At 33.9% G+C, this 119169-nt stretch overlaps 6 protein-coding genes and 3 non-coding genes across 13 annotated transcripts; 4 read left to right on the plus strand and 5 right to left on the minus strand.

Moving 5' to 3' along the window:
* The first annotated feature begins 19473 nt into the window (after nt 1-19473).
* LOC145597548 (strigolactones hydrolase CXE15-like) lies at nt 19474-25557 on the plus strand. Its single transcript, XM_081653739.1, has 3 exons — nt 19474-20026; nt 21483-21842; nt 24932-25557. Exons 1-3 carry the CDS (start codon nt 19659-19661, stop codon nt 25233-25235), a joined length of 1032 nt encoding a protein of 343 aa, XP_081509865.1. The 5' UTR covers nt 19474-19658; the 3' UTR covers nt 25236-25557.
* A 138-nt stretch (nt 25558-25695) lies between these two features.
* LOC145597547 (D-lactate dehydrogenase [cytochrome], mitochondrial-like) lies at nt 25696-42582 on the minus strand. 2 transcript variants are annotated; one of them, XM_081653738.1, is made up of 18 exons: nt 42161-42582; nt 41541-41643; nt 38818-38918; nt 38152-38200; nt 37858-37950; nt 37280-37394; nt 35337-35397; nt 34852-34888; nt 34708-34769; nt 31320-31416; nt 30823-30897; nt 30131-30239; nt 28689-28798; nt 27589-27651; nt 26651-26730; nt 26365-26527; nt 26188-26231; nt 25696-25949 (listed from the first exon to the last, which is right to left on the minus strand). In XM_081653738.1, the coding sequence occupies exons 1-17, from the start codon at nt 42394-42396 to the stop codon at nt 26190-26192; spliced, it is 1596 nt and encodes a 531-aa protein (XP_081509864.1). In that variant the 5' UTR covers nt 42397-42582; the 3' UTR covers nt 25696-25949; nt 26188-26189. The 2 variants fall into 2 exon arrangements, with proteins under 2 accessions (XP_081509864.1, XP_081509863.1); XM_081653737.1 differs by having other exon boundaries at nt 26397-26527; nt 42161-42581.
* An 865-nt stretch (nt 42583-43447) lies between these two features.
* On the plus strand, nt 43448-45140 carry LOC145598931 (uncharacterized). Its single transcript, XM_081655335.1, has 2 exons — nt 43448-43600; nt 44550-45140. Exon 2 carries the CDS (start codon nt 44552-44554, stop codon nt 44999-45001), a length of 450 nt encoding a protein of 149 aa, XP_081511461.1. The 5' UTR covers nt 43448-43600; nt 44550-44551; the 3' UTR covers nt 45002-45140.
* A 2246-nt stretch (nt 45141-47386) lies between these two features.
* On the plus strand, nt 47387-50289 carry LOC145598942 (uncharacterized). Of its 2 annotated transcripts, none has more exons than XM_081655342.1 (2): nt 47387-48293; nt 49201-50289. In XM_081655342.1, exon 2 carries the CDS (start codon nt 49212-49214, stop codon nt 50037-50039), a length of 828 nt encoding a protein of 275 aa, XP_081511468.1. In that variant the 5' UTR covers nt 47387-48293; nt 49201-49211; the 3' UTR covers nt 50040-50289. The 2 variants fall into 2 exon arrangements, with proteins under 2 accessions (XP_081511468.1, XP_081511467.1); XM_081655341.1 differs by having other exon boundaries at nt 47388-48303.
* A 1210-nt stretch (nt 50290-51499) lies between these two features.
* Nucleotides 51500-51571, minus strand: TRNAP-AGG (transfer RNA proline (anticodon AGG)). Its single transcript has one exon. It is a non-coding gene; the product is annotated as a tRNA-Pro (tRNA).
* Nucleotides 51572-52338: 767 nt separating this feature from the next.
* On the minus strand, nt 52339-52410 carry TRNAP-UGG (transfer RNA proline (anticodon UGG)). The gene has a single exon. It is a non-coding gene; the product is annotated as a tRNA-Pro (tRNA).
* A 79-nt stretch (nt 52411-52489) lies between these two features.
* LOC145597667 (uncharacterized) lies at nt 52490-59553 on the plus strand. 2 transcript variants are annotated; one of them, XM_081653887.1, is made up of 11 exons: nt 52490-52597; nt 54988-55898; nt 56675-56855; nt 57006-57209; nt 57376-57511; nt 57722-57792; nt 57914-57950; nt 58055-58116; nt 58246-58355; nt 58631-58736; nt 59254-59553. In XM_081653887.1, the coding sequence occupies exons 2-11, from the start codon at nt 55095-55097 to the stop codon at nt 59346-59348; spliced, it is 1806 nt and encodes a 601-aa protein (XP_081510013.1). In that variant the 5' UTR covers nt 52490-52597; nt 54988-55094; the 3' UTR covers nt 59349-59553. The 2 variants fall into 2 exon arrangements, with proteins under 2 accessions (XP_081510013.1, XP_081510014.1); XM_081653888.1 differs by having other exon boundaries at nt 58249-58355.
* On the minus strand, nt 56501-56573 carry TRNAR-CCU (transfer RNA arginine (anticodon CCU)). Its single transcript has one exon. It is a non-coding gene; the product is annotated as a tRNA-Arg (tRNA).
* An 834-nt stretch (nt 59554-60387) lies between the features above and the next one.
* Nucleotides 60388-85835, minus strand: LOC145597560 (ubiquitin C-terminal hydrolase 13-like). 2 transcript variants are annotated; one of them, XM_081653754.1, is made up of 32 exons: nt 85616-85835; nt 85298-85364; nt 84513-84660; nt 84276-84433; nt 81375-81640; nt 81062-81280; nt 80864-80972; nt 80658-80773; nt 77186-77284; nt 76389-76498; nt 75492-75566; nt 73290-73368; nt 73020-73166; nt 72830-72910; nt 72600-72719; nt 71203-71325; nt 70285-70362; nt 70011-70099; nt 69814-69922; nt 69648-69716; nt 69463-69573; nt 68228-68283; nt 67959-68136; nt 65882-65983; nt 65614-65685; nt 63173-63238; nt 62971-63036; nt 62744-62830; nt 62518-62634; nt 62220-62294; nt 61116-61202; nt 60388-60991 (listed from the first exon to the last, which is right to left on the minus strand). In XM_081653754.1, the coding sequence occupies exons 1-32, from the start codon at nt 85643-85645 to the stop codon at nt 60950-60952; spliced, it is 3351 nt and encodes a 1116-aa protein (XP_081509880.1). In that variant the 5' UTR covers nt 85646-85835; the 3' UTR covers nt 60388-60949. The 2 variants fall into 2 exon arrangements, with proteins under 2 accessions (XP_081509880.1, XP_081509879.1); XM_081653753.1 differs by having other exon boundaries at nt 84513-84663; nt 85616-85834.
* Between the last annotated feature and the right edge of the window lie 33334 nt (nt 85836-119169).

The following is a 119169-nucleotide window of genomic DNA, read 5'->3' on the forward strand; positions in this document are numbered from 1 at the left end:
CGTACTTACTATCCTTAACCAACCCCCCATCAATCCATCATTTTCCCCAAATGACGCTTCATCCATTTTATTCACCTCATTCACTTTCCTTGTTAGTTGTACTCTACTTAGCTTTAGAATTTTAGATATCCATTCTCAGGTGATTCAACTTAATTTATTTTCAAATATGTTTTTTTCCCACTTGTTTTCATCTTTGTTTTTTTTTTTTTTTTTTTTTTTGTTTTTTTTTTTTTGTTTTTTTTTTTTTTTGTTTTTGTTTTTGTTTTTTTTTCCCCTTTCCCAATTACTTTCATCATAGCAAATCTCCATTTTCAGTACTTTGAAACACTTGATATTTACATATTATTGCATGAATGCATTCATTCAAGTGATGTCAAAAACATTTCTTATCATCGTTAATTTACATACAACATTTAAGTTATATTGATTATATATTATAACTATGTCTCTAATGGCATATCAAGAAATTCATATTTTTGCCTTAAAAAAAAATAATTGTATTTTTACCATTAGTATATTTAATTTAACTATATTTGATTAAAAAAAAAAAATATGTTAATACATTAAAGTATAAATTCAAACGATTCTAAAATATTTTTACACAACTATGTTATTTCTAACATATAAATCACAAAACATAGTCAAAAGAGTATGTAATAATTGTGTAAAATAAAACAAAATGTATAGTGTATCTATCCTATATTAATTTGAAAAAATATGTACCCAACAAATAATTATTTAGATATCTTTATCGGTAATTTACATAAATAACTACTCCGTAATACAATTCGATAGTTAAGACAACAAATGCAATAGCTAACCGGTAGTAAAACAACTAACAACTACGATTAATTGTCAAACAAGACTTATATCTTTAGATGCCTTATGAAATTCCTTTTTTTTTTTCCTAGTTTTGTTGTAATTTAATACAACCTCCGGTCCAAATTACTTGCAACTTTGAGGTATTATTGTGAGATATAAAATATTCCAAAATTGCGAGTAATTTGGATCGGAGGTAGTACAATTATTGGACTAACAAAGTAGGCCATTGTTTCTGCATTTTCAACTTTATCTTTGGATAACCTTTAAAAACCTTTAGGCCCAAGTGCTAATGAACTAAGCCCAACCATGATCCCACCATTCCTCTTTATATTCTACAACTTTTTTTAAAGTGGCCGAGGAGTAGTTTGATTGCCAGGGTGTTTGATTACTCCATGAATCTTACAACTGTAGTATTTATATATGGAAAATGCTATACATAGCCTCTAGGGCTACATATAAGCATTAAATTTACACTTAAAAATCGTAAAAAGTTAAGAAATCATAAAAATATAACCACTAAGTCACTAACTACACTGATTTACGCGTGTTTTTGTCATGAATTCCTAATTTTATATAATTTTCAAGAGTGTATTTAATGCTTATATATAACCTTAGGGCTACATATAGCATTACCCTTTATATATTAGTTCAACTTTTATGGTAATATAACGAGTAAATGATGACAACGATGATGATGGTATGTTTAAATCTTTAATTGTTTAGTACTAAAAGCTACAAAAAATCATGCCTATTGTCACTTTATATAATCTCAATAATGATAATGATAAATATGTAGCTTTTCATGTAATTTGGCTGATGAATTGTTTATTTGATAGCTTTATTTCAGGTATGATCCCATGATTAGATGAGGATATTGGCCGTGAAACTTTATGTGATATGGACCATCCCGTGACTATCTTTTTTGAAGTAATGTTACACTGACTAGATACATTTGTCAATAATATACAGCTTTGTCTATTGATATATATTTGAAATATATTAGTATTAATTATCAAGTGTTGAAATTATGAAAATAATCGTAATTAATCCAATGTCATATTACATTTGTTTTTTATGCATTAGTAAGAAAAAAAATTCAATTAAAAGCCACAGAATGAATAGCTAGTGCAGAGTTGTTGCACTTGCACTTAATAATAATAACAAAAAAAACGGAGGGAGTATGAATTATATATAAAGACATGACATGTGTCTTTGATAAAAGTGTTTGGGTCCAATTTAGACTAATTGGGACTGTCCATAAATGATTCAATTACAAGCCTAAGGTCAAAGGTTCAACTCTCCATCCATGCCAAGTCAACAGCTCAGTCAATGTGGCAAGCCCATTTGGCTTGCGGCCCATATCTCCAATTGTGCAAAGGTATAAAAACCATCACTTCTCCCATATTACATTCATTCACAAATAGCCTCAAGCAATTAATACTCTTGTATAACTTTTTCATTCTCTCTACACTGTATTGACTTTGGCATCGGAGGGGCCTTCCTCGGCACAACCCCCAAGGCAGTTTACGTGTGTTTACTGTGTAGGAAACCCTCAGCCCAGTCATCTCTTGGTCTGAGTCCAGTCTTCAGCCCCCTAGAAAGGACCTTGCCGAAGGTCCCATTGTTTACACCCAAAACAAAAAGAATTAGGCAAAACTCAACAACCAATCTTCACATAATACACGCACTTATTTGATGTGCATAATGCTATAGTTTGAATTAATAGTCCATCTGCAATTCTACATAACTTTGTTAATGAAGTTTAAGGGCCTGTTCATATTTTCTAAATTAAGCTGAACTGAACTGATTGGAGCTAAACTGAAGTAAACTGAGCTGAGTTGAGCTGAGCTGAAATGAATATTTTATGAGAGAAGGAAACAAGGAGCTGAACTAAATTGAACTAAACTGAACTGCTTGGAGCTGAATTGAACTGAACTGATTGGAGCTGAACTGAAATTAAGTAAATGTGAACAGGCCCTAAATCATTATCATATCCCTCAGTTTAATTTGGTTAGTAATAATTCAGTAGAAGTTTATATAGAATCACCAAATTGTATTCTTGATCTCAACCCATATAATAATGTTTACAGTTGGAACAAATCATATCGCGGGCTTAAGCAAGGTAGCTTAGTGCAGTGGTTTGTGAGCTTAGAGGGTTTTTTCATGGTTTTGTACAATTAAAGCTTACTACTCTTTATTACTCGATATTCCGAAATCCTACTGTATCAGTAGGTTATATAACTGATATCATGGCAGCAGACTCGAATCCTAAACCAATGGCGCCGATCAAAGAAATGAAGATCTTGATGTCAATTTTGGTGAAATACTTATGACAGAAGAAATTCACATATATATATGACACTTTGCTTCTGTTGTTCTAGTGCCCCTTCTGTCAGAAGTTCCCAACTGATAAAATAAGAGTTTTTGACTTATCAAGTATTATGCTAATTGGAGAAATTAGTTATCTACACACACTAGACAAGACTGATCGATTTTTCTATAAATTTGCTGAACATAAGTCAGTTTACGCAGCTTTCTAAAATTTGACCCATTTTCCTTAGGTTGCACTGATGGTTTGGGAATTTAACTTAGCTTGTGTTACTGCTAGATTTCAAATCACCTAGATTAGATAGCTATATCTCTTATACAATACAATTCAGTGTTTGCAAGCTAATTCAGTGTTTACAAGCTAGACTTAGATTGACTGCATACAAAACATTTTGCAAGCATTTACACAAATTTAGTTTAGTGATATATACATGCATGATTTTATTAAGTTCTGTATGCATAATTTTCAATGAACATCCTGGTTAGCTGCAGATATTTTTCTCACTCTTCTCTTATACTTCTTATTAACTGATGAGTGTCATTTATGACACTCATTTGATCTCTTTTAGGATGATTTTCATTCCATTTTATAGCACTTTTCCTTAGCTTTTCTTAGTTTTGTTCTTTATTTCGTTAGTTTGTGCTTTCCGTAGTTAATTTCCTTGTTTTGTGCATTTCTTTGTTTATTTGTTCTTTTTCCCTTTTATTTGTTTGTTTTCATTTGTTTTTAGGTTTTGATCGTGTTTCCAAGGATTCTCAAGCCTTCCTCTCATATTTCTCATCAATTTGGATGCCTCATGTTCATCTTTTGGGCTTCAAGTTTGAAGGAGCGCAAGGTGCAAGTCAAGTGATCGGTGCACGCATGCGGTGGGGGCATCATCTTTGCCTTGAACCCACCAAAATATCCATTCCAAGACTGCCTACCTTAGTGTTCATCATCATCACCAAGACGAGAGCACGAGGATGAGCTAGGACGAAGAAAGAGAGAAAGTGCCCAGGAGGGTGGTGCGGCCGCGCACCAGGGTGGTGCGGGCGCACCTCCCTGGGTGCCCTGTTCCGTACCCTTTTTCGTGCGCCCGCTCTTCTCCCTTGTGCGGCCGCACCTTCGTGGGTCTCTTTTTGGACGATCTAACCGACTTTTCCTTTGTATCTTTTTTATTGTAGTCTTTCCTTCTATTTTTAGAGGGAGAATTCATTGAGAATGATTAGAAAAGAATTAGAATAGATTAGAATTAGTTTTAGATTGAATTTTTGGGTAGAGAGAGAAAACACTTGTTCTTAGATTTTTAGAGAGAGAAACTTTGGTTTTGATGATTGATGATTGAAGATTGCTACATTTGGTTTGATTTCTATCAAGTTTGTAAGAATTCTTTACTCTTTAATACAATCTTATGTTTGATTTCAATTGTTTTGTTGATTGATGAAGTTTGTTGATAGTTTGATTGATTTAGTTTGATTTCAATTGATGAATATGAATTTGTTGATTAGTTTAGCTTTGATTTTGATGTTCTTAATGGATTGTGAGTAGTTTGATTGCTAGGGTAATGGTGAAGCATGTATTAGTAATGAATTGAAATTAATTTGGGGAAATTGATTGAGTTGATAATGTGATTAAATTGGTTGATTAATTTTGTGCATGTGTGTGTTTAATTTAGGCTTGATCACCCTAGTTATTCACACTAGATTGCATAGTAAGTTCACATTGATACGGACCATTGATTTGTGGCTTGCATTTACACGATTGAGGTATCTTGTGACGTTTCCTAGCTAGAGTTTATCGTAGTTGACGCTAGTTAGACCTCTAGGGGAATAGCTTGATATGCTCTTTTGGTTGCAATATTGATTTTCCCTCACATTGCTTGACTTAATTGATTGACTTCCCAAATTGATTGATTTCATTATGAATGCATGTGGATCCTAGCCCTAGTGTTTATCACATTTGATTTCCTTTAAGTTTATTTGTTGCATTCGACTTAGTCTTAGCGTTACAACCCTACCTCTTGATTTCGGAATAGCTTAGCCATAGACAATAGAAGTTTACTCACCATTCCTTTGGGTTCGACCCTTGACTCACCACTATACTTGTATAAGGGTTGGTTAAGTGTTATAAATTTTGTTCGACCGGTTGGGGAGGGTAGTCCAACGACCTACCATTTCGCCATCGATCATTAACACACGTGATGCGTTGGTTGAGACAATTTTCTCCACTACAAGAAAACAGCTTAATAGCGACGGAAAAATTCCGTCGGAAACATCCTGTTTTCCGTCGGAAATCGTGTTTCCGACGGAATTCCGTCGGAAAGTGTCGTCGTAAAAGTGCTTGTCGGAAAATCGGCCTTTTCCGACGGATTTTAGCGTCGGAAGAGGTTTTTCTGGGTTTGGGAAAGTCCGTTGGAAATTTCCGACGAAAAATGATTCTGTCGGAAATTACCGACAGAAATTCCATCGGAAAATCATTTTAAAAAAACAAAAAAAAAAATAAAGCCGCACCACCCCATACCACCACCTGCCCCCACCGCTTCCGTAACCACCCCATTGAAGGAGTTATGTCTTTGTCGTGTGCAATTACTAGATATATAATTGGATCAAATTATGGAGATAATTAAGTCCGGACATTTGGGTCGTCGTTTTGCCATAGCTAGAGGTACGTACGATCTTTGGACTAGTAAAATAGGCCAAAGCCCAATTGGACGGATCCTATAAGGTCACACAAAGGGGCTAGATCGAGCATTAGAGAACGAGGCCCATCATGGGCCTCATCACTCTAGGTGGCCGGCCATGTATGGGGCTTTGAGAGGCTATTGGGCTTCGTGCCCTAGTCTAATTATAATGAGATTATAAATAGACTAGGTGCCTAGGTTTGCATGTAAGGAATTAACTGATCATTTAGATCAAACCCTAATTAGCAAACACGAAACCAACCCCCTCTCATACTCCCTCTCTCACGGCTCTCTCCTCCTCCTAGGCGCGGTGGTGTCTCGTGGTGGTGGTGGTTCGTGCGGTGGTCGGTTGTCCGAAAAGGTGGTGATCGCGGTTTTCCTCAATCACTCGACCAATCTAGTATTGGTGGACGGCTCGTTCGAATCTCGTGGACTAAGTAGAGGAGCAACACTTGGGGCTCTATTCTCTCCCTGATTTGCCTGTCGAATAGCTTCGTGGAATTCACGCTTCAAAGGTATGATTATGTGTCTTGTGTGTTATGCATGTGATTCTTGGGATTAGGTACTTTATTGAATATGATTCATGTATGTTATTTCCGCTGCGTAGTACCTATAAACTCCTACAGTGGTATCAGTTAGCCTCTTGCATTAACGCGCTAGATCATAATAATACGATTATTTGATGTCCACGTTAATTTTATAATCAATTAAGAGGGAGAAATTAATTTAATTATGGTTCAATTATTATATTTAATGTGATTAAACTTTTGGAATCGGTTAAATGCGATTTAATTATGCTCAAATAGCCATAAAGAGACCGAATTATGCCCTAGTATTTCGAAAATTTCGAAAACCCTAACCCCAGTTTCGAAAATTCCAAGCCCTAAAATATGATTTTTGTGCTTGATTTTGTTTTAATTCGATTTGTTTTATGTTTCATAATTTTAATTGGTTTGATTCATGCATAAAAATGTTTTATGTATGATCATAGATTTAATTTTAAATGTTAAAATTAAATTGGGATTAATTTTATGATGAACCCTATTTTAAAATTGAATATGATTTAATTTTAATCTTATGGACTAATTTAATTTAATTAGGATAAATGTTATTTTAATTAAATTAAAACACAATAAAACACAAAAAAAAAAAAATTAATTTATTTTGGCCGGCAACCGCGGCTGGGTGGCGCAGCCACGGCGGCTGCCGACCAGGTGGCGTCCAAGAGGGAGGGGAAGGGAGGGCGGCGGTCTAGGGTGGCTGTGGGCAGCAGCGTGCAACCGTTGCACGGCTGCTGCCACGGCTGCAGCTCGGTGCTGCTGCTGCCTTGCGCGGCAGTGGCTGCTGCAAAGCAGCCAGCCACCGTGGCTAGCCTCGGCTGGCCACGCACGGTGGCCTGCAGCCCAGCATAGCAGCTGCCACGCTGCTGCCCTTGAGGCAGTGGCTGCTGTCACGGCAGCCAGCCACCGTGGCTAGCTTCGGCTAGCCAACCACGGTGGCCGGCGTTTTGGTGGTTGCGGAAATTATAAAAAAAAAAAAAATTTTATTTTCAGGATAATTGCGAATTATTTTGGGATAAAATTGGTTTTATTTTGGATAAGTTAAAATATTTTCAAAATATGATCTTTTATTTTAAAAGATAAAGTTGGTTTTATTTGGATAAAATCTTTTTGTTTAAGGATAAAATCAAATATTCAAAAGTTGTTATATTTGATATTATCCATATTTAGTTTGTTATTTTGATAATTATCCTAAATTAAAGTGGTTAATTAAGGATAAGATTGATGAGGATATTCTGAGCATATTCCAAAAGGATAATAATTGATTTAAAAAATGTGATTATCCCATAATTAGATTAGGATGTAATTGATTTTAAAATTATTTGATTGGCTAGTAATTAGGATAGAATCTCCTAAATTAGTTAGGATAATCATGGAAGATTAAATATGATTTATCTTTCTAGATTAAAATATGATTTGATTCTATCTCATGACTAAATTATAATATATGATATTTTATGAACCGTCATGAATAATATATGATATTATCTAATTATGATTAAAATATAAGATATTTTAGGAAATGCGTTGTCTTTATTATGATCATCAGATGTTATAGTTTAGACAAGCATGTTGAGTGATTTATTATATGGCACTTTTATAATATATGATATTATGTTGCTATATATAGACTAGTATGGCCCATAGATTCTTAAATACGATCTGCGTATCGTGATGTATTTTTGTAATCTAAATACGGTCTGCGTACCGTTGAGTATTTTCATAACCTTTATTTAATGTAAATAGAATAGTTATTTAAATGGTGTTAGCCCAAAAGAAGCCCATGAAGTGAAGACCCAAAGGAGCAAGATGGATGAAGATCCATGATGATTCAAGTGGGAGCATTTTCATTTCTAGTTTTCTTAGGACTAAGGGGCCATACTATGTCATATTTTATTGCATTAGTAGATTATGCATGTTTAGGTTTATTTATGTTGTTTGATGATGCGCTAGAGTTCACTAAATAATCACAACATAATGAATCTAGATCCCAGCAATATTGATGCAGCTTTTCCAATTAAAAACCCGATGAAAACCTTGATCGTTTGTGGTGGGTCGGCCTCAGCAGAGCATCATAATATATCTTGGGGAAGTGGGGGTAGATCACGTTCTACACTTTTAATTGGTTAAATTCAACAAGGTTACCTAAAGATCAGTTTAGAACCTTGAAGCTAAGGGTAATAATTAAACATGTGATGGTTAATTATTCAACCAAGAATTACAAGAGTTGTAATCAGTAAAGAGTTTACTCACCTTGAAAATGTAATGGTTGATGGCAGGGCCTCAGTCCGGTCAATTATTGCACAAATAAAGGATCTTGGAATCACTTAAAATTCAATTGGGATCATTTAATTATTGAATAAAGTGTTTTAAAGTTACCAAATGAATATGTTTTTATGGTACATTAAACATAATTATTAAACTTTGCCTTATTTTGACATAGATGGGTAGCCGTAATAACAATGACAACAGCGTTTACAATTTGCGACCATTCCTTGAAAAGGATAGGTTGACAGGGGAAAACTTTTCCAACTGGGAAAGAATGCTAAGGCTTGTTCTGAAATCTGAGGGCAAGGAGGATATCATTGATACCCCATTACCAGGACCTCTGCCAGAAAATCCAACTGCGGCAGATATCAAGAAGCACAAGGAAGCTCATGATAGAGCTATGCCTATCACTTGCTTAATGATTGCTACCATGGAACCTAGTCTTCAAAAGCGTTTTGAGGACCTGGATGCCTATTCAATCATGGAAGAGCTCAAAGTTTTGTTTAAGAAACAAGCTAGAGTTGAAAGGTATGAGCTTCATCGTGAGATTATGGATTGTAGAATGGAGAAGGGTGCCACAGTTCATGATCATGTTTTCAAAATGATCGGCCTAATTCAAAGTATGGAGAAACTGGGGTACCCAATTAGTGATGATTTGGCAACAGACATCATTCTCCATTCACTTCCAGAAAGTTTCAACCAGTTTATCATGAACTTTAACATGACTGCGAATGCAAAGACTATGAGTCAATTGCATGCAATGCTGGTTAGTGCTGAGAAACAAATCCCTAAGGAACCTAAGAAGGAAGTTCTTATGATTCAAAAGGGAAAGGGGTTTAAGAAGAAGGGGCAAAAGGCTAATGCCAAGAGCAAGGGCAAGCAAGTTGCCAAGGCTCCTGAAAAGCCTAAGGCGAATCCAAAACCCAAAGTTGCAAGTGAGAGTGAATGCTTTTACTGCAAGAAGAAGGGGCATTGGAAACGCAATTGCCAGAAATACCTTGATTTCCTCAAGAAGAAGAATGGAGCATCAACCTCAGGTATTATGTTATAAACATTTTAACTTTCACTAAGGTATGTGATACCAAGTTGCAGTGCTTAACATTATGATGTTGCACAGGAACTGCAAGCAAGTGAAGCTAGCATGGAGATGGAGCTTGAAGGTGCACTAGAAGTATTTGAGTGGCCAGAGATAGCTTCATAGTTTTAATTTCTGATTAGTTTATCATGACATTTAGAACTATTTCCAGTTTTTTGATGAGACAATATTTCGGTTTTCTTGTTTTGAATACTGATTTGGTTTTACTTGGCTTGGACAAATGTTGATTCATGAACAAGGTAATAAATTGTTTCATTTTGCTAGATATGAGTTAATTTTATTTATGACATTGATATAAGTAGATCACAAAAGTAAATTTAGATGATTCAAAGCAAACATACTTATAACAAAGTAAAGTTAGGTCACATAAACCATTTGCACATCCAAAGTTATGGATGGACTCTTACTCTTATATGATTATGAATCACTTAAGAATTAGAAGTCATGCTTGATGAGGTATAATGACCAAGTTACCTTTTAGTTGAAAGGGTAAAAGAGCTAAAATGACCTTTTGGAACACAAACATATGATGTGTGTGTACCATAAGTTCAAGATATAGCAAAAGGATTTAACTATTTCATTGCTTTTATTAACGATTTAAGTAAATATGTCGATAATTACTTAATGAAATAGAAGTTGGAATCATTGAAATGTTCAAAATTCCAAAATGAAATGTAAAATCAAGTTTGAGATAAACAATTTAGCACCACAATATGATTGTTGTAATAAATATTTAACTCAAAACAAATGATCATCTAAAGGAATTGTTGAATTAGTTCACAATCCAGGAACATTACAATTAAAATGTATGTATAAAGTAGGAATCAAACTTTGCTTGCCATGGTTCGATCCAAGATTTAATGATTTACAAATATCGTTTTGAGGATATGCATTAGAACAACAACAATTGCGAATATACTAAACAGAAACTTCACCAAAGCAGTAGAAAGACTGGAAATGTTCCAAAGTAATCTTTTCTAAACAGGATTGAGGGAATATGAAATCTATGTAAAATGTTTACAAAGATGACATAATAAACCCCAAATCAGAGGTATTATTCCTACAATCGCGTAGAAACAAAATGTTTGTTGCTCGCGATAGTGTCTTTATAGAAAGAAATGTCTTCCTACAAAGCCAAGTGGGAGTAAAGTTAGATCTCGATGAGATTCGAGACGAGCAACAAAGGGAGCAACAAAGGGATGTAGATAACACTACATCAGAGACGAATGCGCATGAAATCAGCTAATTTGATAAAACATGTGTCGAAGCAAGCTAATTCAAGTAGCGAGACTTCTATCGTCCTACTAGAATGAAATACTTCAAAGAGTTGAAGAGAATAATTCTATTGTCGCTCATACCTATCGTAGGTTACTTAGGATTAAAACAAACAGTTTGTTGGAATTCTAGTAAAAGGTGGATTCTAAAATTTTCCTATTGGAATGGTTGGAATCCATACCTACAAGCAAGCTTTGGACAAGTGCCAACTCAGGAAGTGGCTTAAAGCCAAGAAATCCAGAGTGGACTCCATGTCTGTAAAGATGTGCTAGTCCATGATAGTCTTACAAATAGGGTTAAACCTATTAGTCATGTAAGCTTATTCGGATTATTTCTAGTTATGGAAATCAAAATCACCTTCATGAAATGTTCTTGATGGATGGGATGTATATGATACAACTTAAGTTTTTGAATTCCAGAAATTCCTAGAAAGTTTTGCAAACTTCAGAAATTCATTTATGGATTGAAGTAAGCATTAAGGAGTTGAAATATTCATTAGGAAATCAAACAGTTTGATTACCTTGGAAGAATGAAAAGAAATCTTGTAGAAACAAGAAGTTTAGTGGGAGCAGTTGGTCTTCTTAGTCTAGTATGTAGTTGACATACATTTCATATGAAATGATATATCAATGCTTGAATAAATCAAGCAATGGTTAGAAAGATTGTTTCTATATGGGAGACTTAGGAGATGTTAAGTACATATTGGGAATCAAAATCCACAAAGTGAATCTTGAAGGATGACTGGACCTAATCAAGAGACTTATGTTGATAAGGTTCTTGACAAGTTCAAGATGCAAGATTTTAAGAGAGGATCTTTTCCCATGCCTCATGGTTTTACACTCAGTAAAACTCATTGCCTCAAAAGCTAGTTGAGTTGAGTCGTAAAGGTAATGTACCTAATGCTTTTGCAAAAGGGACCATTACATGTACCATGAAATGTACAATGCAAGTTGTTACATATGACTTGTGCATGTGTAGCAAGTTTCAGGAAAATACAGAATAAGCATACGGAGAGTTACCAAGAACAAATCCTTGAGTACTTGAGAAGCACTAAAGGAATTTTTCTAGTTTATGGTGTTAAAGATAAACAAGTTGTCAAAAGTTTTACGAATGCAAGTTCTTTCCAAACAGGCAAGATGACTCTAGATTTTGATCTAGACGCACAATTTTGTCAGTATGGAGAAGTACAGTGAGCTTGAAGAGTTCAAAGCAGAGCACTATTGCATGCTCAATGTTAGAATATGTGTATTAAACTATAGTCGGATAGTTTTAGAGGAAGTTCGGATTAAAATGTCATATGACTAAAGGGTTACCTTTGCCCAAGAACAAAGGAGCCAGGGTCACATTACAAATCCAAACAAATGGATATGAGATATCGCCTCAGTTATGAGATCATTGACCGGCGGAAGGTCACGTTCTGCGAAGTTTTACTATGAGTGAGAAATCACTAAACCCCTTCCATAGACAAAGGTATGAAAGTCATATTAAAGTCTTGGATTGAAGCAAATTATGTAATTTAAGTTGTGTATGTTTGTGGAAACATATTACATGAGAAAATACATCAATTTGCAGAATTATGTTTAAAATAGAAATTATTATTTCTTTTATTTAATTATGGTTTTGAAATTAAATAAAATGTCCAAAATAATTATGGATTGATGGGCTCATCAGGTTATCTATTTTAGAGACCTGGTGTATGAAACCCCACAGGTGAACAAAATCCGTATATTATTTAAGTTCCTAGTTCGAAATCATTAAAGTGGACATAAATGATTTCAATAAATGGACTAGCATGTAAGATTGATTGGATAGCTCGGTTTCATGGGCTATAGGGGCATAGTGATGCTCGGTCAATCACTTGGATATGCATGAATGATGCATGATTGAACTATTGACCTACTTTGAAGTTCAAGTATATAGAGCTTCCGTATATATTAGTGGATTCCTTTGACATGAGTGGAACATTGATTTCATTCAATGGATGTTATAACTGTGGTACATTCAAACGTCTACCCGTAACTGGAGATTATAAAGGATGTTTCCCGGTTATTTCAGAAGTTGAGTGGGAGGCTTGTTGCCACAAGATTGGATAGAGTCTACCTATTAAATTAGGAAATGTGTCATGGCCGCTTGAAGAGGGAGAATTCAGAAAATACGTGGCCGCGTTCAAATGCATTACTCAGTAATCATTTGGTTTTGTAATTCTAACTCAGATTTCAAGAAACGATTTGTAGATTAATATGATCTCGACATGTGATGCAATCATATTATCAAATCGACATATACATTGACTTAAGGAATTTGAACATTGCACCCTTGTCTCAGACAAGTGGGAGATTGAAGGAGTTATGTCTTCGTCGTGTGCAATTACTAGATATATAATTGGATCAAATTATGGAGATAATTAAGTCCGGACATTTGGGTCGTCGTTTTGCCATAGCTAGAGGTACTTACGATCTTTGGACTAGTAAAATAGGCCAAAGCCCAATTGGACGGATCCTATAAGGTCACACAAAGGGGCTAGATCGAGCATTAGAGAACGAGGCCCATCATGGGCCTCATCACTCTAGGTGGCCGGCCATGTATGGGGCTTTGAGAGGCTATTGGGCTTCGTGCCCTAGTCTAATTATAATGAGATTATAAATAGACTAGGTGCCTAGGTTTGCATGTAAGGAATTAACTGATCATTTAGATCAAACCCTAATTAGCAAACACGAAACCAACCCCCTCTCATACTCCCTCTCTCACGGCTCTCTCCTCCTCCTAGGCGCGGTGGTGTCTCGTGGTGGTGGTGGTTCGTGCGGTGGTCGGTTGCCCGAAAAGGTGGTGATCGCGGTTTTCCTCAATCACTCGACCAATCTAGTATTGGTGGACGGCTCGTTCGAATCTCGTGGACTAAGTAGAGGAGCAACACTTGGGGCTCTATTCTCTCCCTGATTTGCCTGTCGAATAGCTTCGTGGAATTCACGCTTCAAAGGTATGATTATGTGTCTTGTGTGTTATGCATGTGATTCTTGGGATTAGGTACTTTATTGAATATGATTCATGTATGTTATTTCCGCTGCGTAGTACCTATAAACTCCTACACCCATACCACCAACCAACACGAGCCCCCTAACCAACCCACACCAGCCCAACCACGGACAGCACCAGCAACCACCAACCCAACCATATACAACCACCAAACCTCCACCGAACCCCTACCCACCTAACCCTAACCCACCCAAATACAAATCTACAACCCCAATGAACCCAGATCTACAACCATAACACTAACACCCACCTTAATCCACCACTGCCGCCGTCGAAACCCAAAAAACCACAGCCAACCACCCTACCACCACCTAAATCCACCACTGTCGCCATCGAAACCAAAAAACCACCATCACAACCCAAAAATTAAAGGAAAAAAAATCCCAACCCAACCCCATATATTCAAACTCTAACAGCCACCAACAACAAAAAAAAATCAAAAAAAATACACATACCTTAATTCGACCTCACAAAACCTTGAAATTGGGTTTGCAAGGCCAAATTCGACCATGAAAACTCTAGAGTTTTCATGGTCGAATTTGACCCGAAAACCTTTGTTTTCATCATGAGGAGAGATAAAAGGCGAAAAAGGAGTAAATTGTAGTTGATTTCGGTGTCTATGTTGGTGTTGTTGTTGGTGTTGTCGATGGTGTTGTTGTTGGTGTTTTCCGTGGGAGGTAAAGAGGGGAAAGAAGAGGAGAGAGAAGGGGGAAGGAGAAGACGAAGAGGAGAGAGAAGAGGGGGGAGAACGAAGTGAGAAGACGAAGAGGAAAGAGAAGAGGAGAGAGAAGGAGAAGTGGAAAGAGAAGGAGAAGGGGGAAAAAGAAAAGTGGAGGCGGAAGAAAGGTGTAGGGTATTAGGGTTTTAAAAAACTTTTTCCTTTTTTTTTTTAATTAGATTCCGACGGAAAATTCCGTCGGAAAGTTCCGACGGATTTTTAGTCCGTCGGAAATTGTACTTTCCGACGGAATTTCCGTCGGAAAAGTCCATATATTCCGACGGATTTATTTTCCGTCGGAAATTTCCGACGGAATTATTGAATTCGTCGGAAATATCCGACGGAAAAAAAATCCGTCGGAAATTTCGTTTTTTCGGACGGAATAATGGGTCCGTCGGAAGCAGTCCGTCGCTATTAAGCTGTTTTCTTGTAGTGCTCGCTCTTCTCTTACAATTAGCTGTTATATCAATGTAGAAAACAAATCTTGGATGACTTTGCTGTTTGGTCAAGACTATTGTTTTGGCCAAAATCTGCTCGCTAGATTTGACCAGGTTTAATAGGATAACAGCTAAATAAATAAAGATCCTAATGATAATATAAGTTCAAATTAATGAGGATGAATAACCTACGAAAAAGGAATAAAGGGGAAAGGGAAGAAGAGACACAAGATGATGACGCAGAAACCCCAGGAATAAGGGTAAAAACTGCGGGTGGCGTTGAATCCACCAATCTACTAGTTTGAGTATGAATTACAGGTACAATACATGTTGTTTTGTTACTAAGAATGAATCTGTAATTTAGTACTAATTGCTAATAACTATGAAATATGATGCCTAGGGCTCGTATCTTGTGCTTTTACAATGGTCTTCCATCCTATTTATAATAAGGGAATCTTTTGAAGTCTTGTAACAACTTCTTTAATGATTCCTTAAAAGTAGGAGTTAATTGCCAGGTTCAGCTCCGAGATTCATACCATGTTCTCATTGTGCTTATCCATTGCCTTTTTACTTGTTCTTTGCTGCTGGTTAGTTGGAGAATAGTCGGAGTGTCCTCCATGAAAATAGGAGAAGTAGTTTGACTCCTTGATTTGGTGTTCAACAAATGTGGACTTATTTGTGGTGCAGATACATATAACATTTCCAATTGACTTATTCCTGGTGGGAAATATCTCCTCCTTGATTGTAGGAAAGCTTATAACAACTTTGACTTTGTTCAAACTTGGATTCTCTTAGAATATTCCTTGGAAATATCTTTGTTTGATTTCGTTTAATACATGAAATCAGGTAGCTGATCACGTAGTAGCAATCTGTAACCTGTAATCTAGCAACCTGTGACCTGCGATCAGCAACCTGTAAAAATCTAAACCTGTAGTAAAAATTTAGGCACAACAACTATGTATCTAGCCTGGACAGCCTTCTTACTATATATATCTTTACACACCAACATTCATTTTGCCGGCGATAAATCTTCGTTATTATTATTTCAAGTCTGACTTCAGTGTGATAATTTGGCTTGTAACACAGCCTTGTTTTAGATGTTTTTCGAAAGTAAAAAGAGAAACGTACTATCAGCTTGATTAGGGGCTGAACATTAATTTCTAGCTATTTTAGTTGTTGTTAGTATTGATACTACTCCGTATTATATACGAAGTATATCATTCTACTGTATGTAAATAATGTAATAAATTGATTTTGTTTTTGTAAGACTAATAATACAAAAAAAAAAAAAAAAAAAAAATTACAGAGTAATTCTTGTCTTGATCATCACAAAGACACAAACCTCTATACTCTATCTACTAGCATGTTTGTATGCGGTTATATAGGGGTGAGCATAATAGGGTACTTCGTCAACAAGTTCCTTAAATTGGGAGCCGAACTGGAGCCTATTGAACAGGTTCTTGGAAATTGGGCACTGGAACCGAAATCTACAGGTTCTGGTTCTAATTCAGGGTACCTTGTATTGTAATATTCTTAATAATTTTATTATTTTTACAAATTTTCTTATAAAAAACTAGATAGTCACTAATTATAATGTTCAGAACTCGCAATACACTAATAGTAATTGTCGAACAAATTTAATACATATATTATAATTTATAATTGTAATTTTGAGATTTATTAACTAAAAAGTAGTTTAGAATAATTGGTGAAAATTTGAACTTAAGTGATACTTTTATAACATTGAGAACCTGAGCCGGAACCTAATGCAACACGTTCTTCATTTTGCTACCCAAAACCGGAACCTCTTGTACAAAATCTGGTTCCTAAACCTGCGGTTTCTAACAGGTTCTGATTCCGGATCAAGATACCCAAATTTTTTGCTCATCCCTACGTTTATATCTACTTTCCTTTTTTGTTTTTTCTTTGGAATGGGAGAGCAAGTTCCATAATAGAAATTAAAGAGTTTTCTTAAGTACATAAGGAGAAATATTCAAAGGAATACAATTTTCCCAAATTTGCTCTACACGAAAAGGAACAAACTTTGCTAGATTATGATGAGCTACTACATTTCCTTCTCTTCTCACATGCCATTCATACTTAAAGACATTATAGTAGATTTTAGTTAACAAAATCTACCATTTTTTAGGGGACTAGGGTTCGTTCTTGTTAATTGACATTTTTAGTTCAAATTCTGGCCAGCATTTATCCACAAGAATTGGTTAAAAAATAAAAAAAATTAATTGGCATCGATAGATATCCAATATTGAAGGTACAGTAGGATGTTCAAAAGTCAATAAAATTTCTCGAAAGAGTGATGCCATGTATGTTGATAAAATTTCATCTACTGATGATACGAACACGATACATCCATATCTATGTCGAAAATTCGAGCACGTCGTTGATGAAAGGAACCTGAGATCTATCGATCAGATTTGAGTAAATCGTCATCTATTCTTATCCAGTATAGTAATGTCCACTTTCAGAACGTACGTACTCATGTTTAGGAGCAGCAAGAATCATATATGTTCTCATTACTGTTTCTTCATCATATGTATCCAATTATCCAATATTTAAGTGGACAAGTAAAATCAAAACACTCTAGCTTAGCTTACAAATTCAGATTTATACTACTTGATGCAACACTTTGTGTATACATACAAACCAAATCATGATTAAAACAAATGAAATTAATTAACACGTTTTGAAATACCTACTGTTTTTGAAGTTCTCCCGTCGTTTTAGGTGGTTGGTTGTAAATTTGTAATACCTCATTTCGGTTTTTTAAATGCAACAATTTTACTTGGTGCACTATTCATTGAACTGAACAAAACTGAACTGAACTGAATTGAACTGAATATGTTATGAGAGAAACAAATTATGATAAGAATTGAACTAAATCGAATTTATTGGAGCTCAACTGAACTGAAAATAATCTGAAGAGAACAAGCCCTAAGTAAATATGATTTAAACTATATTATATGTAATGTATAAATAATATTATCATGTAATATGTTGTTGAATAAGCTATAATATAAAGTTCCATATAATAATATTAACATTTTGTAATTTATTGTATTATTAGAAAATTGAATTTATTAATAATGATCAAAGTTTCGCATCAACAAATGTGTCGGTTAACTATATAACAGAGGGAGTAACGTTTGGTTACAAGGAAAGGCTAAAACCGTGGGAGGGAGGATATGCTATGTCCCTTTCAATTATTTTTAAGAAGTAATAATATCGCAAGGCTTATGCCATGCCTATTATTATCATTATTATTATTGTTGTTGAACCGATGAATTGATTCGAGGGTCACAAATATTAAATTTTTTTTCCAATGTTCCATAAGTCGTTATCAATTCTTTTTGGCCTTGGTTTAATGGCTGCCCACTATTAGGGAGAGTCAAAAAAGTAGAAAATGGGTTGATGAGGACATATATTTAGAATGTATGAATGAGATGAATCCTCCGAAATATAATGGCTAGAGGCAAAGGTTCCAAACAAGCAATAGTTCTCCGCATTGCGTGCACTTTCACTATCAATGCCCACTTCACTCTATAATTTGTACGATCATCACGTGTTTTCGCCACTTCGAGGTCGGTACTATAGCTATAAACAGAGTTGTATGTACTTATCAATCAATGATATAAACGTGATTTAATTTAATTAATGATATAACATCCAGGATTCTATTCAACAATTGAAATTATACGCAGTGTTGTGATGAATAAGAGTTTAACAACTAGTGTAATATATTTTTATTATGAAGGTTGGCTGTTGACACAATACTTTAAACAATTTCACGAGCTAAGCTAATTATTTGTACACTAAACTAATTCCTAAATTACAAATGTGTTATTTATTTATTAGCACATCACAATAAAAACAACTACTGAATTCTGTCGAGTGGTCAAACACATAAATATTATACTTCAGAATATTCAAATGTATTCCGACGAATTTGAAACTACATCATTTTTTATTTTATTCACAAAAGAGAGCTAGCTAGTGCTAGTCATAGTACATACATCATCCTAAACATGGTGAGTTAAGTGCAAGGGCCACTCCACAAAGGGGTGATATTTATTTCATATATGGCTCATGTATACATTGTGTAGTACTTATCAACTCTAATACATGCATTCAACTTGTCGATGGGACCATAATTATAAACAAAACAAAATAGACTTACCAATAATGTTCATTTTATATGCTCATATTCTATAATATTGGATTGGATCAATATATAAGAGGACTAATATCCATCACACACTTTTACTTCTATGCCCTCCTCATCACAATATAATGTCTATAAATAGCTTGGCCTTCCACAAAAGTCATATCATATTATCTCATTAAACTCCTAAGCTAACAAAAGAGGATCGAGCATTCGAGCGAGAGAGCTAGTAGTGAGCAAAAGTTATATATAATACAATAGATCATACACACGAGAGCATCATGGGATCCCTAGCAGAAGTCGTGGAAGACTGCTTTGGAGTCCTCCAGTTATACAGTGATGGGTCGATATATAGGGCAAATGTCTCCGATATAGATTTTGGAGAATTTAACAATAAGAGTAGCCAAGAAATTGTTGGAGAAGATTGTGTAGTTGAATGGGAAGATTGTTTGTTTGATGAGAAAAACCAACTAAATTTGCGTGTGTATAAGCCTAGTTATAAGAATAGCATAAGCAAAAAGTTGCCAGTTTTGTATTACATACATGGAGGAGGTTTCTGCCTAGGCTCTCGCACGTGGCCTAACTGTCATAACTGCTGCCTTCGACTTTCCTCTCAACTTCAAGCTCTTGTTATTGCACCTGACTACAGGTTAGCTACCCACTTTCTTTCCATTCGTATAATCGTATTAGTTTTTTCATACGTCTTTTATACAACAGGTGTATGTTATATAATTAAGTGGGTGTTCTTCATACCGGAGAAAAGTACAAAAACAAAAATAGCCATTTTGCAAAGTTGATTTTATATGTAAAATATGGGATGATTTTGATGAGCTTGTCAAAACACAAATGCATTATTTTAAAAACAAAAGATATTACTTTTGTACATACTATAAAGCCTATCATATATTAGCAACTTCAGAGAGTGAGGGATAGCTCAAGTGGTTAGAGCACCTTTCCGATCTTAAGATCGATTCTCACTCCCGCCCTTATGGCTCTCTAAACACCAAAATAATAAATTAGCAACTTCAATAACAATAAGTTACCCTAACGTAACTTCAACAAACATCTTTGCTTCTTAGCCTACTTTATCAAATCATAAAAACACAATATTTCTTGAGAGCTAGGTAGAGCCAAGTATGCTCTTTAAACCAAATACTTTCCAATCAATTTTGAGTTCTTTAGCCATGTTTTGGTTATCCTAAAGCCTCAGCTCTATCATCTATATTACTTGATTACTTCTGTTCTTAAAAGTTCGATTCACTTGGATTTTGCACGATCCACACACATATAATAAAGTGATTGACTTTTATATTGTATAGTTGCGGACTTTCTTCGTTTGTTAATATATCCTCCCTTCATCCACACATACATGAGTGGTTTATTATTTTTACCAATAGATCGGTACAAAACAAATTAAGCACCGTGCATGAAGTTGATTTAGTCATCCCACTTCTCGTACCAAACTATTTGTGATATTTTAAAACACTATGTCAAGGTTAAACGTGCGTGGTCTAAAAGCTTTTAGTTTGGTTCGAAAGGGATATGCTCCATTTAAAAGGAGCTAGCGAAAAAGGCAAAATTTGGGGTCCATTTGAATGTTGTCTTAGTCTTCTCTTTAATCACTCATATATCATATTAAGTTATTGTCCATTTTTTGGGATAATACTTGGAAAAATATCATTGGTCAACCTTAAGATTGGGAAAAGTATGATAAACAAGTCAAGAGAAAATTTTGAGTGCTAAAAAGTTTTTGACAAACAATTCACCCGAAAATTATAATTTTCATATTTTTCTAAAACCTTTTCTTATAATATTTTCTCAACCCCTTGTATATAAGAATGCAAAATAATTAATTAAAAAAATTAGTGGTGTTAGATTCATTCATGTCCCAATCTTTTCAACTTTTAGTTTGGTTTTATTTAGAAAACTTAATCATAAATCATTATTCGGTGACTTGTTAAAAAGTGTGTGCGACAATACTTTCTATAACGGTACATATAAGTATATAACATATAGGATTTTGTAAACGAACGTCCACAGGGCATTATTAGCTATGTATTTAAAATATTTCTTAGAGTGATATTAATTTGGGAATGCATGAGTAGGTTGGCACCAGAACACAAGCTGCCAGCAGCAATAGAAGACGGATTAAATGCAGTAAAATGGCTACAATTACAGGCTAAACAAAGACAAGAGGGTAACCCTAGAAATGACTACAATCAAAATGATCCTAAATTGCTAGAAGAAGGTGTAGACTTTGAAAAGGTGTTCATTATGGGAGATTCTTCGGGTGGTAACATTGCCCATCATTTGGCAGTCCGTTTAGGACCCGGATCTCCCGAACTTTCACCGGTCCGGGTTTGTGGCTATGTGCTTTTAGCTCCATTTTTCGGCGGGTCTCTTAGGACCGTATCCGAGGCTAATGGTCCTCCTGAACCCATCCTTAGCTTGGACTCCCTTGATAGGTAATTTTTCCTTAATATCTCATTATCAACTCTTTTTTGCATAACAAGTTTGTTAGAGATATGAGATATGATCAATATTGGACTAGTACTTAATTAAACAATTAATGATTAATTCCTTTCTCAAACACGTAACCTTGGTTATATTATATATTTGCTGATTGCTTGTAAAGATGAGTGATATAATCCGCCAGCCAAAGGAGAAATAACTTGTTCTTATTTTAATTTAAACGAACTTTGTATGATGGAGGAGTTTTATAAATTAAATTATCAAGATGATCTAATAATGTGGACATTTTTATTTGGTGTCATATAAATGACAAAACAAGAATACAATATTTCACAATCATGCATATGATATTAAATGTAAAATATTATGAATATAATCCAAATCTATCATAACTGTTACTATTTAAATGAAGGTTAATTGTTTTAGTAATATTTACCTGTGATTTTATGAATATAATTAATCCTCACAAATCTTCAATTGATATTGAAAAAAAGTCATATTCTAACTACGGGTCTGTTCACATTTACTAAATCTGAACTGAACTGATTGGAGCTGAACTTAACTTAACTGAACTGAACTGAACTGAGCAGAAATGAATATTTTATGAGAGAAGGACATTAGGAGCTGAACTGAACTAAAGTGAATTGCTTGAAGCTGTACTAAACTGAACTGAAATTAAGCTGAAGTGAATAAGTCCGTACATATTATTGTATTCAAGTTAATTACAGTATCAATATTTACCATCTAAACCTAACCTCTCTAAATCTTGATCACGCGCATTCATAATTATTCATATTAATTTTTTTTTTCTTTTTCTTTTTCTTTTTTTGATACTTAAAAGTTTAACTTACTAATTTTGGAACAATTTAGAGTAAATATAGTAGCCTACTGCCTACTTAAAGTACGTACAGTTATTAAGATGTAATATAAAGAATTGAATATTATTATTTCGAAAAAAAAAAAACTTTATTTATCGCATAATATAGGCAAATAGAGCTAAGGTTGAGGCCTACCACAATTAGAAATATATATCTGTAGTCATTATCAAAACTTTTTCTATCTAAAATAATGATGACTCCATTCTTAAAAAAATTTAGTTATCATTATCACTTGTTAGTTGTTAACGTCATCAACAATATAACACAGTATTATGAAGTATTGTAGTCTTAAAGCGTATTTCACATTCCTAAAATAAAATTTTTAAAAAAAATCGTATTTTACATTTGTTTAGAATTTAATACAAATTCGAAATCTTCCACATCATCCAAATATTTTTGTCACTGGCTCACGGCAATGAGAGATGTGGAGATTGTTTTAGTTTTTTTTTTTTTCAAATGAGAATGGTTTTTTTTAAGGAAAAGGGGTCATATTAATACTGTATTAATAATCAAACAAATGTATTCACATTGTAAAATTTTAAGATAATGTGTTTGGTAAAAAGCAAATTAACTAATTTTGTTTATCTGATTGTAATAACTAATTTGATTAAGCGAGTGTATTAGCCGATTTTATAAAGTGTTTAGCAAATAGATAACTGATTGCTTCAGATGTTGGAGTATGCAAAATAACCAATAAGGAATTGATGAATGAGAGTAGGTAGTTGAGGTAGGATTTTGGATTGAATGGAAGTATGATTTTACTTTCACTTTAAAAAAACTTGAATACTTTAAAATACTTGAATAAGCTAATGAAGAAGCTTATTCAAATTGAGCTTATTTGGTGGAATTAGCTCACCACCAAACACACCAATTAGCTTATTTAATGATCATCAACATTAGTTGATGAAGTAAATTAATTGTATCATCAAGTTATTTTATCAAACACCAAAGCTTTTAATATATATCTTTATTAAACACATACGGAGTAGTAATGGTTACGATAAAAACACCTAAAAAAAATGAGAGGTTCCAAATAACATTTTTTTTTTAAAGAAAATTAATAGATTATAGACAATATTACAATAATGGAGGTAATAGTATGAGTTGCCAAAATTAGATAATGGATTTGTATCTTTTATGACCCGATAAAAAATCGCTCAACAGTACAAGAAATAGTATTTGTTTCAACAAATCAGTTGGAAACATCATCTCATGATTTGCTGATTCATAATATCACAAAAGGCAAATTAGGAACTCTAAATACATAATGTCCACAATGTGTATGATCCTCATTGGAGAATGAAAGCAAAATAAATCATTTTCAAATCATTTTATAAGGTTTATACTATTATCAAATTAGTTTTATAATGATTTTGTATTTGTATGTTAGTAATTTATCTCTTTCAATGATGGGTATAGGCCCGGTGGGTGGTGACCTAGGATTATATTTGATATTTGATGAATTTTACCATTTATTTGGTTAACCAAAAAGATTGGTAAATGAGAATATTAAAATATCATTTTCAAATATCCAAGAATTGAGACAATATGGCAATTAATTTCTAAAAAGAATAATTTGTTATCTAAATTTTTGCTAGGATGTTCGTGATAGTAAAGTTTTCTCTACTTTCAGACGATAATGAACACCATATTTGTTTTTTTTTTTATTTTTTTTTATTTATTTATTTTTTTAACAATGTACTTCCTCCGTTCTTTTTTACATGACCCGTTTCTTTTATTACGCTTGCCAACACAAAACTTCAACCATCAAAAACTTTAACTCTCCATGAGGCAAAATTTAAAAGTTATATATTATATATGATGATACTTATTAAGACGAGCCTAACAAGATCTCACATGAATATGTTTTTCTTTACATATAATTCACAAAAGACGGTCAAAGGAGAGGTAGTGAATAGTGTAAAAGTCAAAGCGGGTCAAGAATAAAGAACGGAGGAAGTATATCTTAAAATCCACCCTAAGAAGACCTAGCTAATCCAATACCTTTTGAATGAAAAAAAATAAAATAAAAACCTAATGACTTTTCCAAATAACCATAACTCTTAACCATAACTCTTGTACTTGTTTCTTGTAGAATGTGGGGTAATGATCATCTTAAACATTATCTAAATGCGTTTTTTTTCCCAAAAGGCCAAAAGAACTAAACTTTTTTTTTTTTTTTTTTATCTTCATTCTCTTTTTAGGTTTTGGAGACTATCTCTACCTAAAGGAGAAGATAGAGATCACTCAATAGCAAATCCATTTGGACCATCTAGTCCAAATCTAGAATTGGTATCCCTTGATCCAATGCTTGTTATTGTGGGTGGAAAAGAGATAATGAAAGATAGGGTGGAGGACTATGCAAAGAGGTTAAAGGAGCTTGGCAAAGACATTACTTATGTTGAATTTGAAGGCCAACACCATGGTTTTCTCACACATAATCCTTGCTCCCCTGTCTCTAACCAACTTTCTCAACTCATCAAACGATTCATCTTTGCTGGGAAATAACCCTACTTTGCTAAGTTGCTTTCACGCCGTATATGTTTGCAATATCTTCGAAGTGTAGTTTCTTTCGCGCTCACTCCCCCCACCCCTGTTTTTTCTTTGTTATGTTACGTGCTTGCGTAGATAAATATGTCAAACACCAAATTACATACTAGAACAATGATTGTCATCCTTTTGGCGAACATTTGAAGGCAGTTGATGAAGAATGAAGATATATGGATCAAAAAATTGTGGTATTCTTTGATTATAATAGAACGATTATAACTTTTTGCGCAAGATAGTAAACCTATGGATTTCATTTGGCAATATCACTGATATGAAAGCCTGAGTTATGAGCTGCTCATACCTGTTGATTGGGTAGTATGAGTTTTCTGGGTAGTATTCCTTTTAATCTTTAACTTTAGATAGAGCTCTTTTTGTTCTCAATAGTTATTGAATTCCGAAAAAGTCTTAACACCAAAGATTTGAAGAAGATATCAGCACTGAACATGAACTCCAAAGTTTACAATAGTACAGCAAACATTGGCTGCAGACAAACTATAATGATGGTACACCTACACCAATTGGTAGGGGCCGAGGTTGTGCCAATTCGCGATTTTAGAAACAGACATGGGGAGGGATCAGCTTTCCAGGATTCATAATATTGTTGGGATCCAGAGCTGCTTTTATGCTTTTCATTGTCCTCAAATTTTCTATCCCCAGCTCTTGTTCCAGGTACTGAAACAAAGAAAGGGAAGGCATACAGAATGGACATCAAACACTGCATTCTGATAGCAATCTAGCTAGTAAATCTAGAAGGTTTTGAAAAGTTTGTCTTGCAAGAATGAATGAATGAATGAATGAGAAGTCAAAAGACAATACTATTCAGGGAATAGGTCAATATTATTAGAATACGTGTAGAAATCATATTTTTACAATTTATGCTAGACTAAATTATAAGAATTCATTGCAATACCTTCATTTTTCCAGTACCAACTCCATGTTCTCCAGTACATGTTCCTGCCCAATTGGAAGAGCCAGCATAAGTAACATATAACACTAGAAAGTAGGTAGCATCCATATAATTTGACGCTAAAAGAAGGGGGGTTATGTTGGGATTCTCAGAATGTTGTAATGGGCATAAGGGTCTAACTTGTAAAGTGCCATCAAGACTCCGAAGGATACCTTCCATTGACAAGGCTGCCTGGACCATGAAATGATTAAGCCTTTCAGCTTCTTTTCTGTGCTCTTCGTTGTTAGGATCAAATAAGATCAAGGTATGAAAGTTCCCATCACCGGCATGGGCAACCACTGCACTGTTTTCATTGCCGATAATAATATTTAAAAGAACAAAGAAAAAAATAACAGAAATTTGGCAGTTCATCTCGAAGTTACAGTATTCTAAGAATGCAGAAAGCTAATGGGGAAAAATAATTTACCAGATTAATGGAGATGCATCCAGGACCTCTTTGGACTTTGATATTAACTCAGCAAGTTGCGACAAAGGCACACAAACATCCTGGTGGGACAAAGTTCATGACTAAGATGAAAGCTTTAACTAAACAATCCAGCACATTGAATTAGCTATTAGAACATGCTGCTTTGATATATAAAGTGTGTAAGAAGAATAGATAAATGATAAAAATATAATATAAAGGTAAAATTGGTAAAAACCACCTTTTATGTCCAACTTTTTTGAAAAAACCACCTTTTATGTTTTTTTTTTTTTAATTAAACCACCTTTTAAGTATCTAAATTTTTAATTGCACCACCCCTATTTCAAATTATGACGAAAAAATTAACTAAGACGTCAAAGGGGCCCACAACTTGTGACTTTCACTCCTAAATCATGTATTTTGTTCACCTCCAAAAACATTTGACCCTCCCCTTTATATATATGCATGACTAAATTGAGTAAAGCTCTAAAAAAACCACACTTAATTTTGCTACAAAAATTAAATTGTAGTATTTGTTTATTCTCAAAACCTAAATTGAGGTAATTGAAGTGGATGGTTGATATGGAAGGGAAAGATTTGCTATGGTAGATGATTTGGAAGTGGATGGTTGAGATGCAATATGTTAGATTTGGAATAGGGGTGGTGCAATAAAAAATTTAGGTACTTAAAAGGTGATTTAGTTAAAAAAAAAACTTAAAAGGTGGTTTTTTCAAAAAAGTCGGACAAAAAAGGTGGTTTATACCAATTTTACCTAATATAAAAGTTCAAAAATCAGGATCAATGGGATTGGGGAATATAAACAGTACTTAAGCTGCAAAATGTCAAAGTCCTTCAAAAAATACCACCCAACACACACAGGAAAAAAATAAAAAAATAAAAAATTCTGAACCAGGTGGAATTGGAAAGAATAATAAACTGACCGAAATCATTGCTTCATATTCAGGTTCCATTGCAAAACACGCCCAGAGAGCTTCCTTCCTCATCTACAAATAATAATGCAGAGCAAAAAAGATTTATGTTGTCAATTTTTTTTTATTCCTCTCATCAGCTTTCTCTTCAAATTTCTTTCCATTTTGAGATAGGGGAAAGAAGAATAACATTTATGGAAATAGAAAGCAATACCAAAGCCTTACTACATAACAACTAAACTAACAAGAAAAAGTGCCTGATATACAATTTTTTTTCTCTCAAAGGACTGACTACATTTATATAAACAAAACAATTATTGATTAAATGCATAGAGGAACAAAGTCACATATAATATAGCTAACCATAATTGCCAGCAATGAGCTTAAACTTGAAACTACTTGGTGGTATGCTACCATATCGAATCATTAATTCAATTCCCAAAAGCCAATTATGGAATTTAACATTTCAGAGTGATCAGATAACTTGAGCAAATTTCAGCCTCCATATAAATCTGTAAAGAGGCCAGAGTTATAGTCCACATATATACAGGGTCATTGGTAAAAATTTGCCACACATATGGGACCATAGTCCAACATTGGAACCAAAACAGACTCATTATATTTCTTACATGTTGCTTTATGTCCTGTAGACACAAACCCTCAACATTAAAAGGGTTCAAATAGCCAAAACGGCTAGTTGGTTGAGCTAGGGATGTTTATGCTAACTAGACTACAAGATACGTACACAGATCACACCATCTAAAAACAAGACTAGAATTCAGTGTGTGACCTCAATCAGCCATCAAAGACCAACTAAACAAAGAATTGCAGTCAGTATGCCGAAGTACTATACTGTGAAGAATTGGAAAAGCATACGGGCTAGCTCAGACCATATTTCTTAGATTTGAAGTACTTCAACATTTGGTGTAAAGAAGTACACAACAGGAAATGAAACAAAGGCACTCAAAAAATTTTCTACAATTACTAGGAAAGGACTACATGGTTTACTAAACACAGGAAATAGGATGGATAAGTGTTTGATAGTAGATCTGATTAAACACATTGACCATAGATAGATAGATGGATACAAGAAGCCTAAATAGCCAAATTACCTTCCAGAGCTCCTTTTTAGCTTCAGGTTCTTCTGCAAAAATAAAATCCGAACCATTATGCTCAGAAGCAATCTTCTGGACCAGTCTTGTCTGTTCACGTGAATATGCTTCTGCATAAAGAGGAAGAGATTAAAAATTAGCATTCAGCAACTGATAAATTCAATCTGTAATTTAAAATAGATTCATAGACCCATAATACGAGTAAGAATTAAACCTTGATGTTTTCTAAGGTCCTACCCTCATCCTACCTCTCCCCCCGCCAACAAAATCACCAGCAAAACAATTATATATGGCTTTCAGGAATACAAAAAAAGAAAGAAAAGAAAATCAACATATACCCCTCCTGATAACAAACAGAAGCCCATGCATGGACATCAACACAGACACACACACACATTTATATCCTTCAGAACAACTTGCCCACAATCTCAGACTTTGTGAGCAATGTATGGCAAGTGACATCAATCAGGCATGCTGGTTGCTTAATACAAAACTCATGTCAGAAATTGCATTGTCAAACAAATTCACAATTAAAGCTTTAGATTTTCATTTCATTCAGGTCATTTATTCTGCTCAAACACAGACACACTTTTTTTTTTTTTTTTTTTATTTTTTTTTTAGGATCAGAAAGCTTTAAATATTCATTTCCTTCAGATCATTAAATCTGCTCATACACAGACCTATATAGTACCCCGACACTCTGGTTTTTCTTTTCAGTGAAAAAAGAACACTTTGTAGTAAATCTAATACTTCCTCCGTTTTCTTTTAGATGCAACACACTTTTTCACGGTATTTAAGAAATGTGGGGTTCACATGATATAATACACTTTAAAATGGGATGAGTGGTTGTAAGGAGTGTAATTTAGTGGGTCATGTGCTTTAAATAAGGGAAATAGTATAGTTTTTCCCTAAAGTAACTTTCCTTTTATAGTGTGTTGCAAGTATTGTGACATTTCCTTTTTAGGGAAGTGTTGCAAGTAAAAGAAAACGGAGGAAGTAGCTTCTACAAGAAAGGCATATCTAGGACATATATAATCTCAACCCACAGAAAGAACAGGATGGAATTCATCCGAGAGTGAAAACCATAGTATCATACGAATTGCAGCTCTACACTTCCTCTGTCCTCTTTTAATCACAACAGATTCTTTTTTGGGAAGTTGCAAAATTATTGCAATTTACTTTATTTATTTAAAATTATATCTTTCTCTGCATCACGTAGATCCCTTTTCCCACCTCTCTATCAGTTTTGTCTCCTTAATTTATGTGCAACCCCTCCCCCCATCCCCTCATTTGCAAAATTGCAAACAAAAAACACATGGAGGAATTATAATATAAAAGTCACATTTTGAGCTAACAATAAACACTACTACATTCCATAACTATTACATGAAAACTCAAAGCAAATATCAGAACCCAGATCATAAAGAGAGAGTACAATTAACCTGTTCCAACAAATTCAAATAATAAAGTAGGTGTTTCAGGCAAATTTGATCCATTAGCAATATTTATTGCCTTTACTTGAACCTCATCCATAAGTTCTACCCTGGATACCTGGTTAATGAGATAATATTGTAAGTAGACTTTGAAAACCAAGAATGCATTTGAATTTTGACAACCAAGTATTAGTCTATATGGTCATAACCAATTATCCAAAAATAAAATGGAACATGTTAATTTGAAAAATTATGAAAGGAAATAAATCTTGGATCATTAAGAGTTGAGCCAGTGTTTTAAAATTAAAAAGGGCTTTCAAACAAAGCCTTTTAATGGCGTTTCATTTACAAGGACATGGCTGGAAATCTGAAATAGTAACAGAGCAATTTCGTGGAAAATTGAAAATTTTACAAACGTTTAAAATTTGAAAGCCATTTGAAAAAGAAATTTCAAACTGGAAGGTAGATGCCTTCATAAATACATGGATATTAAAAAAAAATAAAAAAATCACTGTCTCCTTTTCATCCATTTAAGGATCTCATGTGAGATTTGTCAGTCTACTTTGAGCAATTTAAAAGTCTATTTTAGTTTACTTTATCCAAAACCAAACTTCTTTGAAAAGTCATGCTTCAGTGGATAAACTCAATCGGTTAAGAAATGATGAAACAAATATATAGTGCAACACAAATCTCCTCAGTACCTGAATTCCAGACATCATAGTGGCAATAGCAACATCAGCAGCATCCTTAATTGAAGGAAAGTTACACCTCGCTACCTGTATAAATCACTTCACAGTCATTCTACACTTAGAAATTCAAGTGTTCAACTAGTACATACCTTGCAGCTTGTACATAAGTTAAAAGACATTTGCAGCTGGAAGTAGTTTACAGGAAAATTTTGCTACTTACAAATTCTAATGAGGGAATTAGAGGACAAGATCAGGAACACAAAATATACTTTAATTCCTTTTATCCCACAAAGGATGTCCACATTTACATTTCCAGAAAATTCATTTGACTTCATATTCAATAAGATTTAAAGTGAGAGAAAAATTGTTCATATTTTAGCTAGTACATCAAATCTGGGTCCCAGAATAGAACACTGGAGTTCCTTTTGCAGATGGAGGAAATATAGCACAGTCAACAATTCAACATAAACCCAAAGGAAAAAAACTTTTAAAAGTGAGAAAGTACATACTACTGAGTACTGAGGGATTTTCTGTAGGCGTAGAGTAACTTCTGTAATCACACCTAAGGTTCCTTCACTTCCAATGACTAGCCGGGTCAAATCATACCTGACAGGTAAGCATTGAGGAAACTTGATGTCATCATTTAAACATTTACAAGGCTACAACTGTTAGCAAAAAGCACAGGAGGAAGAGGAACATATGATGAACTATGAGATGGATAAAAACATGAGTTAAGTTGACCCCTGAATTAATTATAAATCTCTAAAAAGTCAAAACACAGAATTTTGCCCAAGTTCTGTTAAATAAGTAGATTTTACATTAGCAACTTAACCAAACTGGTGGCTCAAAAATCTAAATTGGGGTCTTGCCATAAAATGACATGTTTAGATTGCATTACTACAGAAACAATTACAATTCTACAACATATCCAAAGTCTCTTCTAGATTCATGATCAAAACACGAATCCTGGTAAAACTGCTCTACTAGGATTTTCTTACTTACACGAAGATCTCAGTTCAGACTAAGCAAGTTCTACCAAAGTTACTGTTCCTATAAGGATGCTGTTGTTAAGGAACTTTTAAAGATGTAAGCATGAGTAAATATGTGCATCAACTTCTTTATATTACCCATTCTGTTCTCAAGATCCGTATTTCTGTATCCATTATTCAGTTGTTTTGTCTGTGAGGTAAAGAGCTTAAGTGCACTTATTCACCTCCTAACCACCAAAAAAAACACGCCTAGCCCATTCAACAGCTCAAAATGTAGTTGTGCCCATCTCTACTGTTCTACAACATCCTTTTGATCCAACCAAGATGTAAGCCACAAATACCGCAGCTATCACTGTGATTCTCCTTCATGAAAGATTATAAGTCCATACTTCAATCTCATTCTTACTAAATTCATTTGTGACACATTGACTATGGAACTTTTTTCCATATAATCATATAACAATTCTTCTTCTAATCTTCTCAGATCTGCTTTAAGAAATGAAAAGGTCGGGATTTTGGGTCCTAAAAAAAATAAATAAATAAAACTCTTAATGCTACTTGCAACTATGCTCTCACCATGGAGCTGCTTTAATTACAGTCTCCCTTCAGAGTAGTGTCTTCAAAGTATAATTCTGAAAGAGCTAAGCTCGTCCTCAGTAGTTTATATAAGTCACATAGCCAATCAACATGATGCCATCCCAACTCAGCAAACAGTTCTATCTCAGGTATCATCCACAATTTCATTCATTCGTTGGATTTAAGAATAGTGTCTGATATTTTTTGTCCATTATATAGCTACAATAGACTTCAAGATCTGCTTGTTATTAATAACTATATACTAAAAGACACACCAGCAATGAAACGTGTCATTTTCTGGTGTGTCCTTTAGTTTTTTTTTTTTTTTTCTTTTTTAAAATAAAAAAAATCTTTAGCAAACAAATCTTATACATAAATAGAAAATAGCAAAATAATACATAAATAAAAGATTTGACAAATCTTATACATAAATAAAAAGATAGCAAAATAATACATATATAAGAGATTTGATATGTCTTTCCATAACATATACGGAGTAAATTGGCAAAATTAGAAACTAAAGTACAAAAAAATATAGTAAATCAGATTTTTAATATAATTGCTCCATAATATTATGTACTACTTATTACAACAATAATTTTATTTATTTATATTTAATTATGTGTTAAAAAAATCCAAGAAAGTTTTTTGAATTTCAAATATTAAAAAATACATTAAATTAAAAATTTGATGTATCCTTCTACAAATAAATATTAACAACTAAAAATCAATGAAAGAGAAAAAAAATCAGGTTCTTAACATAATTTTTGATATACATAGTGACTAGGGATGGGTCCCGGTTTGGCGGGTGGCGGGGCAAGGATGGGGATAAAAACCATACCCGCCATGGGTGATGGGGCAAGGGTGGATTTTAGGTTGTACCCGCCCCATCCCCACCACATACCTATTGATATATTTTTTAAAAGATAATTATATACTTTTATGCTATTTCATATAAATAATAAATAATAATGTAAAATAAAGTAATAAATGTAATACATTATAATATATATTTATAAAAAAAAAAATTTAAAAAGTGTAATATAAACAATGAATTTTTTTTGTTGTAATTTAAATTATGTAGTGTTGTTGTATTTGGGAGGTGGGGATAGGTGGGGGTGGATATCCAAGTGGGGGGTGGGGATGGTTTTAGCATTAGACTTGGCGGGGCGGGGATGGGGATGAGAATATTATGCAGGGATAGGATTGAAAAGCCAAAATACGCCCCGCCCCATTGACATCCCTAATAGTGACTATAGAAGTGTAATATGCAACTTTTAAGAAACCCATTTGGTTAACGACAAGAAAATTGTACCAATTTTTTTTATGAAATATAATATACGTATTGTCAAATGCGTTTTAAAAATAACTACCGTGCTAATAGGCTCTTTTATAATAATTAATTATAGGGTATTTTATAACAAATTCATTACACCGTATAACATTTTAGAAAAAATTCATTGTTAATTTAAAAAAAATAATTAAAATTACCGTGCATGGCACGGGACCTAACCTAGTTCAATTCTATTCCTTTGATGGTGTTGCTGTCCATTAGTATTTCACTCTTTCCGACCAGATTTCGGAAGCAAAACCACGTAGTTGCCATTCCTATAACTATAAATCCTTGCATGTTTTGACAGTATTATTATTGAAAATTTGCTTTGCTCTTTTCTTAAGCTTTCCTTTCACGTTGCTCGACTCAATATTTCAACAAACATCAACAAGTCACAGAGAAAAGGAAGACTTGTAAAGTTCTTTCTCCTAAAATTTGTTTGACGGGCTTCAATATTCCTCAGATGCATGAGCATCTCTTCCAATCTTGTCCAGTCTTTTGCTATATTCAAGTTGTCTCATGAATGTGGTGAGCTTTACGAGTCACTGAGTCCTATATAATCTATAGACTTTTTAGATAAGCGTTTTGTGGGACTCATGAGTCAGAAAGGAAACTTGAATTGTCAGATAGCAACTTAGCAAGGAAAGAGAGATATCAGCCATATACGGTGGGAGTGGTACTGTGTTAGGCGAGTGATGTCGTATCTTTAAGAACCTTGCTTATCTAGAGAGTCTGTATGGAATAAGGTATCCTCTACAAATACCTTCTATCATTCTTCCAGGGACCAGGGATGCTTCCCCTTGAGCATTTAGTGGAAATAAGAGGCAATATGAACTGATAAAGTGATAATTCAATCTTTTTGTTTATCTGTGAGGAAAATCTTCTCATTTGTTTGCAATAAAGTACCCTTGAATATGCAAAATTTCAAATCTAACAACTTAAATAAAATTGTTAAGTAAAAAAAAAAAAAAAAAAAAAAAACAAAAACAAAACACAAACCCTGCTGCACTCTTTCGGGCACGATTTCCAGTCTTGACAACATCACCATTTGCTAAGACAACCTACACAGCATGTAAAATATATATTTCTTAAAATTTTGTTATCTTCAAACACGTATAGAGTACCAGATAAGAAAGAATAAACCTTCAGATTGATGACATTTTCACGCATTGTTCCATACCTACATGCTAAGAAAAAATGCCATCAAAATGTATGCTCTAACTGCATAAAAAAACATTGAATCACCTACTTTCTAAACATTTCATGCTGCAGATATAGGCAATGAAAAGAACATTGTACAATATGGACATACTCGCAAGAAGAGTACCAGTACTACCCAAAGACAATAGCAAAAAACACCTATATGCTATATCAGATTCAAAATTTAAAGTAGTAAAGCTAAGTTTGCTAACCCTAAAGATTAAAAAGAAAATATACTGTGTATAAAACTATAAATGCCTGAATTGATGATGTCAATCACCATATTAGTTAAAGGGGTCAGATTGAAGTGTCACAGTAAGCCTAGGAAGTAGGGGTCAGATTTATTTACCTAAATTTTTCCTCTCAATTATTGGAGCTTTACAGCTGATAAGTCAACTACTCAAAGCATAAATGAATGGGGTACCAACCTCACAGCTAATGAACCAGAGCATCGGGTCGCACACATACCGCCAATGGTAGCACCAGGACCTGCCCATTGAGATAAGATCCAGTAACTCTTGATCAAGATACAAAATAACCTTACATGTAGTAAAGTAATCATCATAAGATGAAACCTTATAAAGAAACCCATCAAGATATCAAAATTGAAATACAAAGGTGCAACAATTGAAGGATATTTATGATAAAGCTTCTAGTAAACAAATAATTACGATGATTATGGCTTCATAAAATGTTCTTCATCTTAAAATTCTTTTCATGGAAAATTAAACATAACAGAGTAAAGAGTCACCCTTGGATTCTACATTTAATAATGAACCCTCCACACTTACTTCCTCCAATGTTTCATCTTTACAGTGTTTGAAAAGATACACTTCTTGGCATTGAAGCCTAAGTGCTGTTGCCCAAGCTTTAAGAAAGTTCTGGGCGAGGCCATTTTGATGAGGCGCACTAAGGCATGCAAAAAATGGGGCAGTAGTTGCATTGATACTATATATGCACCTTGTGTTTACACACAGAATATTGTGCCTCACACCTGCGCTTTGCACCTAGGCTCTAGGACCCCTACGGCCTTAGTGTGCTCTGAAACTTTTCAGACACTGACCCCTCATCAAAACAAAGATTGATGTCCAATGCACTTGAAAGATCCCTAAATCATCATTCCAACCATATGCTATGTCAGCCATGTAGTTTCTTTCTCTTCATTTCTTGCTCTATTTAAGGCAAGAAAATATGAAAATGTAACCAATTGTAACAAAATGTCTCCAACATCATGCAATACACCCGCACCCACCACCAGTCACTTTGGTGAACAGCAGGAGAGAAAGGCAGCAGGACAACATAAATACCCCTCCACTACATGGCCAAGCAACGGTCCCTTAAAGCTGCTTGCAGACTTATTTGGCTTATTAGTCTTTCACTGTGGTAACTTTAGCTTATTGACAAACAATAGTAAATGTAGCAATTAAGGCTTTTGGCCAATTATGTAGTACTTGTAGTAGTATAAGTAGAGAAGATCTAAGCTAGAGAAAGTATCTAGAAATTATTGTAATGAAACCTTGGAGAGTAATGGCCTAAAGTCATTGACACTATTACGCAAGATTTAAGCTTTATCAATCAAACAACCATTCAACCACTTTTATTGTTCGAACACGCTAGTCCACTGCACATCAATGATACAAACACATTTTTTATTAACGAGAACATTTTCAGCTGTACATTAACCATCTTAAAAGCAAATGATATCGCATTTGTCATGTATCTACACTCCACCAATAGTGACACATAATAATGACCCTAGTAAAATTTCAGCCAGCTATTTTTGTTTGACCCGGATACTTGAGTACTTGGCTTCTTAAGAAGAAGCCTTGATATCATGGAGATAATCAATCTCCATCATACCAATACACCTAGTTTATATATAAAATTAGGTTACTCCAACCATAACATATTGGAGAAAGAATTTGAGCTCTTGGTATATGAGACACCAATTTCCCACTATATCAGCCCCTCCCAAAGATGTTTAATATATCTAAATTCTTGATCTCTCAAAATAAGATAACTAAATGCTACCCCATTGCTTCTTATTATATCTGCTGGTCTATCAACTTCTTAGATTTAATGGATCAAACCAGGGCACCCCAACCATATCATACGGAAGAAAGAATTTGAGCTCTTGGTATATGAGACACAAATTTCCCACTATCCTAAAAGATGTTTATTACATCTAAATTTTTGATCCCTCAAAATAAGACAACTAAGTGGTGCCACCCCTTTGCTTCTAAATCTGTTGTCGCAACTGAGAAGCTACAGTACAATATTAAAATAAAAAAAAAATAAAAAAAACAAAAACAAAAAAAAAACAAGAAGAAGCAAATGGAAGTATCACACAGAAGAATTAGTAAATTGTTACCAGGATCAAGAGGAAAGAATAAGCCATAAGGTTCCAAGTATTCATTTAACTCCATCCATCCAATCCCGGGCTCAACAACCACATCCATATCCTTGACATGTAATGCTTTAACACTCTGCAATCAAATTAGAAAGAATTTTGAGTTCTTAATAATTATCATACATAGCTCTTACATGTCTAATTCAAGTACATATATTAACTAAGTCAAAGGCCATTGTATTTACAGGTTTCCTTGCTTTATGTGCATGTTGCTTAACTGCTTAACTTTCTGAACTTTATTCCTATTTTTCTAACCTTACACTACTTACTTTATTCCCTCTCTCTATGTGTTTAAACTTTAGTAAATCACTTTTGGTGCCATTTTTCTGCCACACTATATGTATTATTCGTGAACTAGATTTTTGTCACATCAGCAAGTGAGCTGTAATCAAAATAATAATATTAATAATAACATCCACGAGATATAGCCTTGAGGATCAGTTATTTAATTTTATAAGTTGGAGAACTATGATCTCTCGAATACATTAATACAAAGTATATATCAAGAACCAGCATTATCTAAAGACAAGACTACATACTTTCATTAGTGACAAGTCAATGCAGACCCCTCCATGAGGAGATAAAGTATGACCCTCTATAGATGTAGCTCCACCATATGGTACGATAGGAACCTGCTCGTGAAAGAAGAAGAAACTTTTAACAAACTTGCAAAGGGGACTTCAAAAAGAGTTTTTCAGTATGGATCATATTTCTCACAAGAATAAGTCACAGTAACTATGAGAAGTTTGGTAAAATAGCTAGCTAAAAGTATAACAAGGTAAGATACTAGCACATGGTTTAAGCTTCTAACAAGCATGTCAAAGAAACTATACCTTATGCTTGTTACAAGACTTAACAATCAACGACACTTCTTGTTCGGACCTACAAATAATATATTCAAAAAAATTTAACTTCCATAACTAGAGGGTAAAAATATAACCAAACAATCGGGGCAGAATCAAGGAGGTAAAGATACAATAAGATAAGACAGCAGCATATTACCAGATCTTGCATTCAGCAAATAAGCTATTCATATAAATTTAGAATTCGAAAAACTGGCTTTAAATAATACTCTCTTTATGTCTCTCCCAAGTCCCTATTGAAATATTCCATTTGAAGAGCATGAAACTTTAACCCCGAATATTCATCAGTATATAAAAGAAAAAACATGCTCATGTGGGATCTTCTAAGATTGGTTTCAATGTATAGTTTAAAAATATCCAACTTTTCATCAATTTAAGTTAAACATTTATTTAGATATCATCTCACTCAAAGATGTGCATTGAAAATTGTAAATATATCAAATGGAGCAAACATTAAGGAATGGAAGGAGTACAAACTTTCCCCGATGGGTGCTAAATAATATGACCTGAGCATCATCAACATTCAACTATTTTGTGCTAAATTATAAGAACCTCACTGAAAAATTCAAACAAAACAAATTGATAAAAAATAAATTTTCAAGCGGTGATTATAATAGTGAAAGAAAGCTCCCAGACCTCGGAAAGATGACAATGTCAGGAATGTTTACAGCTTTGTGAAAGCTGTTTTGTGGTTTCCCATGCACAGATCTCTCCTCATAATCCATTGACATGTTTTCCTGTCAAAACCCAAAAAATTGAAATGATCCACCTTAAAAGATGATGTTTTTCAGTGGCTGAATTAAAAACAACTTCAATTAGTATGCATTACCCCTTCTGCTCTTAGACAGATCCAATTTTTTGAAAGTTTGAAACCATAATAGAAAGTCTCCAATTTTAGTTATCATTTTACAAAATTACCAAGGCTAACATACAAAACTTTAAACTACTTATCCAAATTTCTCTACTAATTTTCGGAGTCTTGAAACCAAATACTAAAATAAAAAAATGAAAAAGGACAGCTTTCTTTTTAGCTAAATTTGTACAATAGTGTGCCCTAGGCTATAATATGATTTAAAAAATCATAAATGTTGTTTTATAGCTCTACTGTAGCTAGGCAAAGCCATGATTTCAACTTTACTAATCAAATGAAAAACATAAAAGTTCCTGAAAATAGATACAAGACCTAACCCACCGTCTTTTGGAGAGGAGGAAAGCTAAGAAAAATAAATTAAGTGGGAAATAATACCAAAAATTGCAAAAATCAAATTTATAATGCACCAGATTGGAAATCAAAATCATAATGTATCTCTTTCATCAGGTGGATTATAAGCCCCTTTTGGGTCATAATCTACATATACAATTGGACTAGAACAAATATCATGATCAATCTTCAGGCTATTTTGTATAATCTAGTGCACAACTCAACTATAAAACTCTGCCTCAAAACAAAGAATCAACCTCTTGGGGCAAAGAAGAAAAAAAGGTGAATCCTTCCACGTTATTTAAGTTAGGAGAATACATATTCCAATTACAGAAGGGAAGATTCTATTATGATCATACAAAACAAAATAAAGGAATAAACCAGTAAGTAGAATGAACATAAATAGCCCATATTAGTGGAGGACATGTTAATGAAGAAACACAACCCAAAACACAATTTAGGTAACCATTAATCAAGAAATGAAAATTAGGAAACTCTTACGCATTCGTTGTTGCTTTCCTTCAATTTGTCGGTAGAGCTTATAATCTTTAGGCACACACTTGACGAATTTTTTTTTTACCATCATGAGCAACTTAACTTTCTAAAAACCCATATCTCCAGGTCAAAGTGTTAGGTTTGGAAGGTGTGGAAAAAGGTTCAAGGCATAAGGATGCATAGCTTTTAAGGATAAGCTATGGGTTGATTGCTTGGTGCTAAGCAATGACGGTTGGCAAAAGGCTAACTTCAAATGATCATATCTCAAAATCTAGATATGATCTTGAGATGATTCTAGTTGGAGGTGAAATCTAGTCTCAAGGTTTTCCAATGACTGATCATAAGCTCACTTTGGACAAGAAACGAGAAAGTTATGACTGTTTTACACCCGAACCTATGGTAGGTCTACCCAAACATGTGGAAGGTGTGCCCAATCGAAGGGAAGAGTGACTTGAGGAAAAAGGTTCGGTCGAACCAGGAACCAAGCTAGGTACGCCCGAACAAAGGGTAAGTTTGCCAGCTTTGCCTACGACCACATGATTTTTTATTGCGCCTTGCAGTATACACACTCATGTTAGTCATTGTAATAAGGTATGATGATGAAGAGAGAGATGTAAAGAAAGAGAGATGTAGAGAGAGAAGGCGAGAGAGAGAGAGAGAGCCAGCCTCAAATGTAAAAGTCCTAACACTTAGGGATTCAATATAGGAAGGGGTGTGTTTGGAGTGAGAGCTTTCATGGTGCTTTGAAATCCTGAAAATTACATTGTTCTTCATCAAAGATTCCTCTACAGAGGATTGGTGGGTTTTTCTCCAGATTTTCAATTTTCCTATGGTATATTCTTCCCAGTCTAGTTGTTACTTGCTTTTTGGCTCTTCGTTATTCTAAAATTTTTTTGGCTCTTCGTTATTGTAAATTTTCTTTAATCATATACAAGCTAACCCAATCGTTATCCCTTACAAAAGAAGAAGTTGTAAACATGACATGTCTAGCGTCACTCCAAGCACAAGGACATTTAATGATTTACAATAGGCAAGTAAAACATCAGCTTTCCCACACTACATCTCAATCAAAACACATTATGCTCTCATTGACCATCTTACTCTAAATGTCCTCATTGACTAACTACAACCAAGTGAACGCCTCAATCCTTATAAAATTCAACATCAATATTTCAATCACCGAGATGAAATTGCACCATTAGTATGTCTGACTCAAGATACCATGGATAATAAAACCATCTATTCATAACATACTATTACTTCTCTGCACATAAATCAATGTTCACAAGGAGTCTCCAACGCTAAAAGCCATCATTGACTTTGTAGAACCAAGGTGTAAGCCTTTATACTTGTAATATCTCGGCAACTTTCAATAACCTCAAGGATAATGCAACACTAATAATTCTCAAATTTCAATACATTTCACTAATTCTACCATTTTACTCGTCCTAGAGCCAATGAACTTCATAAAGGTCCAATGACAAGGTTGGAACATAAATTAGCTTCTTTAAGACTTGATACTTGCTTAACTTTCAAGAATTCAAATAGAAGAATCCCTTAAAAAAAAAAATCATTCTACACATTCAAGATACAGTAAACCAAGTAAGCAAAGACAACAATTACATTCAATCATCCAAGTTAAACGACTTTAGTAAAATAATACCCCACATATAGCCTTTAAATCATCGACGAGTTCTTGTGGAACGCTTCTGTGAGAACCCTTCACCACAAACTCAGTGCTTCCTTTACCACCTATGCCAACACCTCTGAACATAATTCAGAACACATAAAACAATATCAACAACAACAACAATCAATAACAAATTTAATGTGACTCGGGTATTGACTAATCAGTTCACACATAAGATCACTCAACAATTACAAAAAAGAATCTGCATAATCCAACAATCAACCTTTGGTCAAAAAGACTACCAAGCAACATAGGAAGAATACAATCATTCAACAAGAATCACAGTATTATTCTAATTTATTTTGTTGAATTAATCATTTTGGTCTAAAATGAACAATCAGTCAACCATCTTATATAAATTTTGCATGATTTTGGTCTAAAATGAACCGTCTTAAGTATCACAAATTCACACCTATATAGCTATGGCTATGTGCAAGTCTCGAGTATCCGACATGGATAAATGTATTTAAATGAAGAGTTCGAGTAACATAGCCGTGATACCCCCACAAAAACCCAAAAAGTCAAACATAGTTACCCTGCAATAAAATAAAAAACTGAATAAATCAAATAAAAGGGAAAGATGAGAAACTCACCGAGAATGAGAATCAGAAAAAGAGGGATTGGATTGAAATTGGAGCAAGAGTGAAGCAGCTGAAATGGGGACTAAGTAAGAAGACCACCATAAAAATGGGTTTTTTCCTTTAGATGAGATAACTTCTGAAACGGCAGTTGAAGGGGTGGTGTAATTCTGAACCTGGGATGATCGAAGGTGTGTAAAGATTGTTCTGGAAGACGAGCGTAGACGAGAGAACCACCATGAAAACGCCATTGTTTTGCTTTGTTTTGACTTTTGTGTATTTTTGAAATTGGGAGAATTAAATCAACATAAGCATTGAACTGATCGTCTGATCCCAGAAGTAGATACGTATCCTACAAACTAAAGATGGCATTGGTTGGGTACTCGTATTAAATATGAGTGTGGCCGCGTGGGGGCAAGTCGAGCCATATGCTTTGGGGTTACCAATGGTAAAGCTACTTGTTATGTCGAAATTTCCAAAAGGTTGGCCTATATAGCACAAGTTCACGTGTCATCGTGTCGGGCTTCCGTGCCTAAGTCAATTTAACTAATTTTAGCATGCTTTATTGTGTTGGTCTGTATTGTGCTATTATGTTTCTCCCAAATAAGGCAACTCACGACCCAACACGTACATTTACGTATTGTGTCATGTTATGCTATGTTTTTTCATGCTAATTCATGTAATGCCTTGGATCGGTCAATCCAGTCTCACCTTTATGTGGTATACTAGTATTGTCAATTGTCAATTTTCCACTAACTTGACTCAGCAAGAATTGAATCAGCTAGAGTCTTTGCGTCAATTGAGAATAAAATATTGACTAGGTTTGATTATATTCAACCTAAAATCGAAGCAACTTGAATTTTGATGAACCATATATGACCCATACTGAATATTAACTAACCGTAATTGTTTACAAACAATGACACATTTAACCTTTTACCCAAATTATTAATAACTGAAAATCATTCAATCATTGTAAATTTTAATGTTATTACTATATCTAGTACAATTATCATAGTCTCAGCTTACCTTGTTAAGGGCCATAAGCGGCATACGGCCATAATTAGGGCATGTTCTAATTTCCTGAATTGAGCTGAAATGAATTGATTGGAGTTGAGCTGAACTGAATAGAGCTGAAATGAATTGTGAATGCGAAAAAGAAATTATAAACTGAACTGAATTGAATTGATTGGAACCAAACTAAATTGAACTGATTGGAGCTGAACTGAATCCGTATTAAAAGCCGCCCTGTTTATTTATTGGACGGATCTGATCCATTTATAACTGGGGCGGGTCATGGCTTTTAATGGGGCTCCAACCCATTGAATTGCTCTGATTGTCAGGTCAGTAACAAAGAAATAAAACCGATGAACGTCTCTCTCGCAGTTCTCCATTAAAGCGCCCTTGACGTTCTACATTGAAATACTTGTATTCCCCATTGAAGCAGCTTCTGAGGTAACACTTTTTTTTTTTTTTTAAAATCATTATGTCAATTTCACAATCTAGGGTTTATATCTTTGATCTAATTGAATTAATTTAATTGTCAGTATAGTAAATTTGAGGTTCGAATATTTGAACTATTGGTTCTAATTACTAACTAGAGAAGAATATTATGGGCCCTAATTTGTTAATTGAATCAAATATGCATTTTCTCCCTAAAATTACTGATCTAATAATTGAATCAAGTTTGGTTTCTAATGTGTTGCAGGACCAACCCTTTAATGTTAGGAACTTAGGATTAAGCTATGTGATTGAAATTATGCTCAGAGACGAGCCTGTTGATTGTTTTGATAATAATTGAATCAAATGTGCCTTTTCTCCCTAATATTATGTGAGCGTGATTTGATAATTGCTAATATTAGGATTGAACTATGAAATTGAAGAAATGAAGATCAATTTTTGAATTAAATTTGCCAATTTCTAATGTTAGGATTGAAGTATGAAATTGAATATCAATTTTTGAATGTTGGGGGTATCTGTTTGTTTCTGGTGTATTCGGCTGGGAAGAAATCATTTTCCAAAGGTTTAGGTTTCGCTATATTTTGCTCCATTTGATTGGGAAGAAATCGTCTTAGCAGTGCTAGGTAGTGGTAATGCTTTGTTTCTGTGTTATGGGCTTTGGCGACTCTATAAGACGAAGGCGATCAGACCTAGTTCAGGCAGCTTTGCCCTGCATATGTTGGAGTATACATTTTCCGTAATTGCTAAAACGTGCTTGAATTTCGTAATCCTAGGTCTCATGGTTGATAGCAGTTGGAGAATCTGCTTGCGGTTCATAACATGGAAATATTATTTGATTTTTCAGGACCTGTGTTTATCTAGTAGTCTAGTACTGACTACTGAGTACTTAAAATCATTCTTATTGTATGTGATAGAATCCTTTCACTAATTGTTAGATGTATAGGTATGATCATTCACTTGCAAAAGCACCATATTATCACGACACAACTTGCCCCAAGAGCAACCTTTTGGCGGAGATTACATAATGGTCCAGACACTATAGAGGAGTTGATTGACCGGCATTTGGTGAAAGAGAAACCATCATATGACGATGATGAAAATGAGCTCTTAACTCGGCAAAGGCTCACCAGCACTCGACGTGAGGCATTGGGTCTCTACAGAGATATCCTTCGTGCCACACGGTTCTTCATGTGGCCTGACTCTAGAGGGGTGTTGTGGCGCGATATTCTTAGAGAAAATGCTCGTAAAGAATTTGAAGAGGCTCGATTTGAGAAAGATCATGAAGTTATAACTCGGTTGTTGATTGGTGGAAGAGATGCTGTTCAAGCTGCTCTTGACAAGCTTGCTGAGAAACAGAGAGATCAAATAGAGAAAGATCGAAGTGGCAGAAGCTAACTATGTTGAACTTTAACCATGTATAATGAATCTTGAATTGTTTCACATCCTTGTATTGAGTTGTATTAGCTACCATGAATGTAGAATTGTGCATACTGTTACCCACCTGAATTTTATCTTAGTAAATGTTTTCTCTTGAGATGTGTCCTACACTTGCTCACCCATATAAAGTATAACTAATCCTGTACTCAAATCTCAAACCCTTTGAGTATATTCTGAGTTGCAAGACTTTGAAATTCACTGTTTTTTATGAACAATGCCACACTTATTTATTTATTTATTTTGTAACAAATGAGGAAGGAAGGGGATTGGAGGTGATAGAAATGTAGGGATTAAATACTACGTATTAAGAAATGGATCTCTTCAACAATGGAGAGCTTTGGAAGGAAAACTCATCATTCTTTCTTCCCTTTTCTTTTACTTCCCCTTTCTTTATCCAAACATTCATTTACACTTTGTTTGGATTGAAGGAAATGGTGAGAAAAGATTGTTTGGATAACATATGAGGAAGGAAGGGAATTGAAGGGAGAGAAATTGAGGGATTAAATTGTACTACCTTCGTTTTGCTAAGTGTTTTTCAGATTCCTTAGATGTACAAACCAAGGAAAAGTAAGGAGGAGACCATAATATTTTTGTATTAAAAAGGAGAGAGATAGAGAGTAAGAGATTATTATTTAAAATCGGTCCCTACAAGTGGGGGTTTGTGTGATACGGAGTAAAAAAACAAATAATATACTGTCATATAAGGGATAAAGTAAAAGTGAGTTGAACTTACAAAAACAAATGAAAACAAAAAGTGAGTAAGACTTAAGGAAAACAGACGTAATAAAAAGCTTATCCCGACAACAATAGAGGGATATGAAAGGAAACCTCATTACTCTTCCCCCTCCTCTCCTTCCCTACCCACCCCTTCCCTTCCCTCCCCTCCCCTTTTTTTCTTATTCCTCTCTCTATCCAAACACACTCTGGTTAATTATTCCCTTAAATTTTGTATTTTTAGGATATTCATTGCATTTGCCAATGCCATCGAAAATGGTGGTTTTGGGTTTGGTGTTGTCCATTAAAGTAATTTGAAGAAGGAAATGAAGAAGATGAAGGTGGGCTAGGATCGAAGGAGAAAGAAGATGAAGGTGGGTGGGGATCGAAGAGGAAGATGATTTTTTAATATTTATTTTTTAGAATGTAAAAATTTTACAATTTTGCCATCGAGTCAAACATATTAGTTTATCTAGAAATTTGAGGCTGAGCGGTGCCCAATTAATATCAGATATAAACAAAATATGTTTATATCGTGCCAAATCTTCCTCTAAAGCACAAGCACAGGGACAATAGCTTCTTCTTCCTCCAGGAGCACCACTATTAACCCCTTCTTCCACAAACATCGGCACGCTAAATTCAAAGAAAACCCTAAGAAAAAGTATACAAATTAAGAAAATGGTTAACCCAATATGGTAGGTATTTTTTAATAGTACTTGGGCTTTAACTAAGGAGCTTCGTGTTGTGTCAAAAAAAAAAAAAAAAAAAAACAACTATGGAGCTTCGTGGGGTTTAATTTGATGATAATAGAGCTAGAAGAAAGTAGGATTCAATCTTTGACGAAATTGTTCATAATACAGTTGAAGAAGGTAAGATTTCATCTTTTTCGGTGGTTTGTCGTGATAAAGGTGGTGGTTATGACGGCGGATACCATCTATTACAAAAATACAAAATTATCCCCATAACTCATCAAAATGACATCTATTCCCTAAATATAAACAATTTTTGTTATTAACTTGTATTTTCTCCTTGGAGTCCCATATTAATTTTAGATCTTATACATTTAACCAACACGAGATCTAAAAGTACCAATAGACACTCATTATTGTCACCGAGGTCCGAGAATAATTATTGAGAAATTCTGTAAATTACCACCCAAAAAGGGGTCCTGTTTTGAAATTACCACCCATTAAAAACTTTATTTTAAATAACCACCCATTAAATTAAAAAACATTTCAGATTACCACCTTTTTTGATTTTCCGGTGTAATATTTGTTTGAGGGCCCCACATAACGGCTATTAACGGCTAATTTGACTCAATTGACTACGTTCCTCCCAGATTTCTCTTGTTTATATATTCTCCAACTTCAATTCACAAATTTTTCCCCTAATTTCATCCAAAATTCCCCAAAATTGAACTGGTACTGTGCGAAGAAGTTATCCACTGAAGTTCAGACCCAATTGAATTCGCATCTAAGGTAAGAATCCTTAACTTCATAAATTAGGGTTCCTGGGTAAATTAAATTGGGGGATTTTGCAATTAGGTTTCGTGGAAGTAATTAATTGGGTGTTTTTGTTATTTTTCTGGTAATTGGAGTTGATGTTGTCCAAATTTGTTGAATGATTGTTTATTAGGTTGAATAATTGTATCAACAACAAACATATACAAAATTCAATTGAATAGGGTCAAAATTGCTTACCTCAGTAGTCGCCATTGACATCAGTAATTGCCAGGAGCTTCAAGTTCACGCTTTTGGTCCCCAGAACAGTTAAAGAAGGCGACTTTAGCAGTACATGCAAGTACACCCAACGCATTCAATTTGCAGGAAAAAAGTGAAGAAATAGGGTTTTGATTCAATTGTATAGGAGTGGTTGAGAATTTGACAGAGAAATAAAGGAAGAAAGAGGGAAAATTGATGAATTTTGAAGAATTCAATGAGGAAATTGGAGAGAGAAGCTGTATTTTGTGTTTAATGGAAGAGTCAGAGTGTTAGGTCAAAGAAAAGAAGAAAAAAAAGGAGGGAAGTAAATAAGGTGGGGCCCACAACCGGAAATTACATCGGAAAATAAAAAAAGGTGGTAATCTGAAATGTTTTTTAATTTAGTGGGTGATTATTTAAAATAAAGTTTTTAATGGGTGGTAATTTCAAAACAGGACCCTTTTTTGGATGGTAATTTACAAATTTTCCTAATTATTGACGTAGATTTCCTCCCCTCCTGCATTATCTTTCTTTCATCCGCTTCATAAGTCCCCAATTACCAAAAAAAAATTAACTCATAAAGCAACAAATGAACAAATCTACTCAAAATTACACTATCCACTATTTTCTTCAATACCAAATTACCAAAGTCACAAAACCTAAATTGAAAATATTTTACGAATTTTACCTCTACAAAATCTAAACACTGTTTCTAGATGAGAATCAGATATCCGAATTACGCCCTACAAACTCTCTCTCTCTCTATTAAAGCTTTCAGAAAATCACCATTGAAGTTTACCTTGAAGCTCCACCATTGTTCTCTCTTCATCTCTCAGGTTCTTTTATGTAATTCACTCTCCTTTTAATTCTCAAATTATTCATTCTATTTTTGTTAATTTATCATTCAGTTGATTTTATAATTCTCAATTTGCGATTTCATTCAACATTTTCTTGAATTTTGTATAATATATGATAAACCCTAGTATAAATTTTGTATCGTAATGTATATTGATTATTGAATCAATCAGGATCATTATTATTATTGTGTATCACATCATTTTATCTTGGTTTATCACTATGTATTTTGGTCTTACTTTGGTAAAGGTTGAGATCGATCCTTGAATTTGATTACCATATCATGTTTGGGTATCTTTTCCCAATTTCAATTCATTCGCGATGTATTCCCTTTGATTACGTTTGACAACGAAAACTCGAAATACCCAAGAGTTAAGACACTCTTGTTTAGATTGCTATGTGCTTACTGTAGGTGGTGTGCAAATAGGGGCTTCCGAAACAGCGTTATCAAGATAATATACTAGTGTAGGAGCTGCTCGTTCGCTGTACATATCGTCATGATGTTTTAGTCTTGGTTTACATTGTATTGTCACGGTCAAGCTTCTGCTTGTTCTGAAATTCAATGTCGAAAACTAGATACAAAGATATCGAGTTTTTCCACTATTTTCTTGGCTCTTTTGCTTATAGCATCATGCTCCTTTATGCACTCATGGGCCGGGTAGTGTACTTGTGTATAAGTATTAACAGTTTGCTTTTCATGTGTTTTGTTTTCCGTCTTTTACAAAGATGACTCTTGCTTGTTATTCCTGTGATAATTAATAATTTTGCTGCACTGTTAAATCTTGCAAGCTATAGGTACCTCTTGATTGTAGAATTTGGCGCAACTATGCTACAATATGTTGTTTGCATAAATAATTACTGGTCTGATTATGAAAAAACATTATGCAGCTCTATAGGATATGTTGGAATCAAAGTGGAAGCACTTGGGAGAACTCAAAAATAATGCTATGGGAAGTGCTTCAAATATTACGGTTGATTCGGATTTGTGTGGAGAAGATGGGTGGACTATTGTTAAGAAACAGAGAGTTAACATTCTAATACCTCGTCTACCCAGTACTGAGCAGTCTTCAGTGCCTGATCTTGAACAAGGTCAGCTGCGTGGAAGTTTGTCTTGTAATATGACTAATCCATCAGAGATTCTGCTGGAGAAGCCTCTGAAGGCAAATCTTGGTGAGGGGAATGATGGATCATTGTCTTTGTCTCCGAAATCAAATACTCAATCTAGTGCAAAAGTTCATTCCCCTGTAGATAATGCAGTAGCAATTCTGAATTCAAGAAAGCCAGTTTTGAGGAGACTGGCTTCCGAAGACCAAGTAGGTGCTTCGAGATCCTTTTCTGGAAAGACAGAAAATCGTCTGAAATTCCGCAAAACAACTCCAAAGCTTGGCAGAGCTTCCATGCAACCAGACCTATCTGTTATCTGCACACCGTCCATTACCATCAAATATTTCAATAAGAAGAGGCGGGCATCAAATCTTGAAAGAAACATAATAAGTGCGGGTGGATTGGGCAAGTGGCTTTCTTCTCTTGGACTGGAGCAATTTGAGGGAATTCTCCGTGCAAAAAATGTCAATAAATTTCAGTTGGTAGATCTGTCTATGAAGAAGCTAAAGGATATGGGTGCTCATGCTGTTGGACCTAGAAGAAAGTTGATTCATGCTATAGAGTGTGTTTGTCATCCATACAGTTTTGAACCTTTCAAAAATTTTCAGTGTCAATTGAGATAGTGATTAGTAAATCTAAGCTCATGTCCTTTAGTGTATGTTAACGCTTCTATTTCCCGGCAATATATTGTGTAGCAGTGCAAAAAGTGTACTCTATGAAGCTATTGTATCCTCTGGTGTGTATAATACGAGTATACAAGTATTACAGTAAGATTTTAAGCAAGTTCTACTCAATGTAGCTTATTTTGTATTCCCTCCGTTCCCTTTTTGCATTCCTGGTTTCCTTTTTGGGTATTCCAAAATTACATTTCTCCTTTTCTTTTTTGGCAAGTATTTTTACTTCAAATATCCTCAATTAAGCGTCTTTTTTTTGTTTTGTAATTAATGCTCACTCTTATTTTCTCACTCTTACTTTCTTATTCTCACTCTTATTTTCTCACTCCTCCTTTGGAATCCTTGTGCCTAAATTTAGATGAATATGATTGGTTCTTAATTTTCCAATAGGAGCATGTTATCGGTCTTTTTTTTTTTTTTTTTTTGCAAAGGATTGATGACATGGCATCATTAAATATTAATCTATCTTTGTTTTACTCAAAGACATCATTTAATGTTTTGTATTTCCCATTGTGTTTTGTTTTATTGTTATTTGTTTTATCTTAATTCCCGTGTAATTTTACAAACAGGATTGTAAAAAAGGGATGGAGGGAGTATCAATAGAATCTACATAGTCTAATTTTGCATTTAACTCCATTTAAACTCAATCAACATTTAGTGATGTGTTCAGTGTTCTCCATGAAAAAAAAAAAAAGAATCATTATGATACTACAATTTTAAGACTACAATTTTGAGACCATCTTAGCCATGCATTGAGTCATTTCTTTTTAGAAGTCCTTGCCATTTCTACGGATTAATGAAGCAAATTTAGTTATATTAGTAGTAGTTTACTACTCTTTCTTGCTGCATATTTAGTTATATTAATGAAGCATATTTTGCTCGAAAGTTTTTACTGGAGTGTAGCAATATGTTCAAGCACAATGGACTCTTTAGGTCTCACTTTAGGCTTGAGCCTCTTTTAGCGTTTTGGTTGTTGCACCATGTCATTTAAAAACAGGTATCTTTTGTGTTAGGAATCAATCATTTTCCCTCCTTGACTTATCAGATTTTGCAGTTTTCCAAATGCCGATATTCACTGATGCACTCGATTAACACCCTTGCCTGCTACTTGAAAGCAGCCTGCATAGCATAGCAATCCACTTCTTGCACAATTGCAACCCAAATGATAGAATCCTACCATTGCCCGACGATTATGCAGTGATGCTGAACTGCATTACAAATAAATCCGAGCAGGACCTCCTGATTTTTAACAGCGTTCTACGGTGTTTGTATCAAATGTTCTTGCACAGTTGCAACCTTTTATATGGGAATTTTATTTATGTTTGTGAAGGCTAGATTTACCCTGGTAAAAAAAAAAAAAAAAAAGCTAGAAACTAGAATATAAAAATGTAATAGCTGACACAAAAATAGGGGCATTCCGAGAATTGAACTCGGGACCTCTCGCACCCTAAGCGAGAATCATACCACTAGACCAAATGCCCAACACGTGACAATTATTCTGTATTTTCTTTGACATACTGTTAAGTACTTGTTTTTTGTTCCATTTTTGCATCAATATTCTTGATGTGGTGAATCTAATAACACCTGCTTAAATGACTAGTGTCAATTAGGTATAGGCTTGTTATCTTCACCTCAAACAAATAATTCAAATAAAATAAAAATTCATTCAATTGCGTGAAGTTCATAAATTTAACTCAGCAAAGCTAGTAGCTCCGCCTAATATGGAGTACCATGATATCAAATGATGTATACATTACTTTGATTATAAATTCTCTTCAGATTATTTTCAGTTCAGTTCTTAATTTCCTTTTCTCAGTTCAATTCAGTCAATCAGATTAGGCCCTTAGTCTTATAGATTGTGCTGGTGCGGGTTCCATTAGTTATGATTTGAGCATCTATCACAAAAAAACTGGATCATTATTTATTTGTTGATACAAATGGAGACGGATTGCACATCAAAGAAGAACACTTTGTTTAGATAGAAAAAAAATGGAAGGAAAAAGAAGAGAAAAGGAGGGGGACAAATTCTCTTGTTTGGGTAATGTATTGGGGGGAAGGAAGGGGAAGGAAAGGGAGGGATCCATTTTCCCTCTCTCTTTAATAAGCATAATCCCTCTAAAATTGGAGGGATTTGTAGGGAAAATGGAGTTCACCTCCCCCTCCCTTCCTCCTTTTCCCCTTCTTTCTTTGCTATCCTAACAAAGCGCAAATCGGAAAAACATTTTTAAAAATTGGTTAATGAAAAATAGGGGCATTCCGAGAATCGAACTCGGGACCTCTCGCACCCAAAGCGAGAATCATACCACTAGACCAAATGCCCTCTTATTGTCAACTACTGTATCTTGTAGTTACATATTTAATAATTTCATACTTCGTATATCTTTGTAGCATTTCTTATCTTTGAATGAGATTAAATTTGAGCTACTGTTATACTCCGACATTAACCGTTTCTTGCTCTCTCCTCCCCGGAAACTCACTTCTACGCGGCGACCCGTCCAGAATTTCATGTAAGTAGTCTTATTGCATTTTTCAGAATTAATTACAACAGGTTATTTTTTTATTTGGTTATAATCTGTCGAATTTTTTTTGGTTAAATTGAATTGCTATTGTATAGTCTACAATTGTAGAGCTGAATTTTGCTCTACCCTTTTTCATTTTTTTTATAATTGATATTTTTGATGATTTATTGCATGTTTAGTTTGAATTATCTTGTTCTGATTTTGGTAGATGTGATTGTTTTTAATTTGTTGCTTGTAAGTTACTATACGGAGTACAATATAGTAATCTGGAATAAAGGATATTATGCAATATGTTATTTTAATGACAAAAGTTAAATGAATATTTGGAATTATCAAGGAAATCTATACCTTTCCAATGAAGGGTTTTGATGGTGTGTGAAATGAGTTACAGCTACTCCTTAAATTATACTTTTAGCCATTTTCGCGTTGTACACGGGTTCTGTCAACTCTATTAGGCTTTGGCGTTGTTGTGAAAATCCGTAAGTAGTAGTTTTAGTGCAAAACCACTACTTAATAAATAGTTAAAAAAAACGTGCACTTATTTATGATATTGCTACTAGATAAACAATTGTTGTTTATCATGAAGATCAACTTGTATTTTTCATGTTTCTAGGATTTTTTTTTTTTTTTTGGGGGGTTATAGCCTTATTGTATGTTTTGATAACAGAATTTGGATGGAGAGTGAGAGCACCCGTCTCCTTTATTTGGATAAGACGTGTGAGAAGGGAAAGAATGAGCAAGTTGAGATTTGGATGAATGTGCGATAGCTTTAGCATTTTGAGAAGGTACTCTCACTCTTAACACTGTGTTTCGGCAGAGAGAAATGGAGGGAAAGGAAGATAACGCTTTGTTTGAATAGCAAAGAAGGAAGGAAAGGAATGGGAGGGGAAAAGGAGGAAGGGAAGGGAAAAGAAAGGGAGGGGGAGGTGAACTCCATTTCCCCTCCAAATCTCTCCAATTTTGGAGGGATTATACTTTATTAAAGAGAGAGGGGAAATGGATCCCTCCCTCTCCTTCCCCTTCCTTCCCCCAATACATTACCCAAACAAGAGAATTTGTCCCCCTTCCTCTCTCTTCTCTTCTTTCCCTTCCATTTCTTTCTATCCAAACAAAGTGTAAGAGAAAATGAGGGTATCATCATCCCTTATTTGGATATCGTAAAGGAGGGAAAGGGAGAAAATCAGAAGGACCTATTTTCCTACTCCTTAAATAAACCAAAAATTTCCAACATAGGAAATATTTCAAAAGAAAATGGAAGTTCAATCCCTCCCTCACCTTTCTTTCCTTCCTCTTCTTTATACTTCCCTCAAATCACTTTTCCTTCCTAATTGCTATCCAAACTTACGGTTTAGTTGGATAGCAAAGTGGAAGAGAAAGGGAAGGAAGGGAAGAAGAAGGAAGGGGGAGGAATGGAGGGGGAGGGGGGGGGGGGGGGAAGGTAAGGTTACATTTTCCCTCCAAATCTTTCCAACATTGGAAGGATTTGGTTTATTAAAGAGGGGGGAAAATTAATCATTCCATTTTCCTTCCCTCCTACCAAAAGGTATCCAAAGAAGGGAGGATGTATCCCTTATTTTCTTTTCTCTTCCTTTCCCTCCAATTCTCTCAATCCAATGTGTTAGTGTATGTGATTGGATTATGTGATTTGGAGGGAAAGGGAGGGAAATGAAAGAGAAAGATTCTTCCTCCTTGTTTTGATATGACTGGGAGAGTTATGGGAAGAAAATGGTGGGATCCAATTTTCACTTCTCTCGCTCCTTACAATGTTGGAAAGATATAAATGGCTAATTTAGCTCTCTTGTTCACAGTAGTTCCCACCTCTCACATTACTATAGAATTTCACCCTAACCTTCCATTCACAATAGCTATCCTCCTATCCAAACATAGCGTAAGAGTAAAAAATGATAGCTATTCGACTTAACTCCAACATAATCACTCGAATATAGCTAGCTATTTGTTTGTACATTTCTAAGTTGATTAATATCTTTTGCATGACGATAAAAAAGTTGAAACAAACTAATGATGGAAAGAGGAAAAGAGAAACAATGGCATTATTATTGATGACCATTGCTTAGCAAGAAGCACAGTAAAGAAAGTCATATAATTTTTTTTCTCATATTCGTTCTTTTGTTTACGGTTCCATATGACAATTTATGTTAGCCGACCCCAAATCATTTTATGACTAAGGCTTTGTTGTTGTCCTTGTTGTTGTATTTGTTCTCTGTTTTCTCCTTGCCTACACTTGCATTGGACTTATATACTGATAATGTCGTGAGTTGTGACCCTGGATGATGAGATTGGAATTTTCTGATTGAATCTCTAATACAAAAGAGTAGGAGATAAGTATCTGAAGATAACCTTTAATATATTATTGACAGGTTCACGTTGGCAGACTAGATCCCAATTTCCAAATGAGTATGAAAGACATGGAAATGTGAGCATGTGTAATGTGTTATAAATTAGACTTTCCAACTGGTAGGTCAGAATGTCGTACAGCTGCTGCTGTGTAAAGCCTGTGCCGGCAGCTTCTCTTCTGTTGTCCAGATTTTCTATTCCTCAAAACCTATCTCTTTCACCAACGACAACCAGGAGGAATTGCGTCATCAGATTCAGCCCGAGCAAGTCCTTGCACTTAGTCAGATGCTGCTCCACAGATGCCTTTGTTGTCGTGAATGATAACAAGTATGTGAACAAACAAGTCGTTAGTTTGACTCCGAGGCTCTATGATTACGTCCTGAGCAATGTCCGAGAGCCAGAGGTGTTAAGGGAACTACGGGAAGAGACTGCTACGATGCATGGCAGCCAAATGCAGGTCTCTCCTGATCAAGCTCAACTCCTTGCTATGCTTGTCCAGATTCTCGGGGCAAGAAGGTGCATTGAGGTTGGAGTTTACACCGGTTACTCATCCTTGGCTGTTGCTCTGGCCCTTCCAGAATCTGGTTGTTTAGTCGCCTGTGAGAGAGATGAAAAGGTTCTAAAAGTTGCTAGAAGGTTCTATGAGCGAGCTGGGGTTCTTCATAAGGTGCAGATCAAACATGGGCTTGCCATAGATACTTTAAATGCCATGCTTTTAAATGGAGAAGCTGGCAGCTACGACTTTGCATTCGTCGATGCAGAGAAGAAAATGTATACGACATACTTCGAGCTGTTGTTGAAGCTTGTGAGGGTTGGGGGCGTTATTGTGATTGATAATGTACTTTGGCACGGTAAAGTGGCCGATCCCTTGGTGAATGATTCCAAAACTGCTAGCCTCAGGAGTTTCAATACTGCTTTATTCGAGGATGAACGCGTAAGCATCAGTTTAGTACCAATTGGTGATGGCATGACAATTTGCAGAAAAAGATGAGAATTTTTCCAACATTTTTACTTATAGTCTATAGATGCTCTATATTTTAATTCTCCTGATTATTCTTTCCTGCTGAACTGTAACCATTATTACCACCATTATAATCATTATGGAAAATCGGTACATTCACCAAATAAGTTGAGTAAAATTGATGGGTATTTTTGTAACTATATATGGAAAGATTTCAAATGAGAAGAACTTTTTGAACCTTTGTAATCAGGAAAGGGGAATAACACATAAGATCAAATGGAGCATAATGTTTAATCAATCAGTTACGAGTACGGCTATCTTTAACTAGTTAAACTAATTGAATTCCATTTTCTGGTGATCTGGTCAATTTGTAACGAACTCACAATCATATTGATAGAATTATTACTATGTAATTCATATAGTTTGTCAATTAATGAGAAAAGTGGTCAAAGCATAAAAAATAAAATGTTACGGATATGGTTTGTCAATTAATGAGAAAAGTGGTCAAAGCGTAAAAAATAAAAAGTTACGGAGATAGAAGCTGCAAAGAAATGGGGAAAAAAAAAATTAGAAAACGCGTCAGGTAGGGGTCGAACCTACGACCTTCTGCTTAGGAAACAGACGCTCTATCCACTGAGCTACAGACGCTGTTATTAATATCAGGTCCAGATTAATATTATTTATTATAGTATAACCATATTACACTTCCAAATTCCCGCTAAAATCAATTTAAACTTCTTCGATTTCAGAGCAACCTCAACGAACTGAAACAGGAGAGAGAAATTGAAGAATTCAGAACAACAACAACAACAACAAAAATGGAGGAAAACATCAACAATTTCAACAAAAATGTAGCAAAATTCTGCAGTAATCTTCAATCTACTTCTAACGCTTTCAAACAATCTCTGGATCGTCGTCCAATTCCTCTCGGTATGATACCCACTTTCTCTCTCCTCTTTCTACTGATTTTAGTGTTTTACCCCTAATTTCTTCAGATTAAGTGTTGATTTTATGCTTAAATTGCTAAATTATGGTGTAATTCTTCGATTTTGATGTTCAATTTTTGTGGGTGTTGCTCAGATTCGGCGTCGACCACTTTTATGCAATCCCTAAATCGTAGGGTTTCGGCTTTAACGGGGGATCTTAATTTGCTGGAATCAATGTCATTGGGAACTGTGTCGTTTGAAGAGCTTCTGGGTCACTGCAATGAGATTTATAAATTAAATCATTCTCATCTTCTTCACCTTCATTCCCATCTTCAATCTTTGGCCTACATTTCCCCAAGTATTTTTTTTTTTTTTTTTTTATAAATATTTTTGTATCTCTGTTTGTTTGTTTTAATGGTGAAATTAGGGTTTTACTGAGATGATTTATTCAGTTTGTATTGCTGATTGAGTGTTGAGTTGGGTGTTAATTGGAATTTTGTTATGTGGGTTGATTTTAATATTAGGTGATGGAGTTGATGACCTTGAAGAGGATTTTATGGCTCATAGTAGTAGTTGTGGTAATCCTGATCCTGAACCAGAATCACCGTTCCCGGCTTTACGTTATGGGTCTACTGCTAACAATATGGATGCTGGTTCTTTGTATCCTTTCAATTCTTTTTTAGTTTTTGTTTCCTATAGTTATGTGTGTTTTGATGATTGATTTTCGCACTTATATGTTTATGTATTTGTGCGACTAATATCTATCTACGAGCTTTTGATTTTAAGTATAGCTTGTAAACTTTCAATTTGTTTTAATTAATGGTAAATATATATTGTGGTGAAGAATCGTTGTCCTTAATGAGTTTCAAGACTTGAAGGGTCTCCTAGCTTTCGAAATCTTGGGTTATCTGAGATTAGTCTGGCTACACTTGCTTCTGGAGGTTAGTGGTCCACCGTGTTTATTGTTTTGGAAAATTTGTTAATAGTTAATCTAGCATATTTTGACATTTGAATAATAAGGTAATGATGAGTTGCTTGTCTTTGCTTCAAATTTCTGTCCAGGGGTTCGCAAAAGTAGTGTGCCTGATAGTCCACCAAAGTAAGATTGCTATCTCTTGCTGGCTTTTGCCAACAATGTCATTGGGTTTTTGTCATTTTAGCTCAGTGGAAATTCATGTTCTACTTTACAATTTCAATAAACAGATTACATCATAGGTTCGAGGTCCAGAACCAAGATAACCCAAGCATCCTTAATACAGTTACTGGTAATGTCTCAAACCTGTCAGAATGCTTCATTCTAACTGTCTTAATAATACCATAAATACTTTTCTGGAGAAAGAATTATAAGGTAAAAACATATATAAAAATCTTGACAATTTCTTTATTCTATACAGAAGAAGAGAGAGATGAACCCAAGTTACATGAAACTTCAAATATGATACTTATTTCAAATGAAGACTATGAATGTCTGCCTTCTTACATGAAAAGTGTGGCTCCGTGGAAGGTATAGAATATGTTATTGAATTGCCTTTGTCATTTGTCATTGCAGATTCTGCTACATTGTGTACCTGATCCTCCATTGAATTGCCTTTGTCATTTGTTCTTGGTGTAGCTTCAAAAGCTGATTTTTTTTCTAATTTTTTCCCCCCCAATAAGGCACTTAGTTAGTTAGCTTTGTCAATTGCTTTAATTGCAACTCCAAGCTTTACAATGCACATAGTTTTTCTTTATTCTGGCACAACCTCTCCAAATATATGTAATATTTGTCATCTTTTGCAGGATCTACAATCTGCAGTTGAGAAAATGAACTTATTCCTAAGCAAGAAGGGAAATATGAAACAAAACACCTTCTTCCATCCTGAGGAACTTGAATCAATGGGATTAGGTACTTTATTTGATTTTTCTTTGATTTCTTTTCTTAAGAATACATGTTATTGTCAATCATCCTCTGCTCATATCTATGTTTGGTTATGATTCGTTACTTTGGTGGAGTTGCAGCAGTTACGCAAACTCATCCAACCATGTCCTTTTTTTTTTTCTGCCTCAGCCCTGCATGGTGGTTCAGTTGTTTACTTAATAGCTATAGTGCCCTCAATAGTAAAGCTTCTCTGAGTGTCATTGGTCTTGAATTGAATATTTTGTATGACCTATAAACAAAACTAAATTCTGAATTAATCTCTTACATACTTCTGTTATCTACCTTTCATATAAAGCCCAAATGTTAAAAACAGCAGTCTTTACCCAATCACTTTTCAAGGGATTACTAGCGCAGCTAGCCCTCTCAACTTCTCTCATGATTAGTAAGCTTTGTTCCTTTCAGTTGTAGACATTCACAATTGTATGACTTACAAAGTTCAAATTAGGCACTTTGCTTAATTGCTTCACCTGTAACTTAATTGCAGGGACTAAGGGAAGGTCATACGTCCTGCTGTTGGTGCGCATGAAGCGGCTGAATGTTGAGACTAATAATGGATTAATTTCTTATAAAGTGCTGTAGAACATCTGTCGCACTTGGTGTTACAAGTAAAAATAAAACTAAACATTCCAGTGATTGGCCTTGCCTGGTTCCGTAACCTGCAACTTGGTGACTTCTGCTGGCTAAGTGGCTATATTCTGGTTTGTTGTTTTCACAGAATTGTAATTATTGTAAAATCTGCAGAAAACTCTGGTAATTTCATAAGGTTGCTGCCTTGTTTGCTTCACCTTTTCCTCTTTTTCTTGTTGGATGAATTTATACAAAATTAGAAAATTTTACTTCAAAAGTAATCAAGATTTAGCAGTGGTTTATCTGTACCTTCTGCACACGAATAATCAAAGACCATCTTCCTCCCAGAGTCCACCTAAAAGTTACTATGTACTATATTTGGGTCCGAATTCCAGAGATGGCATAATGCACCTTACTTTTCTATCAGGAAGGCGTACTAGTGGAAATGTGAATATTGGTTGTCTAATACAGTAATACTTACTTATCAGGAAAGCTTATCAGGATTTCAATCATATGCTGTTATGCTCTAGACAGTAGACACAACTAGGATTTCAAAAGTCTGTGATCAAAATAGGAACGGAACACTTAGCATATCGAAAGGGAGAGGGTTGAAGGGGCTCAGGTGAGACCGACTGGAAGAAGCTGTCCAAATCCCACCCAAATTCGGGCAGGGCTGCATTGATTAGCTCTAGGTAGAAGATTGAAGGAATGGAAAACGAATATTGATCCATATTTATTTGAATAGTAGAGTAGATCAGGTTATACACTACGGTTTAGCGACTTGCAAGCGTTAGTCTTTGATTATTTTCTTAGTTGAGTCAACCTGTCTGTATTGCTCAACAAATTTGGGTTCCAAGGGAGCCATCTCCTGGAGGGTTTTGTCTGGGACTTTTACTTCTTACGTATTCTATTTTTTTGTTTGCAATGCAGTTCTCTGACTTGCAAAAAAATATGTTAGTTACACTACAATGCGTAAAATTTGTGATAACATACAGGAATCAACACACTCAAGTTAAACTACAAATAAGACATTCCCAGCAAAAGCAAAACATTTGATCGAGATAAAAAAGCACTTCATTGGATGTGTAATCTACTTAAACTACAATTCGCCGGTACTGTTCTCTTTACATAATCCTTAAAAATCAGGCATTCTCAGCCACTGCATCCAACCAGCCATTATACAAGACCCATAATATTTATGGCACTAACCCAAGAGTTAGGATTTAAAAAAAAAAAAAAAAATGACAATACTATAACCAATTTACAAGCCTTTTCCAAAATCTTATATACTTCTAAAATTACACGAGACTCAATACATTAACAGCCTCTCCTCTACGATAACCAATGTCGAACAGGAGAAAGAGAATCATCAGAAAAGCTCAAACAACACTGCATGCACCAAGGGGAGAGCCCTAAAACTGGGAAAATTCACTTCCATCGCGCTGCTTGAAGCTGATTCCCTACAAATACATCATCCAATTGAAAAACAGTTAAAAGCATGCCTCTAATGTAGTTCCAGGTGTACTATAGCCCATCCCTTTTGCATATTCCATTTGATCCATTGGCGAAAAGGCATTAAATATGTTTTGCAAGTTTATGGCTAGCTCATCAAATCAGTTGTATATTTTTACTGGCTTCTCATATGCGTGACGATTCTGCAAAAGTATAAACAATCACATTTCCACAAGTATCCAAACCAGGATGGAGGAAAACCTCAAGCGAAAAATGAATTTAGCAGGGCAAATCCATTAAAAAAAGGTAATCAAAGGTAAATTTTACCTGATTTGCTGTATAAGCCCTCTTTGGAGTAGTATCAGTGTGTTCCAAACCCAAGTACTGCTCCCAGGCACCATAAACATCTCTCCTCTGTCATAATAAATAAAACAAACAAGAGAGAATTTCAGAAAATTTTGAAGCAAAATTAATATTAATGTCATAATCTCCATTCTCCAATATTGGACATACCATAGTACCTATTTTGGGAAAGTTTTTAACAGAATATAAAAGGATAGACTTTTCATCACCAAGGTAACAAAACTCTACCTTCACCCCCTGCCCAACCCTTTTTGCATCACTATACCTCCAGCCCACCACTGCTATCTATCTCCCACAAGAACCAGGAACTTGGTCGGAAGAGAAGAGAGAGGACGGGCTCAAAAACCTCTACCTTTAATCCCATTGTCATTTAACAAAACAACTAAATTCTCATACCTATCATCCCTCTTACTATATTTATTCAGCTGACAATTGCTCAGGTGTAAATGGAAAGGGTGGTGCTCCAAATGATAAGACTACTCGGTATGGAGATGGTCAATGGAGGGAGTGGTACTAAAAGCCTGGGAGAGAGAAGTGCTGGAGTGCAGGAGTGAAGTTGAAAAGGTGAAGTTTGTTGTTATCATTATGCGAGTTGATATAGTACATTGATTATTGCTCCCTCCGCCCCATAATCTAGAGCCTAACTCTTTTAGCGCGATCTTCAAGACATACCTTACACCATCATATTAACAAAAATTATGAAAAGTTAATATTATAGCACTTCACATTAAGATGAACCTAACAATATCTCACGATTACATTTATTATACGTAATATTGAGAATTTTTAGTTAGTAAACTTTGACCACAAATGAAAAAAAGGCACTATTACGGGACCCAAAATGAAAAAAGGGACTATTATGGGACCCAGGATGTGATAATAATATTGTCATCGGAATAATTTTTCCCAAACTACTTATTTTTTCTAAATGATGCTCTGAACTTTCTCTACAAGGTTAAAAATGGAACAGCAGACTAGTTTTTGAGGACTCTCAGCTAACCTATTCTACAAAAGTGTTAACCTCTGAAGACAATGAGATAAATCAACAGCAGAAAAAAGATACAAAACCTGAAAACGGCTGGATACAATGTCAGTATCCTGCAAATACTCTGGCCGACCCAGTGACAAAAATGCAAACTTCCACTGCAGAAGTAACATTGGATAAAAGTTAGGCAAAGAACGATCAATGACCAATAATTGAAGAATTTGTTATCTTAAGATGTTCATTCAAAGCCATTAGTTAACTTTGCAAGGCAACCATTATTGAATTTTGGAACTAAAAGAGTAGATTAAAATGACTAGAAAGTACACTATTATAGTTCCTCTTACATTGCCCAGTTAGTGGCGCAAAGGAACGACAACATACCTTGGAAAATTCTTCATCAGGAACACGCAGCTTCTTCTGTATTCTCACTTTAATTTCAGCTAGTGTTTCACCTTCACGAATGACCAAGAAAAAGGGTTCCCCAAAGTTCTGCACTTGCTGAGACATAAAAAATTACATGATCATCATTATCACAAATGATGGACCAAACAAAAGTACCTAACCAATATATTTAGTATGCCGACCGATTAAGTTTTCAAATCCATACCATCTGATTCTGTGCAGTCTCCTTAGTAAAATGGTAGACATGGATCAAACGATCATTAGGTTCAAGGTTCTTTTCATCTTCAGGGATCTGAAACCCAAAAAATCAATAATGTGAATCAGCACTAGAAATACACTCAAAAATGCAAATGTGATTGGTAAAAAGAGGATTAAAATAGAAATTTAAGACAGAAGATAAGCAGTAAGATTTCAACAAAGGAATAACACTACCTCCTCTGCACGCAACGTCCAGTACTGGTCATTTATATTTTCAATCTTTTCACTAGATGGAAAAATCTGCAACAGTAAAGATCAATTTGCTTTCCATAAGTGTTCATATATAACAAAACCAAAAGTACTTTCTACCATTAATTTTAAAACAAAAAACCAGCCATATCACAATAGATAAGGTTTGAAATATCACAAGCTGTACCTTGTAAATCTTATGGTAGAAAACTTCAAGTAATCTGAGCTCTGCATCAGGATGTGACAAATCCACCTATTTCGGAAAGGAAAACAAAAAATTATATAAGTGGCAAAGGAAATCGTCACCTTTTTTTAATTGTCATGACATGCAAATTAATGTCATGCAAAGCTCAAAGGAAAACAGCTACAACCACTAAAATACATTCCACTTGAGACTAGGTTTGGCCAAGTCAGATGGACGCAATTTGTGGATAACAGTGGAAGAAACTAGCAAGTATTAAAACTGTTATACTGTTCAATATTCTCAAGCCTCCTTAAGTAACAATCATTACATGTAAAATCATGCAATGACAGCTCTCAGCAAAACAACCACAGCCGCTGGCTTTAGGTTTGGTGAAGTAGCAAGGGGAGACCATTCTGGGGGGGATTGCATTGGTGGCCTACTGGCCTCATATTCTTGCATTATAGATTACATAGTAAACTTTTTACAAAAATATTAAAAAAATAAAATACAAAAAGCCCTCGGTTCCAAAATTATATACTAAGTAGCACTAAAGGTTTAGGATAAATGGAACTACTATAAACTTAACCATAAAGATTCCATTTTAACCTTTTGAGATTTTGTATTTTATAAAAATATTATCCACCATCCTTTCCAGCAGCCACCACCACCCATCACATGCACCAACCCCTACAGGCCAGAAGCTACCACAAAAACACATGCCAATCTAGCCGAAATTCATCAACCATCACATCTTCCTTCGAATGAGCTTCCCCCCGTTGCTGCCTCAAAGACTGTTAGTTTTCCAACCAAACCTTATGACACATTGTCCTGAAATCTCTCAGCCAGCATATAAACTTCGTGCTCGTTCAGTTCATTATGGAAAGTCAATCCAACATCAGCAGCATAATCATCAGGCATACGATAACCTTTTGTTCCAAAATTCTTCATGATAATTCCAAATATCTCTTCTTGATAGTTCCATCCAAGTCCAACAATACACCTTTGACGATTTCAAAGGTAAGGAAACTAAAGAAATGTGACCAAGTAACATAAAAGATCGTTCTTTTTATACAATAAAAAAAATAAAGTACCATTGTTGAATTTATTTTCTAATTACTTAAACTGACAGTCTGACACACTGAAATTTTTTAGGATTGTTGATCCGTGCCCAAGTAACATAAAAGATCGTTCTTTTTATACATTAAAAAAATGAAGTGCCTTGTTGATTTTATTTTCTAGTTACTTTAACTGACAGTCTGACACCCTGAAATATTTAGGATTGTTGCTCCTGGAGACCATTCATTTGTCATAAAAAACTTCAAAGATACTCTTAAGGATTTTTTTTTTTTTTTTTTTTTTTTTTGGGTGGAGGGATTGGTGGTTATGATTCCATAATTAATCTAAGAGCTGAATAACAGAAATCCTACCGGAATTATTTTAAAAGTTAAAGCAAAAGCACCTTTTTTAACAACAATAAAGAATCTCAATTCCAAAAATATGGGGTCAGCCAAGGTTCAAGATGTCAACCCCTATCTGCACTCAATACAACCTGTGTATACAATTTGAGCCTGGGGACCAAAAAGTTTCAAGTCCTGTGTCTTTCCACCCAGATCATCTTTTGACATGATTACTTACAATATCTGCAATATTCCAACTCACAATTCTTCATACCAGTTCCACCCGATGTTAACGTTGAACATATCCAAACAGTAGTCAGATGCTCACTCCTTCACCTCACTCCACCTTTACTGTGAATCTCTTCATAGTCAATCTCTTTCTGTCATTTACAATTTATCTCTCTTATAATACCAGCTATCAGACTTATAACAAAACTAGTCCAACAACAGTCCAATACTTCCCCTTCACCATCAAAAGACACATTGCATGTAACACAATAAAAATTTCGAAGGCTTTTCACTAGATCATGTAAGAACACACTTGGTCTCCATTCTTCTAGATGACAGACCCCAAATATCATAAGAAAATCTAGTCCCATAAAACTTACCCTTCACCAATCTTGACTAGAATCTTCCTCCGTACCAGATTCATACTCCAATACTCCACCTTACTACCTCTCAGCGTGAACTCAAGCTTCCATCACTAGTATCCATATTAGTAAAGGTTAAATTCAGTACTACAGGATAATTTATAAACATTTCACAAAAAAAAAGGCCTTAGTTTTATAGAAATCAGTTAGCTCAATCTAACAGTTATTTCAAATTTTCATTTTCCTCGTTGAAAGCATTTATACTGTCAATTCTTCTTTACCGTTGTGACACTGAGGGAGCAGGAGATAGGGCAGGTGCATGACAGGTTGATTACAGCATCAATACTTCACACAAAAAATCTTTTTTTAACAGAAGTACAAAAAGAAACACTATGAATAAGATACATTGTGGCAAAATAAATAGCTTAACAGCAACTAGGGGCAAAAGTTCACTCACCTTTGTCTTTAATTCATCAATTACATCACCAACAGTACTCTGCTTCGGTAATCTAATATTGTGAATTACCACCTAAATAACATTGAGTACTTTTTAGTTGAGTAAAAATTTATCAGAACAGCATAGGACAAAGTACAAAAAACAGACAAAAAGTATATAGCATTAAATATTGCCTTGTAAATTTGTTATCACATTTATAAATCAATTCGGTAATGAATACAATATGAAGAATATGACAACAAATCTTGGTCATGACATTCAAACGTACCTCATCTTTTGTGGCATGATGAAATGCAACTTTAAGATTTTTTAGTCCTTGTAATTCTGGCAGAGGAATGTCAAGTGTTTCATAATACAACACATCAGAAGTCTGTCCAATAAAAAGGACAAAAAAAATATATTAGATGTCCACTTGACATAGTTCACGTAACAGAATATAAATAACAGAAGAAAAAAAAAAACAAAAAAACCCTTCAGTTGAGATGTCTACATACAGCCAAGCCGATTATGAGATCCAACAAGAAAGCAATGCTAATTGTTTTATTTTGTCAGGTCAAAAAAAAAAAGTAACGCGTAATTATTCTTCTTCCTACATGCACATTTGTTTCTGACCATCTACAGCCCATCTTAATCCTTCAAATTGCATCAACTTAAGCTAAGTTATCGGAAACCTACTTGCTTAATACTAACAAACGTATCCGACCCTTACTTCAAACCTGGATCAGTGTTGGGTCGTATCAACACAAAGTGCATGGCTAAAACACCATGTCCAGGTAATATGGTAATTGACTACATTAATCGGGATACATAGTACAAATGAAGAAAATATCCTACATCTAATCATAAAGCATTCAGGAATTTAAATAATTTATATTGTCAAGGACAAAAACTAGGGGAACACAAGGCTGTCCCAAAACACCTATCAATTACGCTATTTGACCAAGAATATCAACTTTTCAGATGAACTTCCACAAACTTGGCAAAGAACAAATAATACCTGCAAAAGTTTCCATCTACGTGCATCCCATACAATAAAAAATTTTCTACACTCAAACAGAATACATCTCCACAAAAAACACGGCAAAGCCATTTTCCCAACACGAAAATGATTTCAAGATTTTTCAAAATTTCAAATCATCATTAATTCTAGAACTACATCATACACCAACTCCTAGCACAAATCCCTCTTTCCAATCCTTACCCATGACCAATAAATTTACCCAAGAGACTATGTCAATAGAACATTAAACAAAAGAGAATTTAAAATTAATAAAATAAAAATAACCGAATACAAAAAATAATACCATCCATCCCAAATTAGTCAAAATGCTCTTGATTGGCAAAGGGTTTTAGGAACTTTAAATGACATTATATTTTATTAAGTGATAGTCGATAGTGGGGTGGCTTTTTTTTCCCCTATTTTAATGTCTAAGTAAATAAAGCAATAAAGTAAGTGGCCCAAAAGTGATCTAATAAATAAATTAAGCATTCACACCTTTTATAGAAGTGTTGCAAGCAATTTGGGGCGGCTATAATTTGGAAAGTGATACGAGTAATAGGAGACAAGGGGGAGTAATTACAAGATCTTCATAATTACTAGGAATGAGGATATGGTAAGCACTAAGCAGCATGGAAAGAGTTTCTACTTCTCAATTATGAGCTACTGTAATTTTCTAACAAAATTCGGCTTATGAAAGACAGTTTCTCTGGCCTTTTCTCCATGCAGTAAAAAGAAAAAAACAAAACAAAATGAACAAAAAAAAAAAACAAAAAAAAAAAAAAAATAAACAAAATAAAACCCTTATTGCAGGTATTCTGCGGATAAAAAAAAAATTCTTCATAAGCTGTTGTAATTCGAGTCTATTCTTGTAAGTCTTCGTGCCTTGGAAAAGGATGAAGAAAGATTGCCATGAACAAGTATGGAGAATAATTTCATGTGCAATTTGTGGTCCACTTGGAAGAAAAGAAACCAATGGATTTTCTAGAGTACAATTTCCCCTCATCCAAGTTTCATGTTCCTTGGAGACTTTGGTTTGGCATTCAGCAGCACATTCGACTGATGATAGAGCTTTACATGAAATGGAGAAGTGGACCATCAACTTAATTAAACGCTGGATCAATGATGGTATGAAAGGAGTAATTGACACAAGGAAGAGATGGTGGATGATTTGGATCAAACAGATGCCTTGTATATGAGATCTTGTCCAATATAATTTTACAGTTTAAAAACCATTGGTGAGTGCCAACGTAAGCATGGGTTTACTACATGCATTATTGCCCTAATATAAGTTATATGCAAGCTATAAGTTTGACACAAGACTTCACTTTCAACGACTGACATTTACCTGATTGTAATGAACCAGCATGTCAGATAAATGATCTACTCCTCTATACTTGATAGGCTGAGGTTTAGGCTGCTGAGAGTAGCAATTATGAGATGTCAGCCTAATCTTTGAAGGATCGTCTAGACCAAGTCTCTGAGCAACTCTTTCAACAACTTCGTCATATGTATTTATTTTTGACCTTAATCATACAGCAAAAAAAAAGGTCAGATAATTTGTCAGTTAAAGTACAAACATGCAGAATTTTATAACCTCTAGAAACACCAACTCACAATTCAAGGCAGAAATCATCTTCTTTGGGTCTCTCCAGAGATCGAAAATGGACAACCTGATAGGTTAAATCAAGCAAAGGATTGGGTTAAAGCGCATGAAGAACATGTTCTCACTCTAGAGGCCACAAAAATAAAAAAAAAATTTTTAAAAAAAAAAGTTATCCTTAATTCACACCTGACAGAAATGCGACACCAAACTACATTGAAAATGACTTAAATGGAAAGACAACATGGGCAAAGATAAAGTAACTCTAAAATGAAACTGTAAAAGAATGGTCAAACGCCAATCTACATTGATAAATGCTCCAGAAAACAGATACGAAGCACCAAAATCATATACACAGAAAGTAACTGTGTAAAAGCAATGACAATGAGAAACGACAAAACCAATCATAAACCACCAAGTGGGTAATATACATCCTTTAAACCCTAGAACTTTCCAGCATTGTAAACAATGTATCAACTTCCACAGTCCTAGTGAAAGGAGGCCCAATTTATGGATATGGCTAGTTGACTCATGATAGATGCATCACACGACAAATCAACCAATCTCCTCAATTATATCTTGCGTTAAAAAGAAAAAGGGTGCATCAATACAAAGAGTGCAAGAGTGGGATCATGGAGATGTTAAACGAGGTAGAGGGAGACCGAAAATGACTTGGTTGGAAGGAGCTAGGAAGGATATGAAGCATATCGATGTGCATAAGAATAAGGTATTTGACCCTAAGGGATTGAAGAGAAAGATTTGTGTGGATGACTATACTGACTAATCACTTTTGGTTAATGTAGCTGACCCACGAATAAGGTATTTGACCGTAAGGGATAGAAGAGAAAGATTTGTGTGGATGACTACACTGACTAATCACTTTTGGTTAATGTAGCCGATCCCACTTATGGAATTAAGGTTACTTTTGGTCATGTAGCCGACCCCACTATACTGAATAATCACATATGGACCGGGGAAACGAGCAATTTTGGGGAAAAATTTCCAGATTATTTCCTATGACTTTAAGAGTCATTTTTCAATAAGAAATATAGTTGGTAGAAAATGAAAGTAATTAGTAAGAAAAAGAATTAACAAAATTTTAATGAAGAGGGTAAAAACAAAACTACAAAGACTACATGGGAAATACAAACTTACAAATCAACAACCAGTAGACAGCATAAAATAACTTGAAAAGGCCACAACGTGAAAAGTCAAATCAAAATAGTCCTCGGGACAAGTTCCTTTATACCTGACGATTGTGCACATACTCTAAGAATGATGGTACATCAGGATAACGGTATTGCTCCTCAGTATCAATGGGAGGAACTTTCTGGTAACAGATAATATCACCATCTTCCAGCTGAAATTCACAATAGGAGCATGTCATAATTGCACATAGTAATGCTAAAGAAAGCACAGAGATTGTCGCATTACCTGACTCAACCTAAATGATGTTCTCTTGTCAAGGGGCTCACACATGACACATGGTTCGAACTTTATCTCCTATACATCAAAGATATGAAAATAAAACCCAAATGACCAAATCAAATTTATAATAAAAAATGCTAATGTTACATGAAGCAAACTGCAAAAAACTAACCTCAAAAAGTTCAATATCTTCATCAGGAGAAAAGCCAGCCATTTCATTTAATTTATTCAAAATTTCAGCTGGTTTACCAGTACTTTTGACAAAAATCCTACCTACATATCTGCCAAGATAAAAGTAACTTATTAATGTTAGAACAAGACCAAAACTAACAGTTAAAAGATAAATCATAGAAAGGGAAAACTGACTACCGGAGTTCTTCTTTTTCAGGATCATAAAGCTTGAAAAAGAGCAAGATTTCATCTTTTGTTTTTTCAGGAGGAGCAATTGGTTGAAGATCCTGAGGAAATTAACAAAAAAAAAAAAAAAAAAGTAGAATTAGTAAACAAAATCTATTCTCCCATATTGATAGTTGATAAAATTATAAAACACAGATGAAAAAGAGACAGCAATTGAAGGATAGTAGTAATACTAGTTGATATCAAAGAACTGTACAGACTACCAAATATTTGCAGGTAAACATACCGGCCCTATCTCTACTTCCAGAAACAGCTTTAGTTCTGCATTGTGCATCTTATTTGATGCCTCTCTCAATTGCCCTACCTGCAGAGTATTTACAGATACTTCAGTTCCATAAATTCTCAAAAAAAAAAAAAAAAATAAAAAAAAAATGGTACAATAATAATAATAATAATAATAGATAATGATACTGACATTATAATTACAGAAAAAATAAAGTAAGCCTCAATCTGACTCATTTCTGTAATCATACATTTCCAAAATGCCAATAACAGCCTAAAAGGATATGAGGCAACAAAAAATAAGATCAAGCTGGGTATAATATTAATTAGAATATGCAACAACCAGTAACAATGGCTTCAGAACATCTCCAAAAACACCTTCACACTTGATAAGTTGACTAAAATGACTTCAATTTTTTTTTTCCTATCCAGTCTCCAGGATAACCCCCTTAGAAGAGAGGAAAAATCATAAAGAGGCTGAAGAAGGTACAGGGAAACAAAGGAAAAAGAATTAGGATTCTCTTGATTTAGGTTTTGATAGAGAGGATTACATCCACATTTCTCTCTCTCTCTCTCTCCTTACCTCCCCAAAAAGAAGGCCTTGCCGAACCGGAACCACTCACAGGTTAACTTATTCTAGGGCCTGTTGGGGGGGGGGGGGGGGGGGGGTTAGGGAATCTCCACCACAACCTCATAGTTGTGAGGTATAAACCCTTTCCACTAGGCCTAGCCATGCTTGTTAACAACGCTCAATGGAGACTTGGAGATAACTCATCATCCAATAAAGAAGAAAGCTTATGTAACTATGCAAGATACATAGTGCCTTTTTCACAATCCCTGAGAGGGTATTGACAAAACCGACTAAACAATAAAAATTGCTTCAATTGATTTCGAAACTTTTGGAAAAGAGAAATTTACTCACGGCTTGGGTTTCTTCCTGTGCCGTCAAAGGTCGATTAGGCCGATAAGTGTGGTTTTGGCGCTTTGCCCAGATCCAATATCGCTGAAACTGAACAGGTATACCAAATTCTTTGGCAACCTCCTCCTAGACAAGTAGCATAGAGATCAGCAAGTCATTATAGATAAAGTTTTTCTCTCATAAACAACACAAACAAAGCTCAACAAACGGAAGAAAAAACAAAACACTATTCACATTGGTCAGATAATGAAGATGAATAATAATATTTATGCCCCACCCTACTGTAGAAGTCCAAGTCTAGAGTCAATTGTTCATGGTATGTTACTCTGACTCTTATTTAACATCAAGTACCCATCTTAATCACTCTTGGAAAACAATATGACACTGATCCCTTCCATTTTGACCTAAATTTATGCAATACAACCCTTGGCCAAGTACTTGTGTCTGACATTTTATAGCCGAATAACAGGGTTTATAAACTGTTAACCCGAGGACGCATTGTGTTATCTGATTCTATACTTTGCAGTATGTATTATAGGACAAGTAGATATAAATGTTGATCACTTCCTTATTATTTAATTTCGAGTGTTATGCGGATTATGTCTAACAAAGTTTCCTATTTTCCACGTTAGATTTAAATAATTATAGGGCCTATAACTTTCATTGTTATATGTCTCAGATCATTTAGAAATTCAAATTAAAATTAGTTAAATAATATGGAAGTTCCTCACCTCTATCAGTACACTAACATGCTATATGGGATGGAACTTCACAAGAAATCGCAAGGCTCATTATCAAAAAAGTAACCACAGCCAATCAGGAGTCAAGACTTCAGTTTATTGAAAGGTTCTGTACATATTCTAGAGACAAAAAAAATTTAAACAGGAACAATTCAACATGTAATAAAGTGCTAGAATTTCATAAAGAATTGCATAGCTATCATCAAATGATTAAAAAGAAGATAAGATACTTCCACTGACCAGGCTAAGGCTGATAAGGGGGTTACACAGGTAAATCCCTGTGGTTATATGACAGAAACTCTCTGATCAAGTGATTAAATTTTCTTGTAAATCGCATCAGATTCTCAAAATGTACTTATCACCAACAAACTCATATTATTGCCTCAAGTGGCCTATAATATGACCACTTAAAATTACTGATGAAGGCTATTGCTAGTAGTTTTGACTTTTAAAAATAGTTAAATCGGCAGCAAGCTATCAAAAATACGCTTGCAAATAAGTATTATGGCTAGAAGCAATTTGCAATTAGACTAAGCACAGCAATCAGGACCTTGCCAGGGGCAGAGAGAGTAAGAGGCTCAATAAATTCGGGCTATAACAAGCCCTTTTATTTTTGGTAGGAGAGGGGAAGACAGTTACAAAGTGAGATCAAGTCATTACCTTGAATTGATTAAATGGCGTCTGCTTTTGAACACGAAAACTGCGAACTTTATCATGATCTACAAGATCAAAATTAATATCCTTTCCAATCTGTTCTGCAAGGTCATCATCTCTTGCAACCTATATGTATTAATCAATTGCTTCAACCATGTACCACTAAAAAATGACAGTTACAATAAAATGAGCCACAGAAAGAAGAATTTTTTATAAAAAAAAAAAAAAATTATAACCTTTATGATAGTAAATAGATGCGCCTGTGCTTTGTACCTCCTCTTGTCTTCTTTCTCTTCTTGCTCCTTCTTCAATCTTGTCTAATAATAATAACAATAAAAATAATAAGCCATAGAAATGTCAGTTAACATCATGAGTTCACAAGCATAAACCTAAAATTCTGTCAAGAAACACAGAAAAAAAACTTACCTGAAGGTGTTCAGCAATATCTTTCTCATCCACGTCACAAACCACTTTCTCCTTGTCACTTTCACGTATATACACAAGCATATAAGCATTTGAATATTTTGTAAACTTGAAAGGCGCATTATTAAACCCTGGATTTGCCTGTGGCAACTGGACAAAAAAAGAATTAAAAAAATAAAAACTTAGTCTTCAAGCTTTTCTACATCTCTGCTACAAACAGAAATTAAAGAAGCAGTAAAAATAACTCAATGGTTTGCACTTTGTAGCACATACCTCTTCTTCACCACCATATTGCTCTTCTAATACCCTCTTATTATCCTCTTTAGTTACCCGCTCATCATCAAATTTGAACCTGATTGAACGAATCGGATACATATCTTAAGCAATTTTAAGGCTTTTAGTCCAAGTAAAAAGATATGCAACATAATGTAACCAATTGTGTGTCAGCAACAAACAAATTAAATTCCAAGGTCAAGAAAACACATACCCTCAAGATATAACATAAAGCAATTCATACATAGAGTTAAGAAAAATCAAACACATTTGAGAGGCATATGATATCACAAAGCAATTCATACATAGAATAAGCACATAACCCTGGGTGCACCTACCTCTATGTGCACCCGGGTCTATAGAAAAAGTGTTGCATAATAAAACTGTATCTAGCAAGCTAGTTGCCAGAAAGCACTAAGCTACATATTTTCACAGGTATAAACCTGCAAAAAGCTACAAGTAATTGTCGATTTAAAAGGAGCCAAGTGATGTCATATAATCTTGCAACGGGCAGTATAAAAATGTCAACTTTGTTTGAAATTATATCCTCCTAGATTGCATCTAACGATAGCAAAGTGAAAGAGAAAGAGACTTGCAAGGGAAAACAAAGTTAATAACCATAATTCTTTATCCGATGAGTCTTCTACTTTTGAAATGTTAGTAGATGCAACTTCAGTTTCCCCTAAATGACAGCAGACCCCACCCTAATCCAGGCAATGCATAGTTTCGCAACCTCCTCCCCCAATATACATATCCTTTCCTCGACCAATTGTAGGCCTCCAAGGCTCCAACCTAAACTTAACAAAAAAGCTGATTTTATAAAAATCACCATACTCCCTTGGCACCTAGTCTTACCACAACCCCCCCCCCCCCCCACTCTCCCACCTACCCCAAAAGCCTTAAGGACACTGGAAAACTTGGAAATGCAGCAGACAGAGTCCATAAAATGTCCTCCTTTAGCCCCTATTAGGCGGCCATGATCTTGGAGTGCAGGATAAACATGTGTGCACATATTATAAATAGAAACTTGAAGTCCAAACCCCTTGAGTTTGAAGACTGTGATACTCTATAACTATAGGATCAACTCTAGCATAATGGGTTTATGCATAAAAACCAAGGTATAAGTATCAGTGTGTAGGTAGCAAAAAAAAATGAAGTACCTGGACAAATCATCAGCTTGGGAAAGAAATAAAGGGGGGAAATTAGCAATATCGTGTCAATTGAGAGTTTCAAGTGATATTTATGGGCTAATACTCTCTAAAATCCTAATTTGTTTTTATGCAATAACGCATATAACCACAAATTCGCCACACTTATGCTAGACCTATGAATAAAGGCAAGATTGGAAAGCCAACACAACAATATGAGATATTCTATTGAGCCTTACCTTGGACATGAAGAGGGTGGAAAGATACAGCGGAGATGACAGAGTTATTTAAGGTGAGAGAAGGTGACATCAGCAACAAGAAGTTGGCAGCACAAGACAGTAGAATTCTTAAACGGGAAAAGTAAATAGGAAGGAAATTCAGATAAGTGATTATTAATTGTTTGAGCATTATACAGGTGATAAAGATACAAATGAGCTCCTCCAATTGGTCTTCTCTTTTTTTTTTTTTTTTTTTTTCCTTCTTATTTTTGTTCTGTCAGGTCCAAACTTCAAATTTTAATTGCCAATCTATTTTTTTCCTGACATTTAAGCCAAGGAGAAGGGATGTAGAGCAGAAAAATATGGTAAATTTGAATACTCTCTCCCAAGAAACAAGCTCCCTCTGTCGCACAATATTCTTCACATATTCCTTTCTCATCAACAATACTCAATACATTTCTAATTAGAGAAATGACCCCACTAATACTTTAATTCATCTCTCTATACACTACTAAGATGTTGGGTCCCACACTCCCTCTCATTCAAATTAAAAATAAAAAATTTAAAACATAAGGAAAAAGAAAAACCAACTAACGTCTATCACATCTACTTTATCAATAAAATAACAATTGATAACCAAACTACTAATTTCAAAAAAACTATGTGCCATGATAAGTGTCATGAGTATTTTGAGATGAAAGGAGTATATTTTTTACAGGATATGATCTAAAAGAATTCAGCATGAGTTAAGTTGGTTAAGTATTATAAATGAAACAGGAAAACAGGACAAGAATATTAGGGGTATAAATCAGAATTCTCTTTGCATAAAAACTTACCATTGGTCAGAAAGAGTTGGTCGGATAAAAGCATAATAATGCCCGCCATGGACTCCGCCACTATGTACCAAAACACTGTCAAAAAAATGAATAGTTAGGACTCAACAGCACTGATGACAAAACAATTAAGAAAGTTGTACGATAAAGGAAGCATGCTCATTGTTACGAGGTATATCATATGACTGACAACAGACTATTACAATTATCATTCTCAACCCTTCAACCATATGTTATACTTCAATAGTTGAGACAGTCAGTGAGAAAAATCCAATGCTTTGAAAAGAAAGCCAAAGTAGGAACACGTATCTGGCACTAGAACTAGAATATAACTTGTATTTTAACCTCGCCATATTGCAAACAAATCTGGAGTCTTAACTCCCTCTATCCCTAAAAAGTTGGCTTGGCAATTTTTTAAAAAAAAATAAAAGAGTTTGGGGCAATCTTTTAGGGACAAAGAGAGTATTATATGTATGCTTTAAAGTAATCATAATTAACATTAATCACCATGGCAGTACAGTAATACATATATATTAGTAAAGTTTACAGTAGTTTTAAAAATCACAAGCACCACACGACTAAAAGAGTTGAGCAATCAGCTCCAGCTTCCAAAGGCTTAACATGATTATAATGCAGAAAATAGTGGAGCGGTCTGACTACTGGTCTCTTTGCAACCTTGTGGCCATAGGTTGTAGCTAGGGATACAACTATACAAGTTCAACATCAGTAACTAAGACTTGAATGCATTTTAAATATATGACAACAAAATTCAATATTCCTACAAGCACAAGCTGAACAAATAAATGTCTGAATTAACTCCAAAAAAAAATGACCATAGAAAAACAAAAATTTAAATCATTTAAATCATAAGATATGGAGAATGACATCACAGACTAGCACCTGTGAAGTACATATAGGTTTCGAACACTCTTATCAGCTCCAGGGGCTAAATATTTCCCATTTTCTCTGTCAAGGTCAAGCTGAAGCGGAAACTCATAACGATCATTGATCTGCATTACAAGCACAAAACATAATAAAATATCTACATTTTAGCAACTTAAGTTGCAGATAAATGCAATTCAATCATATTCAAAATAAATAATATAAATAAATAAATCTCCACTACGTCATCACACCACCCACCTAACTCAACGGAACAAAAACTTGCCTGTAACAGCAACAGGTGTACTCTAAATGAAAAGTTCTCACAATTAAAGTAAACTACCATGACCAAATTCCAGGAAAACTATTAGCTTATGGTAACAAATCAGGTTTTGGCTTTGCAAACGAACAACATATCAAGTTGTTTGCAAAAGAATATAGCATACTTGACATAGAATACATGAAGAATCATACACTTTGGCAGAATGAGAAAACAACAAAAAGTAAATAAGTAGTACGCAGGAAAGATAATAAGGACTCATTGGCAAAATAAAAGAGAATAAATGCGCAAATCCTCTCTTCTAGGAATGTTTGGTCACTTATAAAACAAGCTAGCTCACTTCATCATCTTTGCTTCCAAGCTTTTAACACCTTCTCACTCTGAGAAATGACTAATATTCTTTATATTTCGGCACAGACAGATAGCTAAGTTTGAGCACAAACAGAAAGTTTGAGCATGAGCAAGCAGCAACAGAAGACGATACTAAAAAGAGGCTACATTGTGGGGGAAGAAATTGCACAAAAAGAGTAATTACCTTTACCATAGTATCCCTCATAAAGTCATATTCAAACCTCTTCAGTTGGAGCTGAAGTACTGGAGGGAAATCAAGGAACAGAACACCTTTCTTAGCATCCTGAAACAATTTTAAATCATAATTAAACAACATCAGACTATGTGCAATGAACTGACCAAAAAAAAAAGAGTTGGTCTAATGCATTATCAAACCCAGTAAAGTGGAAGGCTGATCCAATGCTTTTTGGATGATTCAGTGTTTAGCCTGACATATCAAAGTCTAAATCTCATGTCTTAATTACACTTTCTTTTTTTATCAATCTCAAATTAGTTTTCACACTTCCATTTTGGGAAAGGCCTCACTATTATTTTAAATCCTTTACTTAATTCATCTCTCTTCTCACTACAAAAAAAACTAGGGCCCACACCTTTCACATTCAATAAAATAAACCCTAATATCATCCATCACAGCCAGTTTTTCAATTTTAAAAAAACACAATATCACCTTTTACATCTACCATTTCAATTAAATAAATAAAATTGACAGCCAGACAGCAATTTAGATAGCTTAAAAGCAATTAAGCATTTCAGCATCTCTTTTTTGCATAAATTCCTTAAACCCATGAGTCAAGCCAGGCTCAACAGAAATTATAGAGCTAAGAGAAGATAAATGTTGCTTAAAAACCATCAGCATTGTCCATTTTTTTCAGAAATCCCCAACACCACCACATGATTGGCAATTTCAAGCTCAACCCCAAACCTTGTCTTAGATTTTAATACTACTAAAATTAGCATTCGGCACTTGGGTAATTGCAAAAGCACAAGATAATAATTTAGACTAGAGCTATGAAATTTTGCCAAAATACAGTGCCTAATGTCGATACCACATTGAAGCAATGAAGTGTCAAGTATTTGTTACAAGTTTTTCAGCAAAAATGGTGAGTCCAAGTAGAAGTCAAAATAAAGGATCCAAAATAAATCTGAATTTATAATTGGGATGAATAGGACAACTTTTAAAAGGCAGCAAATAAATGTCACCCGTAAGCAAAGAGAATGTTATACACAGTAAGAACAAACAGCTGCATCAAAAGAACTAACAATAAAGGGCAGCCAGAATAAGGAAAAAGAAAGTCACACTAATGATATACTAATGGCCTAATCTACACTAGAGCATCAAGCAATGGTCCAATTCAATAAGACAGATTGTAAACTAATGGTGACTCACCGCACTGGAATTGTTGCACACGTTAAATCCATTCTTTTATTAAAATTGACCAAAAGTATAATAATTTATTAATTATGTGGTTTATTAAAAGTAAGTAATTTTTTGTTAACCAAATTTGTTACCCATCCACATTATGATAAATACAGGTATGTTATGTTCAAAGAATGCTTTTTTAACTAAAAATAATGGAAATAAGACTTAAACCCAGTAATGAAAATTGTTAGGGGAAAAAAAATCCACACCGTATTAGTCACGATTCACATTCTATTTCACCATTAAAAGTCATTCCCTCGAAAACCCAACCATTACCACAATCGCAATCACATTCGCGATTATTTTCTATGGCCGGCTCCTTTTGTAATCTCTGCTTTCACAAGTTTCTCTTAAATCCTAAAAATAGATTCAACAATCTTTCTTTTAAATTAGTGGAGGCCTCACTTCTCATCCTTAAATTCATTGTTTTCACCCCCTTCCCTTCTCAATCTTATTGCGTGCCAACTATTGAGTTCATTTAATTTCTGAAAATTTGGGAGCTTGATGACTGCAAGAGTTATGAAGTTGTGTTTGTCATATGCCTACGATGTTCTTTTATAATCACAATGTTGGGAAATTTACACTATTCATGCACTCCTTTGGCCGTCTTTGGTGATTTATACATTATGGAAAAAAAAATCTTGTTAGATTCGCCTCGGTATATACTTTCACAACATTAAATTTATATAACTTTTACTAAAATATATATAAAGATATTAATGGTATAAAATGCGCACTCATAAATGTGAAAACTCCAACTCTGCAATTTAACCCAAAAAAAAAAAAAAAAAAAAGAAAGAAAAAAAAGCAGAAGAATGCAGATTTTGGCAGAGTTAGTAAATATGAGTAAAACTTTGTGAAGCGAATTGAAGTTTAGCGATAATGGCCTTATGAGTGATATACCCAAAAAATAATTTGCCATATTGAAAGAAGGGAAAAAAGTAAAGAAAGAATCAGTTCAATTTTTAATGTGAGGAAGAAAAGTGCATTAAAGTAAATAAGGGAAGAAATATTGGAATAAATAAATAATAAATAAAAAACAATTTTTTGGGGTGTAGTTATCACATAAAATTAATGATTTGATTTTGGTTTTGAAAAAAATCAAAATCAAAACTGAAATTTTAGGGCTTGTTTGACATTGTATTTTGTTTTCAGTTTCCTTTTTTTAAAAACAAAAAACCAAAAACAAGAAACAAGAAAAACGATTTCCACTTTTCTGTTGTCAATTTCAAAATTATCATGATTAAAAATTTGACTAATCTTAGATTCATTATATGACATATATCATAAGATTTTGCAAATAAAATAACCAAAAAAACAGAAAACTACAGCGATACCAAACAAACCCTAGTTGTTAAAAACAAAAAAAAAAAAAAAAAAAAGTATATTAAAAAAAATAATAATAACAGGCCCTTAATTAATGATTTCATCACTTTCCCTCCCATCCCAACTTGAACCACATTATATTTAAATTTCTTTCCTTTACCCTTTCCTTAAATCCAATTTTTATTTTATTTCTTTTCCCTTCCCTTGCTCTAGTAAGAACAAAACACCACTAAGTAGAAAAAAATGGTGAAATTTAAAGAAAAGGCGAATGATTAAAAGAAAAAGAGAGCAAAAGGGGCCAATACTTTGCTCTTGAATTTTTTTAGTCCGATTGATCCTAAAATCCCAATAAAAGCTGCACCAATAAGTCATGTTCAACCATTAAAGAGAGTGGCCAGAAAAACAGAACAATCCTGACACATACTGATGTCAAATGGAGTAATCTTCCAGCCCAACAGCAAATTATCTAAAGACAGATTGAAGTTACACAGAAACATTTACACAACACTAAAAAAACATAGAACACACTATCTTTATAAGGGTTTGATTTTACTGCATTTCCGTTCAAATCTATATATACAAAGGCCAATCTAATCACAACATACAAGGACACAAAAGAAATGCAACAGAACTACTGCATGTCAACAACATTCCATTCGTAATTCATCCAAACAGCAGGCAGCAGCACTAGTAGATAGTTAAACACAGAATAAAGCAAAAAAGGTCCTAAAAAAGTTGAATGTAAGGGGGGAAAAAATTGCAATAGCAAAAGAAAACATTCCCAACACAAAAGAAAGAAAGTAGTCATAGCAAGATACAGCAGGAATGTAAAACCGCTTAAAACATGAGGAAATACAGATAGAAGCTCAAATCAACCAGTCTAGTTAGGTGCTTGCAAAACAACCTATACCTGTAAACCGTGTTCCTCGGCATGGTATTTATTATCGCCTTCCAGACGCTCGACTTCCACATATTTGTCAAATGAAGCATACACATCCCGACAACCTTTGACATCCAGCTGAAGATCTGACACCAAGAAATTACAAAATAAGAAGAGAGATTGCTATCAATGACCAGAAACTCTATTCATAGTGCAACCTGAATTCAAGAATATACCATAAAATGATTCCTTCCTCGTGGATTTATAGTCTACATTGACACATTCAATGTAGTTCATATGATGCCCTTCAAACAATTTTTGAATAGTTCCCTCCACAACAGTTCCCTGATCCAGTAGCACAAACATAGTATTTTAAAAAGTCAGAAAGATCTTTTGCAACAAGATTTTAAAAAAATGACTTTAAGCCAATTTACCTTCATCTTATCTTCAAGCTTCTCACACAAAACTCTATTGAGTTCCTGTACATCATGTTGCATGAAAGAATCATATGTATCCCATCCAAAAGACTTTGTTAATTCTTTAGTTGAGACACTTGTATCGTTATATTGAAGCTTGTAGAATAAACTTTGCAAAGCCAGAGGGATGCTATTAGTAGGATTATCATTTTCAGTAGTTGGCATGTGGTAGACAGCCTGATACACAAGTACAATTGACTATTAATTCCATACAGAACCACCAACAGGTCACAGGCATGCTAAAAAGGTGTAAAAATTAAATGATAAGCACCTTTCTGAAATAAGGAATATGATATAGAGTTTGCAGAAGGGAATTCATGTAGCAAGTTGCTCCCTGATTTTTGAGTCCAACACAGCCTGTCTCTTTCTTTGAGTCATAAGCCCAATAGTCCATGACACGACGAACAGCAACCTCAGCTTCAATGATTAGAGTATCATTGAGAAGATATCCCCTTGAAGGATCATATACATCACTGAGAGGCATAAAAGATGTAAAACCCCAATCACTCTCTCTAGCATTGAACTGATGCTGTGTCTCTGGAAAATCAAAAAAAAAAAAAAAAAATCAGAAAAGTGATTCAACATGCCCCAAGACTAAGGAAAAAAAGATTAAAGAAAAAGAAGCAACCCCCCCCCCCCCCCCCCGACCCCCCTTCTCTCTCCCCTTGAAACAAAAGATCAATATATAAAAGAAAAAAATAGATAAGTATCCATTAAAATCAACAAGCTTTACAACATATAGGCGAACCACAAATCTTCTAATTTCCAAGAAATTTAGGTCATCCCATTGTTCTACATTTTCCACGGGGCCTTAAAACCAATATACAAACAGGAAAACTAGAGCTTGACTCACCACATGGTGTCTATGAAATGCGCTCACAAGCATACTCTTTGTGATTGAATGGCTAGCTCTAAGCTTCTTAGCATGCCACAGGACTGATATCAACCTATCATTAAAGATGCAGCAGCAGCTTTCTTTTTTTTTTAATTTTTTTTATACATCAGCCTCCTGGCCATCATATAGAACAACGCTACTCAGCATTGTCAACTGTATTAAATACATGAACTCATTTTGATAAGTAGGTCTCTCATATGATAATGCCTAATTGTTACATCTTCACTACAATACTTTTCACCAGAATCTATGCAGCGTAAGTAATCACTATTAGCACACAAGATGGACTGAGAGAGTGAAGAGTAGAGTCTTCAATTTCCAACTATTGTATATCAAATTGTATCTCAGCAGTCACCATATACAAAATATTAAATTAATTTCCCTAGCAATACTGCAATGAATAAGAGAGATCATAAGATCAATATACATAAAATTGTGCCAATCACTTTCATTCGGTAGCATACAGCAATCATATCATAAAAGTAAATTATATCAAGGTTCCAATGCCAACATGGATGCAATTATAGAAAGAAAGTAAATGACTATTCCCTTGTTTTATCAACTCAGGACATGGAAGCAAGCACAGCATCCAACAATTCAGAATAATAACATTGGCATTTATAGCATACACTAGAAAATCCATTACCTTAGATAGCAAACCAAAGAACTAAAATCTTCCAGCATTACTTCAAAAGGTCCCTCTCACCCACCACTTTACAAGGTAGTATGTTATAGTATAAATGTACAGCCCTAAGGTTCCATATAGTAATACTTTCATAAATATGTATATTTAGTGACTAGAGTCATAATTCATCTTCATAAACAGAGGATTCATAAAGCATGGTTTACTATTCCAACGATGAAAGTAATATGGAAACGCAGAAGTCTCATATAATATTTATAAGAAACTTATCATCATCAACATGACATTTTTCATTCAGAAATACACTAAAGGAGGATAATACAGATAACTTAACGAAACCCATTTAAAAAGAAGAAAAAGAATTTCTCTAGTGCATAAGCATGGAACTTCATACTCTCCTAAAAGGTCAATATTCCACAACTCTGAATTTATATCTTCTCTTCTTCCTTACTTAATCAAAGTAATTCCGATCACACTTTCCTTTGTAGAAAAAAAGAAAAGCCTATCATCTGCAAGTTCCATAGGTCTTGGCTACAATAATTGGTAGCAGGGAAGGTGACAGAAGAGAAATAGGTGTACTTTGTAGAATCACATCACATTGCAGGACATGTGTTTCTTTTCTCATAAATTGTTGCTCTAGTTCTGTAAAAAAATGTTTATAAACAATTAATTATGGCCTATCCTTAACAAAATAAATTGTTAATACCTTATCCAATATCTCCTCCACTAGTCAGAGTTATGATTGGGTATTTGGGTTGAAAAGCAATCTCAACCATACATTTAATGTTGCAATTGACTTTACTACAAATAACTCCTCAAAATGCTTAATACCTTATCCAATACCCATCATCTAATTGTGTATATGCTTATACTCAACAAAACTCCCACCACCTATTATGCTATCTTAAATCTATGTAACCAGCAGAAATGGAAAGCAGAGTGTAGATTTTTCCATTTCTCTCTACAACATATAACACTTTGTGCTCCATCATAACATATTAGCTTACTTTTTGTCACATAAAATCCAATACCGATTTTATGCAGAGAAGAGAGTACAAAGGTATCAGCTTCCCTATTCCTTAGAGAATGCTCCACTTTCTATTTATATCCCAGTTATGTTCTTGCTAAAGAAGACAACTACGAAACCAATTACATTACCTAACTAGTATTACAAATGTGTAATAGCATGCTTAATCCGGTCCTCTCCTAGATAGCTCATTTATAGGACTACGAAACCATTTACATTACCTAACTAGTTACTCATAATCTAGAATGATCAACTGTTAGACATATCAACATATATATATATGCCCACTTTTGTGTTTACATAATGACATTCAAGTCAAGGATTAAAAAGCAAATAGCTATATCCATTCAAAGAGTAAAATATGAATCCCCCAAGAGTACAACCAGGCATAAACGTTAACAAAGTGAAGCAATACTACAGTACAATAATATAGTCAACATAAGTCACAACTGTTATGAGCCTCTAAACATCTTTCAAGTGGAATTAACTCAAAATATAAAGACTATAATTATATTAGCGTAAGCACTGCCGTAAAAAATGTATATAGCTAGATTAGGATAGAGATAAAACATGAAAGCCACAATAAAAAAAAATGTCCAGTGAGTACCTTTTCTAACTGAGTACTTTTGATGAGCTTGATTGACCACTAACAAGCTAAAGGCAGCATATCTACTCCAACCATACGGCAAAGCAGCAGCATCCGCAACATCAAGATACATTGACAAAAAATCCACATTATTTCCTTTTGGGAAAATCAAGATCCGCCTATCACAAAGATGGTGAGTCAAAAGGCATAACAAAAACAAACAAAATCGAAACAAAATGATAGGATAGACCGAATTACCATTTATAACCACCAACAACGAAGGTATCTGAGTAGTGCTTCTTAATGTTTAACCTAGAGAAATTATCAATTGTCCATGTAAATCTTGAAGTTTGAGGTTCCTCCGCTGCCTGATTCTCGGCCACATTATTAGCATCTGCTTGTACAGCTACTAAAAAAATGAAAAATAATTTACTTACATGGTCAAAAACTGTATACAATAGAAGCCGAAAACTATCATAGAACAAAGTTTTTATCCCCACTTCATCAACTAGTTGCTTCATTAGCATTCAATCCCATTCATCCCTCCCTAGTCCCTAGTATAAGTTCACAACAAATACACTCCAAAACAAATTTTCAGGAAGAAGAAAAAAGGACCGGATATTTGAAAGCAATTCAGTTCAAGTACAAGCTCAACTGACTGTCAGGTTTCACCAAAATGCCAATACAATCAATAATCAAGAAGCGATAATTGATGAACAGATATGAACACGGAAAAGCAAGAAAACATGAACGATAAAACTAAAAAAGACAGTAGCACAGGAGCTGATCTCATCAGATTGTCGCAACCATCATTCAATGCAATTAAACTCCCCAATTAACATATAATAATAATGTTCTAACAAAGCTACTACAAAATCCCAAAATGATACATTTCCATCAACCATTCCAAATTCTGCAAAACTACAACATACAAGAAAATCAAAATTCATAAACCCGAAACAATAAAGGTAATAGACCGATCCCACTTCCAAGAAAATAACCCAACAATCAAAAGAAAAGCACCAATTTGTCAAACCAGAGACCTTCCATAGGCTGAGGACCTTCGACGACGACATCGGCATGGGGCACGAGCATCTCCTCGTCTTCTTGCTGCAAACCAAAAACACGACTCATCAGAAACCCCTGATCCTACTAAACCCTAGACCCAAAAAATCAAAATTCTCAATCAAATGACAAAATAATCGAAACCCAATTCACAGGAAAACCAAACAAACAAAATGCACAAATACCCAACTCAAATTAAAACAAGATCGAATCATCTAAAATTGCAGAAATTGAAAATCGAACCAAAAATGGGGAAAATTAATAACAAATTAAAATTGAAAAATTACAAAACATACATCCAAAGGAGGTTGGGTCACCATAGTCATGGATTGATGGATGAATGAATCGAAACGAAAGAGAGAGAAAAACTCCGCCGATCAAGGAGGAAGAAGAGAAGAGAAGAAATCAAGATGAAATTTGTTGTAAAAGGGCTTTTGGGTTTTCGCTTCCAAGAGTGTATATTTTGTGAGTTTATTATTATGGGAGAAACAAACTTTCGACTATTATTATTTCATTCATTTTAATTAATCTGTCTTTTTGTATTTTTATTTTTTTGGAGTATTTAATTTAATTTCTTTTTTTTTTTTTAGTTGAAACCTATTTAATTTAATTTCTTATTTATCTTTCAAAAAAATTTAATTTCTTATTTAGATACAACTAGATGATGCACGGGTCAATCTATTTTTAAAAAAAAAATATTTTTCATATTTATGACTTTATGTGATTACATTTGTTATTTTATTAGTTGTATGTAATGTAATATATCATTTTTTCCGTATTTGTTTTAAAATATTAGATAAAATTTCTAATCTCAAAAGATAATATTTCGTATTTAATTAATGTAACCATTAAAATCTCATTGGTTAATTATGCTTATGTGGCACTTGAATTATTTATTGGATATTACTATAAATTATAATACGCACGTTAACTAATCTTTGGTGGCATAATTCTATTGTAGTGTTTTAAAAATATTAATCCTATGTGGCGCTCTAATAATTTTTTAAAAATAAAAATCCTACGTGACGCTCTAAAATCTCTAGTTTTATTAAGACAATTAAGCTTCATAATATATTTCATTACCATTAGTATATCTAATTAAGTCTTTGTAAACATTACAAAAAAATTATATACGAATTATTTAAATTGAGATGAATCTAATTAGATCATCTTTAATTATACATTATCTTATTTATAAATAGCAAACGATAAACAAAGTAACTTAGGTGAATAAGGTGAAAAAATTCAATGGATTATCTAAAAAAGTTTAGTAATGAATAGGCTACTGCTAGTATTTAATCCTTAAACCTTAGCAATCTAATATATATATATATAAAGGGGAGTTTTTTCCCGAGATTTTAGAGAGCCACGTAGGATCTAATTTTCTCAGCGTGCCACATAGGATTATAAATCTTAGTAGTAGCCAATTAAATAAGAGATTATTAATTTATTTTAGAATTAATTAATTCAAATGCCACGTAAGCAAAATTGGCTAATGAGATTTTTAAGTTTAAATTAATTAAATATTAAACATTATCTTTTATTATTAGGAATTTTATCTAAATATATAACAAATTTTAGCTCATAAATATAAAAAAATTAAAAAAAAAAAAAAAAAAATCAAACAAACCGTGCATCGCATGGGCTTCATCTAGTTAACAATATAAAGAAGAATTTTATAAATTTTATAAAAAATTGAGAAAAAAAATATTAAAATTACTAATTAAGTAGTAAAACAAATTAACAACGTCGAAGCCCATCAGTAATTGGGGTTTTAGAAAAAAAAAATACTAGTCTTTGTCTCTAATGGGACTTGATCCTAGGATCTAGGACCCCAAATAATGGGAGTCATACCTTTGCGGCAAGCGTTGAATACAACTAAATGTATAACAAGAATAGTATTATTTTAACAATTTGTAGGGACCAACAGTTAAAATAATAGGCCACGAAATTGGGCCATGGGGGCCGAGCCTCCACCCGCCCCCCATGTAGCTTCGCCCTTGTTTAGGATTCTTATATTCAAGAAACATTGAAATAGTATGCAAATTAAGGATGACTTTTAAGTGGCTACAATATACAGTAATTATAGCTATTATATTAAATTTGATCACAACCATTTATTTATTATGTGACCAATATAAATCGTTGATATAGATTACTTTTAATTTTTAAAAAATAATATAAAAAAAAAGGCCACAATGTTTTGTCAGTTTCTTTTGCAGAGTAAATTTTTTGGCTTTGCTCCTCAATTTATTCAGAGTTATTCCATCTAATCTATCCTAGATCAATTAAGGCTAAGATCTTTCGATTCCCCAAGCTTTACGAGGGAAACTATTATGCAGGTGTATGAATTCTGATTTCTGAATCAACAATAAAAAGCCAGAAAAAAAAATACTCCATAAACAAGAGAAACTGACAGAAAGTACGTGCCCCACATATTTTTATTTTTATTTTTTACAAAATATTACTATTCAAGTATTCAAGACCCTATCAATGGTTTATATTAGTTAATATAAAATAAATGGTTGTGATTAAGTTTAATATAATGGCTACAATTTTATTGTAGCTATTTGAAAATAAATCAAATGTATGCGATGTTTTCACAAAAAAAAAATAAATAAAATAGAATGGTTACAAGACTCACAACGAAAATCCAAGTTACATTTAAGCATTATATATTCACAAAAAAATTTAACATATGATGTATCATAGATTATGATCAAGAATTCAATATTAGTGTGGTGCGAAGAGTATAAAAAAGTATATATATATATATATATATATATATATATATATATATATATATATATATATATATATATATATATATATATATATATATATATATATATAAGATTTATGGTCAGGAATTCAAGATTATTGAATCATGAAAAATCATGTTGGAAAGGTAAATTTTTTTTAACATAACAAAAAAAAAGTACGTAAATACTAATAAAAAAATAATCAAACATTAACGATATATCATAAATTTATGATCAAGAATTCAAAGTTATTGTGTTTGAGACAATAATGGCCATATATAATAAACTTTTAAAGATACCTTTTTTAAAAAAAAAAAAAATACCTAGTTTCTCAAGAAAATTAAATAAAAAAAATAACACGTTAATATTAGATAAAATAAATCAAACAACATTGATGATAGTTTATGTTCAAGAATTCATCAAGATTATTATTGTATACGAGTAGTTAAAATTTGTATTCCATATATATAATTAAAGAATTCAAAGAGTAATGATGATCAATATAATTAATTGTAAGTGATGTAATTAACATTCATTAATTATTCTATGCAATTTCTAAAAGCAAAACAATAAAGAATAATTAAGCCATTATATTGTTCAATTAAATTTCATACTACTACGTAGTAACAATAACAATTACTTACCTGTGTTCATCAAGAGACCACTGAGCCCCTTTGCTACTATTCTTAATCTTTTGTTTCGGAGGGGTTGGGATAATGCAACAACTATTCTCCTTCTTGTTGTACCAATGTGATAGGAAGTAATCAACCTCGCCACCTTCGATCCTCCCAATGTCGTGCACAAGTCGGTCGAATTGATGTTTAACCTCTAGCGTCGTTCTTGATTGGTCAAGAAGGTTGGAGATTTGTTGGAAGAGACTATTTCTGTCCATATTGAAAAGATCATCAAGTAATGTAAGTATTATAAAATAAGGGGAAAGGAGAATAAGAGAGAGAGATGTAGAGAGGTAATTGTGTTGTCTATGTTCATCCATTTCATGAGTCACCTATATATATACATGATAGAACATTGTAACCCATATGGACAATGAAGAGTCCATTCATGAGAGGCTAAATGTGAAGTAATGACAAAGGAGGATTACAAGGATGTTATTACAACCACACTTAAGATAGTCATAAAAGGGATAGTTATAAGCTATAATGACCATCCATTAACATATTTTATAAAAGTAAGACATTTTTCAAAGTTCTTGTTTTCTTGAGGAGTCCATTTTTTTTTGAGGAATTCTTCAGGAGTCCATTCCATGTAATTTGAGTATGATGTTGATGGAAGATTATTCGTGTGAAGATGCATTATTAATTTTTTTTTAATTGACTGCTCTTTCAAAAAAATAAAAAGAATTTTTTTTGACTGCTTAATTAAAACAAAGAAGAGCTTTAATGAACTCAATAATCTCAAGTTAATGTTTATATAGACAAGTAAGTAAGTCAATCCTTTGTCAAAAAAAATAAAATTAAAAAGTAAGCCAATCCCTAAACTGCTTAACGCCTTAACCTCTTGTAAACCCTAAGCCTATGGATGTATTAAAGAGAATTTTAAGCTTAAACAATTAAACTAATAAGAGAATCTTAATTAGTTATGACTTATGAGTGAGTTTTTTATTTTTTATTTTTTGAAATATAGGTATATATCAATATAATTATTTTTTTATACGTGATGGATCTACACCTCTAATTTATTTTTTATTTTTTATTTTTTTTTGTCAAATTAACACCTCGTGATAAAAGAGTGCGTTTTTGTTCAAAATTATTCAAATTAAATACTTAATTCAAATTAAATCGGATTAGACTATTAAACCATATAAGATTTAAGTTAAACAAACCACCTCCGACCATAACCACTCGTTTAATTTAGTGACGGAGGCCCTACAGCAAAGGAGAACAAAGTAGTAAAGACTAAAGAGAATGACCAATTTTTTTCCTTCGAAAAAGGAACTAGTGAATGAAAAGGTAATTTGCGGGTAATTTGCTGGTATTATTATTTTGATAAATTTTAAGCTTTAAAATTATAAATAATTTAATTGGAGAATATAAAGTTTAGTTATGTACTTGTATGAGTCAAGCTGATAAAGATAAAAGTTGGTAATTTGAGAACCTTGTATAAATACAGACTATATTTTGTCGGATGGATATTTAACATATTTTTTTTTTGTTATTATTAAATACTTTTAAACAAGATAAATTTGTTCTCCCTTAAGATTTCATCTTCTTAAAATCTTATCAAAATAGTGGTATAATATGAATCTGCATTTTGACACATTTTTAGTCACATTCATCAGTAATACATAAGTACATATTCGTATATTTAAAGGTCAAAATTTATTTATTTATCAAACTGATTTTTAACTGACACGTCTTTTTAGTTACGTTTACCGGTAATTTTTAATAGAATAAATTAATTATTAACTGACACGTCTCTGTTTATATAAAACCTATTTTTAATTTTTACATTTTAAAAATAAATGCAATTATGCATGAATATAAATAAGAATTACGTACATTTTGTAATTTAAATTTTTTATTTTATTTTAATATTAAAATTATGTATAGTATTTGTTCAATGTAAAAAAATATTTTTCATATTTATGTGATTACAATTGTTATTTTATTAGTTGTACACTTGTACGTAATATATCATTTATCCGAATTTGTTTCAAAACACTCCGTATTAGATAAAATTTCTAATCTCAAAAGATAATATTTCGTATTTAATTAATGTAACCATTAAAATCTCATTGGTCTATTATGCTTATGTGGCACTTGAATTATTTATTGGATATAACTATAAATTATAATCCTAAGTGGCACGTTAACTAATCTTAGATGGCATAATCCGATTGTAACGTTTTAAAAATATTAATCCTATGTGGTGCTCTAATAATTTTTTAAAAATAAAAATCATACGTGGCTCTCTAAAAACTCGGGAAAAAACTCCCCTTTATATATATATATTAGATTAGATTTTTATTTTATTTTTTTTGGAAACCCATTATTTTATTCTGATATCTTTCTTGCTTTCGTTTTTTTCTATGCTCATGAGTCCTGTGGAAAAAAAAAAAAATTGCTCATGAGTTTGGATATGACTAATTATGACTTTCCTCCCTCCTTTTAAGGTCTTGTTTAATAGCATACCAAAATTATTTTCTACTTGCCATGAAATATTATAATAACACTCCGTATTTAGCTTAAATGTTTTTTGCATGAATTCCAATATTCTAACGTAGTTTTCAACTTTTCACATTTTTATTTAACTTTATTTATCACAAACTTTTATGTGTGACTAGCTCAACGGTGTGGTTATTTCACATATAAGTAATTAATTAGTAATGAGGATTTGATGGATCACGATCGTTACAGGAAAATGTGAATTGTTACAAACAAGTGAAGTTAATCTTTTAATAGTAAAAAAAAAAAGGTTACTCGAATGGTCAAATGAACTGAGTAGCTTATTGTTATGTTACTTCGTATAATGAATTGGGGTTACTCTAAGGGCAAATTAAGGTAATTACCATCAGTGCGCTTTGTGTCAATTGGTCACATTATGTAGCCGCTTATAAAATTAAAAAACAAAGTAATCCCTATGATGATAACCGAGTAACCCCCATAATATTGACCGAGTAACCCTATAAAACTGCACACTGACTAAATAACCCCTATAACAATAAGAACTTGTCACACGGTGCAACCAGCCACATATAAAAGTTAGTGTACCACCATGAATGATTTAGTTATTCATCAAAACAAATAATGAGTATTCTATACTTAGTTAATAAAATCTCAAACCATCATGCCACATGTAAAAAAAAAAAATCAAAACCAAAAAAAAAAAAGAAAAAAGAAAAAAAAATCAACAATGCCACATGTCATCTCATTTAACTTTTTTTCCCCCTTTTCAATAATTTATTTTTAAAAATTAACCGCCTATAATATTAGCCTTAATTCAATACATCAATAATCAATCAATCAATCTATCCATAACTATATACTAAAATACACACCTGCAATGACACATGTTGTCTTTTGGTGTGTCCTTAAATAATTTTTTTATTTTCTTTTATTTCGTTGTGAAAATCTTCTTTTAAGTTAAGTTTTAATGGGCTAAAAATAAGTTGACTAAAATGTAAATAACCTTAATTGTAAAAAAATAATTATTATCTAGATTCAAATATATCTTATATCCAAGTCCTACTTCTTGATATAGGTATCTCTTGTGTATGAAATTGACTTTCGTTAAAACACATAAAAAAAAAAAAGTAAATGATAAATGCAACATCTACCATCATTATCTCAATGAACTAGTTACTAGCACTATAAGAAAACGCTCATTTACCGATGGGATTTACCGATGGCTAGAAAAATCCATTGGTAAAAAATTAATTTACCGATGGTTTTACTTAGCCATCGGTATTTCTCATAATACCGATGGCCTGGCTATCGGTATATTTTTTCCCATGGCTTTCTTCCATCGATAAAATAATATATTTAAAACAAAAATTGAATATTTTACCGATGGCTAAAAACCATCGGTATAAAATAAATACCGATGGCTTTTGGCTATTGGTATTTTACCGATGACTTAAAAAAAAAAATTGAAGTAAACCTTAAAGCGCCCCCTTCCCCTTTTTCCTTTCTTCTATCTTCTTATCCCACGCCTCTCTCCTTCTCTCTCCTCTTTCCTTCCCCCTTTTGCTCTTTTCTCCTCTCTCGGTTTCTCCTCACTTCCATTCCCTTGTTTCTTTCTTCTCTTCCTCATCTCTCATCTCACGCCCTCTTCTCTGCCCTCCCTCTCAGTTTTTTTCTTGCTCATGGTGTTTGTACTGTGGCTTTGTTCGACGGTGTTCGTGGGCTATTTGTGGGATTTTCGGCGGCAATGTGGTGTTTTTGGTCTAATTCGACCATAAAAACTCCAGATCTGGAGTTTTGATGGTCGAATTAGACCATTTAAACCTTGAGAAGTGAAAAGATAATCTAAAGGTATGTTATTCGTAGTTGAATATTCGTTGGTTTTTTTTTTGTTTTTCATGGGTTTTGTTGTTGATTTTCGTGTATTTTATGGTTAATTTCATGGGTTTTGTGTTTGATTTTCATGGGTTATATTGCTGATTTATTTGGTAGATTTTCCTTGGTTTTTGGTTGATTTTCATTGGATTATTGTGGTTGATTCCTTTGTTTTTGGTTGATTTTCGTTGGATTATTGTGGTTGATTTTCGTTTGTTTTTTAGGTTGATTTTCATGGATTATTGGTGATGAGTGACATTTATGTCACTCCTAGGATAATGTTTATGCCTTATTTTATCTTGTCTTAGGGTGTTTTGTAGTTGTTTTGTTCAAATAATGCGTGCATACATGTCTCGATGTGGTTTTAATGAAATCGCGTATATTGTTGTATGCTTGCCTTCATTGCGTGTTTGCACCGTTCCCTATACCTTATTGCTTCCCTTGGTGTTTGTGCTTAGGTATTTGAAGTCTTGGATTGCAAAGAAGAAGCCAAGGAAGCATAAGAGAAGAATCGAAGAAAGCAAGGTGCAAGGGCGGAAATAATGTGCGGGCGCGCAGCCCTGTGAGAACCCGCGTAAAATTGGCGAAATTGCAGAATCGAGGCAGAAAGTTTTGCGCGGCCTGTGCGCGACATGTGCGCGGGCGCACACCCACACCGCGCGGGCGCGCACACCCAAGCACAAGCCGCGCAACCCACAAATGCGCGGGCGCGCAGCTACTTTGCGCGGGCGCGCAGGCTGCTGCGAGGGAGCGCAGGCCGCTGCGAGGGCGCACAGATCCTGCGCGGCCGCACAGCGGGTCCTGTTCAGCGTTTTTGCGCGAATCTTTATATATTGCGGGGCTTGTTTTGTAAAAGAAGAACTTCATTCTTTTAGATCTTTTTCCCTAGTTTTAGGAGAGCTTCTCTCTCTAGGTTTAGCTTAGGATTAGAGTAGTTTAGAGAGAGAAAGTGAGGGTTTCACCATTGTTGAGCTTGGATTTTGAAGAAGAAGATTGATCATCTTGTTTGTAGACTTTCATCTTCAATCAATGAGAATCTCTAACTCACTCTCCTCTATTTTTATTTGCTTTCTTTTGATTATTGTTTTTGTTGTTGGTATTGCTTGTTAATCATGTTGATTCTTGATTATTTGTTGATTAATCTTGTTGTTATCATGATTAGTGAGTAATTCCCCCATTAAGGGGTTGGTTGTGGTGTAGTTGGATCTTGAGCATGTTCTAGGTTTAGAGTTGATTTATTTGTGATTAAAGTCTTTATATGCTTGATATTCTTTAATCTTCTTGCAAGTGCACATTGTTGGTTGATTAAAGGTGAATCTTTGCTAACAAGGAACGGAAGTTGACTTAGTTAAGGTTCATTATAATCGATTGTTATTTAATACTACCTCCTAGTATATGGTTCTAATGTGGAAACATAGAGGCTATGTTAGGAGAAGCCAATTGACCCCGGAAGGCGGCTAGATTGGATCCTTTATTTCGATATTTGAGCATGTTTAGTTCATAATTAATTCAACTTCTATGCTTTTGTTTGTGTTCAAGTGAATGCTATACCTAAACCATTTCCCTTAATGTTTTATTTCTTGTTTTAGCATTTTTTAGACTTTAGTTTATTTATCTCCTATTCCGGATTAGCTTAATTGTCGATAACATTTGGTGGTGTTTAACCGTTCTCTGTGGTTCGACCCCTATGCTTGCCTTATACTCGTATTAGGTTTGTTTAGGTTGTATAAATTGTATTTGATCTAGGTGTAGTCGTTTGACGACGCGATTATTACCTTGTAGACTTTATTTTTTTTTAGTAATAGGAACGAGCTACGTTACTTCCTCCCAATCTTTTATAATATCAATGCATAAGGCTAATAAGATATAAACGACGTATAGTGGTTTTTATTTGTATAGGCTGCATGTTCTAGGAAACATTTGAGGTGATTTAATTTAAACTCTAATGAATTAAGATTTTACGGATGGATTTTCATGAGGCCAATGACATTCTTTTATTTACCTCATGGATATATTCAACCCCTTTATAAAATGTAGCAATTTGAAGAATAGGGCGGAGCTTTTTTTGTAAAAATAAAAAGATATGTATTCAAACATTTAAAGTTACTATAATTTAGATTGAATTATTTCATATGGGAAAAATAAAAAGAAAAATTGATCAATGTAAAACACACATGTTTGTATGTGTCAAGTAAGTGTGTATGTGTGTGTGTATTGTGTCAAGTATGTGCGATATATAATATATAGTATAATATGAATTTTTGACTTTTAAGTCATTATGAAAGTTCATATAAATAAATTTTTGGGAAATTCTCTTTGGTGAACTCCAAGTTTTTAAGTTTCCAAGTGGTAAACATTCTTAAATTTTATTATCAATGGTAAATCTAAATTTTAATTACCATTGATAAGTGTTATTTTAATAAAAAATCTTAAACTATAGTTAGTTTTTTTTTTAATAATTAAATTATTATAGAAATATTTTTCAAAAAAAAAAAAACCCCACCCAACCAGCAGCCCTCCCTTTGCCGGCGCCGCTGCCACCCAGACCCCCTCCCCTTTTCAGGCGCCGGCGACCAGTCGTTCCCCTCCTTCTTCGATTTCCACCTCTCTTCCCTTGAAACCACCTGGAACCTCACCTCCCCACCCTCGAAACCACCTGGAAACCTCCCCCACCCCAAAAACCCTCGGCGACCTCTCCTCGATCCCCGAAAACCCCGGCCACCCAGCCCACCACCCACCCCTCCCTTATCCCGATTTTTTTGCTCTAAATGGAGGATTTATGCTCGAATTTGCTCAATTTTTCCAGGTTGGTGTGGGTTCGAATTTCTTAGGGTTTTTTTTGGTGTTTTGCTCGAAATTGGGTGATTGTAGCTCTGAATTTTTTCCGATTATGGGTGTTGATTTGATTGCTATTTGTTGTTGAATTTGATGGTACTTTAGGGTCGAATTTGATGGGGGTTTGTTGGTCGAGTTTCTGGGGGTTTTGGGTCGAATTTATGGGTGTTTTTTGGTCGAATTTCTGCCGGCGGTGGTGGGGGAAATGGGAAAGAGAGAGGTGCGGGGTGGGCGACGGTGGGGGACAGGAGAAAGAGAGGAGGTGCGAGATGTGAAGGAGGCTGCGCGTCGCCGGTCAGAGGTGGGGAGGCCAGGCTTTCCGATTGGGGGTTGGCCGCCGGCGTGGGTGGGTGCAGGGGAGGGGGAGCTGGCAGTGGGTGGGGGGAAGGGGTGGTTGATTTTTTTTTTTTTAATTTTAGTATAATTATTAAATTATTAAAAAAATAATTAAAAACCTAACTATAGTTAAATGTTATTGTTAAAAAAATAAAAAAACCTAACTATAGTTAAATTTTTTTATAAAATATAATAATTAATGGCACCATTAACAATTATAAAAAGTTTAGGAGTACCAAAGATAATTTTAAAAAACTTTGTTTACCACTTAGAATTTTAAAAACTTGGAGTTCACCAAAGAGAATTTCCCTAAATTTTTTATTAATAATTTAGAATAATAAGTCTATGTATGTTTGATTTACAATTAGTTTACATGATTTGAGCCCACTTGTTAAAAAACTTGTTCCACCACGTACTCTTGAAAAGGATTCAAGTAAGGAACAAAGCTTGCATTGTATTGAAGGTTTTACAATCATTAATTGAGCTTCCATTATGTAATTTAAAATTATTGATGATGTAATACCCCGTATTTTCATACGTATTTTTCTAATTAATTTGATTAGGAATTATTTTATAAAAAGGGTATTTTAGTAAATTTATTATTTGGAGCCAAAATGATATTTGAATTTTGGCGCCAAAAGCATTTTGAAATTTAATTATCATTTTGGATAAGATTTATTATCTATCTATTCTATTTAAAAACTGGATTTTTTTTATATATTTCGGATATTTATTTAAGGCAAAAACTATATTTTATTAATTAATTAATATGTCTGAAAAGTCCCATTAATTAGCTAGTAATTTCAGATTTCCTATGTGTATGAATTCTGATTTTTCTTAGTTATTTATTGGTGAATAATTGGTAATTAATTAATTAATTATTTAATTAATTATTCTAAATTATTTATACAATTATTTTATTCCTTAAAACCGAGCAAAATCTTCCTGAATAAATCTATAGAAATCCGAAAATCTGAGCTATAGGAAGCTCAAGATTTTCGACCCTCTTGAATTATTTTGGGGAAATCTATTTGGTAAAATTGTATTTTAATTATTTCCCAAAATCTATTATTTTCCTTAATTCTATTTCTCCATCTTCATATTTTCCTACCTCTTATTTCTCTTGATTATTCCCCTAGTAATTCCATTTGCCATATTATTTTTCATGACAACACTTTTTCCTAAATTGTATTATTCTTAATCACCTTAATATCAAAAGTTTCCTTAATTCTTTTACTCACTCCTCCAAGTAATCCCTTAAACCTTACTTGCCATAATTATTCCCACATTCTCTTGCCATAATTCTTGCATGAGCTAGCCTATAAATACCCTTCATACCTCTCACATTCTTCACACCAATTCTCTTCTTTTCTTCTCCTCTTTTTACATAAATCATCTCGTTTATCTTTGAAGCCAATTTTCGGGCACTTCTAGTCAGTTTTTGGGGCATTGATGTTTCACAGAGGATTGTTCCTCTCGAAAATCCTTGAGTTAGGCTCAAGAATCACCCAATTCGGAGTTATATCGAAAAAGTTACAACTTCTGCAAGTTCTGCCTATTCTTTCCAACGCAAATCCAATTCCTCTCTTTTTCTTGGTTTCTTATCTTTTCTTCTTCTCTTCTCATATTCAATTATAATTATTATGGGGGAATTTTAAAAATTATTATGAGTAGTTTTAAATTCTAATGATGTTTATGATAAGTTAATTTAAAAGGTTCATGTACATATAGTTGGGAGGTTTTCAATTAGATTATTGTGATTATTTGTTAACCTTCTTATATTGATTAAGGTTAAATTTATTTGTAGGGTGTGTTCGATCAAGATTCTTGGGGTTCTTTTGGTGTGTTTTGCTATGAAGTTCTTTTGGTGTGTTTTTGCTAAGCAAGGATCAAGGTACGTTAGGTGGCTAGATACCTTTGAAAGTAATTGGTTTGAATAACATGTTTTATATGATTTGATTGGTGATTGAATTAAATTGATTTGAATTATGATTTTGAAATAAATTATGTTTGGATGTATTGATAAAAGTATTTTGAATGATTAATTTTTTAAATCATGTTTTGAATGGTTTGTGTTTCGGGGTATTTTTACCCCTTTTTATAGACAAATGAGAGGCTAACAAATGGCCCAATAGTAAGCCGACACGTGGCATCATGCTCAGCTAAATAAAGGCCATTAAGAGCATGACACGTGGCCTTAAGAGAGACATCAGAAAAAGAGGGGCTCAAAGCCCATTAAGGAAACATGCCTAGCATGAAGGAAACCCTAATACACGTGTCTACTACGTATAGGGCAGCCAATCTTCCTAGGTTATGAAACCCTAGGAGCATGATCTCCCACTTCCCTATAAATACCCCATCATTTCATGATGGAAGGGGGACACACAATTCCAAAAAGGCACAATGCCCAAAATATGCTCTCACTTCTCTTTACTTTCTCTCTCTAAAATCCCGTTTTCCGGTCACTAACTTGATCGTCGGAGGCGGAACTCCGGTAAACCAAAGTTCCGTTGTTTTGCAGGTGTTCGGGCCGTACGAGTGTTGCATCCCTGATCTGTCTCCCGCGGGAATCCATACCCCCCTTTCGGGTTATCACAAAAATCCCCGAAACAGTTTGAATTACTTATCATGTTTGGATTTGTTTTAAAAGGTTTGTTGAATTAAATAAAAGGTTTTTCAAGGAAAAGTTATTGATTTTGAAAAGTTATTAATATGAGATTTTATCCTCAGGTATTTATTAAAAGGTTGATTTTGAAAGCTTGTGGAATTTATTAAAAAGGATTTTGAATTATATTGAACTATTGGATATAAAAAGGATTTATTGAACCATTAAATAATTATTATTAATGCTTTATAAGCATGTTGGTAATCCCACTATGCGGATTTGGTTTATTGATAAGGTCTTGGACTTTGTATGACCGGGTCTTTCCTCAAGAATAGCCTTGTAATATAAGGAGACTAGCTTGGGGGGGGGGGGGGGTGTACACACTTGGGTGAGGAATTGGATTAAAAGAAATTAGTTCAAAAAGGAATTGATTTTAAAGGAATTGGTTTGTCAATTATTTTGAATGTTGAATCATTGGAATTGGTTTTGAATCATGAGTTTGGAATTTTTGGATTATTTATTGGAATTGATTTTAAAAGCATGTTTGCGAATAAATTGAATTTACATTATCTTGCACTTATCGTACTTAGCATAATTTGCTAACCCGTACTTCTTATTTTGTTTTTGTTTGCCCTATTTACCGTAATGGTAAGCAGTGTTGACTAATTTCAGGTGGAGTCAATGATTGAGCATTTGGAGTCCCGGGAATAGTTTCACATAGATTAGGAAAAGTTGGTCTTTATGTTTATTTTGAGTACTCATGACTATTGTTAATATTTATGGTTTATTAAATTATTAATAAAAGAAGAGTATTGAGGTTTTCCGCTGCAAAGTATTGGTTTTGTTTAGTAAGTTTAGAGTAGCTTTGCGTAATCACGCGGCGGTAATACGCCCAAGTCTATCTCTACGGTTTTATTATACGTATTATACTGGTATTTCCGTAGAGGGAGATTTGGGGGTGTTACAGATGACATATAATTTCAATATAAAATATAGGTTCGTTTAAGTCATTAATTGTCTCACTCAAGCATGCCAAAGTCTATCTTATTTCCATCGTTAGAATCAGTTTTTCTTTATCTAAAGAGTCAAATTTCATCACTGTTCCAAAACCCTTTTTGCTCTAACAATTGCGAGCTCAACTTTTGCCACCGTTGAGCCTTATTGAAAAGGCCCAGGGGGGATTAAATGGGTCAAAGTTAACAAGCAACATGGTGAGTTTCCTCATGAGTGCCAAGATAAAGAGAGAAAATGTTTGGAGATTAAAGAGCGTCAAGAACTTGAAGGGTGGTGCGAGAAAAGAAAGAGGGAGATCAATCAGGCAAAGGAAGAAGAGTGTCAACGCCAGTTGAGGGTCGGTCATGGCTTTCCTGATCATGATCCAAAAGAAGATGAAGATACACCACCTACAAGGAGGGGAAATCGTCGTAGCCAGAGAGATGATAATTAATGAACATGTGGTAAGGAAATGTTGAAAGAGACTGAAAACATCACCACCAAGGAGTCTAGGAAGAATGATACTTATTGAGCAAGGTGATAGCTCTCTAGATCCTCTGACTTGTATGAATTCAAACCAAAAAGTCCAAGAAATTCTAAATATGGGTGAGATGACTAAGGTTAGGGTTCATCTTGTCAGTCCTCTTCTAATTTTTGGGTTAGGGCACAAACATGATGTGTTAATATGTTCTTAGTTTAAATCTAAGCTAAGTGTCACTATGTGAAAATGTTATGTTTAAGTCTTTGATTTTTAAATACTTGTTAATGTCTGATCATTATACAGTCCTTATCAATATGATTGTAAATATTTAGGTATTTTTGGATTGAGCAGTTGATAAGTATAATGTAAATGCTATATTACCAACACAAATATATTATTAAGTTAAAAGATAATATATGGGTAAAAATATAAGTGTTATCACAATATAAAAAGTCAAAGACAAATATTTATTGACATTTAAATGAAAAGTCACTTACTATTGCAAATAAAATTTAGGAAAAATTGATTCTAATAATCTCACCTTTGGCTGGTTTGCTATTATTAATCCCACCTTTAAATTATTATTTAATAATCCCACCTTTATAGGTGATCTTCTTTTATTGGTCCCTAACTTGTTGGTAACCGGTTTAATAAGTTAAGATGACACGTGTCATTTTATAATTGGTTAAAAAATAAAAAACTAAAAAAAACCACCTCCTATTAGCCACCGGCCCCTACCCACCGTGAAACCCTCATCCTTACTCTAGCACCACCAAAAACCGGCCAGCCGGAACCACCCAATACCGAAAAGCACCCCTCTGACCAAAATCCACCCCCAAAATCACCATAACCACCACAACTACTGCCTTGAAACCGCCCGAAATCCACCCGAAAACCGCCGAAAACCCCTCGAAATTGCTACCCAAATTCAAACTCACCCCGTACACACCATTGCTCTCTCCTCACTCTCGCCTTACTCCGCGCCGCTCTTGCTTCACTGCTTGTGTTTGATCTAGGTTTGAAACTTTGAATCAAATTAATTTGGGTTATTTCGTTGTCGGCGAGGCAAGGGGAAGGGGGTTGTCGGCAGTAGGCTGATGGCAGTGGGTTGGATTTTTTTTTTACCAAATTTTTTTTAGTTTTTTTTTTTTTTTATTTTTTGACCAATTATTAATTGACACATGATGTCACTTAAATTAAAAAAAAAGAATTTACTTAATGTACAGGTTACCGATCATAAGGACCAATAGAAGAAGATCCCCTATATAGGTGGGATTATTAAATAATAATCTAAAGGTGGGATTATTAATAGCGAACCGATGAGAGTAGGGATTATTAGAATAAAATTTAACGATCCGTAATAATTAATTAACTAGAGAAGTTAAAAACTGTGAAGGAACGTTTTAAGTACATCTCTCAGCTCCAAATTGAAAGAGTTGAAACGGTATGTACATGTATCAAACTATGTGTTAGCTGTGGGTAATTACGTAGTATGTATCACAAAACTATCTAATTTTACGAAGTAAAATAAATCGTCAAAGTGACTATACTAGCTACTTATAGTTACTTCAATTATTTCCCTCACCAAACTTTATTCCGATAGAAGTTGATTTCTCTCTCTAAAACTTTGATCTCATAGTTTCTCTCTCCCTTTTTTTCAAAAATTTACCCCTTTTTCCTAAATCCCAAGAAAAATATTTTCAATGGCTGAAGATGTAATCCTTATTGAATTACACATTTACGATGATAATCAACTTCAGTTGTTGGACACTAATTAGAATTCCTAAACTGGACATGTTGTAGTAACAAAAAATTAATAAGTGAAGGGAATACTAACATTTTTTATTTTTTTATTTTTGAAATAGAAGGGAGTATCATTATTAATCATACAATAAAAGAATCTTATTTAAAATTTAACACTACCCATATTATTATGTTGTCCTAATTATAAAGTCCATCAACTTAATTTGGGGCTTTTTTTGTTCCTTTCTCTCTCTTCACCAACTTTCTATCTCATTGTTTTGATCATCCAACCCAGCTAAAACGTCAATATCTCATCAATTTTGTTACTTTATCTCTTTGTTTTGTAGTTCCAATTAGGGGTGTTCGCGGTGTGGTTTGGTGCGGTTTGGATCATAGACCGCACCAGGCCAAACCGCAAAAGTGCGGTTTGTAATTTTTCAAACCGCACCAAACTGCACTTTTAATACTGCACCAAACCGCATTTAGTGCGGTGCGGTTTGCGGTTTAACCATATTTTATTAAAATTGTAATTATTCTTTTTAAAACTAAACTTTTATTTTATTTTATAATTATTAGTTTATAATTCAAATATTAAACTCTTTTTTTTAATCTTTAGTTAACTAATAGTAAAAAATTAGCTCATATATTTTAGTTCTTTTACATTATTTTAATGAAAATATACTATAAAAATCGCAAACTGGATTAAAGTGCGGTTTGGTCTCAATATTTTTGGAAACCCGCACCAAACCGCGGTTTGGTCATTTTCTAAAACCGCACCGCAATTTTTTGTACAACCCTAGTTCCAATCCACTAACTTCTTTCATTAGATTGTCTTTGAATCGAATCTTCTTTTTTGGGATAAATTTTACCTGTTTGTTTTTCTTTTTTTATGTGTTTTGGACTTTGATTGGGAGAGATTTATGGAGATAGATGATGGTCAAAGAGATGAGAATGGCGACACTTGTACGTAGCTTAGAGGTAATGTTCTTTTCTTTCTTTTGTTTTTTATATTATTATTTTTAATTGTTGATAATTGCAAATTTTATTTCTTTGTTGTGTTAGAAATTTAGGGTGATATTAAGCTTGAGAATTTATGATTTTGTCAAATATGGTGGTTTCAAAGAAGGAATTGATATGTGTTGTGGTCTGATTTTTTTTTTTCACAAAATAAATTCCACAATTTTAGGCATCCTGTTTACTCATAAACAACTTTTTCTGGAATATGCATTAAGTGTTTGGCCTTCTTTGTATATTTCAAGGTAGCTTTTGATTAGAATTTAGCTAGCTAGCTAGGTAGACTGTATACATGACTAATTCACTTTTGATCCTTCTACTACAATTATTTTAATTTGTTCTATTTTATCTCATCATCTTGTTTTATCTCCTTTGTCCTTTCAAAATTACTAAACAATAAGAGTAATAATAACAAAAAAAAGGGCAATTCATGAGGTTACAAGTATTAGACGTTGTCCTAAAATTTGATCTAAATTTGATAAACAAAAATTTTTTGATCCAAATTTGGTATCAAATATATTATACATACCCCTAACATTGTCTCAAAAAATAAGTTACACCATATCTATAAGTGAAGATAAAGTTCCTTCAATTGATAGCACTGTCAGGTAAAAAATCCAATATGCTAAAGCAGAACATATCGCTTAATCAAATCCAAAAGATGGATATAAGTCGATCATAGCACTTGAATCAAATCCAAACGATAATTTAAAATTAAATAACATTCTCAATGTAATTTAATTAAAAAAGTATGAAAAAATTCTAATACTAATGAGTAATGAGTGTAGAGTAATACCTTCTCATGGTATTTTTTGAAATACTTCTTTGTATACTACATTGCTTGTAGTATTGCATTAATTTTCATCATTATCTCATATTATAACCTTCAAACCCTTTTGTTTGTAACCCTAGAGATTGCAACATAAAGTTTTCCATGAGTGAAAACCCGTCTCGGAAGATACAAACCAACATGCGAAAGAGATGGACCTTGGCTTTTGTTGATTGTCATAGCAAAACAAACTACCAACAAAAATTGTCTTCCTTGAACCTTTACTGAAAAATTGGTAGTATATGATGGACTCAAAACATACTAGGAATGAAAACTTTATGTCCAACATTGCTACCTGAAATAATTTTAGCTTCAAGAATATACTTTCCTAGCCGAGTAATCGCTAATCGTGTACTATTACATAAGCTAGAAGATTGATCAATATTCTTGAGAAGCATGACAGGAACACCAAGTAAATTAATAAAATAAATTCAAAAGTACATGCATATTTAAATTTACCACCAAGCCCAACAATGGCAATGGTGAAGAGATGTGCCTTGTCATTGTTTGGAATACACATCATTTCTAGTAGAGCTGTCCATGGGTAGTCCGACCCGATAGGCCTGGCCCGTTAAAATTTGGGTCTAGACACCGTTATTAAAAATAAATAAATCAATGGACGGGTCAAGCCCGACCCGTTTGTGGAATATGGGCGAGCTTGGACAACGGTAATTATATTTTGGGCCGGCCAATCAACCCGTTTTGCAAATTAACAGCGCTTTTTATATTTTTTTCAAAAAGTCAGAATGTAATACCCCTAATTTTTGGAAATATTTTCTTAATTAGTAATTTCTTTAATCAATTGAAATAATTAAATATTTCTAAATTATGATTTTGGTCGGTCCATACTTTATTAATTAACGTTATACACCGTTTTTAATTTTATTTTCCAGATTTTATCTTAATAATACTTAACAACCTTTAGCTTAATTATTATCTCATGAATTACAACAAATCTTAGTTTTGATATAATCTATATATTTTAACTTGATTTAATTATCAAATCTAATTATTTTATTTATTTAAAATTTTCGTTTTTATTTAAAAAAAAAAAAAAGAAATGGCCGTGAGTTTTTTTTTAGCCTAAAGTTGCTTACTTATTCCATGGTTGTTTAAGCTTTATCCTATTTAACCTTAACCATTTGATTTGTTGATTTATCTTTCTTAACCAAATTAGCATCTATCTTACTTCCATCTCTAATCCTTTTCATTAGATTTTCCCACATGAATTAACCTAGACTAAATTGCACTCATATTCAATTAACAAACTTACATTTATCATGTTCCCATGCTAATCTCAACCCTCCATTAACTCTATCTTACTACCCCTTAAACACTATAAATAGACCCTCAACACTTCATAAATTCCTCACACCAAAAATCAGAAAACTCTTTTCTTTACTCTCAATCTCAAGCCCTCCTCTATTCCTTTCTTGTGCTCAACCGAACCACCATTTCTGCCGACCTGTAACACCCCAATAATTCTCTCTTTAAACCTCTGAGGACCCTGAACAATATTCAAGAGAATTACTGGCGTGCTACCGCCACGTGTTCAAACGTTAAGGCTTTATCAGAAAATAGCAGCGGAAAAACTAAATCAGTTATAAATAAGTTTCAAAACCAACGAATGAAACCAAATTAAGTCATACAACTTGGAACCATTAAGGCCCTTATTCAAAACCCAATAAAAGTAGTAAGTGATTAAATTCAGTGTTCAAATAAATTCAAACCCAAAAGAAATAGTGTCGAATAAAATCGAATTAAAATAAATTCAAACTTGCAAAAGAAATAAAATGAAACAACCAACTCTCTACTCAAGATCCCACAACCCTGATGAATGCTGCATGTGTAAGAACCTGTGGTAATTCTGCTCCCCAATATTACAAGTGTAAAAATTGGATCGTCACAGGGTCATTGAAAGGCGAAGGCCATGACCAAAGAAAGACACACAAAGCACGCAATCAGCAAAGCTGAGTACATACAAGATGCAAAATAAATTAAGAATTCCATAACATGCTACTAATAATCAATCATCATGCATCATTAAAATATAGACTCAACACACGACTCAACTATTTATATTACTAAGACTCCATTAATTAATAATAGGTAAATCATTATTTTTATTCATTGGATTACGCAATAGACAAGGTTGTCCAACCCATGCTCCATTTGGAACATCAATAAAAGAAAAACCCCATGCCTCCTTTCGGAAACATCAATAAACATCCAACGACCACGGGCGCGACTCCGTGACCGTAGTTAGTATGAGATCTCACCTAACTCCTAGTTTTGAAAAATATTTGAAATAAGAGACTCGTAGATCAGACGGCCTCGAGAAAAGTACACGGCTAATACCCCATGTACCCCAACCCCTGATTGTCATTACTCCAGAAGTGCACCAATCCAGAGTTTTATTGCTCATCCATCTTGCACTTTACGTGATTTACAGGTTTAGACTTGGTGATGACTCATATGCATAACAATACAATCAATCCAATATCAATTCAATCAAGTAAAGCAACTTTTCAATTTCAATTCTTGATTTATTAGTGGCAAGCAACATTTATTATTTATTCCTTTACTACCTCGGTGTATAAACACCTTGAGTGCATAAGGCACCCCAAACTCTTAACCTTGTCTTATAAGACATGAACCATTCCTTTACTCATCCTATTTCATTAAATCATGAATGAGTAATAATTAAGTCATTTCACCAATCACATACCTTTGCCTCTAAGCGCACCTTGCATAATTAGAACATAACCAATAATTACAATAAGGAATAGTGCACGTCAAAGGAAATTCACAATGTATAACCAAACAATTTAACCCAGTCATCCCTAGACATGATACTAAGTTCTCGATCCGTCCTTAAACATGCACCTAAAAGCAAGGTTTTGTAACTTGTACGTACCTTGAGCAAACGAATTGGTATGCCACTTTACTAACTAGAAATCACCTTCAATAAACTCCTCTCCTAAGCCAAATAATAACATCTCAATCAATACCCAATCAATTAAATTTACAGCAATACTAACTTACTTTAAAACCTTCAAAATCCAAATCAAACAACACTTTAAAACCTTCCCTTTTGTTAAAATTAAAGGCTTATATATAGTTCTTTAAATTTTTCTTCATAAAAACCTTAAAATACACTCTTATACATGAAATTACAGCAAGTTCAAAGTCTAATAAAAATCTGAAAATTATATAAAACCCCCTAAAATCTCTCTTTTTAATGGGTGATTAAACCCTCTTTATAAAACATCAAAAGTAGTACTTAGAAACTATTTCCAACACTTGAAACTTCAATAAAAACATATATTTATGCTTAATTAACTTTAAACATAATTAATTTTATTAATCAAACTCAAGGATAATATTTTAAGTATGTAAAAACTTCGTTAAAATCAAAAACTGCCCGAAAATCATATTTAGAGGCTGAATTTGGCCTCGAGAGGGTGGTGCTCACTACCAAAGGTAGTGAGTCTTTCTTAAAACGTGGTTTCCACATGGAAAACACTACTTTTTTGTCAAAATCGGATGAGTTTAGAACCTGGTCGGGATTAAAACGGGATTAATATTAACGAACGGAAATCTAAAAATTAAAACACGAATCTATGTGTTCAAAATAATCTGGAATTAAGTTAAACTAATCAGTAGTTATAATCACCAAAATTTCAAAACATCATTACTATAAAAGCCCTAAATCAATTGTTCATAAAAACCCTAAAATCATGATTTTCAATAAATTGAAACCCTAGGTTTATAATTCATAAAATATGAAATTTATAACATAAATATAATCTGAAATTTATAATCTTTATACCATTAAAATATAATTTGATACTAAAAATATAATCTTTATACTAAAATCAAAACCCAAAACAATTAAATTAACATTAAGCAAAATAATGAAACAAAGGAGGATGAAAATAAGACTAACCTTTTTGTGTGGGAAATTTTTTTTTTGGAGATTCATGGGATATTTATAGGAGAGAATTATTGTAGGGTAAAAAGAAAGATTGGGCCTCATAAAAATAATGGGTCGATTAAGTAAACAAATGGGTTAGGCTTGTATGATTGGACATAAATTGTAGAATAAAGGTGCATAAAATAATTTGTTCAAATAATTTTCGACCCAGATTAATAATTTGAAACTTTTGAAATTAAATTATGAAAAATAACAAATAAATATTATAAATAAAATAAATTTTCATTTATAAAATATTTAAAAATACGGGGGATTACAATCTACCCCTCTTAAAAGAAGTTTCGCCCTCGAAACTTAACCCAAAAGCCATAAATTTTCCAAAACCATTCAAACTTTTGTGTTTTATATTGCTGTAAATTGATTGATTCTCAACATGCACACTCAACAAACTGAACTTTATGCTTAATAGACTCATACTTGGCCAAAGTTTACATACTTTAATTGCATGTAAATACAACAATAGTGCATATTAATAAGCAAAATAATGCAAACTCAAGCAATAAATAGCATAATTGAGGTAAAAAGCGCGAAATTACATCGCATTCTACCCCTCTTAAAGAAAAGAGTTACGCCCCCGTAACTCACCACAATAATATCATTAGGCATTTCTTTTTCATTTCTTCTTTCTGCAATAATTTATCCATAACTTGTTATTCTATAATTTCCTCAAATTTGAATAGTTCAATTCATAGGCACTCAATAATCCCTTTAGTTCTCCTTAGCTAACAACTGAAGGCTATTAAGAGCTGTAAAAATCTTACAGGTGACACTGTATTTCAAATGAATCTCCAATGTAAACAATATATACGCAATCTCAAGATCATGGTAGGGTAATTGGTCTCATAAGATTTGCCTTGGCAAGAAGCATTATCATTTTTTTCCATTTTGTTGCAACACACATCCATTAAGTAAAAACTTCAAGGCCACCACTCCTATTAGGCAAGACTAAAACAAGTGCAACGATTAAATGTTCTTTAAGAGTTAAAAGGCTTGTTTACACTTCTCATCTCATTCAAACTAACTCTCTTTCATCAATGTATATACAACAATCCTCAAAAGTCCTTTACAGCCCTCTTTAAACATCTAATCCCAATAAACAACTTATATCGGTCACATTGTTAGGTGTAGACCACTTACTCACCACTTGAATTTTTTTGTCCCAAAATGAAACTTACTTTCATTAATAAAAATTCACACTTTGAAAACTGAGCATATTACAAGTCGTCCCTAAAATGTCACAGAATCCTCAAATGTCTATTATAATTCTCCTCACTCTTCAAGTATAGCAAGATATCATTAATAAAGCCATATATATATCGAATTACTGTACTCATGGAAATACTCGATTCATTAAATCCATAATGATTGTTAATACATTATTAACCCAAAAGGCCTGATTTATATTTCCATGTTTATGAATCCATGGGCTCCTCAAAATTTTTTTCTCTCCAGCTTGGTTTTCAAATTCTCCTAACGAAAGTCAATTGTCTTACGAATCGTATCCCTATTCTCTTTCCACCAAAGTTATGCTCCTCAAATTCTCATGGCAATTCAAAACAACAAAAACTCATCTTTCACTACCTAGTTCTACAAAAAAGCAGGGTCTCCACTCTCCTTAAAGTATGCGGCTTGACCAAAGCAAAATTCATACACTCTTCTCGCGTAGTTTATCATCACCAAATATATATATTCATCAATTCTCCAAGTACATTCCTAATTTGATCATAAGGTTTCTCAAATAAACACTCATTGGTTGCAAAAATTGAAGGAGATATTAAATAATAAAAATATAGATCTTACCAATAACCTAAAGCACCAAATAAATAATAAATAACATCATTAAATAAGCATAACCAAATAGTCACATGCTTCATATAATGATCATCCATACATACACATTACATTGCACAAATCATCACAAATTAATCTATATTGTATTCTTTAATCCTTACACATGATTCTAGGTGATCACAACACCCAAATTTGCATGATTATATAAAACATATACAATTAAATATAACTTGCATAAAAACTACATTCAAAATAAATGGCACCAAGAATTAAATTATAATGCACATAGAAAGAAATCATCTGTCCTATATGCCCTTCTTAAGACTACCCAAATCTCACACATAAAATAAAATAAATAATACTAAGGATCAAAGAATAAAATAAGTACGCAGATTCAACTAATTTAAAAAATAATTAATAACATAGTAATTTATAAAAATACATATATTTTATTTAAACTGCCGAATTATTTTAATTAAAATAAAATAATTTTTTTGAAATTAAAGTTTAACCTTAAATCACGTCATAAAATCCAGAATCATAAGATTTAAAACATTAGGCGCCCAAAAACTTTTAAAGTAACTTTAGTGGTAATTAAATCGAACCAAAGCTCTGATACCACTTTGTAACACCCCAATAATTCTCTCTTTAAACCTCTGAGGACCCTGAACAATATTCAAGAGAATTACTGGCGTGCTACCGCCACGTGTTCAAACGTTAAGGCTTTATCAGAAAATAGCAGCGGAAAAACTAAATCAGTTATAAATAAGTTTCAAAACCAACGAATGAAACCAAATTAAGTCATACAACTTGGAACCATTAAGGCCCTTATTCAAAACCCAATAAAAGTAGTAAGTGATTAAATTCAGTGTTCAAATAAATTCAAACCCAAAAGAAATAGTGTCGAATAAAATCGAATTAAAATAAATTCAAACTTGCAAAAGAAATAAAATGAAACAACCAACTCTCTACTCAAGATCCCACAACCCTGATGAATGCTGCATGTGTAAGAACCTGTGGTAATTCTGCTCCCCAATATTACAAGTGTAAAAATTGGATCGTCACAGGGTCATTGAAAGGCGAAGGCCATGACCAAAGAAAGACACACAAAGCACGCAATCAGCAAAGCTGAGTACATACAAGATGCAAAATAAATTAAGAATTCCATAACATGCTACTAATAATCAATCATCATGCATCATTAAAATATAGACTCAACACACGACTCAACTATTTATATTACTAAGACTCCATTAATTAATAATAGGTAAATCATTATTTTTATTCATTGGATTACGCAATAGACAAGGTTGTCCAACCCATGCTCCATTTGGAACATCAATAAAAGAAAAACCCCATGCCTCCTTTCGGAAACATCAATAAACATCCAACGACCACGGGCGCGACTCCGTGACCGTAGTTAGTATGAGATCTCACCTAACTCCTAGTTTTGAAAAATATTTGAAATAAGAGACTCGTAGATCAGACGGCCTCGAGAAAAGTACACGGCTAATACCCCATGTACCCCAACCCCTGATTGTCATTACTCCAGAAGTGCACCAATCCAGAGTTTTATTGCTCATCCATCTTGCACTTTACGTGATTTACAGGTTTAGACTTGGTGATGACTCATATGCATAACAATACAATCAATCCAATATCAATTCAATCAAGTAAAGCAACTTTTCAATTTCAATTCTTGATTTATTAGTGGCAAGCAACATTTATTATTTATTCCTTTACTACCTCGGTGTATAAACACCTTGAGTGCATAAGGCACCCCAAACTCTTAACCTTGTCTTATAAGACATGAACCATTCCTTTACTCATCCTATTTCATTAAATCATGAATGAGTAATAATTAAGTCATTTCACCAATCACATACCTTTGCCTCTAAGCGCACCTTGCATAATTAGAACATAACCAATAATTACAATAAGGAATAGTGCACGTCAAAGGAAATTCACAATGTATAACCAAACAATTTAACCCAGTCATCCCTAGACATGATACTAAGTTCTCGATCCGTCCTTAAACATGCACCTAAAAGCAAGGTTTTGTAACTTGTACGTACCTTGAGCAAACGAATTGGTATGCCACTTTACTAACTAGAAATCACCTTCAATAAACTCCTCTCCTAAGCCAAATAATAACATCTCAATCAATACCCAATCAATTAAATTTACAGCAATACTAACTTACTTTAAAACCTTCAAAATCCAAATCAAACAACACTTTAAAACCTTCCCTTTTGTTAAAATTAAAGGCTTATATATAGTTCTTTAAATTTTTCTTCATAAAAACCTTAAAATACACTCTTATACATGAAATTACAGCAAGTTCAAAGTCTAATAAAAATCTGAAAATTATATAAAACCCCCTAAAATCTCTCTTTTTAATGGGTGATTAAACCCTCTTTATAAAACATCAAAAGTAGTACTTAGAAACTATTTCCAACACTTGAAACTTCAATAAAAACATATATTTATGCTTAATTAACTTTAAACATAATTAATTTTATTAATCAAACTCAAGGATAATATTTTAAGTATGTAAAAACTTCGTTAAAATCAAAAACTGCCCGAAAATCATATTTAGAGGCTGAATTTGGCCTCGAGAGGGTGGTGCTCACTACCAAAGGTAGTGAGTCTTTCTTAAAACGTGGTTTCCACATGGAAAACACTACTTTTTTGTCAAAATCGGATGAGTTTAGAACCTGGTCGGGATTAAAACGGGATTAATATTAACGAACGGAAATCTAAAAATTAAAACACGAATCTATGTGTTCAAAATAATCTGGAATTAAGTTAAACTAATCAGTAGTTATAATCACCAAAATTTCAAAACATCATTACTATAAAAGCCCTAAATCAATTGTTCATAAAAACCCTAAAATCATGATTTTCAATAAATTGAAACCCTAGGTTTATAATTCATAAAATATGAAATTTATAACATAAATATAATCTGAAATTTATAATCTTTATACCATTAAAATATAATTTGATACTAAAAATATAATCTTTATACTAAAATCAAAACCCAAAACAATTAAATTAACATTAAGCAAAATAATGAAACAAAGGAGGATGAAAATAAGACTAACCTTTTTGTGTGGGAAATTTTTTTTTTGGAGATTCATGGGATATTTATAGGAGAGAATTATTGTAGGGTAAAAAGAAAGATTGGGCCTCATAAAAATAATGGGTCGATTAAGTAAACAAATGGGTTAGGCTTGTATGATTGGACATAAATTGTAGAATAAAAGGTGCATAAAATAATTTGTTCAAATAATTTTCGACCCAGATTAATAATTTGAAACTTTTGAAATTAAATTATGAAAAATAACAAATAAATATTATAAATAAAATAAATTTTCATTTATAAAATATTTAAAAATACGGGGGATTACACGACCATACACTACCCTTCTCTCGTCAACTTGTGCCGACCCATATTAATATCGTTGCCGCAAGCTAAGGTGCTACGCACCCTTCTACTTATTGTAACTTGATTCTTTTTATGTATCCATAATACTACTATTATTTATTTTTACTAGTACCCTAAAGCTAATACTATTATACTTTTATTGATATTATAGTTTTAATGTACAAATTATACGTACTAAGAATCATCATTATAAAGGATTGGTTTATAAGTTAATAGTTTGGTAGTTCATGCACTTGTGGAGTATTATTTATAGTTTTGTGTTAATTTTATCTACCTTATATTAATTAAGGTTATTTTAATTGTGTAGGAGGAGTCCCTCGATCGTGGTCAAGTTTAGTGATCGTACCTTAATTGTTCTCGTGATCAAGGTACGTATAGGTGGCTAGGTCCTTGATACAATGCGTGTTGGTAAATGTTTGTTTTAATAATTGTTTGAAGAAACGTATGAATATTTAAGTTAATGATTTTCGTGACGAGTTAAAATATATGATTATATGATTTAAAGGTTTGATTTCTAAAAGTGTTGTTTGGTTTAATGAAAATTGGTTTAATTTATAAATCACTTGATTTAATTAATTTGCAGCTTATTATGAGCCTGAGTATTTGGTATTTTAATTGTCCCTCAACCCGGGACTGGTTAAGTAAGACCATGAGCTTTGTATGATATGGTCTTTACTCGAGTATAGTATAACTTGCCTGGGGGGGGGGGGGGGTGTGTGTGCACACTTAGGTGAGGAAAATTGGTTTAGAAATATATCAAGAATTGAGAAGTTTATAAATTGGAAATCTAATGGTTTGGAAAGCTTTTATTGATGGATATTACTACCCTAGAAAAGTTTAATTATTTTGGAAAGTTTAATTCTGGAAAATGACTCGTGACAGGATTAAATTTAAATGGTTATTTTGAAAGCATGTTTGCCTAATAAAAGTATTTACATGCCTTGCACTTATACGTACTTAGCGTTTTTGCTAATCTGTTTTCCTTTTTGTTTTGGTTCGCCCTATTTACCATTTTGGTAAGCAGTCCTGATTTCAGGTGTGAAGTTGTTCGTGCGCATACTAGAGTCGGGATTGGGATCATATAGTTAGGTATTAATTTTATTTATGTATGGACAAGTGTTTTATTGGTTTATTTTGAAACAGTTATTATGGTTATTCATATTATTAATAAAAGTTAGTTATTTTTCCACTGCAATTTGAGTGATTAATTAAGCCTTACGTTTTCACGTGGCGGTAATACGCCCAAGTCAATCTCTACGGTATTTGTATACGTATAAATATAGTATATACGTAGAGGGAGATTTGGGGGTGTTACAAAGTGGTATCAGATTTCCGGGTCTAAAAAAGATTAAAATTGAGAAATAAAACTTATGGGTAGACTTAAGATGGGCATATAGGATAGATAGAGTTTCGCATTCTTCGAAAGTAAAATTATTTTCTATAAAAACTATTTTCTTATTTGGAAAGATGATTGAAAAAAAGGATGCTCGGGTTCTCTTCGGAGGCCTATAATGGGTACGACTCTCTGTCTAGGAAAGACTCTCCTCGACGCTGTAGGTAACTTTCCTGGGAGACCGGGCTTGACCGTCCAATATCAAGAATCGAGTACATTATTATTTTCGAAAACAAAATGAATTGAAATTATTTGATTTTGGAAACAGCTATAATGTGCATTAGTCTAAGTATAAATATGGTAGTCTAGTTGTTTGTGTGTGTATGGAATTTTAGTTCCATTGGTATTCATTTTGGATTTATCCTTGAGGAAATTTGAATTGCTTACTTAAATAGTTTGTATTATCTCAGATGATGGAAACTGTTAGAAGACATTTCTTTGATCAAAGGCTAGTAAAATCGGATGCTATCTCTGTGCGTGACTTTATAACAGACATTGTTTGGCGTGCTACTGATATAAAAAGACACAAGAATATAAAATTTATGATTGAGGAACCATGGATCATCCTACTGGCCTTAGTTCACTTACCCAACACACCTAAATATGATATATTAATAAAAAAAAGTATAAGAATTTAATTAAACCTAATGGGTTGTGGAACATTGATGCCTATATGCATGAAGGAAAGTGGCTAGGAACTTTAACCAATTTTAAGGCAGACTTACATTTTACTGAAGTTGAATGGAGCCAACCCCCAAGATCAATAGTTGCTGAAATTCCGCTTCAACTTACACCTCGAGAAATACAAAACTTGAATAATCTAAACCATGATATGCCACCCTTACCACCTTCACGTTTGCACCTCGACTATACATCATCAGATGACTTAGAAATCCCTCACCCAAATGACTTTGAATCCCCACGTCATTCCCCTGAACCCCCTATCCCAAGAGGTCAAGTATCTAGTCCAAACCACAGCACAAATCGCAAACTTAACCCCTATGTTAGCCCGAACCGCAATTCTAGCTATGGATCTTGCCGTAGTCCAACTTACAGTGAATATAATCCCACCTTTTTTCTTGAACCTAATCAAAATCCAACCCACATGGCTAAACTTTTAGATCCTGATTCCCCTCAACTTTCCACAAGAAACACAGGTGACGTGGCCAGAAAAGATGATCCAGCAAGCTAAGACCAAGAGTAAAACTTCAGATTGATTTCTTATATTAGTAGCAAGTTGTTTTGTTTTGTAAGTCAAATAGTGGCCCTTATGAACTCTTAGTGATAAGATTAATTGTTCTAATAAGCCTATGTGCAGTGGCTAAGTATGAATTTCAATCATTAATAAAAATTCTATAAAATTTTCTTTATATAATAAAATGTGTATTTGTTATTCTAAGTTATTCAGGATGTCTTTGTGAGCCGGAAATAGTAGACGCACTGGTTCCAAAATGAGCGCTACTTTTAGGAGGCTAACTACCATTGCTGAGAACATGAGCCAACTGGTGAGCCAAGGGAACCGTAGCAACGACTTGGATCAATTTGGGGAAGTTTTTAAGAGGGTGGCAGCTGCAAAGCCACCCACTTACCTTGGAAAGGAGGATCCTGCTAGTTTGGAAAATTAGATAAGGGAATTTGACAAGCTGTTTGATGCCATTAACTATTCTGAAGAATTAATGGTTAATAATGTTGTGTATTACTTGAGGGAAGAAGCTGACCTGTGGTGGAGTCAAAATCGGGCTAGGCTTTTAGAAACCCCTAACTTTGGATGGAAAGAATTAAAGAAGGCAATAAGAGACAAGTTTTACCCTGCCTACCTGAAGAAGTAGAAATGCATGGAGTTTACTCATCTGAGGATGGGGAATATGACCATTAATGAATATTATAATAAATTTATTGAATTGATGAGGTTTGCACCAGAGGTAGTACCCACAGAGGAGTTGAAAGCCCAAAGGTTCGAGCAAGGTTTGACCCTAAGTCTTCAGTTGGGAGGGGTAACCTTTGAAACACTAGATGAAGTCTATGGGAGAGCTGCCCACCTATATGAGATCCGAAGGGAGATAGTTAGAGAACTCAGCTGGAGGGAAAAGGAAGAGTGATGGGGGTTCACATGGAGTTGATAAGAGGCCTAGGATTGGGGAGAGTTCTGGGGGAAATGTGCAATTCAACAGGAGGGACAATAGGGGAAACCTTGGGAAGGGAGCTAATGGACAGGAAACTAACAATAATGGGAATGGAAATAACACCAGGCCTAAGAGAAGTTATTTTTGTAAGAGATGTGAGAAAAACCACCCAGGGAAGGACTGTGAGGGAAACCCTGTGACTTGTCGTTATTGTCAGAAATTGGGGCATCGGGAGTATGAGTGCTACACTAAGGAGAAGGATGTTAAGATGGGGAAAGTCCAGGAGACCAATAACCCACCTAAACCACCCCAGACTAAAAGATCAACTTAGAGGAATGGAACCAGTAGCGGTGTAGGAGGGGCCCCTAAGGGTCGTGTGTTCGTGATGAACCGTCATGAGGCTGAGGCTTCTAATGCTGTGGTAATTGGCACTTTCCTTGTTTGTTCTTTGAATGTTAGAGTCATGTTTGATTCGGGTGCGTCTCATTCTTTTGTTTTAAAATCTCTAGTCCAGAGATTAAAGTTAGAGAGTCCATTATTAGTGTCTCTAGATGTTTCTATTCCAACTGGAGAGGTGAGAAATTGTTCAAAGTTACATAAAGGGGTACCTATCACCATAGCTGGAGTAGAATTTCCTTCAAAATTGATTGAGTTTGAGTTGCAAGACCTAGATGTGATTTTAGGGATGGACTGGCTAGGAAAGTATAAGGCTCACATAGATTGTGCTGCTCAGAAAGTGAAATTGTTGGGTCCGGGTAAAGTGACAGTGACTTATAGGAAGGAAGGGAAGAGTTCAGGGATCAAAATCATTTCTGCCTTGCAATTTCAAAATTGTGTTAGGAAGGGTTATCCTATTTACATGTGCAGTGTTCAGGAAGTGGGAAAGGAGGATGAGAAGAAAGAGTGTATTCCAGTAGTTGAGGAATTTCCAGATTTCTTTCCTGATGAGATACCAGGTATGCCACCAGTGAGGGATGTTGAGTTCACCATTGAATTGGTACCAGGAACTGGACCTATCTCGAGGACTCCATATAGGATGGCTCCGGCTGAGATGAGGGAATTGAAAACTCAGTTAGATGACTTGTTGGATAAGGGATATATTCGACCTAGTTCTTCTCCATGGGGTGCTCCAGTATTGTTTGTGAAAAAGAAGGATGGAAGTTTGAGGTTGTGCATAGACTATCGTGAGTTGAATAATGTGACAGTCAAGAATAAGTATCCTTTGCCTAGAATTGATAATTTGTTTGATCAGTTGAAAGGGGCTGGAATATTTTCCAAGATAGATTTGAGGTCAGGGTACCATCAGTTGAGAATTGCAGAGCAAGACATTCCCAAGAGTGCTTTCAGGACACGTTATGGTCATCATGAGTTCACAGTTATGCCATTTGGGTTAACTAATGCACCTGCAGTATTCATGGATTTAATGAACCGAATCTTTAGGCCATATTTGGATAAGTTTGTGGTGGTTTTCATTGATGATATTCTGATCTACTCCAAAAATAGGGAGGAACAAGAAGATCATTTGAGGAAAGTATTGTCGATCCTGAGGGAGCACCAGTTATATGCTAAGCTGTCGAAGTGTGAGTTTTGGTTAGAAAAGGTAGCCTTTTTGGGTCACGTGATTTCTAAGGAAGGAATTTCAGTAGATCCCTCGAAAATCAATGCAGTGAGTGAATGGCCAACACCGAAGAATGTGTCAGATGTCCGAAGTTTCTTGGGATTGGCAGGTTATTATCGAAGATTTGTGAAGGATTTTTCGAGGATTGCGAGGCCCATGACGAATTTAATGAAGAAGGAATGTAAGTTTGTTTGGACCCAGGAGTGTGCACAAGCATTCTAGACCTTGAAAGACAAGTTAACCTCGGCACCAGTGTTGGCTTTGCTAGATGAAAGTGGACACTATGAGGTGTATAGTGATGCATCGAAGTTTGGATTGGGTTGTGTTTTAATGCAGAATCGGAGGGTCATTGCGTATGCTTCTAGACAGTTGAAACAGCATGAGGTGAACTACCCAACCCATGACCTGGAGTTAGCTGTGATTGTGTTTGCTTTGAAAATTTGGAGACATTACCTATATGGTGCAACTTGTAAAATGTTCACAGATCATCAAAGTCTAAAGTACATTTACACTCAGCAATATTTGAACTCGAGATAGAGTCAATGGTTGGAATTTATGAAAGATTATAGTGTAAATATCCAATATCATGAGGGGAAAGCTAATGTGGTAGCTGATGCTTTAAGTAGGAAAACTAGTCATTTGATGAATTTGATGATTTTACCAAACCAGTTGTGTGTAGAATTTCAGAAGATGAATTTGGAAGTGGTGGAGCATGGAGAGGTCAGTAAGATGTTAAATGCCTTAGTAGTGAAACCTTCTATTTATGATGAGATTAGAGAAAGTCAATTAGGCAACTCAAATTTGAAGGCAATAAAAGAGAAGATTGAGGGAGGGCAGGTTTTGGACTTTACTATTGCTGAT

This window comes from Chenopodium album, chromosome 20 (assembly GCF_948465745.1).
Source record: "Chenopodium album chromosome 20, dcCheAlbu1.1, whole genome shotgun sequence".
In the NCBI taxonomy this organism is placed as follows: domain Eukaryota; kingdom Viridiplantae; phylum Streptophyta; class Magnoliopsida; order Caryophyllales; family Amaranthaceae; genus Chenopodium; species Chenopodium album.

Coding starts and splice junctions, on each gene's coding strand:
- LOC145598942 (XM_081655342.1), top strand. CDS start 49,212: ATGTTGGAATCAAAGTGGAAGCACTTGGGAGAACTCAAAAATAATGCT.
- LOC145597547 (XM_081653737.1), bottom strand. CDS start 42,396: ATGGCGTTTTCATGGTGGTTCTCTCGTCTACGCTCGTCTTCCAGAACA. Junction 28,799..30,130: donor ATTTGAATTTGTTGGAACAG/GTTAATTGTACT, acceptor CTCTTTATGCAG/AAGCATATTCACGTGAACAG. Junction 25,950..26,187: donor TTGGTACTGGAAAAATGAAG/GTATTGCAATGA, acceptor TCTTTGTTTCAG/TACCTGGAACAAGAGCTGGG.
- LOC145597548 (XM_081653739.1), top strand. CDS start 19,659: ATGGGATCCCTAGCAGAAGTCGTGGAAGACTGCTTTGGAGTCCTCCAG. Junction 20,027..21,482: donor GTTATTGCACCTGACTACAG/GTTAGCTACCCA, acceptor ATGCATGAGTAG/GTTGGCACCAGAACACAAGC. Junction 21,843..24,931: donor AGCTTGGACTCCCTTGATAG/GTAATTTTTCCT, acceptor TTCTCTTTTTAG/GTTTTGGAGACTATCTCTAC.
- LOC145598931 (XM_081655335.1), top strand. CDS start 44,552: ATGATCATTCACTTGCAAAAGCACCATATTATCACGACACAACTTGCC.
- LOC145597667 (XM_081653887.1), top strand. CDS start 55,095: ATGTCGTACAGCTGCTGCTGTGTAAAGCCTGTGCCGGCAGCTTCTCTT. Junction 57,512..57,721: donor AATATGGATGCTGGTTCTTT/GTATCCTTTCAA, acceptor ATGAGTTTCAAG/ACTTGAAGGGTCTCCTAGCT. Junction 58,356..58,630: donor AAAGTGTGGCTCCGTGGAAG/GTATAGAATATG, acceptor CATCTTTTGCAG/GATCTACAATCTGCAGTTGA.
- LOC145597560 (XM_081653753.1), bottom strand. CDS start 85,645: ATGACTATGGTGACCCAACCTCCTTTGGAT. Junction 84,434..84,512: donor GTTGTTGGTGGTTATAAATG/GTAATTCGGTCT, acceptor TCTTTGTGATAG/GCGGATCTTGATTTTCCCAA. Junction 68,137..68,227: donor GATGATTTCTGCCTTGAATT/GTGAGTTGGTGT, acceptor TGTATGATTAAG/GTCAAAAATAAATACATATG.